This window comes from Ctenopharyngodon idella, chromosome 2 (assembly GCF_019924925.1).
Source record: "Ctenopharyngodon idella isolate HZGC_01 chromosome 2, HZGC01, whole genome shotgun sequence".
NCBI lineage: Eukaryota > Metazoa > Chordata > Actinopteri > Cypriniformes > Xenocyprididae > Ctenopharyngodon > Ctenopharyngodon idella.
In genome coordinates this window covers 23,990,660-24,134,838 of record NC_067221.1, presented here as the reverse complement: position 1 = coordinate 24,134,838, position 144,179 = coordinate 23,990,660, and the positions used below count along the sequence as shown (strand labels likewise).

Here is a 144,179-nt window from a genome sequence, read left to right as displayed (position 1 = left end):
AGTTGGACAGAGGGCGCAGGAGAGGCTTTGGTTGCCTTCTCGAACTGCACGCTGCTGCCCGCTGGTGATAGAAGAGGGGGATGAGAGTGGAGAGGTTTTTCTCCTCCCACTGCTCTCCGAGCCCTCTTTGGACCCGGAGATGAAGGAAACTGCTCTTTTTTTGAAAATTTGGGTACAGAAACAGAACAGAAACAACATGAAACAAAGGACTTACCACCCGGCCCTCCTCCGGGGGAAGGAGTGGTGTGGTCACCATCTCCTGAAGAGCAGTCCCATCCATCTCCGGGTCACCCGTCCTAGGGGCTGTTGCTCTTGGCGTTCTGCCTGCAACTGGCTCCTCGGCGCCACTTGGATGGAGGCTGCTGCTGTGGCGGTGGCGCGGGAGCGGGGGCAGCCACAGGGGGGGCAGCCTGTTGATTCAGGCTGAGGTGCTGCCGGCGGTGGATGGGTGGACGCAGCAGCTGACCGCCGAGAATTGCTGGGCAAAGTTCTCGACTGCGTCGCCGAAGAGGCCAGTCTGGGACACGGGGGAATTAAGGAACCTGACTTTGTCGGTATCCCTCATGTCAGCCGGACACAGCCAGAGATGGCACTCCTGGACCACCAAAGTGGACATCACACGACCCACTGACCATGCCGTAACCTTCGTCGCATGAAGCGTGAGGGCCATCGCGGCACGAATTTCATTGAGAACTTGTGGATCGTGACCACCCTTGTGCAGGTCCTTCAGTGCCTTGGGACTCCGCCCCTTTGCAGGAACTGGAGTCTTGATCGCAACTCCGAGATGGTCATCTTCCCACAATGGATACATGACTCATTCACGAACGCTGCCTCAGTGTGCTTTAAGCCCAGACACGTGATACAGCGATCGTGACCATCCCTCGGTGCCAGGTAACAACCGCATCCAGAAACACACAAGTAGAATGTCATCTTTAAAAAGACGCAAGCTCTACTTGTGTAAGCTCTTTTAGGGACTTTACTCCTTTAAATGTGCTGAAGCACGCAGGGGAACGGCCGCGGCAACACAGAGAGGGGTTGTGTGCAGCTTGTCGTGTGCTCTCCTCTCTTTGAAGGTGCTCACTCTTATCAGCCGTATAAACGGCTTTTCAGCGCTCAAAAGCGCACCGTAAAGGCCGTGAGAACAGCCTTCTCATGCTGTCAAAACAGCTATTTGCTCAATAAAGGCAAACGAAACGAAATAATAACAAACTGAAACCAAAGAGAGGACTTTGACCCCGCTGCTTGCTGTACGCCCGCACTTGAAAGAGAAGTTAAACCCAAAAGCTCGACTCGTCTTTTGCAGACACTTGCTTGCAGAGAACAGGAACAAACACCGTTCGGCTCCGAAGCGAAAAGCTGAAGATGCAATTCACCTGCTGCTCATTAAATACCCGCGCTACGAGCCGAGCAGCTGCTGCATATGATTGCATGCCAATGTGCATTGGCTCGTTTTAGTTACACTCGAAGCAGATTTGTCTCTCTAGCGAGATTCCTATTCGTCGGTCTGTCCGACGTATGTCGAACGTGACCGACTGAATGGGAACACGTTTTACTTAATCTTTGCAATCTGGCAACCACATACATGCGATCTGAAAACACAGACAAGTAAGTTGGAGTTCAGCGATCTTCATTTGAGATTTTCTACTTAAATAAAAGTGTCATTCAGTCGGTTTATATTGCGCTGCTCGTTTGCTGACTAAATCTGCGACCAAAGTGCAGGCTGATATCCAGCAGTGGCTCTCAAACTGACGTGTTACACGAACAAAATGCTGAGTTTTGGCGCTCAATTATTTCTTCTCCACCTTAAAATAACATTAAAACTGAGCATGTATTTCTAGCAGGTAAAATGCCGTAAATACACGACATTCAGTCAAATTACCTCATCTTTCGCGGTTAAAACTAACTGCATGCACACCAGCAAATCGTGCTACATTAGTGCTGTTCTCGACAATATACCTTTGTAAAAGTGAGGCTTTAGCACTACTAGCATGAAGAACAAATATAGACACAGACTGCATAGAAATTTAAGATTAAAACTCTCTTCGATACAAAAACATACCCTTCTGTGAGCTATTGTTTTTAATGTTGATCATATTTATAGCCTACCAGCAAGAATGTTCCAACAAACAAAATGATAATATTAAGTGATGTACATTTTAAACAGTATTGTCAGTATTTTTGCTCTATTTTGCAACGAAAGCCACAGCAGAACTGTAGCACACAAGCTGTGTTTCGTGAACGAATCTAAGGCTTTGAATGAATCGTCAATGATTCAATGACCCATTCATAAATACAGCCGCTTGCTTTGATACTGAAAGAATGAATGACTCGATGATTCACTCATAAAAACAGTGACTTACCACCACCTACTGGTGGTTTTAATGTAATATTTAAAGTACCACTTCGTTTTTATCATCATTGTATTTATTGATTTTTTTTTTTTTTTTTTTTTTTTTTTTTTAATTTAAAGCATTATTTATTTTATAAAGGTATTTTTAAAGGTAAAAAAAATGCACTGGAAAAATAGATTTAAGAGGGCAAATATTGTCCCTTAATGGAAAAGGTGTAACTGCACTCTAAGTGGAAAAGAGAGGGTACGCAGAATGATGTTAAATCCCTCTGGGGGTACGGCACTCTAAAAAGTTTGAGAACCACTGAAGAGGGATATGTAGAATTGCACAAGTGCTACTGCTAAGAGTGCAATGTCAATACAGCCTGTTGATTCAGATTTTTCATAAGCTTAAATGAATTGGTCTAAAGAGAAAAATTATAATGACTATTTTGTCTAAGACTACATATAAAATAACTATCAAAATTAATGTTGGCAACTGTAGTTTGACTAAAAGTAATGACTAAAACTTTTCGTCGACTAAAATATGAAAGACAAAAATGACAAAAATGTGACTAAGACTAAAGAGCATTTTCGTCTGAAGATAAAGACTAAGACTAAATTAAAAACGGCTGCCCAAATTAACTGTAAGAGCCACATAAGGACTATAGTTCATATATAAAAAAAACTATTTCATGAAAATTCATAAGTAATTTATTGGTTTAAAATGCATAATTTAGTAATGTTTAGATCTGATAACATTTCTGTATTTTGTGCTTCCAATCAGATAGCACTACGTCATAATCTAAACGATTGGATGTAGTTAGTTTTAGTTTGAAGTAAGAGACGTTGGAAGCAACACAGTTTTTTGACCGTGCATACCATGTCTATGTAAGTTATTGTTTTGGAAGTAAACATCAAAAAAGAAGACTGTTGGTTTGCTCGTGTTTCCAAATACTGGTTGTAGACTTACTTCAAAAAGTGGTACAGAAGAATTAAAGGCAACTAGGTGCCACTACATTAGTCAAAAAACTTGCTAATACGAAGCTACTCTGGATAACGAAGAAGACGTGGCTAGCTTGTTGCTGCGGGAGGAAGCAGCGGATCGAACTTTAGCGCCGAAAACGAGACACGGGAACGGGCCTGTCTGCCACAGCGAGCCGCGAAGGACCGTCGTCAAGGACGCAGTTTCTCCGCTGTTTGTCAGGCTTCCATACGCACCGCTAGCTAGCGGCTAAGTAGTCTGTCTGTTAAGAGAGAAGTGACGCTGCGCGCTGCGGCTGAGTGAGGACTTTTTTCTTCAAAAGACGGAGACAGAGTGGACTTTGTCTGTGTGAATTGTCAAAGAAAGGCGTGATAAGGACGCACGAGATAAGTGAGCCAAAGAGAACGAAAATTTGTTAACTTTTTCTCTGCATAACGTATGCTGATATTAAAACTCTGATTCAGTCAATGTGGAGTTATGGCCATCTTTAAGAAGTTGTATTGCACTCGTTTTATTAAGAAAAGTACATTTGAAGACAGTGCTTAAAACGTTTGCATACAATTAGAGCATTTACTCTGCAATTTGTAAGATGGCTGAGGAAGATGAACATAGATGTATCGAGGATACAATGGAACAGAGAAGGTCACATAAGATGACAGAGAAGGCGTTAGAGGATAGATTGCAGAGGTGCATTGCACAGAGAAGAAGAACATTAGGAACTCTGACAAGCAAAAGAAACGAGTTGGAGACAATGATGGGTGATGCTCAGAATTTACAAAAGGTGAAAAATATGATGGAAAGTGATTTTTCAGCATCACTAAAGGAGTTTAACCATCTCAACAACAAAGTTGCAAATCTTTTGAATGAAGATGAAAAAAGCTATGATCAAGAGAACTGGTTTGAACCTAAAATGGCAGCGATTAGAGGATTTATGAAAATGACTAAAAACTGGATTGCAGCTGAGCAAAAACCCATACTGCCAGTGGAAAGAGTACTGCAAGAAGAAAATAATGTGGATGATTATCTGCAAGAAACTTAAAGCAAGTGACAGCGTTTCACAGGTGGGGGTCAGCGATGTTACAAATGCCAACCCACGTGGATCACAAGTGAGTCGCACCTCAGCTGTATCATGAGTATCGTCAACAAGAGCTAAACAGGAAGCGGAACATGCAGCCCTGCTCGAACGTGCTGCAGCGCTAAAGAAAATGCAACAGCTTGAGTTTGAAGCAGCTAGAATCAAAGCTGAAAAAGAAGAGTTGAAGCTGGAAACTGCATTAGCTGAGAGTAAAGCAAAAATAAGGGTGCTTAAAGAATATGAAAGATCTGAAGATGGGTTTAGTAGCTATGCGGCAGCGCAAAAGCCACGAGGTGAGCATGTGAAGGAAAGAACCAGCATTATGCTTCCACAGCAAGCTAATACGAACACTCATGTTCAACCACAAACACGGCACTCCCGAACACAGCAACAATCTCAATTGGTCTCCAATTATGTGCCAAATGCTCAACCTAACGGAGGTGATGACATACTAGCAGTTATGCAAAAACAGAATGTAATCACCGAGCTACTTGTAAAACAACAGCAGCTATCTCATCTACCAACAAAAGACATTCCTGTGTTCAAGGGTGATGCGCTACAGTACAAGTCTTTCATGAGGGCGTTTGAGCACGCAATAGAGCAGAAAACCAGCAATGATCAAGACAAATTGTACTTCTTGGAACAGTTTACGGCCGGGGAACCTCAGGAGCTTGTTCGCAGCTGTGCTCATATGACACCTAACAAAGGACTGCGAGGCAAAGCGACTACTTCATAAGCACTATGGGGATGAATTACGTATTGCCAGCGCATACATTGACAAAGCACTCAAATGGCCTCAAGTGAAGTCGGATGATGGGAAAGCATTGAGCGCCTATGCTATGTTTTTGATTGGATGTCGCAACACTATGGAAGACATCGAATTTTTAGAGGAGATGGACAACCCAACCAACTTACGGACAGTGGTGTCTAAGCTACCATACAAACTGAAGGAACGTTGGCGTGCTGAAGCTTATGACATGAAAGAGCAAAGAGGCAGGAGAGCAAAGTTTGCTGATTTGGTGAGTTACATTGACCGCCAAGCTAGAATAGCCATGGATCCCCTCTTTGGTAATATTTCAGACAGTCGCCCAATCCCAAGTGGAAAGACGGACCAAAAGGAAAAGCATTATGGAAGAAAAGAGGTCAGTGGAAGTAGTTTCGCAACCAATGTTTCCACTGAAAGCAAAGAGCCTCAAAAAACGCATGTTAAGCCAGCAAACGCAAGTAAAACTCTGAGTGCCTTTGAGAAGCCGTGTTTGTACTGCCAGCAATCTCACACCCTTGCCTCATGCAGCAAAATCAAATGCCAACCACATAAAGAGCGTGTGGATTTCTTAAAACAGAAGGGCTTGTGTTTTGGATGTCTAGTTCCGGGACATCTTAGCAAATTCTGCAAAAGAAGAATTGAGTGTAAAGAGTGTGCTTTAAAGCATCCAGACATTTTGCACATAATAAAAGAAGAAGGTTCTGTCTCACCTGAAAAGAAAGATGATCATCATGAGAGTGAAGTATCGTGTGCTCAAGTTTCTATTCTGCGAGAGTCCTGTAGCCTCACGGGGGCCGGAGAAGCGGAATGTGTGCTGTCAATTGTACCGGTGAAGATCAAGTCGAAAAGGAGTGACAAGTGTGTTGAAACATACGCCTTTCTGGACCCGGGAAGCACAGCAACGTTCTGCACAGAAGACTTACAAAAGAAACTAAACATTAAAGGTAAACCGACACAAATACTTCTTAACACCATGGGTCAAGACAAACCTGGAGAACAGAAACTCATGAACAGTTTCGTTATATCAGACCTGGAAGTGTGCGGGCTGGAAAACACCAAGTTCATTGAGCTACCAAAGGTGTTCACTCATAGCAACATACCTGTTCACACAGAGAACATACCTAAACAGTCAGATATCCAGAAGTGGCCTTATCTCAATGAAGTACGCTTGCCAAAGATAGAAGCAGATGTAGGCCTGCTTATTGGAGCTAACTGTTCCAGAGCAATGGAGCCATGGCACGTTATTAATTCTAAGGATGGAGGCCCTTATGCTGTGAAGACTGCCATTGGCTGGGTTGTGAATGGGCCTGTAAGAAAAGAACTGGATGATGCAGGTAATGAAACGCCTACCTTTGCAGTAAACAGAATTTCTGTGATGGAGATTGAGAAGCTGCTGGTCCAACAGTATAACACTGATTTTCCAGAGCGTAATTATGATGATCGAGAAGAGATGTCTCAGGATGACAAGCTGTTTTTGCAGTCTGTGCAGAAAACAACCATTTTTGAGAACGGACATTACAGCATTGGACTGCCACTCAGGAATGAGAAGCTACAAATGCCTAATAACCGTTGTGTGGCGGAGCAACGCATAGCCTGTTTGCTTAGAAAGTTCAAGAAGAATCCTGAATTCTTTGAAGAATACAAGAGCTTTATGAAGACCATCATTGATAAAGGCTACGCTGTCCAAGTTCCGGTCCAACAGCTGAGCCGTGACGACAACAGGCTGTTTTACATCCCACATCACGGGGTGTATCACCCAAAGAAAAGAAAGTTGCGGGTGGTCTTCGACTGCACAGCTTCGTTTCAGGAAAGGTCTCTGAATAGTGAACTGCTCCAAGGACCCGACTTGAACAACACGTTAATTGGTGTGCTTTTAAGATTTTGTGAGGAGCCAGTCGCTATAATAGCGGACATCGAGTCGATGTTTTATCAGGTCAAGGTGCCAGAGCGTGACACCGACCTACTTCGTTTTCTTTGGTGGCCCAACGGCAAGGTGAATGAACCTATGGAGGAATTCCAAATGACTGTGCATCTCTTCGGAGCCACTTCTTCACCAAGTGTCGCCTCTTATGCACTGAAAAGAACTGCTGAAGATCACAAGGCTGATGTATCTCCAGAAGCTGTCCAGACAGTTCTGCGCAACTTCTACGTAGATGACTGTTTGAAGAGAGTAGCTAAAGAAGAAGATGCGGTGACTTTGGCTAAAGATCTTCGTATCCTATGTGCCAGCGGAGGTTTCACTTTAACAAAGTGGATGAGCAATAGCAGGAAGGTGTTGATGTCAATCCCTGAAGAACATAGAGCTAGTGAAGTGAAAGACCTGGATTTAAGACATGACGCTTTGCCAGTCGAGAGGACACTCGGTGTACAGTGGGACACAGAATCTGATGCTTTCACCTACAGTATGAAACTGCAAGACAAACCGATGACTAGAAGAGGCATTTTATCAGTCGTGAATTCCATCTACGACCCCCTTGGCTTTCTGGCTCCAGTCATCTTGCCCGCTAAACTCCTGCTGAGAGATCTTTGTAAAGAACGATACGGATGGGATGAGAACATTGGCGGAAAACATGCTGAAGATTGGAAAAGATGGATTGAAGATGTCAGTCATCTCTCTACCTTCCGTGTGAGCAGGTGTTTGAAACCTATAGATTTTGGATGCGCAGCAGCAGCACAGTTACATCATTTTTCAGACACTTCAGAGTCCGCTTATGGCACTGTGTCTTATCTGCTGCTAAAGAATAACCAAGGTGAGAAGCATTGTGCATTCCTCATAGGGAAGTCAAGAGTTGCCCCACTCAAACTGGTCACCATTCCCAGACTCGAGTTGACTGCAGCAGTTATCGCTGTTAAAATAGACAAGATGTTACAGCAAGAGCTTCAAGTTCCATTGCAACAATCTATCTTCTGGACAGACAGCACTACAGTGCTCAGATATATTGACAGTGAAACAGCTCGTTTCAAAACTTTTGTTGCGAACAGAATCTCGTTGATCCGAGAAGCAACCAAGCCATCGCAATGGAAGTACATCAGAACAACAGAAAATCCTGCAGATCAAGCCAACAGGGGGCTGAAAGCCAAGAGTTTGGTGCAAGGAGGAACCTGGATCAATGGGCCAGACTTCTTGCTGAACAATGAATGTGATTGGTCGGAACAGCCTGTGCGAAGGAAAGAAAGCCTGCAAAATGATCCGGAAGTCAAGAATGGAGCTACAGTCAACATGATCAAAGCTGAAGAAAACCAAGAACCAATCGACAAACTCATCAACTATTACTCGGACTGGCATAAATTAAAAAGATCAGTGGCCTGGATTTTAAAGGTAAAAGAACATCTGTGGAAACTGAAAGAGGAAAGAAAGGAAGTATCAAAAGCGATCAGGCAAGCTGAAAAGAACCCTGAAAAGGAAAGATCAAGGTTAGAACAACAAATGAAAAAATTCAAAGCAACAGAAAAGAAATCACTAACCTTGGATGATCTGGTTGCTGCAGAATCTGAAATAATCCAGTTCAGTCAAAGACAACAGTTTGGAGAAGAAATCAAAGTACTGAAGCAAGGTAAACAGCTCAGTCGCAGCAGTCAGCTGTTTAAATTGGATCCGATTCTTCAAGATGGCACGTTAAGGGTTGGTGGAAGACTCAACAAGTCTGCCATGCCAGAAAATGCTAAACATCCAACAATTCTTTCAAAGCACAGCAAAGTTGCTACACTGATTTTGAGAGACATCCACCAAAGAACAGGACACTGTGGACGCAGTTATGTCTTGGCACAACTGAGATGCATGTATTGGATCCCACAAGCCAATTCTGCAATTCGAAAGATAATCAACAAATGTACAGTGTGCCGCAGGTTTAATGGAAAGATTGGTGAGCAAAAGATGGCAAACCTGCCTGAAGATAGGCTCTTGCCAGACAAGCCTCCTTTCACAAATACCGGCGTTGATTTCTTTGGGCCGTTTGATGTTAAGTGCGGTCGGGGTACAGTCAAAAGGTATGGTGTAATGTTCACTTGCCTTACTCTCAGAGCGGTGCACATCGAAGTTGCAGATAGCCTCGACACAGACTCCTGCATTAATGCAATTCGTCGCTTTATGTGCAGGAGAGGTCAAGTTACCATCATGCGTTCTGACAACGGCACAAGTTTTGTGGCCGCTGAAAGAGAGTTGAGAGAAGCCATTCAGCAACTTGATAACTCCAAGATTGAAAAGGCCTTGCAACCAAATGGAATAAAGTGGATATTCAATAGCCCAGCCGCTTCGCACCAAGGCGGGGTTTGGGAAAGACAAATTCGCACTGTGCGAAGAATCCTTAACTCCCTTTTGAAAGAACATGCGGTAAATGATGATTGTCTTCAGACAATAATGTGTGAGGTCGAAAGCATCATCAATGGCAGGCCTCTTACAACTGTTTCAGATGATGTGAATGACGTAGAACCTCTAACACCCAATCATTTATTGCTGTTGAAATCTCAACCCAACATGCCTCCAGGGATTTTCAGCAAAGATGACATGTACACAAGAAAAAGATGGAAGCAAGTCCAGTATCTTATGGATTTATTTTGGACTAGATGGACACGTGAATACCTTCCACTTCTTCAGCAGCGCCAGAAATGGCTAAAGCCGAGAAGAAACTTCATGACGGGAGATATTGTGTTAATAGTGGATAGTTCTTCTCCACGAAACTCCTGGCTCATGGGAAGAGTAGTTGAAACGTTGCCAGATTCCAATGGAATGGTACGAAGAGTGAAGATAAAGACCAAGACCAACACTCTGGAAAGGCCTGTAAACAAACTGTGCTTGTTGGAAGAGGCGATGTCAGAAGAGTGAAGAAAGAAGAAACAAGTTGATAGTTTATGGACATTTAAAAATAGTTGACTCTTAATGTTTAAGTTTATAATTGCTTAATCCTCCTGCTTAACCAATTAGGGGCCGGGTAATGTAAGAGCCACATAAGGACTATAGTTCATATATAAAAAAAACTATTTCATGAAAATTCATAAGTAATTTATTGGTTTAAAATGCATAATTTAGTAATGTTTAGATCTGATAACATTTCTGTATTTTGTGCTTCCAATCAGATAGCACTACGTCATAGCGTAAACGATTGGATGTAGTTAGTTTTAGTTTGAAGTAAGAGACGTTGGAAGCAACACAGTTTTTTGACCGTGCATACCATGTCTATGTAAGTTATTGTTTTGGAAGTAAACATCAAAAAAGAAGACTGTTGGTTTGCTCGTGTTTCCAAATACTGGTTGTAGACTTACTTCAAAAAAGTGGTACAGAAGAATTAAAGGCAACTAGGTGCCACTACATTAACATTGTTGTGGAAGAATGGATACATGGAAGTATGCGTCCTTGAGATCTATCGTGACAAACCAGTCCTCGGACCTGATTTGTGACACAATTTGCTTGACAGTAAGCATTTTGAATTTTAGCTTCCCTACATTGCTCAAATCGGACTTAATCCCCCCATCCTTCTACAATGAAGTACCGGCTGTAAAACCTGGACTCCCTGCTGGGAGGAGGAAACCGTTCTGTAGCCTCCTTTCACAGAAGAGCTTTTACTTCTATTTCCATAACCAGAGCCTGCTCAGGGCCCACCACTGTGGGCAGGACCCCACTGAATCGGGGTGGGTGAGACCTGACTGTTTAATGGTGTAGCCTTTTTCAATTGTCTGCAGGACCCAGCGAGAAATATTCGGTAGAAGTTCCACTTTGCCAGAAAATCTGCTAAGGGTACCAGCCTGTTGAGACTGGCCTCTGGTGTATTTCGAACAGCAAGCACAGTGCCCTGAAGTGGTGCACTGGCAGGGAACAACTGGCTTGACTGCCCTAGAGCCCTCCTCAGAGAGAGCGAGTAACCCTCGTGTAAAAACTTACTGGGAACCTCTGCGCCCCGGTAAAATGGCATAACGGTTGGCAGAATGGCCCCCTGAGGGTACAGAGGGGAGACGGGCACCATATAGTGAGGTGGAAACCATCAGAGTTGTGGTGGTGAGGTGGAAACCATCTGACTTCCCCCCCCCCCAGAGGGCTCTGCCTTTAGAAGCCTGACACCACAGACATTAGGGCTTCTTTGCAGCTGAAGCCTTCAAAGGGTAAAACGAATCTGAGGACCGTTATTATCTCTAAGTAGGCTTCGGCTGCAAGCATCGCCCCAATCCCCAGTGAGGGGGAGTACAGGTAGCGATGCTCAGCTTCCACAAACATGGATTTTAGAAAGGGCACAAAGCACTCGGCGTGTGCCCTTACCATAAGAATGGATTTTAGAAAGGGCACGAAGTACTCTGCGTGTTCCTTTACCATAAGCATGGATTTTAGCATGGATTGCGGACCCATAATCTACACATTGCCTCGGCAAACGCGAGATCAGAGCCACTAGATTCTTTATTGCAGACCCGTAATCTACGCACTGCCTCTGCAAACGCGAGATTCGAGCCAATGCAAGACTTTCTTCCATCGAGAGGAAAGCCAACAGGAGCAGAGCAAAAAACTCCCGATAGTGCATTCTTACATCTTACACGTCGGGAAATGAGCTGTATGTTCCGCATGTTCTGCATGTTTCGCTCCCAAACAAACAACATTTTAATGGCGTGTATTTCTGCTCGTAATGTAGTGAGGGCAGGGAAGGACACACGATTCAAAAAGCTGTTTGCTCGCCATTATAGTCCTGTCTGATATATATATGCTTCTGACAAACAAAAGTAAATAGACAGAGACAATTTCACACATAGTGCTTGCTGAAGGCACAGAAGCTAACGTTGTTTGGTCTGGGTATGCTTTATAGTTTCCTGGTCGATGGCGTCACCCGCCTATGACGTTCCGTCACACCATTGGACTGATTTCATACATGCTTAACGACACAATCACGCAGAGGCGTTCCCACAGCGTTTTGACACAGCATCTCGTTCCCTTGAAAGGGAACATAATCAAATACCATGAAAACAATCACTATAGAAACTATATGAAAACAGGAACTTAACATGGAAAATGAAAACGGAAATAACAGAACCCAATAAACTTCAAAATAAGTGTCCTGGAACATAGGTACACTAACAGAATGTGACCATAACATACTAGTACTATATCATTTGAAATGTGATTTTTATTTCTAACAATAAACCTGCTACATAAAGAAATAAGGAAACAATAAACCTTCTATTGGCATATTAACCAGGCTTGGCCAGAGACATATTTAAATGATTCAGATGATATTATAATTATTTAATATTATAATAAATAATTAAAATAATTGAATAATTCAAATGATATAATTAATATTATGACAAACAACAGTAAGTTATCATTTCAATTATTATATCCACCATTTAAGCTAATTAGGGATCAGTGTAAATTATAAAGATATTGACAAAATATAAAATTAAAATGAAGACCATTGTAGTATGTCAAAGTAATGCGAAGCAAGAGAAAAGATTGTATTTCTTTATTGTTACCTTCATACTTCTACAGGACAAAATGAAGTAAGAAATCATTGCAAAATATTTCTAAAAATGACAATTGAAAAGGATGTTTCATCTTGAATACACTATGACTGAAATATAAAACTCTTAAAGCAAAGCAAAGCACTTTAATAATACAACATAGAAGGGAACAAATAGTAAAAAGCCATTTTATTTGATTTGTTCTACTTTATTTCCAATAATAGTAAAATGAATTAGATTTATATCTTGGCAAGACACAAATGGTAATTCAGAGAGATTTTGTGGCTGTGGGACTTTCCTCCTGATCTTATCCTGTACCTCTGTAGACCACCATCAGTCAGTGCATTAGTAAGTGGGGAAATTGATCTGTTTATCTGAACAGAGGAGACCTGAAGTGCAAAGGAGGAAGAAAAAAAAGTGTGTAAGTGAGAGAGAAAGACACTTAAACACTCTCCATTTTACAGGCATAGCACTGAAGGCTCACATATGTAGGTGTGTGGAGAGACAGCTAAACAAAGTAGCTTTGGGTAAAGTAACTAACACTATTGATTTTAACAGCTCGTTGACGTCAGATGGAGTGGAAGAAGGCATGTTTTATATGTCTTCCACAATGGAAAGTCTCAGGGAATTTTATTAGTAGAATTGATTTATTCAAGAGTGGTTTATTATTGGTTTGTCCGAACCACCTCTTTTTCTTGATTGTTGTGTGGTCCAATAATCAAATTTATGGCCCCATGCTAGAGAAGTGATTTCCAATGTGAAGGAGGACTTAAAGGAACCTTGTAATACAATCCCAGCATGCAACATTTTTGTACTGTAAATATTCTACCAACAATCAATGATGAGTGACCTCACTGCTTTCAGACTTTCATTTTTATTTTGAATACTTCCAGCTGCTTCAAATTCTTCTGACTTTCCTTTTGACAGTGGCATTTCTTAGTTCACTCATATTAAAGGAACAGTTATTTACTAAATAAATGTGAAATAAAAAAATGTTTTTCAAAGGGAAGTGGTTTCATACAGAGTTTCATTTTTAGTAAAAATAAATAAATAAATAAATAAATAAATAAATAAAAGTATTTGCATTCTTATCTAATCAGAATATCCATTATCAGAATTTTTTTTTTCTTTAAAGACATCAGCACACAAAATTTCCATGTTTTCCAGCATGATTTCACAGAAGCATAATTTATTTTAGACCAGACATTCGCTCATATTAAAGGCATGTATATAAAGATTATCTGCTGCAACATCCTTGAAATGCTTTCCACAGTGTCTCTTTCCAGACATAGGATGATGACTAGGCTATCAAGGTAATTTTACAAGTAATGATTATCACTGTCTCCATTACAGGAGGTCCTGTGGAGCTCCAACCAATTTTCACAGGATCTAAAGGAAGATGGGTTTGTCGATAAGGTGCCATAACAAGTCTCAGTCACATACAGAGGGGGCTTTAAAGATAAGTGGCATCCCAGATGATCTCACTGATATAGGCCACCATGATTACTTCAGCCTCTCAATGGACATGCTGACACCTAATCCCAACTGCATGGCCATGGATTAGATGTGTCAGACCAGTGTGAAAAATGAGGCTCCATGGGGTGGGTTGAGCATTTAGACAACAAATGAGATGAGAGAGGAACTTTAAGCTGGAATGAGTAGAGGTTTGTCATTGTGTGTGTTTCCTGGAGTATTCCTACTCAGTGTTGATCAGCTGTGTGAAACACATATGCATTTACATAGACTCACAGGAATCCATTAAAGAACTCAGTCTGCATTGCAAAACTGTAGAGGGCAGATCGATAGCAGTCCAGTGAAATCACCTCAGTGGAGGTGTCAATGACATCAACCCACTTAAAACACACTGAGGGGGCAAGGCAGAGCTTTGGTCACACTGAATTTCCACATTAACTGCTGAGATGCTTTCAGTAGCCTGGGAAGCCTGTTGTGAACCTTTGCTATTGGACATGTAAGGACCACCCATTGGTCCAATGACGGAATCCAATGGCGTGGGTAAAGGTATAATGTGTGTGGGTCTTTTACTTGTGCTACTGTAAAGTTCACTTAATTTATTAGAATTCTATTTCAATTTAATTCTTGCTCTGCGTTTAATCTGACTTCAATTTCAAATGACTAAAATTTAGACTGAGAATTTTAGTTTTGTTATTAATTTGGCTATTTGATTATTCTGGGTATTCCATACTTTCAATTATTTGTTCATTAGGGACCGAATGTCACGTAGAGTCTCACGCCAGATCTCATTGACACAAACTCGCCAGTTCTGATCTTAGTCAGAAGGTACAGGGTTAATTATTACCTTTTAGTCAGCCGCTACATGCTTGCTCATACAAAAAGTGTAGTTTTTTAGTCATGTTACTGCAACTTGCTAAGTCAGTGATAGACAAAAATCAAAAGGTCCCACCTGATGTGCCAAAGGCTCTTTTCATTGGGCCTTTATTTTGACCTATCCTGGATGCAGATTTGCGGAAAGACCAGACTCCACTTAATCTACTGTCATAATGATTTCAGAAGACTACAGAATAAATCCAAAATGACATTTTATTCGTCAGGTAAAAATATATAATGCAATTAAAAAAAATTAGAAGCAAATCCATAAATGATAAATACATAACATCACTTGCTCAAAGATGAATCTTAGAGTGAGAGATGCATGCCTGACAGCAGAGAGACACTCAGCGGTGTGTGAGTTCTGAGTGCAGGACTCAAAACACTAACACAGCACTGCGCAGGGGTTTTCTGGTTACAGAATCCCCATGAGTCTTTTGACAGTTCCCCTTAAAGGGGGACTCAGTGATATTTCAAATACACTGTTTGGAAGTTAGTCAGGCCGAGTCCAACAACAAACATCTAACAAATCAGCATTAGGGGGCATATGACGGCCGAGGAGACAGAACTAGCAAGAGGGAGATTTGAAAATAAGAAAGAAAAAAAAAAAACTGCAGAACGAGAAATGGGACACAATACAAAACAGCTCAAAAAAATATCACGGGAATGAAGGTTTATGCCTGGGCAAGTGCTTTAGGACCCGGTTTATGTTAGAAAAGCTTTCCAGCGCTGGAGAGAGCTAAGTGGGAAGGCCTGAAAACTGTTTTGATCCCACTTCTCATGTAAGTACACTGGGTTTTGATTGTCTGGAGCTGCTGTGCTGTTTGCAACTAACAATGAACACTTTGGATTTACTCTTGTGTACTGTATGTTCGTTTTTTGTGCTTCTTTGTCATTCGTTCATCAACTGCGCTTTATTTTTCGTGAAGCATTTTGTTGCGCATCAGCTGTGATAAACAGACATCCGCTCGCATTGCGTGTATAACAGTGTGAGAGATAGTGAGAGTTGAGCAGGTAAACCACTGCGCACTGACGAGAGCTAGGGAATGAGGTGTTTAGAGTCATTGGTAGTGCATTTGCCTCGCATGCCAGCAACGATTGGGCAGTGGTTCGAGACCGACTCGGAGCAGGGTAGTTAGGATTGGAGTGTGATTTTTGGAGGCGGAGCAATGAAGAGAGGGGTGGTTTGTTTGGGTTGATTAAATATCCAACAGAATAGTTCAAATACTACTTACCGCACCTAAATACCGAGACCAGAACAAAAGAGCAGTGAATATTTACTACACAAATATTTTTGGAATTGCGTTGGGCTTATTCATGTGCCCCAAAGGGCTGCACCTGGTTTCAGGGGAGAGGAGCAATGATTATCTGATATCTTGAAGGGACACCACCCACAAAAGGAGACCAGAATTCTCTTAAATTTTAAATATTCGTCATGATATATTCAACTACTGTGAAATTGAGATCATTTTATCAAACGTTAAAAGGAAAAAAATAGATTCACAAGATACATCATACGTGGTAAATAGATTTCTGTCATGACAACTCTCGTAGTGTTTGGCATGGTAATGGGTATGACAATGTTGATATGTTTGGTCTTGGTGGAATAGATCTGCTGCACTGCTGCTGCTGCAGAGCAAGTACGGGACTTGCTACTGCCAATACATACATGACACACTGCTGTGAGCAAGTAAGACATGCTGCTGCTGTACAATAACGTACATGCTAAATTTTTTTAAACATGCTAATGTAACTTAGAACACGAGACTCTCAACGGAAAAGAAAGGAAACTAAGTAAAAGAAAGAAAAGTAAGTGAGAAGAGAGTAGTTAGATGGCTTGAATGAAACTGTTTGTTCTTAACCCATTTTCATCTCTTAAATCTGATCTTGATCTTCTTCTAATCTACTCGTCAACGTCTACTCACCATTGTCTCTTCTGATTCTTTGTTTGTGTCCTGAATTTTTAAACTGAGGTGTTTGTCCAACCTCTTTGAGGAGTTCTGACCAATTAGGTATCATCTTTGTTTCAGAGGTGGCTTTTCTCCTCCTCTCATCATGACATGTTATCTGTGGTCTCTTCACTTCCCTGTTCTTAGCAGAAAGTACAGAGAGTACAGTTTAGACATGATTTCTCTAAAAATAATATGATACATTTTACACAGATTTCATTCATACCATCCTTTGAGTTATTCGAAATCAATCATGCACATAGTAAACAACACACTCTTCCAATCAACCATTCAAAAGTTATAACAATTACATGAATTGTGAGTGATCTAAGCATAACTGGTCAAGTATAGGGTATGTAGACATGATATAGAATTATGCAGCTGAACAATGTTTGATTACAAGTCCATTTAGAATTGTTATGGAATGATTTTATGCAGTTTATATGTAAAAAAAAACAAAACAAACAAACAAACAAACAAAAAAAAAACAGTCTCTGTTGGTTTTCCTGTGGATTTCAACTCACTCAGAGGTCACTCAGAAGAAGAAGGTCTGTTTTGTATCTATGTTTCAGGGATCAAACAACTGGCGTTATCTTCGTGGGGCTCAAGCTGTGAGTCACGATGTGTTGTCTTTTGGAACATTAGTCTTGGGTTTACTGCCCCAAGTTGACAACGTTCTTCCTTAGCTAGGAAGCGTGCTTGGCCATAAACTACTTAGCTGGGGGTTCCTAGACTGAATTGCGTCCTCTGATTTAGGGTCCTGAGTGTTGATTCAGAATTCTATGGAATATTCTGTTTGAATGGATCATCTGCAAGATTAATTTATCTGGTTTACCCTCAAATCTTACACCTGCGTCAGCATCACACACGTGTCGTGCTGCTCACGTGAACAGTGTCGGCCAATACTGAGCCGGCGTTCCAACGTAGAACCTGGAAGCACTGAACATAAACAGCATAAGAGAATGACATAGCGCAGCAGATTGGTTACCGTGGCATCAGCAGCCAGTGAGCTTGCTGCTCAGCATTCAAATACTTGGCATTGTTTGCTGTTAGCAGTCTGCAGTGCGCTTTCAGAAACCCTCCACCTTCCCCCAGCTCCACTTATAGATCTGCTATACAGGTGCTGGTCATATAATTAGAATATCATCAAAAAGTTGATTTATTTCACTAATTCCATTCAAAAAGTGAAACTTGTATATTATATTCATTCATTACACACAGACTGATATATTTCAAATGTTTATTTCTTTTAATTTTGATGATTATAACTGACAACTAAGGAAAATCCCAAATTCAGTATCTCAGAAAATTAGAAAATTGTGAAAAGGTTCAATATTGAAGACACCTGGTGCCATGTTCTAATCAGCTAATTAACTCAAAACACCTGCTAAGGCCTTTAAATGGTCTCTCAGTCTAGTTCTGTAGGCTACACAATCATGGGGAAGACTGCTGAATTGACATTTGTTCAAAAGACGACCATTGACACCTTGCACAAGGAGGGCAAGACACAAAAGGTCATTGCAAAAGAGGCTGGCTGTTCACAGAGCTCTGTGTACAAGCACATTAATAGAGAGGCGAAGGGAAGGAAGAGATGTGGTAGAAAAAAGTGTAAGCAATAGGGATAACCGCACCTTGGAGAGGATTGTGAAACAAAACCCATTCAAAAATGTGGGGGAGATTCACAAAGAGTGGACTGCAGCTGGAGTCAGTGCTTCAAGAACCACTACGCACAGACGTATGCAAGACATGGGTTTCAGCTGTCGCATTCCTTGTGTCAAGCCACTCTTGAACAACAGACAGCGTCAGAATCGTCTCGCCTGGGCTAAAGACAAAAAGGACTGGACTGCTGCTGAGTGGTCCAAAGTTATGTTCTCTGATGAAAGTAAATTTTGCATTTTCTTTGGAAATCAGGGTCCCAGAGTCTGGAGGAAGAGAGGAGAGGCACACAATCCATGTTGCTTGAGGTCCAGTGTAAAGTTTCCACAGTCAGTGATGGTTTGGGGTGCCATGTCATCTGCTGGTGTTGGTCCACTGTGTTTTCTGAGGTCCAAGGTCAACACAGCCATATACCAGGAAGTTTTAGAGCACTTCATGCTTCCTGCTGCTGACCAACTTTATGGAGATGCAGATTTCATTTTCATACAGGACTTGGCACCTGCACACAGTGCCAAAGCTACCAGTACCTGGTTTAAGGACTATGGTATCCCTGTTCTTAATTGGCCAGCAAACCCGCCTGACCTTAACCCCATAGAAAATCTATGGGGTATTGTGAAGAGGAAGATGCGATATGCCAGACCCAACAATGCAGAAGAGCTGAAGGCCACTATCAGAGCAACCTGGGCTCTTATAACACCTGAGCAGTGCCACAGACTGATCGACTCCATGCCATGCCGCATTGCTGCAGTAATTCAGGCAAAAGGAGCCCCAACTAAGTATTGAGTGCTGTACATGCTCATACTTTTCATGTTCATACTTTTCAGTTGGCCAAGATTTCTAAAAATCCTTTCTTTGTATTGGTCTTAAGTAATATTCTAATTTTCTGAGATACTGAATTTGGGATTTTCCTTAGTTGTCAGTTATAATCATCAAAATTAAAAGAAATAAACATTTGAAATATATCAGTCTGTGTGTAATGAATGAATATAATATACAAGTTTCACTTTTTGAATGGAATTAGTGAAATAAATCAACTTTTTGATGATATTCTAATTATATGACCAGCACCTGTATATATCTATATATAGCAGATATATATGCTATATATATGCTATATACAGGGCTTGACATTAACACCCGCCAACCCTCCAAATGCGGGTAGATTTCAGTTGTGGCGGGTAAGACAGCCACTCCCACTAGCCACTTTGGCGGGTTGAATATCATTTCAGCCTACAGTCAAATGAAAGGTAGCTAAGCTCGTCGTAGCACAAAATTACAATCCGATCACAATTTGTTATCGATTAACTTGCAGTTACTGAAGGCGGGATCGGCGGAATCGCGCTGAATGACACATAACAGAAGCGCTCTCTCGCGTGCGCGCGATCAGATCTCCCTGCGACTGAATAGTCAAATACACGCACACACAGATGTCAAAATATCCATCGTCTGGAGTATCTCGCATGAATACAGTCTGTTATGGCTTAAGTGTACATAAACAGGTTGGTAAAAACTGGATATGTGTCAGTATATCACATACATGCATTCAGCAGCCCAATTAAATACCATGTCATTAATCTGTCATTAATGTTAATCAAACAACAAAAGATGTTAAACAAATGTTAAACAAACCTACTGTATCTGAAAAAAAAAAGAGTTTAGGCTATTTAATTTACTATTGTATTTGTAATTTGCTAATTTGCTTCTTTGTTCTTTTTATATAGCCTAACAAAAATAACTTATACGATTATAAAATTGATCATATTATGGTCATATTACCCACCCCTTGCCCACCCATACATACCACCTGATATACCGTGTAGGCCTAGTTTTGATTTGGGTGGTCAATCTGCATTTGAAAGTTTGAAAGGGTTTTAAATCTAGCTAATCAAGTAAAATGACTCAAAATCAAGTAATTTTAGCATGCCAAAGTCAACTTTAATCATATAAAATGTTATTTCCCAACAGCAAAATTGTGGCCAGTGAAAATGCTGAGTGGCTAGTAACTTTGGAAAACCACTAGCCACAGTGGCTGGTGAGCAAAAAAAGTTAATGTCAAGCCCTGGCTATATATCTAACAGTTAGTTCCTGTCCTTGATTCTGATTGTTCAATAGCTGTGTTTTATTCATGATAAACCGACCGCTTCACCCAACGTTTCTCTGTATCACTACACAACACCCTTAGCAACCACTCTTAGCAACGTAAACTGTTTGTTCAGTCCAATGTTCATAATAAAAAATCTGTTTAAATGTCCGATGTATTATCCTGTCCTTTTAACAGTTAAGAGGCCCTGACAGTGCTAGTCAAAGCATTTGTCAGTTGTGTCTTGTTCTGTGTTCACAACATTTCAGCCTTTTCAATGTAAAAGTCTTCGCTACTGACTGACACACTCATAAAGACCACCATCTAATGGCGTAATAATGTAACTTCTGTTGCTGTTCACAGTCAGGGACTATTTTTTTCTGGTGGAAGGAAGGCTTTTAGTGAAAGTTTACTTCATGACAGTTGCATTGATACATATTTTTGGCTTTAATATTTGTATTGTGTGGTAACTGTTTTATAAAAGCAATAAGGTACTTCAGACTAGTGCTGTATCGTGAATAAGTGCCTAACAACGCCCTTCAGCTGTGACTTATTCACGATAGAGCACAGCCTCTTGTACCTTATTACTTACATATATTGTAGCAAGTCTAAAGAGTGTTTTATGTTCTATTTAGGTGTGATCTAAGTGCATGTATGTTCTTTTCCAGTGTTATGTGTTCTGCTTGTGTGGGGTAGCCTATTCTTCTGAAGAACGAGCCTGCACAGTGATGTGTGGGCGGGATCTGGGAAAAAGTTCCAGAAGTTTGTTTGCTGTCTGTGAGGCAGGATCGGCCAAACAGGTGCTCATGTTAATAACTACGCTACACTATATATATATATATATATATATATATATATATATATATATATATAATATATATATATATATATATATATATATATATATATATGTATAAAGAAAAGTGATTCAAAGACAGTTGTATCCAGGAAAAGTTGAGGGATGCACAGTATAATTATGTGACCAGATGTTGCCGTGATGGAAGAGCAAGTGCCTCCCATCCTTGAAATACAGGGAATTTGCAAATTCACTCATTACCTCCTCAGCGATTCAGAGTCTGCTCAGCTTCTGCATCGCTGAACAGGCAAGGGCATAATGTACCTCAGTGTATTTTATCGGGACACGGCTGTCATTTTCTCAGTGTTAGCGAGCAACGTCTCTATCTGGGCTTGTTTTTAATTTACATTCAATCTGTAGCATTTTGGATCACCTCAGAGCCTGTCCACAAGTGACCTCACACTTAAACTGATAGACATATAGGAAGTTTACATTGACCTCATGATGAGGTTATTCAAGGTGATGGGTCTGGGTGATGAGGACAGTCAGTTTGCATAGGAAGAGCTGTTCTCCAAGAAGACGGTGAATGTCATCACCCCTCTCAGGAATATGTCACTCTCTTGCGTAGATGCCACCATACATTTGAGAGAGGAAGGTCATCTATAAATATTTCAGTCCCCGTTTTGACACTATGTCCCCTCTTTTGACATCCCTGATTTTTTAAACATTCTGAACCTAGTTAAATAACTTGTGGTGTATATATTTTCATATGGCTGTTCACATGTTCACAATTCTTTGCACAATTATCTATATAAATACAAAAGTAACAGCTAATATAATACAATTATAACTGTCTTATGTGAATCCTAAAAAAAAAAAAACATGGTAGGTAGGCAAATGTAAACATTTTATTTCAGTTTGTGAATGTCTATTTAGTGCAAGTGAAAACACATTCTGAATAACTTGTAATCTAACTTGTGTGGTTATTGAAACATTTTTTAAAAACGCTGTTGAAATGTTCATATACATATGTGTAAAAAAAAAGAAAAAAAGAAAAAGAAAATATGTATTATAATATATAAACTCCCCAACATTTGGTTTTGACCAAAATTCACACCCTGGTCAATATGAAAAGTGACTAAGGCTCTCAACTCCAGATGACTTGAGATAAATGACAACATGCATTGAAAAAGAAAAAGAGCATTAAACATTTTCATGCAGCAATAGAAGCTTCTAACGATATTGAATGCACTCTAAACAAAAGGCATTTGAACTCTCTGAGGTTATGTGAGGAAAGTTTCAGTTAGTTCTTTGCTCCCCCTGTCCTTTGCCCTTCCTGACAGTCAATTTGATTACATTTTCGCTTACCACAGTACCAGAGAGCATAAAACAATGAGGAGCCCTGTGCAGGGGAGAAAATGGCCTCTTTTTGTATTTACAGTGTGGCTGTCTTGATGTGTGAGTGGATCACATTCAAATAATCATGGCTGTGTTCTCATCACCTTTGCCCATGGGACAGCAATTCAGTGATATGCCAGTCCTGTTGTAGCAATTCTATTGGAACTTCATAAACGCATCAGATATGTATAAGACTTCGAGTTGGAATACCAACACAGAACTTTCTGTGTGTGGCCATGGTGCTGTAACGGGTAGCCTGATCTGTTTCTATTTGCTTTGCCAAAGACTTTTAGTTTGTTAGTTCCGTTTCCCTGTATCCTAATTCTGGTTTCCGGTTTCCTTCCAGTTCTTCTTTCTATAGTAGTCAACATTTGAAGTGGATCAAAAAAAAAAAAAAAAAATTCATCAAAGTTGTCCTAAGAACAGGGTTCCCACTCTTTCATGAACACCAGATTCAAGGACTTTCAAAGACTTTTTAAAGCACCGTTTATTTTATATCAAGCACCTATCAAATTCACATCCCAGCATATGGACTGTCATGAAAGACCTCTTAAGTACTTAACATTTTAATCCTCCTATTACATTTGCATCCATTTTAACCTGGAAGAGGTACAGAATCATTTGTACATTAATTTTGGAAATATATTAAATATATATATAATATATTATAACAATTATTCCACACTAGTTTTGGTTTTCATTTTTTATGAATCATTACTTGAGCAAAAACATTATAATATAAAGAGAATATTGTAAAAATACATTTTGTAATTGAGTGGGGAAAAAAAAAAAGGATTATATGGATCGTAATTGTGGCTTATAAAGTCAGAATATATACACTATATTATAGATATAAGCTTGCAATTCTGAGAAAAGAAAGTCAGAATTGAGAGATATAAATGAGCACTTCTGAGAAAAAAAAATCAGAACTGCAATTTATATATCACAATTCTGACTTTAAAAGACACAATTGTGGCTTTAGGGTAGAGTGGGGGAAAACGCCCCCTTAGGGGAAAACTAACTGTACATAATATGCATAATATTCTTATTAATAAGTAGGGGTGGGCGATATGGTAAAAATATCGTGATTCATGATTTGATCACAAATCTTTTTCATGTTGGTTTTGCTATTTTGCCAGTGACTGAGCAGTACAGTCAAACTAATTTCCCTATATATTAAAAAGTAGCCTTACAAGATAACAAAATATAAAAGAAAAAAAAGAATGACAGACTTTCAGACAAAGTGGATGAAAAAAAAAAACTAATTTATGAGTTTCTTGTTAAAGCTACTGTATTAAAGAAACTGAAAAAAAGGAAATTCTGTCATTATTTACTCACCATAGAAGTTGTTTTAAACCCGAATAAATTTCTTATGTTAAACATACAAGTTTTTTTTTGAAGAACGTGGATAACCAAACAGTTGCTGGTCCCCAGTGAGTTCCATAGTAGGAGAAAATACTATGGATGTCAATGGGTACCAGCAAATGTTTGGTTACCCACATTCAAGACAGAAATTAATATAGGTTTGGAACAACTGTAGAGTGAGTAAATAAAGACAGAATTTTCTTTTTTGGTTGAACTATCCCTTTAAGGACAAGTTGCAGCATGTGTTGTCTGTCCCTTTAAGGCGCATGCGCACATCTAATTTATTGACACGCATTTGATTTTCTCCTTACTTTTACTTTACACCTAAACGATGGTGTAAACCTTGTGTGTATTTGACAGTATTGGAAGAATAAGATGCGAATGATAAATACAAAGTTCAGTCATGAAACTCTAACCGAGCGCTGATTGGTTCTTTCTATGCTGTGGCACCAGCCAATCAGAAGTAATTCCAAATCCATGCAACCATATATATCGTACCCTAGCCTGTGATCGACAAGCTGCGCAATGTGAAGCGCTGTTATCCTTCCTCCTCCCCAGCGCCACCTGTAGAGATCTGCTACGGGGGTTCTACCATTCTTGCAGCAGCCTTTTCCTTGTTGTTTTCTTCGACTAAGCTGAACAAATTTGTATTTGCAGCAGCAGCAGTAGCAGTAGCAACAGCAGCAGCAACGTAGCAGATCTCGTACGCCAAAATCAAGCCATGTATACTTCATGCCCCATGCCAATAAATGCTGGTTGAATTTAATCCACTCCGAGAGTTGTCATGATTGAACTTTGTCCAGTAAATGCAGTGTTTGACAGGCTTTTGGACTGTGCGCGCTTCGGGTGTATCCGCTCAGAAAAGCACGTGTCAGACCAGCACGCAGATAAAATGTTTAACCGGCAAGGCTTTAAAACGAATGCAAATAATAAACTTTTGTGACTGTGAATAACTGCAGTGTTGAAAAGTTTTGATCCCTGCTTTGTCCCTCCGGCTCCACGTTGGTCAGGTGTCACTCTGGTTTTGTCTCAGCCTTTCACCCCTTTGGCTCCCTTCGGCTTTGCCTTTGTCCTCACTCCCACCGGCTCAGCCTTGGTGTTCTGAGTCTCCACCCAGGTGAAAAAAAACGTGCACTAAAATACACTTTATTTCAGTCCACTTAGTACACTTCCATAATGTACTTAATGTACTCTATTTTCAAGCACTAATTTTGTACTTAATATACTAAAAATTCTTCTTTAGTACTTCTTAAGATAATCTTAAGAACATCTAAGTGTACTCAACTGTGCTATTTTGAGACACCATGAATATGAACTAAAATGTGCTTTTAACATACAATTTCTATATTATCAAAATGTATTTAGTTACCACTTGTAAGTACACTTGAACCCATCTTTCATTCACTTTTAAATATACTCATCAAACACACTTATGAATTATTTAAAATATAAGAATAATATATGATAAATATATACAAAATGTATTTATAATGTATTGCGCACATATGTTTATACATTAAATGATTCATTTCAAATGTATTGTAACTACTGCATGTTAATATTCCCTTTATATAATATACTTAACTGCATGTTAATAGTGTCTTTAAATAGTACTGTCACGAAAAATAAGGATTCAATAGCAAATGCAGCAAATATCAGTTTATTAAGAAATTAAGAAAGTATTTCTTGGTAGCGCAGAGACTCCAATGGGCAAACCAGTCCTCTGGCAAGAGTCCAACAGGTAATCTAAACTGTCTCGACAGGGAATATCCAGAACAGGAACAAGAGACTCAAACACACCCAAGACTAACAACAACAACAATAATAATAATAATAATAATAATAAGTTTTATTTATATAGCGCCTTTCCAGGGCTCAAGGATGCTTTACAATTATCAAGGAAGAGATAATACAAGTAGACAATGATGAAAACAATAATGGACAGGGAAGCATACAGAAGAATAGAGTCAAATACAGAAATACAAAACAGGACTTAAGAGACATAACATAACATTCAGAGAAATATTAATAATAATGCAGAGCAATCAATTCATCAAATCAGAGGTATAACATTCAGAAAACAGGTGAGTTTTGAGTAATGATTTAAATTCAGAGATATTATTAACACAACAGAGTGAGCGGGGGAGAGAATTCCAGAGTTTGGGTGCGATAGTACTGAATGATCTGCCCCCCATTGAAGAGAGGCGATGCCGAGGGACAACGAGAAGGCCAGAGTCAGAGGAACGTAGTGAGCGAGTCGGTGTGTAGGGGATGAGCATGTTACAAAGATAAGAGGGAGCCAAGCCATGCAAAGATTTAAAAGTGAGCAGGAGAATTTTGAATTTAATACGGTAGGCAACTGGAAGCCAGTGGAGATCATATAAAATTGGGGTGATGTGAACAGAACGCTTGGTATGGGTGAGTATTCTAGAAGCAGAGTTTTGAATGTATTGTAATTTGGAAATGGAGCTGGCAGGTAGACCAATGAAAAGGGCATTACAGTAGTCAAGGCGTGATGAGACAAATGCATGGATGACAGTTTCAGCGTCTTTGTTACTGATGAAGGGACGGAGTTGGGCAATGCGACGTAGATGAAAGAATGCAGATAACACTGCACGAACACACCAACGATCTGACAACACAGGGCGAAATGCACAGACATTAAATAGCAGCGCTGATGAGCCCCATCTGACGCTGATCAGCTCATTAACAGCAACACACACTCACAGAGAGACAGAGTAAACCAGTGAACCGTGACAAGTACAATCAAGTACACTATAAGTATGCCATTAGTAGCACTTTTTTCCCCACATTAAAATATATAAAATATAGCACCTTAAGTACTTCATGCTAAAAGTATACTTACTGTTAAATTGTGAATTTTTATAAAACGGTTTATAAAACGGTTAGTTCCTGTCCTTGATTCTGATTGGTCAATAGCTGTGTTTTATTCACGATAAAACACGGCTATGACCGCTTCACCCATCGGTTCTGTGTATCACTACACAACACCCTTAGCAACCACTCTTAGCAACGTAAACTGTTTGTTCTCAATTGATATTGTTCATTGAAGCTTTACTGTATTATGTAGAAGAGTATTGTGAGAAAGAGATCGATTAAACAAGTTTCTTACCTGCATTCAGATTTAACATTTTCCTTAAGGTCAGTCCTATGTTCATAATAAAAAAATCAGTTTAAATGTCCGATGTATTATCCTGTCCTTTTAACAGTTAAGAGGTTCTGACAGCGCTAGTCAAAGCATTTGTCAGTTGCGTCTTGTTCTGTGTTCACAACAATTTAGTCTTTTCAATGTAAAAGTCTTCGCTACTGATTGACACACTCATAAAGACAGTCTTTGCCGCCATCTAATGGCGTAATAATGTAACTTCTGTTGCTGTTCACGTCAGGGACTATTTTTTTTATTTATTTCTTTTTTCCGGCGGAAGGAAGGCTTTAGTTAAAGTTTACTTTATGAAAGTTGCATTGATACATATTTTTGCCTTTAATATTTTTATTGTGTGGTAACCATTTTATAAAAGCAATTAGGTGCTCGAGGCTAGTGCTGTATCGTGAATAAGTCACGGCTGAAGGGCGCGAAGTTGGGAAAATGTACTTATAACTAGAACATTAGTAATATATTTTGGTAACACTTTATTTTAGGGTATTTTAACAATTTGCTTATTAGCATGCATATTACTAGAATATTGGCTATTTATAAGTACTTATTAAGCTCATATTAATGCCTTATTCTGCATGACCTTATTCTATATTCTTAATCCTACCCAATACCTAAATTTAACAACTATTAATAAGCAGTAAATTAAGCGTTTATTAAGGGAAAAGTCGTAGTTACTAGTTTATATGTGTTCCCTATACTAAAGTGTCACCTATATTTTTAATAAAGTAAATTTCATTTAAACTTAGGACTACTATATAAAAGTCTACTAAGATTTAACTATTTTTTTTAAAGCATTCAAAGCACACTTTTAAGAAATATACTAATAAAACTCCTCTGTATATTTTTGTGGTAGTATACTTTATTTCAATGCACTAAAAATCTATTTAAGTATTAGTGGTATTTAGTATACTTTTTAAGTGCCCTGAAGTACTACTAAAGTAGAAATATAGGTAACACTTTATTTTAGGGTCTTTTAACTAGTTGCTTATTAGCATGCATATTACTAGAATATTGGCTATTTATTAGTACTTATTAAGCACATATTAATGCCTTATTCTGCATGACCTTATTCTACATTCTTAATCCTACCCAATACCTAAACTTAACAACTACCTTACTAACTATTAATAAGCAGTAAATTAGGAGTTTATTGAGGGAAAAGTCATAGTTAATAGTTTATATGTGTTCCCTATACTAAAGTGTTACCGAAATATATTTTAAATTAGTGTATTTATATTGTATTACTTTTACAGTTTTGTTTAGCACAAAAATAAGAATGTACTACAAATGTACTTGCTTGTATTTAAAAGTATTTTTTTAGTGCATTCAAGTATACTTTTTTTTCACTTGGGCTGCCCTGATCAACACCACGGAGGACTTAGTTTGTCATCAGGGGAGGTGAATTTTCAGATTCCCTGTGGCCTCCTCTGCCAGCCCCTCAGTGGTTTCTTCCTACATTGGCTACTCTTTGGTGTCTCCCTCCACCGGTCTCTCCCTGGATTCTTTCTCCCAGTATTGTGTTTACATGAGGTCAAGTTTAAGCACAATATTGCCTAAATCTCATTATAATCGCATTATGAGGGTGAATGTAAATGTAGTCATCATAATGAACCAACTCTAAAAAGTGATTCATTTGCGAATAAGACATCACTAGCTTTGATGCTACACAACAGACAGAAAATGCTGCACACACCTGTTGTTGACAGTACTTCACTACCTAATTTTTATATTATTTGAGCTTTTTTGCAACCCAGGCTCATTAGAAAAGCGTGCTTGTGGCTACATTTCTGTGTTGCTTTTTGTTTTGGGACACTTTGAATGTGAAATGTCAGATGAGTGGTGCTAAAAGCTTGTTCAGTTTTATCAAAAAAAAAGATGCCCGTCAATCTGGCCATGTTTTAATATGTTTGTTGTTGTATGTATCGAAGCAGTTTCAAAATAATTGTACAGTGAGTGGCACTAAAATGATGTTGCAAGATAAAAATGCATTTGCTGAAGCAACCATGTTATTTTAGCTTGCATCTAAGTGTTTTGCTGAATTTGGAACTGCATCCTATAGCATACTGTACTACTGTAGTATTTGTTCCATAAGATGTTATGGTAAAAACAGTAAAAGTAGTACTGTGTTCTATGTCTCCGAATTAAGCATTTGAGCTCTTTTATTTATTGGGACTCGTGGCCTAACTGAGCACACCATATTGTAAGTGAAAAGCTATATCAGGTGAGATACTGAACAAGTTTACTAAGTCAAAAAAGCATACAGTACATATGAAGCTGGTTATGACGCAAACACGAAAATGTATTAGTTTACAAATCATGCACTTTGATAAAAAAAGTTTTGAGGTTATGGTCAAGTCAAGTCACCTTTATTTATTTAGTGCTTTTTACAATGTCATAGCAGCAGGAAAATAATTTTGGCTGCACAGCAGCTCTTGAAGAAAATAGTGTCATTGTCCAGTTTAAGTAAGTTCAGTATTGATTCATTCCGTTGTAAAAATCATTAGTTATTAATTTAGTTCTATACAGCAGCTCTGGAGAAAACAGCGATGTCATCATCCAGCTCAGTTCAATTCATAAAGAATGGTGTCAGATCAAAAACTTTGTTGAATATCAAGTTGAATGTCAAGTGTCCCCAACTAAGCAAGCCATGGGCAACAGCGGCAAGGAACCCAAACTCCATCAGGTGATAAAAATGAGGAAAAAAACCTTGGGAGAATCCAGGCTCAGTCAGAGGGCCAGTTCTCCTCTGGCCAACAACGAACAGTGCATGATTATGATTCAGGCAGCGTTACAGGTCATGAGTCAGATTGGGATCGGAACAGTCATTTAGTATTGTGCAAGGATCCACAAGAAAATAAGTCTATATTAATTGATAATCTGTCCCTGTAATCATAATTTGTGTGAACAGGAACAAAGTTGTCGTGGTCATTTCAGCTGAATGCTGCAGTGAATTGTATTTACATGTTTTCCAATGAGCCTAAGTTGCTTTTTTTTTTGCCTTTATTAGTTTAGATCAATAAAACAGCTTTACTAATAGCCACAGTCTGACGCTGGTACCTTGCTACTGTGTAATTCAGTTACATAACTTTGCTATAGCTACTGTATTTACTCACAGATAGTAATTTCTTTTATGTATTCTTTTGTGAAGTAAGTAAACAGGACTACGGAAACTGTAGGGGACCGCAATGAATGAGGACTTATTACAGCATAATTTGAACATGATTGTTTTCTCTCTACTCTGGCCAATCTAACATTTGAATCAGATCCACAGTACTTAAACCAGATGTTCTGGCACTCTGACAGTTTGACAATCTGGATTTCTCAGTTTAATCATCAGCTGCCATGTCTTTGACTGACTGAACTCAGGGAGGAGTACTTTAATGCCTGCCGTTTCATAGGGACCTCTTGTCTTGTGATTAACAGCCTTGGTTGTGTCTGCAAAAAAGCTATCCATCTGTCCTCACACACTCCATCTCTTTTTGCAAGCCCAGCCCATTGCCACTCTGAATTATTATCACTCAGTGGCTTTGATGTTTCTGGCACTGAGGGCAGAGGCACATGTGATGTTTAGCTGATCGATAGATTTCCGCTCAGTCATCAGTGAAGTGCATTTGGAAGTGTTTGGAATGTTTACAGCTAACATGCTGGCAGTGATTGCTCTTGGAAACATTGCAGAAAATAACATATTAGATTGCTGAGTCTTGATTTGTCCAAGGCTGCATTAAAGGTGCAATAAGCGATTTCTAAAAAAAACACTGTTGATATTTAAAATCAACCCAAACAAACACATCCCTCCCTTCATTGCTCCACCCCCAAAATGCACAAACACACAATGCAAGAGTGGATGTCTCTTTATTATAGCTGATGTGAAGCAAAACAATGCTTTGCGAAAAATGAAGTGAAGATGATGAACGAACAACAAAGAAGAACAAAAAAATATAACATTAAATTAACCAGCTCCAGACAGACAATGATATTCAAAACTGTTCTGTTACTATAGCTAATATTATAACAACAGCATATCTTGGTTCTGTGAAACATAGCAAAACTAATGTTACTCACATATTGGAGCAGAAACAACGCAACCTCAGCATCCTTTTTCAGGCCTTCTCACTTATATATTTCCAGCGCTGGAAAGCTTTTCTAAAATCAACACTGGTCCTAAAGCATTTGCCTGATCATAACCCTTGTCTTTCCAGTGATATTCCTCTGACCTTTTCTATTTTGTAATGTCTCTCAGCCATCTCACTTTCTACAGTCTTTCTTCAAATCTCTCTCTTGCTCACTCTCGCTCCTCACTCATCATGAGTGTATATGCCCCCTACTACTGATTGTCTACAAGTGTGTTGTAGTGCTCAGTCCGATCCACTTTCAACAGCTTTTCTCAGAAATTGCTTACTGCACCTTTAAGGACTGCAAGTGACAAAATCTGCAATTAAAAAAATAAATAAATAAATAAATAAAACAGCTAGACAGCACCAGCCCTTAAATATACTATTCATTATTCTATTCAGCTTAAAAAAAAGTGTTAATGTTAAGGTTAATGTAACCCATTTGATGGATGACTTAAGTTTATAAAATTGAAAAGATGAATATTATTACATCAGGATATAGTGCTGCATCTATAAATGGTGAATGGTGTCCCTTTTCCTTCAATATGGGTATAGAGTATGAATTCCTAACCTAGCTGATTCATGGGTAATGCAATTTAAATTAATTGTTCAATTGTGTTTCAACTCAACTTAATCTCCCCATTCTGCATTACTAATTCAGTAAAGCACCTTTCCAAGTACATTTAACAAAATGTTCAAAGGGGAAAGTCCTTTGTAACTTCTGATTTTTAGGCTTAATGTTATTATCCATCTGTGTAATTTGAATCTTAAAGAATCTTAAAAAAAAAAAAAAAACAAACAACAAAAACAAACAAAAAAAACAAAACAAAACGGTTGTTTCAGTGAAACACAAAACCCATTTCATTGGATATCATAATGCAGAACATTTGAGATATTTAATTTCTGAAATATGAATTTCTGAATTTCAATAATCAGTACTGCATTTTGGTGTCTTTGTCTTATCAGTTAGGCTATTGTAGGTGGTATTCATGTAGGAATCCCATTCACCTGTCCAAGAAATAGGAAACTACCATTCTAGATACATGGAATGATTTTATGGCACTGCAGTGGCTTTGATTTAAGTTAGAATTCTTTTAAATATCCTTAAGACAACAACAACAACCAGGTCTAGGTGAACAAGATATATAAGGACCAGAGGGGTAATCATGCCATGTTCCCTGGATGATTGCTTTTGCACGCAGCATAACAACTTCCATCAACGTCCAATGGCAATTGATTGCGGAATTGCATTATAAAAACATAACTTTGCGTATTGATTCGCTAAGAAGTGTCAGGCACAACGATTAACTCTGTGTGCCTAGAGGCTAATGGATTATGATTTATACTTTGCTTGCCCCCAAAACACTATCAGAGTTTACCTTCAATTTATCATGAGGATGTGTGCAGGGATGACAATGAGCAGATAATTTCTTGTCAATGATTTTGTAAAGCATAAGACTTTTTCAGCGTGAAAAACTGGCCCTCAGAATACAGATACCATGCTGTTCCTTGCTGCACTGTTGCATTTACATAAGCAGTGGTTTGATAAATGACTGTGCGGTGGCCTGATGACCCAGTCGAATATGCAGCCCTATTATATTTAAAGGAGAGTGCTACATGTCTAGCTCTACATTCCCGGGAGATGAGGCACCCACAGTGCTGGGAAATGACTAAAAGTCAGAACTTCTCCCTAAACCACCGAGATAATTTAGAAAGTGCCCTATTTTCTTTTATCAAAAGTTGCTCATTTTTATTTTTATTTCTTTTCTAAGTTCCCCCTCCTCATTATGTTATCCTATTCAGGTTATCTGGATAAGTGGCTACATTCATGTTCCATTTCTAAGAATCATCTTTCTAGCTTTCAGTTAAGCTGCATGCATTTACATAGTGGCACATGGTGTGTGTACATCTCTGGCACTCAGCTTGTGTTCGACTTGTGGCATTACCTCCAGATCATGAAGGTTATAGTGAAAAAAAGGTTAGCTGACAGCAACTGTACTTAACATGCTGGAGCCATACAGTAAAAGCACCCTAAGCATACCTGACAAGCAAAAGACAAGCTAACCATATCCTTCCTATCTCCTCCACACCTGTCCACAGCCGTGAGCTTCAACACATTCTTATTCATATTCCACACACTTGTGAACACACATGGGCACACTCATAATACTTGTCTAGGGCTGCATTTTCCCATGAAAATTCATGCAGTGGCTCTAGTGGGCCTGTGATCATTCTGGTCGGTCTGGGAGATGTCATCCGACAGATGCCTTTTATATCATACGAGAGAAACCACCTGTTAAACATTTATGGCTCGAGCTCCGTGCCTGGAATTCTGGCCAATTAGAAGGAAAAAAAAAATGCATGGCGGCATTTCCATTCAGCGAAAATAAGAAAAGAAAAATGACACACCTGCTACCTATGAGTGACAACAATGTACAATTTGACATTAAATTCAGTTCTGTGGAGCGTGTTAGATTGGTAATGCTTAAAGATGAAGTCATTAATCATTTAGGTGGACCAGACAGCTTGTATTTTCATCTGTCCTTTGCAAACCATGGTTTATTTTGTAGGGATAACTGTGTGAGAAAGAGCACTTTTTGTTTTGTTTTAAGGGTCTTTTGTATCTATCATAAGCATTTGAAATTTAACTATGAGTAATAGATTGGATAGAGGAGCATCGGAAGCGCTTGCAAGTGGCCTTTGATGGTGCTTGGGAAAGAATTCAAGCAGCAGCCAGGCTGAGGAAAGAGAGGCATGACCAGAAGGGTTACAGCTGTCATTTGAAGGAAGGGCAGGTTTTTTATTTATTTTTATTGAAGGGACTACAGTAACCGGGGCAAGCTGCAGGAATAAATTACAAGATGTGTGGAGTTCGACAATGTATAAAGTGGTTGGAGTGCATACTGAGGGAGGAGCTGTCTATTCTATTGCTCCTTTTGATAAGCTTACACAAGTAAAACGGGTACGTAACACTATGTTGAAGCCTATCCCTGATGTTTCACCTTTATACTCTCTTCCATGTGCTGGCCTTGAGTCTGCGATTTGAGAACATTAGAAGTGAAGAAGTAACAGAGGATGGACATTGCTGGATTCATGTCCCACTGTCAAAGGAGAATCCATCCGCTATAGTGCCGGGTATGGGGGGGGTTGGGGTGGATTGTGATGGTGTGAATAAATAAGAATGGTGCGTAGGGTGGGGCATACATATTTGTTCTGCCCTATAAATATCCTGAGGTTGGGAGGATGCATAATTTCTTGACTTTTCCCCCCTGAATTCCATTGTTGTGACCCTGAAGTGCCATTTTGAAGTATGTTGAATGAAGTACTACATTGAGTAGAAGCTGTTTGTATGAGTGTGTGCGTCTGATTGTTATGTTTTAAAGGGTTAGTTCACCCAAAAATGAAAATTCTGTCATTAATTACTCACCCTCATGTCGCTCCACACCCGTAAGACCTTCGTTCATCTTCGGAACACAAATTAAGATATTTTTGATGAAATCCGATGGCTCAGTGAGGCCTGCATTGCCAGCAAGACTATTAACACTTTCAATGCCCAGAAAGCTACTAAAGATGTATTTAAAACAGTTTATCTGACTACAGTGGTTCAACCTTAATGTTATAAAGCGACGAGAATACTTTTTGTGCGCCAAAAAAACAAATAACGACTTTATTCAACAATATCTATTGATGGGCGATTTCAAAACATTGCTTCATGAAGCTTCAAAGCTTTACGAATCTTTCGTTTCGAATCACTGGTTCGGAGTGCCAAAATTACGTGATTTCAGTAAATGAGGCTTTGTTACGTCATAAGTTTTTTGAAACTTCAATGGTTCACCACTAGGGGGCGTGACTTTGGTAGTTTTATACACGCTCCGAAGCACTGATTCGAAACAAAAGATTCATAAATTTTTGAAGCTTCATGAAGCAGTATTTTGAAATCTGAATGTTTATATATATATATATATATATATATATATATACATATATATATATATATATATATATATATCAAATGTAGAAAACATCTATCCAATGAAATTTTATATATATATATATATATATAATTTCATTTGATAGATGTTTTCTGTACATATGGACCTCTGATATCTAAGCCCTGCTGTTTTGCTTATGGTTTATTTTTGTTATGTTATGTATACTTTGTTTAGTTTTGTAATTTTTGTTGGTTTTGTGTTGACACAGTGTTTTGTTGTACTCTTATATTTGGTTTAAGGGTGTGATTTTAAAACCTGAGATAAGGTTGAGTCAACCGCTGAGGTTATTGTTATTGAGGTTATTTTGTGTTATTGTTTAAAGGGGATTTTTTGATTCTTTTCTTTGTATTCCAGGAGCCAACCTGTCTGGGGTCATCTGGGCCTTCCCCTTTCTTCATTACATGGCTTGAGGTTTTCTGTCACTGCATATACATCGAGATGAGGGTGTAGAGTGACCTGTATTGTTCACCACATTTATTTTAAGTTATTTGTTAGTGATTTAGATATCAGTGCACATGTGGTGTGCACCCTTAAGACTGTGGGTTGTGGTCCAGTGACTCTTTGCTTCTTTCTCTCCCCACAGGCCTGGTTTAATCTGTACTTTTTAAAGTGGTGGGTTGTGATTTTAATATTTTGGCATAAGGTCCAGATCTCCAAAATGGGTTTTTAATATTTCAATTAAAGTTAAATTGTCTATTTATCCTAATCTATTATTGATGGTTGTTTTGTTAATAAAAGTACTTGAAGGTCACTTCTCTGTTTTCTTTTGCTACTGGCTGTTGAACTTGTGCTGCTGGAAGGTGTTAAACAAAAATATTTCCGTGGGCATAAGTCCCCGGTGGTGTAGTCGGGAGTTAAGCGTGACCTTTTCATACAGTTCGGTCACATCTGCTCATGTTCTTCTGCTGAAACAGCTGTTTGAGTTCCTTCACACATATGCTGTGCCAACACTATAGTAACGCAAGTAACGTCTGAGCACTGCCATGTGCATGTGTGTCATTTCCATGACCATTCTTAAATGAACATGACAAGCTTTTCAATGGAAAAAAGAATGAGGATGTAGTTCTAAGCTAAACTGAAATGACAGGGCAGATGGATTCAAAATTAAATCACTCATGCAAGATGACATGACACATTACTTAGCAAAGAAACAGATTTGTTGCCCCTACTTTGGACTTTGCAACACCCAGACTTTCCATAATATTTCAACGATGTTCGATCTGCTGGCTGGGGAAACCTCAGGAACTGTTTGACTTAAAACCTCTTGAGAGCCAAGTTAAAATTTTCGCTACAAAGATATAATCAGGTCTAATAACTCCCACTAGATTGTCGCATCATTAGGGGTCCCCTAAAGTTTAATAGTCAGCAACAAATATTTTTGTTTTGCTGGAATTTTTTGGCTATTCTTTATCAGTAACAGCGTTCTTATATGTCAAACAGGGTTCAGTATGACTCAACAGAACATTTGTAAAAATACCCATGGGTCCAGGTTTTGTGCTCCTTACGCAAGTTATTGTTATGTGTTTTTTTGTGATGGCCTAGGATACGAGCAGTTTCTGAATGTTTTCTGTAAATTCCAGGATTATGATTCTCACAATGCAAAGTTTTTTTGTTGAGGTGAAAAGACAGAGGTACTGATTCAGTTCCATGTTAAAATTCTTTTGTGGTATTTTGCAATTATCCGCTGAAGCAACATTATTAAGTGTCTTTAGCTACTATGTACTAACATTTAACATTTGACATAATGCATTTTGGGTACGTTTACACGACAATGATGTACTAAAAACAGAAAAGTTTTTCCTTTGCATTTTTTGCATAAAGACAACAGCATTGTCAAAACTATCCCCGTTCATACTGATCTGCAAAAATTACTAAAAAAAGCTGTATTATGCTGCCAGGCCAGTAGTTGGTGCTGTCAGTTTGTAAAGAAACACTACCCACCTGTAGACTGAACATATTGTAATTGTTAAAATTTCCAAGGATCAGCTTTCTCCCCTAAAAGTGATCAGGCAGACCAAACCGCAAGTCTTTGAAACTTGAAATTTTGAGTTCTGGTAGTACTCACACCATCTACAAGGTCACCAAGGGTCACCCCGATCGGCCTGATGGGGGAGCTACAGCAGTGAAAAGTACAAAACAATTATAATTCCTAAACCGTTAGGCGTAGGCTCAAGTGTCTTATAAGTGTCTGATGAAATTTTCGTGTATTTTGGACTTTTGCGAACTAGTTTTTGTCCTATAGGTTTTTGGCCTGATCAGGAAGCAAACCAGTGCAGCAAGAATCTCTGGAGTCTGATTGTCAATAATTATCAAAAAAGGTTTAAATTTCGATTCACAGTCTCTAAGGGCCGGCAAAACATTTGAAGTGGGCAGAGACACTTTTACTAAAATGGCAATAACTTGTGAATGGAATGAGATGTTTTAACCAAACTCGGCACACATATGTAAGAGCTCATTCTGTGGTTGTGTAAAAAATGATGCGGCGACTGGCCATTTGGTGGTGCTATAACATAGGGAAAAATGGCTATAACTATAAATAAGATAAAGTCATGATCAATTTCAAATGAGTAATTGTATTTCCCTCTTCCCAGTGTGTCCACAAACATGCAACACACATGCACTGTTTTCAAATGCATGATCAACAATGGAAACATCTGCATGATAGTTGCCTTGCATACTGCCCATTCGTCTGTTTAATAGACAAGCATAAACTATAAATAAAAAATGGACACATCTGAGTTACCTTTACTACATATATATATATATATATATATATATGGTGTCCATTGGTAAAGAAACTCGAAATGCAGTTTGTGGCAGTTGGTTTGTGTACCCTACTAGTAGCATATTAAATTTAGTCACCAGGGTAGGCAACTCAAGGTCATTGTCAGAAGTAAGGGGAAGTCTGGCTTCCCGTGGGGAGAGAGGTTGGTGGGACACAGCATGAGTGTGTTAATGTTGTGTGCTCCACCTCCATTTATGAAGTATACAGCCAGTTTTGCCATAACAAGGTTCCAAGGTTCTGTCCTGTGACAGCTCTGAGGTGCCACAGTGTAGGGTTGGATCAGTGGCGAGCAGAGGTGTTCTGAAATGAGGAGGCAAAGTCCTCATAGTTTTTGTTTTTTATATATATATATATATATATATATATTAATGTTGTCACATATTTCTGGTTAAATAAACATTACATTACACAAAAAAGGAAATAAAAATACAATTCTGTTTTGTATTTTTACATTAACAATGTTATTAATGTTCTATTTATTGAAACAAAGTATAACCAAGTATTAGTAGACTGTAGTAGACTGTTAGGCTAAAGTTAGGTGTTATGGCTCGGGTAGGTAGAATAAGTTGACATGTTATACTTGCAAAGTTACTTATAGTCTGTTGAATGTCTTTTGGGGAGTATCAAAATAAAGTCTTAGCAGATATTAAGCAGACAGCCTACTGATACTCTAATGAGAGTTAGCTGACATGTAGTTGCAAAGTTACAAAAAAAAAAAAAAAAAAAGGTTTTAGAAGTATATTTCAGTTTTAATCTAACACTTGGCAATATTTTAAAGAAATTGTTTAATGCAATATGATTTTTCAGACTGCCTTACTGTCTATACCAGAAATCCAGTTCCAATTATTAACAATTTTTTTATGTTTTCAGAATAGCATTATTGAGCAATTTAAAGTCTGAAGTTGAGGAATGAACTTTATGAATGAACTGCATTGTTAGCCTTCTTGCAACTGGGAGCTTCAACTGGAATGCCTTTTGCTTATAAAGTAGGTATAACTCTAGTATTGTTAACTTGCTAACATCAAGTAAAGTAGCTTCTGAATTTATTGCAAGGCACGTTGCTCACCACAGCAGGCTATTTGTATGACTGTCCACATTCGATCCATGCAGCCCACTCAATGTGATTCACGCTATATCCTTCTCATTCTCCAGACATCATGATTCCTTTAAGCTGAGAGATATTGCTGACTTCAAGGTAAACAAATTATCTTAAGTAGAGACTAGAATGTTAGATTCAAAGCATAACATTATTTCCTCTAAGGATGATCAGTGAGGACCCTAATGCTGCTTTTGAGAAAGCACACACATTTGATCTCAGAACAACTCAAAATGTTGAGCAGTTTTTTTCTGTGTGTATGCAAAAGCCTTTGAAACTCTGCATATATTTTAAGATTTGCATTTATTCTGTATGTTCAACAGTTGGATTTATTCACCGACTCGTGCAGGGTGTCAGTCTTATTTTAGTAACAAACACATTTTATTTCCAATATTAATTACAATATTGAAAATCGGATGTCATATCAAAGGTGGTGTCACACCAATGGTCCCCCGTCCAGGGACTTTAATCCCTCCACTACTCTATCCAGCTTTGATTTATCACTTTGTAAAAATGTGGTCATTTATCTTTTTACTGGACTGAAAAAGTATTTTTGCCACACTTTACTCGTATGTAATGTACTTAGAAATTTGCATTTTCCGTGCTTTGCAAGTTATACACTAGATTAATGCTCTCAGATGCAGCTCCTGCAATTGCCTGGGATATGATCCTAAACTACTTTGTTCATTTTTGGCTAAAGCATTATTCATTCAGTGACCATATCCACACTTTTAGAGTACAAATTGAACTTTACCCTGAGTGAAACAGAACATTGGTCCGATTTAGCTACAGTATAGAACATTGTGCAATTGTAGATGTTATGTGCTGCTCTTTCCATCCAATTGAAGCAGAAGATTATACAGTATGAAATGGTTTTAACAAGCTGTACAATAAACCACTTTACCCCATGATGTGCCAGCATATGCAAGGCTGCAAAAAATCTTTAATAGTCCTACAACACTTTCAATTGCTCTGTGTATTGACTGGAAATCTCTTTAACTAGCTCTAACTTATTTTATGAGGTGTATATTGAGATATGATTATTCTCTAAGGGACTATAAGGGGCTGGTGTTTTGCTCTTTGCCTTGGGTACCAGATAGTGCAGAAGAACTAATTGGACCTCAAAAAAAAAAAAAAAAAAAAAAAAAAAAAGAAAAGAAAAAAAAAAGACAAACAATATTCATTGCCAAAAAGTATGATGCACTTCTAGACCTTGCTGAGAGCTTTATGCAGTGTTCAGTGTAAAAACTTTTATTAGCCAAGTGAGTGTTATCCTAAGTAGCTGAGGATCATTAATTAAATGAATGAAATATAAAACATATATTATGTTCCACTCAATAAATAGCTCATTCCCCCTATGTTCCTCTGATACTGTCACAAACTGCTCAGAGAGACACGCGTTGAGGATCCAAATGCAGCTGTTTATTGGGGCAATTCAGAATCATCATCCAAAAACAGGCAAATTATCAAAATCACAAGGCAAACAATCCAGATAACAACAGGACAGAAAACACTGGCAAACAGGAAAATCCAGAAAACCAGGCAGAAGATCAAAAACCATGACACATGAAACCAGAAAAGCACTCAGAAATGCAGCAATGATGATACAAACAAGATTTTGCAACGAGTGTGTGAAAACACGGGAGGCTTAGTTGAGACTTAACAAGCTAATGACACACAGCTGAACCTAATCAAAACAAAATGAGTCCAGGCAATGAGAATTAAAGTTTACGATGAGATGGCCCAGGAGTCGGGAGGAGTGACCTCTGGTGGAGATTATGGACACTCCAGTTGGCGGATGTGAAAGATACTTTCACCAACACAAATAACAAATTACATTTACAGTCCAGATTAATTTATTGATGAATTGATGAAAAAACACTGGACATTTAAAATCAGAAATGACAGTGTCCTCAAGCTTTTTTACAAGCTTTCTTTGCTTTCTCCTGCATCCCTCTGAAAACAAAGCCCTCAGCATAGCCTACTAGGATGTATTTAAAGTTACTGTCTCTCCTCTTAAGATCAATACAAAGGGTTGGTTGTTGTTTTTTTCCCCCCTGGTTTTTGTCTGACGAGTCTATGTGTTGTGGAAACACATCTGTTTTAGTCAGGGCGGATTTACAGCCATTCATAAATTTCCCTGAGATCCAGAGTGAGGAATAAACAGAATAACAAGAAACCTACAAAATCACAGGGACTGGACAAAGGTGTTGAGATGGAACATGATAGGGTTATGTGGGACTTTTGCTTTAGACTACAAAATCATTTCAACATGTATGATGCATATTCATCAACACCAACAAGCTCTTTTCATGAGCTATTCAAGTTGACCAACTCAGTTGAATTGTTTTGGCTGCAACCCTTTCTTTATTTTCATAAATTTACATATTTATTTATTTATTTATTTTGTCCTGGACAATAAGAGGCTGGAAAAAATCCTGTTTCTATACACCCTAATTCAGTAGTTTTCAGCCCCAAACCCACTGAATCAGGGCATAGAATCAGGGTGCAAATTATGTTGAGGGTCTGATCAACCAAAGGAAGTCAAAATGAATTATTTTAGAAGTATTCTCTTTGTTAACAAACAGTAAGTAGCCTATATATGTTTCAACAGCGTTACATCAACACTTCAGTAACTACAAAATTTAGTTTAGCTCTAAATAGACGCTGGCGAACAGAAATCGCGTTTGACTGACTGTGGCAACAGTTCGATTTCCGTTAGGATTGGTATCGGAACACAAGTAGAACACTGTCATTATCACTTTATTAAATTTACGCATTACAAATACATCACAAAACTCAAGTTTTTCGTTTTCTTCTTTAAGACAAATCAACGTTATGATCGGGGCGCTAAAAGGCTGAACGAGCGCCGATTTGATCTCGATAAAAATAATTCATTTAAAACACTGACTGCCTGAAAGTCAATGAAGAATTCTGAAATTGCAAAGAATAAACATTGAGCACCATGGACAGCGTTCAAACGTGTGAACAACGATTTTGTAATTCAAATAAAGACAGGGATTACAAACTTTCTCCAGTTTTTTACTACTTCTCACGAGATAAAAGATTTGCCAACCGTTTCAAAATGTGCTACAGAGCGGATACAGAGCAGGTGCGCTGCAGATATTTTTGTCCTTGTAACCTGGATGTAGCGTCCAGTAGGAAACCTCAGTAGAGCAGACAGGCTCAGACGTCAGCTGAGAAGGAGGTACAGTAATCAACACAGTAGTTCCACCGCATATGAGGATTGTAATCACCACACGGTGGAGCAAAGGGACGGCAAACTTTATTCCCACTCCTGAACCGAGCAACAAAGTTCAGCAATTGCAAAAAAAAAAAAAAAAAAAAAAAAAAAAATCGTCGTGCATCTCTTCTAACACTTAAACTCTTCAGCAAATAATTATCCTCTCTATGGATTGCAGTCTGTTGTCAAAACGCCAGAGCACAATAAATGTTTCGCTTTCCCCCAGAAAACAAGGCAGTGACTTTTGTTCAATGTGCACCCAGAACGGATTGCGATGATTGTGTCCAACTTGAGTGTGATCAGCTGCAGGAGGGCGAACGGCGCGCTGTGCCTCAGTGCAGTGGAGGGACATTTGGAGGCGTCCTCCTCCTATAGCACCCTCAGTCCGACTGGCCACCTGCTCGTGGCGGTGAGCTTGGGCTTCATCGGCACTTTCGGATTCGTCAACAACCTCCTGGTTCTCGTGCTCTTCTGCCGCTACAAGGTGTTGCGGTCCCCCATCAACTTTCTGCTGGCGAATATTTGCTTGAGTGATCTCCTGGTTTGCGTGTTGGGCACGCCGTTCAGCTTCGCGGCGAGCACTCAAGGGCGATGGCTCATCGGCGACAGTGGATGCGTGTGGTACGGCTTTGCCAACTCGTTGTTAGGTGAGTGTTTTTTGTGGAATGAGCTGTAGGATATCTACACGTAGGCTACTGTATCATGTTATTCTGTTATGCTTTTGCATGCAGTAAAGATTATTATTAATTTTGATCTCAGTTGGTATAAATCTTTAAAATAATCAAAAACCTACTAATCATAAATAACCAAAGTGTCCGGTTTTGTCTCAGTTTGCACGTTTAGTTTTATGTATAAAGATAACAAAACTTGCATGACATCTTTGTGTTGCTGCAGCCATTGATCGACGTAAATTAAGCACAGCTGATACGACTAAACGAGAAATGATTTTTTTTTATTTTTTTTAATGTTTTTAAAAGAAACGGCAAGTTCTTAGAAATGTTATATTTGTATTCATGTTTGTTTCGTACATTTTCGTACTATTCTAAATCGTGTATAGGCTAGCATTGTCTACACATCTTGTTTTAATGACTTTAAAATTTCAAATTGAGTAAACAAATGAAAAAGAATTAAAATACTTTCCTTATGCTTGGAGTACGCATGAATGTGCACAACTTAATCGCTATTTTCAAGGCTATATATAGTCTTATAAGAAAGTCTGCCTTTTCATAAAAATGTCAAGATTTGTTTTATGGTTTCCATCACATGACAACCAAATGTGACCACACTGACTCTGAATTAGTGAATATATTTTAATATTTTAAAACAAAACTGTATAACAGCTTATTTTTTAACAAATAATAATAAAAGAATGCAAGCACCTATAAACACTTTTACATTTTCAAAAAACATCAATTAGTATGATTTATAGGCTGTTTTCCTCATTGGGACAAAAGGACAAGGATTTTGGATATTGCCATCTTTGTGGGGACGTTTTTTCCCCATAACGTAGGGTATACCTGAACCACACACACACACACACACACACACACACACACACACACACACACTCACTCACTCACTCACTCACTCACTCACTAGAGACACAGTCCACACCAGTTTCAACATGCTGACAAAGGTGTAGTTTGTTGCTGCAAATGCATCTGAAGGTAATGACTTTGGTTCTTTATAAAGGCAGCAAACTGTATGCCAAGTAAATGCAGTATCTTGGACTGATGTGATTCTCTGTCAATAGCTCAGTGATGAAAAAAAACAAAAAAAACATCTGGGTTCAGTGTGAGAAGGATTTAAATGACTGATTAACCATTTATCAAAAATTGTTATGTCCACCTTTATCACAAATTAGCTTAAATGAGACATGAAGCATTTGATGTTTTTCAGTTTGAAGACTGCATGTTATTTCTTTCACCATGTTTAACTGATGTCATTTGACTAGTATGCTAACTTACATTAGTTATATTTTGGTGATACAGTAGTTAACGGCTCTGTTTTAGGTTAAAACAAGGTTTTACTTGATATAGTTACAATTTAGATGTTACTGTCATAAGCCCTATTAGGACGGAATTAGTTTAACAAAGGTAGTAGGAGTAATGTAATTTCACCACAGGATGTCTGTAATATTAATGGCCAATTTGCACGGGATAAGAAATCTCAGTAAAACTTTGAGAAGTGGGAGGGGTAACTCGATTTACACACCACCATCACCTCCCTGTCATCATGTGCGTATTATGTATAACCTATATATATATATATATATAATAGTTAGGTCCAGTCCAACAATTTATTCATTAAATTCTGATTGGATTCTGTTGGTAATAGGCACTTACCTAAATCTAAAAGAATTTTGTGCTTCCAACAAGTGCTTTTGACCTTCTTTTTGATCTGAATGGTTTTCCCAGACCTTTTTCCAGAAGGAAATGTAAAACTAATCCCTTTCAAATAGTGCTTTAATGTTTATATAGAAGACATGATTACGCATTAGTCATTAGACAAAAAAAAATACTGTTTAAATAGAACATTATCTGAGTAAAAGAGATGGAAAACTTGGAGAAGAAAGAAAGGAAATGTGAGAAAGTGAGAGAAGGATACATGGAATAAAGAGTCTCAGAAGAGAGAAAGAGAGATGCCATTGAAGGACAGAGCTCAGGTAAAGAAAAAGGCTAGAATCCAAGAGCAGAGACCAGAGAAAGGACAGTATGAGCATTGGTTAAAACCTTGTTATCTGTCTTGTTCATGTGACTCAACTAAATGTGAGACATTCAGACTGACCAGTCAGCACACCACAGCATCTCAGGCTCACCTCAGGCTTTGGGTTTGATCACTATCAGCACCTCCGTGAGCTTTAGAATGCAAAATGATTTTTGGTCAGAAAGTAGGATTGTAATAGAGAAATAAATATCTTTGTTAATTTTCAAAACTGCACAATGTCTTGGAAATTATTGTCACTTCTAATCATGGCAGTCATCACTGTGTTCTCAGGACTCACAAACATTGATTACGTTAGATGACAGATGACTGAAGATAATAACATTGATGTTGAAAATGTGCCACTAATTTGCTTTTTGAGGGATTGACATCTGTCTTTCAGTCAGAAACACTACTAAACTCTGTGATACTGCAGCACTAGTAATGTCATCATGCAGTCACATGCAATTGTGGTTACTACTATACCATTTTCTGTGTGCATGGATTGTGAAATATTTTGTTTTCCAATTAGTTTTGGACTTGCCATTTCTCTCTATATTGTATCATAATACATACATTTATTTGTGTCAAATAATATATCAGAAACAAACCTTCAACATTTCACATCCATGATGATTATTCAGTGTTCAGAAACTTGGCCTACCCAATCCCAGAGATATACACTGCAAAAAAAATTATCATGATTTAAACGTTATGAAGCAATCTCTGTTCAACTATAAAACAGATAATAGCATGATTCAGTTTAAGTCAGTCAGTGTTAATTTAATTTAGTTCAATAAAAGTGCTTCAAATTATGAAACAAGCTTACAGCTCTACAAAAGGTAATAGTGGGGACACATGTTTCAGTGCAAGTCAGTTCAGTGTTGATTCAGTTCAGTTCAATAACAGTGTCGATGTTGCAGAGTTCATCAATTATGAAACAAATTAAATTCAGTTAAAAAGCAGAAGAAAAGTTCAGATTTTGTTCTCATCCAGTAGTGTTGATCAGGGGGCCTGTTATTTTTATTTTTTGTTTTTTTGCATATGGGCCCAGGGCTGACTACCACTGGTGTCATTGAAATTGTTACTGAACATTAAATGTCTTTTAAACCCCAACTGAGCAAGCCAAAAGCAAGGAAACATAACTCCATCAGATGAAAGTAGTGGAGAAATAAAAAAATAAATAGAAAAAAAAAATAATAATAATAACCTTGAGAGAAACCAGGGTCAGTCGGGGAGACCATTTCTTCTCTGGTCTTGTGTTCTTCAAATGAACACGGTGTGATTCTGCATCACAAATCAAACTATGTGCACTGATATTATTAAAAATTGTGCATCTAGCTTCTTCTGCTTGATTGGGATATGCCATGGCAGAATTAGGTAAAAATGGAAAATTCTAAAGAAGGATCAGTATAGTTATATTTTCCAATAAGTCTCTTTTGAGCAGAGAATGTTTTTTTTTTTTTTTTTGGCATTGAAAAGCTGCCAGTGAATGCAACAGAGCAAGACAAATCACATTTGATTGTTTTGTTTGTGGGAAAATCACCTCTTGGCAGCTTAACATAGCCAGAATATTAGATTTTGAATCCACTTCAGTATTGCTTGAGAGCTTATGCAATTTTTCAGATACTTACTTCATCATATTCATCTCTTCTGAGATGTTATGTGGACACTTTATCATTAGAATAAGCAAAAAGGCCTCATGTCTCAAATGTTTATGACTGTTGGTTTCATTTGGATTTAATTTGAAGAAAATAATCAAAAATCCATTTTATACTGCGGGGGCTGTGTTCTTAAGCACTGATCCCAGAGGAACACTTTAAAAAAGTCTGACCCTGTTGTTTGTTACATCTTAACTGTTCAGGGTAACTGTGAAGCAATTAAATACATGTATATTACATGTTTTTTTATATGGCTAATAACACTGTGGTTGCTGATCATGATGCATAATATAATAATAATAATAGTAATATGAATAATAATACATTCCATATCTCTACCAATCACTGGTTAAGAGTCTCTCAACCAAAGTAGATTTTTTGTTTTGTTTTAAATGGGTCTAAATGTGTTATGACAACGTGATCTCATGAGAATACGTGTGTATTTTTACGTAAATTGTGGTTCTACCACACGTACATTTACTTAAGTTTTCATACACACAAAAACGTACATTGACGTATTTAGAGGACTAAAACGTAAAAATACTTACGTATTAACAGCAATAAAAACGTAAATCATGTAACGTAAAGTGTGAATGTATATGAATTCCCATGTATTAATATTAAAATCGTGGCTTTAATGATTTAATGTTGTTTTTAGTTTAATGATTTAATGTTGTTGTTTATTATAATAATTTATTGAAAGCAGTTTACTCATCTACTTAATATGAAATAACATTTCTGTTCGTGACTAGTGCTGCTCGTTTCGGAGGATTGCATAATGTTAAACAAGACTACAATTTAAAACCTTACGAATAAATTTTCTGTAATTGTTTAACCATTTTGTAATATTTAGTTTGTTTGCTGTGCGACACAGAAGGCGTTTTCTCCTATGCAGTGACTGACAATTCAACCATAACACAACATAAATTCACAAATCACATCAATTTTATTTGTTCGCTGTACTCCCAATCTTTAGAATCCATATGTTTGTAAGGAACAGATCCAAATTCAGCCCTTTATCCATCGATCTTCATTTTGATTCTCAGCAACAGCGACCGTCACAGTCAAAGCTCGCGCTCGTTATGTTTCAAATTTGAAAGTAGCGCCACCCTCGAGAAGCGTTACGACATGGTTTACGGCACTGATATCGAACGCTCATTGATTCTCACCTTCGTCACAGATTACGACATGCCGTGTTTCAGTGGATTGACATTTGAAATGAGTGTCGCGCCTTCACGCAGAGAAGCCGGATTCATCATATTTTCATGGATTAATAAGTTAAATTCTGCTCTGTACCCTATAAAAACTATTACCGCCAGAGAAGACTGACTGGAACTCATCATCATTTGAACTACTTTTGGTACCACTTTTGACATTTTCGCAAAAAAAAAAAAAAAAAAATTATTGTGATTACGCTTGTTTGTCTGTCACTCTTTTATTTATATTAGTAGGTAGTTTAAAGAAATGGTTATGGGTAGGTTTAGGGGTAGGTGTAGGATTAGTGGCTCAAAATATCGTTTTAATGTTATATTTTTACTAAAATTGTCATTTTCCTACACATTTCTGCCCATTATGTTTTATTCTTTTAACATTCTGTATAAAATGGGTAGGTTTTTAGGTTCGGGATGGGGTTTAGGGATCTTGCATTTATCTACAAAACGATAAAAGGGAAATTATACATATATCTTTAAGACATGATAAGATTCGTAAATATTTTACGTTTTTTTCGCTGTAAAAACGTAAGTATTTTTACGTTTTATTGCCATAATTACGTCAATATTGTACGTTTTAGCACCTTTCTAAACGTACAAAAATGTACGTTTTGTGTCTTTGAAAGTTACGTATTAATACCTACGTATTAACAATGAGACCAGGCTGGTTATGATATAGTTATTAGACTTAGGAGTTATTTGCCAACATTAACTGCAGTACCAGTATTTTCTAACAAAACCATTAAACATTTAAAACTAGAATTATGTATATATAAACTATAAATATATAAGGGGTGCAGCAGTACACAAACATGATGGTTTGGTATGTACATTGGTATTGAAGTCACAGTTCGGTACGGGTTAAGTAGAGCAGGGGGGAGAAAACTAAACGTAAAATTGCTTCTTATTTATTAAACAGTGGTTTATTGAACAAATTGTGTTTCTATCTTTAAATAAATTCAATTATAATTAACATTTTATGAAGGATAACAAAAATCTATCTCAGCTAATACTGTAAAATACATTCAGGGAGGCCTTTACTATAATATTAAAGGTTACAATTAACAACAAAGCCCAGACTATTAAATTCAGTTTCTATTTATATTTAGATATAATAATCGACACACACACACAAAAATTTCACATAAAGCAGGTTTTGCATTAACTTCTAAATCTAATTATAAAATTATTTTTCTACTCCAATTTATTTTTGAAATATGATCATTTACACAGTTACTGTCATGACAAATTTTTTAAAACATAGATTAAATAATTAAGACATTACTAACAGGTAAAGTAAATATAATGAATATATAAGCTAATATAGTGCATATATTTAGTGAAATGCTTGCCTGAGGTAAATGTAATGCTATGTGAGATATTCTCAAGCTGTTTTATTGATGTCTTTCCACGGTTGAAACACTAGATGAGAGGTTACATGTAAACATATCTATGCATAGATTCTTCTTCTGTGCTTTTTCCTGTTGTGGCGGTTATCAAACGGCGTTGCATTACCACACGTGCCACCTCCTAGATTGTAGTGTGCATTGCCTGTGACTGACTGCATTCGTCGTCTGAATGTATGCACCGAACCGTGATGGTTCAGGACGAATACATGTACCGTTACAACCCTATATAATTAAAAGGTTCCTTTAAAGGTGCAATAGGTGATTTTCTACAGCAGTGGTTTTCAACCTGTGGGCCGCGGCCCACTAGGGGTCCTCAGTGATCCTCCAGGGGGGCCGTGAGATAACTTAAAATTAATTTAAATATATTAATATAATTCATTATTAATTTAATTATTAATACGTTACATTAAAAAAGATAAATTACATTAAGTAAAAAATACATTTAAAACAAGGCACCACCTCTCTCGTACGTATTCTGTAATTGTTTCGGATCAGCCCAGGCCGTTTCTCATCGTGCTGCTGTGAAATACAGACTGAACGGTCGCTCAAAACTAGGGATGCACTGATATGATTTTTTGGGGCTGATACCGATTTTAACAAACAATTATTGGCCGATACCGATATTTGTCACTTCCTCTCTTATTTGAAATTTTGTCATCAAAATAGATGGTATTTTGATCATGTTTTAAATAAGCAAAGTTTAAAAACACCTGCATCAAATTATACTAGTAGGTTTATTGCTGCATCATCAAATACTGTAATTTTTAATTAACCTGGATTGGATCCATTTGACATTCAGCGGGCCTACATAAAGACATCTGAACAAAGATACATATGAAATAAAGTGTTTTTTAGGTAGGTTTAAAGGTTTTCAGGTACAGAAATAAAGTAAACATGTAAAATAGCACTGCATATTCTTTTTCTTTATTGTATAAATTATATACATATTAATCCTTCTTTATTGTAACAGACTATTGTGATTAAACTTCTGATTTGTTTTTGTATACATTTTAATATTTTTTCTAAGTTTAAATATCTATGAGATTGCTTCTTTACTAAGGCAGGACTCTTATTTTGACGGGTGTTCTACTCTACGGACTGACAAAGAGAACACGCAGTTCTTCTGAGATATTTTGCAGATTTAAAGCTTGTCCGTTTATTAAGCATCCCCCGAAAAGGCATAAGATCTGTGTAATTCGCTGTATGTTGACGATAAAGCAATGGAGAGAGAGAGAGAGTTTAATGTGCACTTCTTGTGCTCTGTAATGTTTGGTGGTGATTTGTTTGGAGTGAAAACGGACGCAATAAAATTTATAAAACATAAGTAAAGTTTTGTTCATCATTTGGATGGGGTCCGCTACACTTATGAAAGTTACAAAAGTTATTTAGTCAAGAATAGCGTGCGATCTTTTGTTATTTTATTAACATTAAAGCGCAGACAGCAGCGCTAGGATTACGCAACAGTCATTATACAGCTCAGTGCCTTCACGCAGCTAATTTATAAACCATCAGTTTGTTATATCGGCCTTTTTCCTGCTACAGCCGATATGCCAATGGTTGTAAATTGAGCAAAAATCAGCCTATAAATATTGGCGGCCAATACATCGGTGCATCCCTACTCAAAACGCAAACTCTCTGGAAAAAGAAAACCAGAGTCGCTAAAAAGGTTTTGATGGACGACGATTGTAATGAAGGTAAAGATGATTAGAGTGACATACAGCATTCGTTCATAAGGCGTGTGTGAGTCCGTTATTATGCACAAACAAACCGCACATGTGCGCTCTCGACTCACTGATCGCTATAACATCGTATTTCTGCATAAACACAGTTCAATATATTTGCGTAGTTGTCAAAATTAATTTACTGTGAGTGCTTTATAATGGATGCTCGCTGAACAAGCGTGTCTCGCAGAAGTTTGAGAGGATCAGTGGTGTTTATGTACTTAATATGTGTTTAATAATTTTGAATGGATCCGCATAGTATCTAAATTCAGTCCCTTGGTATCTCCCTGTGGTCTTGTTTGGTATGGCAGGTTGACTTGTGCTTATTTGTTTAAGTTACTGTATTACTGAGCAGAGTAAGTACTTTTAAGTTGTAAAGAATGTCTGCAGGTGCAGTATTGATTCGGAGAGGAGGGGGGCCTTGGCGTAAAAAAGGTTGTGAACCACTGCTCTACAGAAACAATTTTTGTTATACTGGTTGAAAGTCTCCTCATATCCTAAGGAACCTGGTTCTAAGGAACTGGATGTGTTTGGAGAACCACGTGAACCACGTGATGATGTTTCGACTGAGTCTGGTTCTCCCACCAGCCCTGCATACGGGGAACTATTGGATGTAATGGCCCAAGCCGTGCACTGGTTAAGTCTGCCCTAGTCATGTGAGAAATGGCAAGTTGTTTGTGGTCGCTTGGACGAGAACTTCCTAGTGGGCCAAGAATGTCCTTCCTTACCATTTCTTTCATACTGAGATAGAGAAGTCTTGGAAGAAACCTTTCCAGCATTTGAGCTATTCAAATGTGGAGGGACTGGGCAAGCATGGGTATGTGAAGATGCCCCCTGTGGAGGAACCGCTAGTTGGTTATCTTTCACAGGTTGAGGCATCTTCACTTAAGGCTCCGGCCCTGCCTTCAAAGCCATACCAAACCACCTTGCAGCTTGTGTGGAAGGCGTATATGGCAGCAGGCCAAGGCGGTGGTGCTCTGTGGTTAAACCTCTCGGTGATTAAGGAGAAAGATAAATTCTTTCTCCTGAACACCCCAATTTCACCTTCGGGTCTATTTGGCACCTTTGTTAAAACAGTGGTTGAGAGATTCAAGGAGGCAAGGAAGCAGGAGATTTCGGAGAGATTTATTAGCCTTCAGGAGATTTATCCCCTATAAAGCCGAGTCCAGATCCTCTGCCTCCTCTAAGCCTTTTGGCCCGGAACAGAAGGGGAGCAGGGGGCAGAATCATGATCTGATCAGTCCATAAATAGGGGTTAGCGTTACTGAAGGTGACTGGCTAATGTAATCGTAGTGAATTGATGCGATCTCACATTAATTCAGTGTCCCTTAATCGGCTACTGGCTCAATATGGCGCGTGGTCACGGTAAAACCCTAGGACTCTCACTTTCTAACGGGGTGATTACTGCTTCTCAAAGCAGCTTAATCTCGTGCAAGTATGTGTAGCACCTGTCACTACTTTTAAGATTGAGCAGTAAATCTGAGGCATCAACCTTATCAACTACTGATATTGATTGATGTAAACCACCAGTTGACAAACTGTTGACTGTATGTTCTATGTTGAGTCTCCTGGAAGGAGATCTGGAAGAATAAAAGGAGGAGTGATGACAGTGCAAGACGAGAGAAGACCAGGCCTGGACTTTATGTTGTTTTGTTTTTAAGCAGCAGTCATTCATGATGGGCTGCTGCTTTACTTTCATTTTGTTGTTTGTTTATTTTGTCATTGAAGTTTATATTTACGTTTGATGGTTCCTGTCTCCTTCCCTGAACCTTTAACTTTGTTCCATTGGTAACTCCGAAACCCAGGAGGGAGAAGGAACGTGTTGTCAAAGAGCCCTTGATGCTGTGGGAAATTTGCATTGCCATCAAGATTACCAGACTCTACCGCCACTGACGCTCGAGGCGGTGGGCAGGAGTAACTTGCCGGGGGGGGGGGGGTTGAACTCGCTGCTGTCCGCCTGGGTTGTGGAGGGGCAACTGCCATCCAAGAGGGAGCAGATGAGTTACGGCCATTTGCTGAGGCTGGAGCCTGATGCCTTCCGCCATGATGGGGGAGGAGAAGGGAATGTGGGGAGGAGCTGCCGGCTGCCCGAAAACCGTAGGAGTCGTTGCTTTCCGGACCGGACCCAGAAGCTTTTTCCTCTCTCTCCTCATCCTTCCATCTCCTTTTCTCTCGCCTCGTCTGTCCTTACCCCCAGGTGCTGCAGCCGCCTTTAACTTTGTTACAGCCCTGAATAGGACAAGTGCTCCTGTAGTCTAGGGTCGATGCAGGGTGAACTGCAGGTTGAAATTGTTATTATTCTCCACCTTGGTTTGCTCTCTCCCTGACATTAGTTTGATTAGCTCCCCAACTTTATGGGCGCATGGTTGGTGTTTACCAGGAGGGGAATAAAGTTACAGCCTGTAATTTTGGCACAAAAAGTAGCATTTTGCATGCTCCCTTTTTATATCTGCTACTAGTGTTTTTTAGGATAGAGCAAGGAGGTTAGGACAGGAATATAATATCCTTCCTTCCTCTTCATTTCTCTCTGAGAGAGATGTTGCTCTCCAATGAAAACTCTAAAAGTAATTTTGTGATTAAATCAGGGGTAAACCTCAGAAGCATCTTCTTCAGAGGTCTAGGTTATGTTAGCTTGGGCACGCTTTACATGCCCTGCTTTCATTTCCCTTCCACAGTCAGTGAAACATATGGGCCTCCCCCTAGAGGAAGGGTAAGATGAATGAGACCAGGCACCTAATACTTCCTGTATCTCATTTATCTCCCCCCCTCAATGCATTCTTGGGTCTAGAAGCAGGGGTATTGCTCTTGGGAAGCTTTTAGACATAAGCTATTTACTAGTGTGCTTCTGCCTGGTTGCAGAAGTCTGGAAATTAAATATGAAAATGTAGGCTTCCCTTTGAGGTTGTAGGTTGTTCATGTGCTTTTATTTATTTTTTTAAATAAATCTCAAAAGAAAGAATGATTTAATATAGGACAGATTAAACATATTACCAATCTAGACAATTAATTCTTAACGAATATTAATGAATATTAGCTGGTTAGTTAAAATTTGAAAGATTTGAAATGAAATAAATATTCAGGGATTGTAGAACCTAATGTATTGTTCATACCTACCCTAGTATAATTAATAATAATATAATTTTTTTTTTTTTAAACAATTCCCTAATTGGGGGTTGAGCCCCCCATTATTGAAATTCTTGAATCGCCCCTGCTCCCTTCCTAGTCTGCCTAGTTCTCCCTTCATAGAATGAAGCAGGATGAATGGAACAATATGGATGAGCTCATAGGATTTCTTTGGTTTTTCCTCTTCAATTGATTTTGGAGTTTAAAGCAGGGATATTGCTCCTCTTTGGAAGGATACTTGTCTTGGTCCCTCCCTGTTATTAGGCCACTACTGGTATTGGACCTAGACCTGGAGTTTTTTTTTTTTTTTTTTTTGTAAGGGTAAGGGTTGAGTAAGGGTTGAGCTATTCTTCCCCAATCATATTGGGGTCTTAAAGTCGTTTAAGACCCCAATATGTAATTTAAGCTCCCCTGTGGTCCCCTCTGGGTTTTTGCATCTGGGTGATAGTGTTGTAGGCATTTTAACTTAATTTCTATTTAATGTCTTACTCTTGATTCCCTTAGGCTCCCCTTGTAGGGCAGCAGCAGTAAGGTTGTAGCCTGCAGGCTATTTAGCAGGCTCCCTTTCTTACCCCTTAAGGCAGAGCAGGAAAAACGGAACTTGGAAGGGTAACTTACATAAATCGAGCGCAGCGCAGCGTAAATCGCTCCAATCACTACCATTCTCCTATTAGACACGGGACATATATACGTGGCATTACTGCTCGGTAAGTATGCTCAAACTGCTCGCAACCCTCCCTCCCTCCCCGTTATAAGCATGAGCATATTACTGTGCACCTTCTGGTTGTCATCTTCTTTTGTTTCAGATCACTAAGGCTTTCAAGTCCCGGCTGGCATGAACCTCACTGCTGAGAGACACTCATCCTCATAACCAAGCTACAGTATAGACGTCCCACTGCCATATCTACACGATTACCATGTTTGCTTTTAAAGACATTACTAAGTGTCTATGTCTATGTATTTTCAAGCTGATGGTTCTGGGGGGTAAATGTTAAAGCTCTTGTATGTTCAATTAATCTTGGAGCAAGAACCCCCATAAGGAACCATACCGCCAAAGATAAATTGTGTTCAATAAACTCAAGTAACTTGTCAAAGTGGTCCTATCTGAACTACCTCTGTTTTGTTTACCTCCCTCTCCTTTAGTTGGAGCCTTAAGAAGGGATATCATTCCCTTTTGAGAGTGTGATCTCTAATAGAGTGCCTTTACTGTAGGTAGGGTATGAGCTGCTCTCCCACAGTTATCTGGCTCCCCTGCTGTCTCCTTTGGGTATAGAGCCTGGGTAGTGAGAATTATTAGAATTAGTAAGCAATGCTATACATATGCTATGCTAATGCTATGTTCCTTTCCTAAGTTAAAGTAGGGGTTGGCTCCCCCTTGGCTGAGCAGCATTAATAATAGTTAAAAATATTATTAAGGGTTGAAAGCATTTTAAGACATGCTCCCTGTCATTGCGCTGCTCTGACAATATCCTTTAGGGTACAGCAGGATAGACGAAATTGTAAATAATTTGATTCTGTCTGTTCCTCCCCAACAATGGTTGGGTCCTAAAATAGAACTTTATGCTCCCCTATAGTGGGTATCACTCAAAACTCTTGTCAACTTAGGCTTAGGGGTCCTGGCAAGTTAGGGCAGTTGGCCTATTGCCTCCTGGCTTGTTATAATAGCACTGGCTCAATTAGTGCTTGTAGGTCTCTAAGCAGGTCCCCGAGATGACTTGGACAGGGTTGAGCTCTCTCCCCTATGGCTCTAGGGTAGATAAGTAGAGCTTTAGCTCCCCTGCAGTTTCGTCTGGGGTTGAGTTGGGGTGGTAAGAGCCCTTCTGCTATACATTGTGTATTTTCATCTCCTTTTTTGATGAAGCGAGAACCTTTTCTCCCCCTGAGGAGTAGTGGTGAATCAAAGGTTGTAGTTGAGTACTCCCTTTGGACTAGCTACTCCCTGAGGGCTTTGTCAATATACTGACATAGCTAGCATCAGAACCTTGCTCTTGGGGCATTTAGGTTTTTACCTTCCCTGCAAGGGAGGGAGGAAAGTTATAAGGCCTGGACTTCCTTTGCAATAGAGCAATGAAGCTGAAAATTTCTCTTGCTATTTAGAGAAATTAAAGCTTAGGGAGTGGCTCCACTAAGCAATCTGATTGACCTTTAGAGTCAGGTTATTTTATGTCCACTATGGTTTACATACTCAGCCTAGTGAGGCAGGCACCTCCTCAGCATTGTGGCATGGGTATTTGTTCCCCATAGCTTCAACTCTAGACTCCACTTCAAAGTTACACTTTGAAAGGGGACGTCTCAGGTTACAACTGTAACCCTGGCTCCCTGTAAAGGGGAACGAGATGCGGCGTCTCGTTCCCCTTCTCAGGGAACCAGGGTTACTGTCATAACCTGAGATGTTTTGCCTACATTTATTTACCCTCATGTTGTTCCAGATTTGTATGCATTTCTTTGAAAAATATGTGAGTGATTTTTCATTATATTTTCATCAGCTGACATTATATACATGAAAACAGTTGAAACATTGTTCAAAATATCTTTGGAATTCCACAGAAGCATTAAAGTTATACAAATTTGGAAAGGCTAAGTAAATTATGACAGAATTAAACTATTTTTATATCTCCCTTTAAGGTGTCACATAACCATGTTAATCATCAGACCAGTGCATCTTGAGACCTAAAGACCAAGCTGTTTTCTCTAGATTCTCAGAGATGGACTATTCGGTTTTTATGGCATGGTCTAGTGGTTTAGTTAATGGATCAGCAGTTGGGCTGTAGAAGGATTTGATTTCGGGTGAGCTCCATTGCGGTCATGCCCTTGAGCTGGGTACTTCAGTTTATGTATTATGCCCTCCCTGTCACTCCATCACAATATCTACAGCAGGTCTTCACTATCCCTAAAACTCTCATTAGGTGATAGTGGTATTGTGAGGGACTAGATGCTGAAAAATAATGAACAAGCCTTTGAGATTTAATTGTTTTACAGAATCTCTGGCCTGCTTTTATGGACCAAGAAATCAAAGTGTTCCACTTTAACAGATGCAATAGGGTATTTACCATGATTACTTTATTAATTGTAGCATCTTCACAAAATTAAATACATGACTGTGCGTTGCTCCAAATCAAATTAAACTAAAACAAATTAAACTATCTTTACCTGACAAAGCTAATCAGGTTAGTTCACCTGATTAAAAAATAAATAAATAAATAAAAAAATAATGAAATTTGTTATCATTTAGTCAACTTCATGTCGTTCCAAACCCATAAGACTTTCATTCCTCTCAGACCGTAAACAAAAAATATTTCTAATATATTTCTAATCTCTATTCATTTTGTTCAAGTTCACGCAAACAACATTTTCAAGCTTCAAAAAGTGCATAGACACTGTAAAAGTAATCCATATCAAGCAGTTTAATCAAGTCTTCTGAAGCTATGATTACTTTATATTATGAACGGTTAATGTAGATTTTTATTAACATATAAACACTGATCAACATACATAGAGCTCATCAAATATGGTAAGCGGAAGCTCAAACATCTCATGAACACTAATGGACAATAGCTTGAAGCTTTAAATAATCTGATTTTAGAACATAATGCATTCGTTACCTGCACTTTCATATCCATTAATCTGGTTAATGGTTGAAAAAGTGGTGCATAATGTTGTGAAATTTTAGTTAATCCCAAGACTTTCGTCAGGTCAGTTACAGGCTTCATGATTAAAATTACAACACTACTTCTGTCCACTTCACTGATAAGAGAAAACCAATAAGAGGTAAAGTTGAATCTCAGAAACATTAATTGATTCCCTTGACATATGTAAACACTTGGGCTCTGTGGTGCTCTCAAAACACCAGTGGATGACAGAAGACATGGAAGAGGGCTTGGGGAAACGTTTTAAATGTCTTTATTTTTTGCAGTTTTGTAATTTATGTAGTGGCACAAAAATTACACACTTAAGCTTTAAGAGATGGCTTGTGGTTGTGGACCGTGTGAGCAGCCTGTTGGTAATGGAATGTCACATTCGACTATTTAAACCTATATATAAATATATCTTAAATTACTATTATTATTTAATATTATTATTTATTTTTGTATTTTTTATTTTTTTGCAGGTATTGTGTCTCTTATCTCCCTGGCCGTGCTATCATACGAACGCTACTGTACGATGGTGGGCTCCACAGAAGCTGATGCCACCAACTACAGGAAGGTGGCTAGTGGGGTGGTGATGTCCTGGGTTTACTCTTTAATCTGGACTTTGCCCCCTCTATTTGGTTGGAGCCGCTATGGCCCAGAAGGCCCTGGGACCACCTGCTCTGTAGACTGGACAACCAAGACAGCCAATAACATCTCTTACATCATTTGCCTCTTTATTTTTTGCCTGATTATCCCCTTCCTGGTCATTATCTTCTGCTATGGTAAGCTGCTGCATGCCCTTAAACAGGTGAGTGAAACAGTGTCCACTGTCATTGGTTTTCTGAAAACAGTTTTTCTACTAAACTTTTGCATTTGTCCTTAGTATTTCAGTATTTAATTAAGGTTAGGATGTTTGTCATTTAGCAGCTGCTTATAGTCCACCTGGGGTTATGTTCCTTGTGCAAGGGCACAATGCTGGTAGGGGATCTCAATAACTTTCCAGTTCTGGATGCCAGCCAAGATTCCTAAAGGAAAAGTTCACTCCAAAATGAAAAGTTTCATCTTTTTCAACATCCATCAAGCTCTGAAAAACCCAACACCATAACAATAACACAATAAAAGCACCATAAAAGTGGTCCATATGACATACAACTCTTCTAAAGTGGTTGAATGGCTTTGGATTCATTTTTGCATCAGTGCATTTTACGATTTCACTGGAATAGAAAGTGCTCAGATGAGAGATGAGAAATTATATGCAAATTGTGTGCGTGCCGACCACTGGCCCAAAGAGCTAAGGATAATAACTTCCTGATGCTTGCACGTGCTCTCAAGTGGCCAAGACCGCAAGTGTGGGTATTGAGACAGGACCTACTAGAAACTTCCAGTTAGGTGTGTTGGAGCAAGTTGAAGTTGAACTCTACAGGAAATTTGTCTTCCAAAAGCAGGATTGGAACCTGATTTAGATGGTCATAAAATAAATGTCATAATGAAATCATGGACACTCAAGTGAAAATCTCAGATGAAAATGCTTTATTTTACAATAAACCATCAATTTACAACTCCAGTCCTCTAGGGATCCACCACTCTGCATATTTTGTATGTCTTTATTTAAAGGGTTAGTTCACACAAAAATGACAATTCTGTAATTTATTACTCACCCTCATGTCATTCCACACCCGTAAGACCGTCACTCATCTTCGGAACACAAATTAAGATATTTTTGATTAAATCTGAGAGGTGTATGACTCCTCCATAGACAGCAATTTAACCACCAGAAAAGGTCCAGAAAGGTATTAAAGACCAGTGTTGGGGGTAACACATTACAAGTAACTTGAGTTACGTAATCAGATTACTTTTTCAAGTCACTTCAATTTACAACAAAATATCTAAGTTACTTTTTTTTTTAAATAAGTAACGCAAGTTACTTTTTCACATTTATTGACTGACAGCTCTCCTGTCTCCATGTTGAGAGAAATAAAGTACAAAGGCGTTGTGTGTAGAACTATTGTAGTTCTAGACTAAATGTGTGCATGCATTTACTCATCTCACTTGCACAAAAACATGCAGTATTCCTCAAAATGAATAAAAACAGTGAAATATTACAAAAACCTGTAATTAACTATATAAAATTACACAAATATACTTTATGTATTTAATCTCACTTTATTAACCAATGTTTTTGATGCTGACCTTCAATGATCTTCCATACTAATAAACAGAAATTACTTTAGATTAGATTTAGAAATAAGAGGACTCCCTTCTCCTGTATCCTATTCTTCTTTAATCCAGAATGGCAGCACAACTGAAAGGTTTGTTTGAGCTGCGCCCTCTAACGTACAGGTGTAAATATACTATTCCTTCAGCCTGAGGCTTTCATTTCACTTTTGGTGTAAAAGGGCCTATACATTTGCCAAAAATAAAACTTTTTGTTGTTATTAAAAAAACAAACAAGCAACCCCAGCCCAGGTAAGAAAAAGTAACACAAAAGTAATTTAACGCATTACTTTTCATTAGAGATGCACCGATGTATCGGCCAACAATCAGTATCGGTATCGGCCGATAAAAGCTATCATTATCACTATCTGCCATCGACCGATTGTTTAAAACAACCGATGATCAGGGCTGATTTTATCTTGTCAATCAAAAGGGGGTGGAAAAACATGTTCAGACTGTAACTCATACTGTTTGTGAAGAAAATCTCTCTTGTGTTGAATTTTGTTCTTTTTGACCCTATGAATCACCCGTAGTCCAAGCCAGGGTTGACAGGTGTGCGTTTTTTTGCTACATCAAACATTATTTGTAGCATCTCCTATCCAATAATAACAAAGAACTTTGTGCTTTGTTACTCTTGGTAAAAAACAAAGTCTCAGTTTTCAAATTCTCACATTTAAATTCATGGCGTTTTGACGCTCTTAGGGTGTACTCACATTAGGCGCTCTGAACCGAGCCTGAGCGCATTTGACCCCCAAAGCCCGGTTCATTTGACAAGTGTGATCGTTCCATTCCGTGCCCGGGCGCGGTTCGTTTAGCCGGCCCTGGCCTGCTTGGAAGAGGTGGGCCAGAGCGCGGTTCAGTTGGGCTCGAGCGCGGTTCGCATGCAGTGTGAGCGTTAACCGTGCCAGAGCACGGAAAAGTTATTCCTTTTGTGTGCGCTACTGTCATCATTATGATGGTAAACATCTTTATTACTGCTTTTATCAATTCATGTAATTAATTCGAGTGTATTTGGGTTATAACGGGTCTGATTCTCACCTTATTGATGAACAGGAATTGTAGTTTGCGAGTAAAGCTGCAAATTCCTCCATTAAAGTCAGCTGCCTTCGATATAATCCTCTGATACGTGCTATTGAAAATCGCTGTGCGGCAAAAATTATAAATAGCCTATATATTAAGCAGTATCTTAGCGAAAGTGCATTACTTCCTGTTTTCTTCCATTCAAAAAGTTGCATCGTATATTACGTAAGCATGCTCCGGCCTGGAACGTTAAGTGCAAGTGTGAGTGCAGGCCAGCGGGGGAGTGGGGAGGGGGGGGCAATCGTGCTCCATCTCGGTTCAAGGCAACCGTGCTTAGTGTGAGTACACCCTTAAATGTGACGTGACAGATTGCTGTATCGGAAGCAGCAGTGCGGAGCATGAATCTTTTCTTCCACATTAATACAAGTTACATCTTAATACATGAACATCAAAAGGTATGTTGAAAGACACAGTACAACTTACTGGAATGTATCATGTCTCATGTAATCACTTAATCTGTGTTTGAACTGCAGAAAGACATCAATAAAACAGCTTGTGAACAATGTCACATAACCTCGGGAATGTTTTCAAATGTTCACAGTTCCTTAGTTAGCTATAAAAAACACTTGAGAGGAGCTTATTTACTGTTAATTATATGTTTGAATAAATTTGCCATGAAGACAAGTGCTTATGAAAACTATGTGCAACTGAGTTGTATACAAACATTTCAGTTTTTATTTGAGTGTAATTATTATATCTGAAAATAAATAGCAGCTGAATATAATACCTCTGTTGTTAATTGTAACCTCTAATATTATAGTGTACCAAATGAGACGGTTCCCTGTATAGTTAGCAGCATTATTTGGGAGAGATATTTTTTTCCTTAAGAAAAATCAAACTGTTGGTATCGGCATCTGCCAATATCATTCTGAATAATCAGCTATTGGCTGCTCAGTATTGGCTGACGCTGTTCACGTGAGCAGCATGATGCATGCATGTAATGCTGACGCAGGAGCCGGCCAATACTGAGCTTCATAACATTAAGGTTGAACCACTGCAGTCACGTCAACTTTTTTTTAATGATGCTTTAGTACCTTTCTGGATCTTGAAAATGGTGGTTAAATTGCTGTCTATGGAGGAGTCAAATACCTTTTAATTTGTGTTCCGAAGATGAAAGATGGTCTTACGGGTGTGGAACGACATAAGGGTAAGTAATTTGACAGAATTTTCATTTTTAGGTAAACTAACCCTTTAACACACCTGATTCAGCTCGATAGAAAAGAGCAGAGCGGAGTTGAGAACCACTGCAATAAACCAAGAAGTGCAGAAACATTTAATTGTGTTTGTCTTATGAATTTACAGACTTTATGTATGAGGAGATACTTGGAATAAGTTGCCTCCTAGGAAACAAATCATTTTCACTGAGAGGGGTGGGTGGAATTTAGAGTTAGAAAACTTATGAATGTGAACTTATGAAGTAAGTTGAGTGTATGTCTGAGAACAGTAGATCAGCCTGAAAGAAATTTTTGTCTTTTATGTTTTTGTGTATTTACTCTGGATAAAAATTTGTTTTCAAGCCATCCCACAAGTTTACTTATGCACCTGGAAAAGTCGAAGGTAAACTCACAATATCTTTTTTTCAGTCCCTCTGTTTTTCTCTTGCTCTTTTTCTGCACTCAATAGTAGTCACTTTGTAGATTCTTTTAAATGGCCTGTCCTGGTTAATGAAAGCTTCTGTAGCTATTAGCATTCACTTTACCATTGCATCATATTTGCTAGTGTTGTTCTTTCACAGATGAAGACGGTCTGACTTCACAAAGCACATGCATGAATAACAGATCAACATTCCTGCAGCTACAGGCAAAAATAGCACTCCTTGGTATTTTATCTATTTATTTTATTAATTTACATACGTCTGGACTCTGTAGACAAATGCTGCAGTGTCTTCCCTCATTGCAGAGAGCGTGCTAATAAAGCAAACTAGCTAATGGTGTTGGATTCACAATTTAATAAAGTGATCTTCATTTGACTGTATGATGCAGTGAGAGCAAAATCAATTAATCTGCTTTAAATTAGACAACAAATACTTTATGTGGCTTATCTCAGATGAATAATCAATTATGTTGAAGTTGGAAGTGGAAGAAGTCCAGAAGATAGGCTGAACTGAGTTATGAGCTCAGGATTACTGTTGCCTCTGGGAATTAGATGCTCTGGATGACATTTTTCATAGTCATAAAATGAGACTATTTGCGAAACCCAGGGGACATAATGTCATTAGTAAGTTTCGTGAAGTTGGTTGAATATTAAATAAGTTTGCATGCTACTTTTTTGTTTGTATGTGTAAGCTGTTGAAGTTAAGTTCACAGTAAGTGTTGACATGAACTCATTATTTAATTAGAGAGGTCAGCTGGCTGCTGTTAATGTTGTGCCCAGAAACCCAAGTAGACAAACTATTTGTAGGTTCTCTCTCTTGATTTCTTTCTCTCCCTTTCTTTGTTTTCTTAAGGGTCAAATGTGGCTTCTCTTCAGCTTTATATATTTTTACAGCTTTTTATATTTTAAATGATGAATATTTTAGCAGATGGAAGAACTCTCAGCTATGCATTGTTGCTTCTTATAGGCAATTGAAATGCAAACTCTAAATCAGTGATCATATAAAACCCTTCAACCTGCGTTTTTATTTATTTATTTATTTTTTTTTATTTTTTTTTGTTCAAATCAGATTTTTAGACTGTTAAAACTACAAATTATATCTGGCCAGTTCTGATTTTTATTTCTGTTTTGACTCCATTCATTATCATGATTTCGTGACAAGCTTACTTATGTTCACCGTGCGTTAGACATTCACAATGGACGTTTTGTCATTGAATATGTTTCTCATGAGGAAAGGACCCAAATGCCAAATCTGAATATATTTGTCAAAGACAGTATCTTAAAGGCCGAACCCACTAAGCCAACGGTCGGCCATCGGGCAGTTTTTGTTTGTCGGCCGACTAAGTTTTCTCAGTGTTTTCCGCACCGTCGGCTGAATTTGGTCCTCGTCGACTTTTTTCGGCCGATTCAAAATGTTGAATCGGCGTCGGAGCTCGTCGGTCCGTCGGGCCATCTGATCATTCTGATTGGCCGTTCAGCTACTGCCACCTGCTGGTACGGAAATGCATTTCATCTTGCGCAGGCACAGAATGACGTGCTACTTGGCCGTCGGGTGTCGAGCGTCGGTTTGGCGTGTCAGGGCAACTTTGGACACAGACACTGCCAACGTGAACCAACCCCACATTCTGCTTTCGTCGACACTAGTTCGTCGGCGTCGGCTTGGTGTGTTCCGGCCTTAAAAAAACAGGAAAGAGTGGCATGTACACTTCTTAAAATTACCATGAAATATTTTTTAATGGAATATTGCAGTATTTATTATACATTATTATTATTATTATTATTATCTATTTATTTTTGTATTTATGCATTTATTTATTTTTTTGAATGTGCCCTTGTAATCTTTAATCAAAAACATTAACATCCCTTACCCCGGCCTCACAATTACATCTCTTTCTATAACATGTATAGGGTACAACGGGGCTAAAGGTGCATCAGGGTAAAAGACGCATTTGACTTTATTCTGTTTTAAATCAATATGGCACAAAAATTCAGCTCAGCACTTTTCTTAAAGTTTCCCTGTGGTGAAAATCAAGTTTTTAATGTTGTTTATATGTCTATGTGGTGTTTTTAATATGCTTTAGGACAACCCATGTGCAAATTCATAAGTCAACACCATTGCCAAGTATTTTCTCTTTAAAACTGCAGTGATCTAAATAGAGTAGTCAAAAGTCGGTACTGAAATTTTAAAAATGTGACGCTTTGAGCGCTGTTGAGTGGATTCGTAAACAACCCTGATTGGCCATTGTGTTCACGGCTCATCGGATATGTATGTGATTGGCTTCAATGATCAACGCTGTAAATCGTAGTAAAAAGTCATCAATGACGCTCTTCACTGAGCGCTTGCACAGATACACACGGGAGCATTTGAAAGCAGGCGTCTGTCAGCAGACTGCTTTCAAACACTCCCGCTCGCGCTTTTAAAACACTTTCAAATTCAAACACTTCCGTGTGCTTTCAAACGCTGCCACGCATTGATCATTGAAGCCAATCACAGACGTATCCGATGAGCGTGTCAACACAATGGCCATTCAGAGGTATTTACGAATCCGCTCAACAGCGCTCAAGTGTCACATTTTTTTAAATATCAGTACCGATAGGTACCGAAGTCGGTACTTTTGACAACTCTAGATCTAAAGACAGTTTCAAAAACACGATGAATATTTATAGATCCGCGTATACTTAATGAGGCAAGGGTGTAGAGTTACATTCAAGCTATTTTAATGCATGAAATTGTTTAAAATAAGTAATTTTGTAACTTTCTCTTTTGTAATTTTGGTTTTTGCTGAAACCACAGCCACACGTGAGAAAGCTGCCGTCTCTCTCAACTTACTTGTCTAATAAGTCAAACATTCTGATGCATATGCAACAGATGCAACAAAAGAATCACCTTAGAGGGTTGCAAATTTTTTTAGAGTTACTGTGGACTACCTACTATAATTATAACTTAAGCACATAAGGCAACTTACACTCATTGGTGGCACCAGATGTTGGCGCCGCGAGACGGGATGATGAAGGCTGGGACGGGAGATAGTCAGTTCGGCCCCATTCACCAGTAACGGCAGATTATCAGTGAATTCCAGTTGTCTTCGATAAAAGTTTGTAAAACGATGTTCACTGCAGAGGCGGGTGTTGGTTTGATCCTCTGCTCTCATTCAAAGTAAAATTGATCCACCTCTTCTTGATATCATAATTTTTAGGAAATTTAAATAAGGAGACCGAGCTGTTTTGTAAATTATCGCAACCAGTAAAATGCATTTACGTGACTAAGACATAGCTAGCTAATAAACTGTAGGCTGTTGTAACTCTCGGTAATGACAGTACTCGTAATTGAGAGGAGGGGCCATACTCGGTGGCTCCAGTGCATCATCGAGCCCTGATTTCAGAAACAATTTAGAATTGTTTAGAAACAATTCTCTGAATTGCTCTTAATTGTTTAGAAACAATTTTCTGAATTGCCTTTACACGGACAACCGATTTTGACAGTGAAAATGCATGGGAATTTGGCTGATCCTTGACGTGATCACCGACAACAACGCAAAGTTGATTCTGTGCTAATTTCATCTAATATTTGATGTTTTTAAAAATGTTGTAGATTTTGTAGCAAATGAGAATCGATAAAACTATTGAATATATTTTGAGGCAAAGGTCTTGTTAATGTTTTTCGGTTTTGTTCAAGGTAATTGAAGGGTTAGCTCACCCAAAAATAAAAATTCTGTCATTATTTACTCACCCTCAAGTCGTTCCACACCCGTAAGACCTTCTTTCATCTTCAGAACACAAATTAAGTTATTTTTGATGAAATCCGAGTAGTTTTTTTTATCCCCCATAGACAGCAATTCAACCACCACTTTCAAGGTCCAGAAAGGTACTAAAGACCGTTAAAATAGTCAATGTGACTGCAGTTGTTCCGATGCTTGCATGCCCATAGTAGGTGCCTTCGACGGTGGACAGGGGGTCATCATAGGCACTCTGATTAATTGGTCTGCGGCTATGCAGCCCAAGACACAGCATGGGCAATGCACTGTGTTGTGACGCATTCTTCTCATAACCATCATTACAATTTTGTGTGACTTGTGCCACAGTAGACCTTCTGTTGTCTCGGACCAGATGGGATAGCCTTCAGGGTGCCCAACAACACCCTGTTGTCCCTCATCGGACCAATGTTGGTAAATTCTTATCACGGCTGACTGTGAGCAACCCACAAGCCTTGCTGTTTCAGAGATACTTTGACCCAGTCGCCTTGCCATAACAAATTGGCCCTTGTCAAAGTCACTCAGATCTTTATCCCTGCCCTTTCTCCTGCATCCAACACATTGATTGCAATAACCGATTATTTGTTTATCATCTAATCTACTCAGACCCTAATATGTGGTCTTGTTAGGAGATGATCAATGGTATTCGCTTCACCTGTGACTGGTCATAATGTTTTGGCTCATCAGTGTATGTTAAGCTTTGCCTAAGTGTCATTTATAGCATCTAATCTACATTTTTTGGTATGGTAAATATTTACTTTTCATCAAGTTTTCTAGAGAAGTTGAATGACTATGATGAAGTTTCATGCTACTTGTACTGTATAATATTTACAACTTAATTCAGTTCTGTCATATGTTCTCTGTTTTGACTCTTGTTTTGACATCTCAATCACTGTTTTCATGCATATTTTACACTGGTCATAACAGAGTTATGATCTAGCAGCTGTTTAAGCATGCTTTTTAAACCATCAACTTGACATTTTCGACAGCAAAAGGAAAATTACCCCATAATATACTCACCCTCAAGCCATCCTAGGTACACAATGACACGACGTACTACGGGTTATAACTTAGGACATAGCGTAGTACATCATGGCGTAGAGTAGAATGTGTACTATGTCACGGAAGTTAATGCTTTTTGGACGTAAGTCGAATGTGTATGGCTGTCGTGCCAGAAACTCGTTATTTTACTTTACAAAGTTTTAAATAAGGATATGTTTTACACAAATGCATTGATTCGCTTCACAAGGCCTTTATTTACCCTCCGGAGCCATGTGGAGTACGTTTCATGATCGATGGATGCACTTTTTTGGACTTCAAAAACTGATCCTACAATCTCTCCCACTATAAAGCTTGAACGAGCCAATATATAGCCAGATTGTGTTTGGCTGAAAGAAGAAAGTCATATACATCTAGGATGGCTTGAGGGCTTTATTAGACAACAGTAGTACAGCAGTAACAAATCCAGGAATCGGGCAGAGAGTCAGGGCAGGCAGCAAGCAAAACACAAACGATAAACAGGCAAGGGGTCGAGGCAGGCAGCAGAAATCAGAATCCAGATCAACAGTCCAAGTCAATGCACAGGCAGGTGGAAAGGTAGTAAACGCTCAGAAATGACAACCGGGGCTAATCAAGACTTCACACAGAAGTGCAACTGAGAGTGTCTTTTATGTGAGAGTGAGTGGATGTGTAATTGACGGCAGGTGCAATGTAATCAGTCCCAGGTATGAGGGTTGATGGGAAATTGAGTCTAAATGAAGTTAATACTCGGGTGAAGGCTCCCTCTGGCGGTGCGAGAGATATGGTGCGGGAGACTTGTTTGTAACAGTGTAACCACAATTTAATTTTGAATTTGACTAAATCACTTTAATTGGTGTCCTGGAAAAATCCCACCTGTCTCTATGACAGTCCATAGCACTGTAAAGAGCAAAATAGAGTCAGGATGTGTTTGGATTTGCTGACATCTAACATCGGCTAACATCTTCGGAGAGCAAAGTAAAGGTGGTTGAAGCTAGCAAAATGGATGAAATCACCTAAAGCACTTTTAATATCAGCAGAAAGCTCTTGATAGATGATTGCTCTCATGATCTCACATGAAAAGGTCAGTGAAGTGTGTCACAGTGTGACAGCTGTCAAAGCAAATTCGATGATCATTGTTTGATTCATAAGGGCCACTTGTTGTATAAGTTGTACGTTTGTATAACAAGAGAATGCAAGAATCTCCTATGTCCATCATGCTGCTCACCATAATGTGACAGTAAAATGCTCAGAAAACCTGGGACGCTACCAATATCAGTTTCCCAAATCACTTGTTTTATAGTACACAACGCTATTAGGTGTGCCATAACACCTAGCCTGAAGGCATGTGTCAGAACATGGGGGTCTGGAGACACTTGCTTGTCAGAAGACGCTGGGGATGTGTAGATATAATTTCTAATTAAAAAATGTTTCCTCACCAGTCTGGGGAGCATCACCAACATGGCTTGCATTGGTGTGATTCAGCAGAACTTTGAGACAGCACAGTGTAGGACATGACAGAACTAAGAGTTTGGCCTCAGGTGCTGAATGTGTTCGTGGGCCTACAGAGACATTGGACGGACCGGTTTGGAAATTATCAGTCTTGCTGCAGCTGTGTGGAGGTTACATTTTGGGCAGCTCATTGCCTTAGGCGCAGGCTCCTCGCACACAGATACAAATCCACACGTGTTTTTACAGCCTGAAGACTAACACTCCAACCTACAGGGGAGAAAAAAAAAAAAGCTGTGTGCAAAGAGAAAAGGAAACAAGTGCTCCTGCTGGTAATTCTCTACTGAAAAACTCTACAAGGATTTTCATGATGTGATTTTGATTGGATTTAATTAGGTATGAGCTACAGCTAATGTTACAGCAGTTCTAAGTGTGACCATGTAATTGATGTTTGTAAGCTCAGGAAGTGGCTTTCTTAAGCTTCCCTTACATAAGGTTAAGTTCACTCTGATTAGCAAAAGCAGCTTGTAATTAGCCTCCTCTGAAACTCAGGTTACTTAGCATTTTGTGGATTGTATGTTGAGCTTAAACCTACTATAATTTGCAGTGAAGTGCAGTATGTGTACGTGTTTATTATTCATGCCTGGGGAACATATTATCCTTGTATAAGTATAAATTTTACCTGGCAGATTGCCTGCACCAGGTATCATTAGCAAGCCATGAGTATGCGTGAGTATCCCACTTATTTTTTTCCCCTTCCTGGCTGTGAGTAGCATATATAATCTCATTATAATAAGGGTTCTAATCTATCTAAGGGTATATTATGTCATAGTATGTTAAATAGTCTGTATGTTAGATATGCATAAACAATTAAGACATTATTTTATATTATTAAGGCTAATAAAGTTGTATTTGGGTCAATGACAAATAAGAATGTCATCAATAAATAAAAGGAAAAATAGTTTTATATGGTTTTGAAAACTTTTATACCATTTTTTTTAAAAGAAAATGTTTAAATTGAATGCCATGTAGTGTAACCATGAAAATAATAGCAAATTTTCTTTACTCTTTGAATACACGTGTCTAAATCTTATACTTTAAAACAATTAAAAGATTTTATTTATTTATTTATTTTATTTTTTTCCACAAATACAATTAATTAATAAATATAAAGTTTTTAGGAAGTCATAACATAACATTTTACAACCTAAAAAGCAGAACTTTTTTTTTTTTTCTTCTTTTTTATACATGATGCTTTTTTTTAACTCTCATAATGCATTCAAAATCTGCATTTGATTTATAATAACTTAATATTTTTCAACTAAAATCAATTTGTATTTGTTAAGAATGCACCGGCGGATTGAAGCCAAAAGTGACAAGGGAAACCGCTGAGTAAGTTTTGAGGATGAATTACTGGTGCCACACAATGAAAGTCCCACAATACATGTGCAATAAAAAATAAATAAAACAAAACAAAAGCACAATATTTACATTATTTAACAAGAACAGCTAAATCCAAAGATCTGGGGCCGTATTCACAAAACATTTTATCTCACCACTAAGAGTTCTCCTAAATGGCAGTAAAAGTTCTTAGCTAAGAGTTTTCTCTTAAAACCTGTTCACAAAGCTGCTGAGACCAACTTTTACTAAGGAATAGAGAGAAATTTTAAGCTAAGAGAAAGGGCGGGGTTGACCTCGTTGCTATGGACTATGACCACAGTGATTGGCTGATGGGGAGGAGTCTTAATCATAGAAATATTGTAGAATGAGGTATCATGTTGCCATATATAAAACTAATTGAGATATGGATAACATTAAACTAGTATATGTTCAGCTAATTGTCTGCCTCTTACATGTTTGCACCTCAAGAGATTGCAGAATTCAAGTGACAAATTATGTTTTATAAACAAAGTTTTGGAGGAGCACATTCAAACGTTCTATCTAATCAGCTTGAGTGGAGGTATATATACACAGACGAGAGCTGACTCACATAGTTACCTTGACAGTTTTCTGCATCCCTCCGCCAACCCGTTCCTCATTCTCGGCTGGCTGGGGAAACGTGGAGAACTCTGGATTTGGGCAAAATTCCGAGCTCGGAGCCCTCAATCCCCTTGGACAGCACGCCACTTATTATATATATATATTTTTTTACTCTATTCGATCATTTATAAGTGTGAACTAGTGAAAACAACTGCCACAGGTAATCAGGCATTATTATTTATTTATTTATTTATTAAAGATTTATTTTTGGCGTTTTATCGTAGATTCCAATCTATAAATCAAAATTGCATTTATGAAGAAAAGGCTCAGCACCCAAGGCTCTATCGCTATTGCCTCAATGGTGTACAGTGTCTTTGGGCGGATTAGCACCAACAATCATTTTAGGACTGTTTTTGATTTTGTCTTAGTGACTTACTGTAGGAGTCCTCTTGACTACTCCTAGCATTTCACAGATTTAGGAGCTAGTTTTAGCGCTAAAATGCTTTGTGAAATACTCTCAGAGCAAATATTTAGGAGTCCTAAAATTAGGACTGGCACGCCTATTATTTTTAAGAGTTTCTCCTAAATCGGCAAGTTAGGAGCTACTTTTAGCCTTAAGATGTTTTGTGAATACGGCCCCTGATCTGCATACGGTAGCTCAAACACCACGTACTACAAACAGCACTTGAGTTCTATCACCCTGTACTGTGTTTCTGGAGCCATTTTATAGGCTTGACTCCTCCCCCTGGACCATACCACTCTAAAGGCAAGTTTACTTCACATAATCACATATATATAATAATAAAATAAATAAACATACATACAATAATTTGAATCTGCATTTCTATAACACAGCACATAAATAACAAAAACAAATAATTCAAATAAAAATAAATATTTTTACAGATATGACAGATGGAACCTTCAGTGATGTCACATGCTGCTAATATGGTGCAAATATATTGTATAAAAGAACCGGATTTTTAACTGTACCAGTTTGGTAAATGACTCTTTAAAAGTGGTAAGTGTATTTATAACATGGCACTGTTTTTAATAAATGAAATGGACCAGATGAACATGGTGATGTGATTATTTCTGTTAGTAATGAAAAGATAAACAATTCTGTTATGATACAATATATGCTGATGTTGCAGCTGCTGACTCACATACTGTACTTATGCTGCATTCCAGACGAGGTTAAATGTGGGAATATCCCAAATTAAATGTCCCACTTCAGACCTCAGTGAGTTCCAGGCAATCAGATGTTGACCACATGATGTTGCCACAACACAAATATGGCAAAACAAAATATAAATAACATAAAATCGCTTTAAAAACAGCTGACGAAAAGCAAAAACACAGGCAATATCACATAAACATAATGTCTAATGTTAAAATTTGTTTTTACGCTTTTGCTCATTGGAAGCAGGACTTGCTGAAATCTTGGGTGATGTCAAATGATGCATCTTGTTGAGGTTGATCGATGTACCCCGAGTTCATAGGTCGAATGTTTGACTTTGAGTGGCATTCCAGATGTTATTTCCAAGAACAAGGTAGGAAAAATCCAAATTCCGAGCTGTCTGGAATGCAGCATTAGACACATAAGACACGTAAACCACTTAACTGTGCATAGACTTAATATATAGGACATAATACTGTTATTGTAGGGACGTACATCTTCATGCCTCTAAACATGACGTGGAACATAATGAACTTTGATTGGTTGCTTTACATGTCAGTCAGATGGCTTCTGGGTGGTCCTTAGCCAGTGAAAGCTGCTATGGAGTCCAGACCTTCTGCCGTCAGTCTGAGGGTCTGGCTACACAAACTATGTGTGTGTACTCAGACCTTGTGTAGTCACAGGCTTTTTCCATGCTGCAATGGTTCACAGTAGTTGTGTGCAGTGCCCCTAAAGGGACATGGTGAAGGAAAAAAAAAAAAAAAAATGAGATGGAGGAAAAATTATTTGTCAATGCTTTTGCGTTCTCTCGCAAATGTTTTGTGTTCCCCAGAGAAACTTTGCGTTCCCTTGCAAAACTTTTGCGTTCTGATGCAAGGTTTCTCAGGGGAACGCAAAACATTTGCGAAAGAATACAAAAGCAGTGACATTATTTTTCTTCCCAACTCATATTTTTTTTTTCCACCACCATGTCCCATAGTTGTGCATATTCATGCTTATTGACAAAATTCTGTCCCTAAAGTTTATGTGAGAAATGTGAAAGACACTAAATATATTTTACAAAAGTATTTCTGAGACAAATCTGAGCATAACATCATGTGTAAAGAGTTAAAATTATCATTTATAACTTTGCTCATGTTGAATACAAGCCTCTCTAGCCTAGGTATGAGAGCAGTGATACATGTAATGGTAATAAACACCCAAAGCTCATTATTGCTACTTACAGACATTAAAAACTTCAGCAATTTGCATTTCATTATATGCAGTGGACTAATCATAACTAAAGTTCATGGGGAATAACATCATGCAATCTTTGAGCACTTAGGAAGAAAAAATCAGAAAGCAGGTTTCCTATTCATTCACTGTCATTTTATTTAATTAAAATCTTATGTGTTCCCATATGGTGTGAGCTGCTTTGACTGACACACAGAAGCAAAGTTAAATTATTCACCTGTGAGAGATCCTTTTGTACATGGCTTCTTTTGAGAGTCAGTGACATTTGAAGTACTGGTCGTGTCAGGAACTCGAGTTTGAGGAACGTTTTCAATTACTGACAGAGTGCATATTCCTTTGTCCCATCATCCATATCTCATCAATAAAGCCAGTGTCCCATGCCTGTAATTTACATTCAATTAAGTTGTGTCTTACATCTCTGTTTGTTCTGCAGAAATTGCTGACATAATGGTTGACACCTTCATTTCTCAGAGTTTCCTGTGAAATGTTCGATCCAAATGTCTTTGTGAGCAAATTGTGAGGTATCAAAAATATTTATTCAGATGACAGTTGACTGTTTCTTGGAAAAGGAAAAGCTTAAATTAGCAGGTTGCCAGATAAGCTTTGCAAGGAAATAGATTGTTTTGTGACTGGCCTGTGAGGTATAGTGAAGTGTAAGAAAATTAGATCTTTGTGTAATAGTTTTTTTTTGTTGTTGTTTTTTTCAAGATGGAAAAATGCTAAAAAGAAAAGTACATTTTTATAAAATCCATCCATCCATCCATGGCAAGTGTAGCTTGCATGAGAACATGCTTTAAGCGAAATTAAGTATTTTTTATGAAGAATGTTTTCATGAATGAAGTTTGCTTGTTACCCTGTGGTTTGCTTTTTGTCGCATGATGACGCTGATTTTTGTCGCTGTTTGAACATTATGCATGCTTAATCAGATTGCTGGGGATTATTTTCTGTCTCTGTCAGCTTGCAACATGATATCATTTGTTGAAGTCACACATAGTGCACATTCTCATTAGATAAGTTTGAGCCATATATTGGCTCAGGCATATCCCAGCTGAAAAATCCAGCATGAATTTCAGGGATTTTGTGGGATTGAGTGTGAGTAGGCTGTATGCAAGCAGTGTTTTGGGGACTGCAAGCATTGTTTTTGTTTGCATATTTCTATATTTAACACATTAATGATGTAAAAGAAAAAATAAGATTAAAACATATTATTTTTTTTGTAATATATATTTAGAACTTTGTAATTTTGTTTGCTGGTACAGTTAATAACAACTTAATAATGAAAGTTGCTATTTTAAAGACTTTTATGCTCATTTGGGAACTTTTAAATTCCAGCTGTCAGTCACTGATTCCAAAAAGTGCACATAGTAAAAAGTATTGCAGTCAGGAGCATGACATATAGACAATAGTGATAGATTGCAGTTTCAACAATTGCTGAAAGAGAATTAATTTAACCAAAGTCAAGGGCCAAGTAAGGAAGACTAATCACCACAATGATGACTTCAAACAAACTTCAAAAACTTGTACATGTACCATAAAGCCAAGCTGGTTTATAATAAGTGAACATGGTTTTTGGAGTTGTTTAAGCATCCTCTAGTGAGATATCATTAATTTTATTTGCAGTTGATTTAATCTAAGGCTGTGTGGCTATGATAGATTGGGACCATATTAAAACTTTGCTAGCCCAGATGCATAGGCCTGATAAATGAAGTACTAGGTTTTTTAGACTGCTGTCACTTTAAAACCTGACAAACATGACAGATCTGAAACATATCAGATGTTCTCTTTAAGTTAATCTAAGACTTTTTACCTGGTAACGCGTTAATGCATGTGATTCATGCAAATAAATTACTGAAGCACGTAAAACTGCGCCATTAATACAATTTACCTCACGCAGTTGGATGATCTTAGAAGTCGAGATTATCAACAATGGCGCAAGCACCTGTAACCCCAGTAGGCGGAAATTTCTATTTCTATTCTAACCCTTTTTGAAATCTAACCCAATTTCGATTCTCTGTGTCACACTCACTCAGTTTTGATTACTCTTAGTTTATGTTTTCATGGACTTTCCCCCGGTCCAGAACACAGCCGAACCCGGAGCCCATTTCACCACCTGCAACCACGGAGGAATTGTGTGTGTCCCCCACAGATGGAGAGCTACCACCCGCCGCGATGCGTCAGCCAGAGCCAGAGGACAAGTGGACAGTGCTGACCATCGCCCCAGAAGAGGAGCCCCCCAGTCAGTCTGACCAGAGGTGTGAGCCCATGACATCAGTGGCCGAGGGTATACTGGTGGAAATAGAGACTGAGGACTGGCTGATGGACTTCAGTATGGAGGTATCGTCTCCCACCCTATCCCACCCTTTTTTATGTTCCTCATCGCTGTCCTTAGACAGCACTATGGACTGTAATTTGGTTATTTCTCCAGAACCCTCATCACTGTTTCCAGACACCACACAAAGAACTTTTTTGACTCTGATTTGTCTGTTTGTTTGGATTTCTCATCGCTGTTCCCAGACAGCATAATGGACTGTTTGGACAATGAAATACCAGTTTCCTCTGAACTTTCACTGCCTTGTCTAAACATCACTATGGACTATACATTAACTTTGTTCTCCTCGGATCACCATCTGCCTCCATCACTTCCCTGCTCAGCCAGTCTCCAGCCCTGCCTCTGATAGAAGTTTGCAACCCTTGCCATTTCCTGGGATACCTAGCTGTGTCATCGATCCTCAGGTCGAGCAAACTCCATCAGTGCCTGAGTGAGTGGATCCTGTGGCTCCGCCTCCAGCCTCTGACGACCTCGCTCCGTCTCGGCCCGTCAACCTGTCGGCTCTGCCTTGGCTCCTCCCAGCTTCGGCTCCACCAGACACCCTCGGCTCATCAACTCCACCGGGTTCCCTCATCCCACCAGCTCCCCCTTGCTCAGTCGTCACTCCACCTTCCACCACGGACTTGCGGTTCTACCGCTCCGCTCCGTTCCTCCACCCCTACGGCTGCAGTGGGCTCCTCTTTCCCTTCGGGTTTGCCTCGGTCCTCCATCACACCGGCATCACTTAGGTCTCCTGTGCCAGCTATGTCGCTCTGTTCCATCAGCTCTCTGTCTGCGCCCTGGGGTCCATCGGTTCCACCTCTGTTGGTTGTCCCCCAGTTGACGTCAGCTTCCACGCCACCTTGGCTCCTCCCTCCCTCGACTCCACCGTGGGCTGTTGTCTCTAGGCTCTGGGACTGTGCCTTTGGATGTCTACCACCATCGCTGCCGGGGTCTCGTCGTCTGTCTATCACCATCCCTTCACCATCCCTTCACCTGCTCCTGCCACCATCCCTTCACCATCTGTCGCCACCCCTCCGCCATCTTCATGCCCTCCTCCTAAGCCTCCTCCTTCTCCTCACCTAGCCGTGAAGTCGGAGGAGGGGGTCTTCTGTCACACTCACTCAGTTTTGATTACTCTTAGTTTGTTTTCATGGACTTTCACCTTTGTTTTCATGAGCCACATGTGTTCCTTTGTTTGAGTTTTCCCGCCAGTCATCAGTTCCCATGGACACTCATCAGATCATCACACCTGTTCATCATCTCCTCATTATCACTGTGTATTTAAGTTCCTCACCTTCACTCTGTGTTTGTCGGTTGTTGTTGTGTGTGTGTGTGTCTAACACATGCTGTTACTTTGTCTTCATCATTGTGGATTATCTGAGTTTGTTTTCATTAAAGAATCCTTTTGTTTATTGAAACCATTTTGAACTCTCCTTCATCTTCATCATCTTCATCTGGTAACACTCCATTTGCGATCAGATAATTTTAAGCTGCTAAACTCCAGGAAAGTTTTCAGTCTAATGATCCAGTAAGTGAATTCATTGAAATAATCAGTCCAAAACAGTGCTAATGTAAAGAAAACCAGGCTGATAACATCGAAGATGGCAGAGAGAATAGAGACTCGCGTTGCATTTTCAGTGCATTGTTCATTCCAGTGTATGTTTAGTTTTAAAACACGAGTTCTGTCAACTTGAGCCAGCTGTTAAAAGAAAATTTATACAATGTAAATGTACTAACTTATAAAAAAAAAAAATCTCCATCACTGGGCCAGCCTAATTAAGCTGCAGATTCTGGGGAGAAAATATCTGTAGGCAGCGTTGCAGCTCTCAGACACACACTCCACTTATCTATCACACATTCACAGCAGTTTTATGGGATTGTGCCTGCTCTAAATTCCACCTACCACCCTCATTGAAAATGATTTGTGTCAGAGTGCCCCATCTCACTTCTGTATGCACATGAGTCTCTCCTCACCTGTGAGGGGCTGAACATGGTGGGCGATGGATGTTACAATACAGATCAAGTTAATGTCAGTAAAATAATTAAACACAATGAAACTTCACTTCTTAGTTTATGGTAAAGTAAAGCATACAATGGGTAAAATAGGTACAATTATCCATCCATGCACATAGAAAAATATGTTTCTAAGTTTGACTGATGAAGTGAAATATATTTAATGATCTTGTTTAGGTGCATGCACAGCTGAGTTTTTCTACAATTCACTGTCTATTTATGCCCAGGTGGCAACAGCCCTCATTCCATTAGTCAGATGTAGTATTTTACAGTCCTTTAACCAGGATGAAGACAGGTACCCTTGACACAAACATAAGTTTAGTGAGTGCTTTTTCTCATTAATCTTCACAATGCCTTTTTCAAGTTCTATAGTTTGTTTTATTTCCCTATTTGAGATGATGAATGTAAAGTTTGTAATAGAGAAGTTCAAGCACAAGTTTCCCTCCTGTATCTAATTAATTACAAAAATAAAAGTGGAATTGAGGTGGCTTGAATGCTGTAAGATTTGACACCCATATGAAGAACCCATTATATCTTTAGCATTATTGTTGGGATTAGGCAAAATTCTGAATTTAAGAAAACGGCTTCCTTTTGATTCATTATTTGGAATTTGAATTAAAATGAGGATGAGGAATTAAACACAAATTATTACACATAGCCACATAACAGAGGAATTTTATTAGCTTTAGTATTTGTTTTGTACTTGTTTTGTACAAGTCGTCAAGATATTAATTTTGACATGCAGCATCACAATCTTTCCACCACATTGTTTTCAAAAAACTTTATAAACATAAATGGTAACACTTTATAAGTATAGTGTAATAAAGTACTTACAAATCATTTGCAAACTATTAGTTTATAGTTTACACACACATACATACACTCCTGAACTTTCATAAGTGCTTCCCCTTGGGGGAATTCCTGCCACCATTTTGATGTGCATTCAACTTTGTCAAGTGGACGAGGGAAGTTTATTTGGACAGACCCTCAACCCCTCGATTTTGACCCGAGGGAACGAATCTACTCAATATGTACACTGCAGGCAGATCCATAGACCACAATGCAACATGATTGTGACGTCACAGCAGATCGCGCTTAATTTACTCCCACCCCACGCAACTGTAGTGTATGATATTTGAGTTATTTTGACATTTAACCGCATAATACTTGTAGCTACCTTAAGCTAGCTGTTATAGTTTATTGTACTGTTATCATTTTCATTTGTGTCATTTTTTTATATTTTCTCCAACAGCCCAAGCATACATACAGGCCTATAGAATGGTGCATAAAACAAATTCGTAAGGAAAAAAAAAAAAAAAAAACTGTAAATAGTAAATCAGCCCCATTGCGGATTCCAGTGATCAAGGGCTTAGAGTGTTCCATTTAAAAATATTGCAAGGGTTCCACCAGTAGTGGGCACTCGTGCAATCGTAAGCAATCAGAGTGAACGAGATGGAGGGAAGTTAGCGAGGGAAGGGTATATAAAATATACCCTAAAACACAGCCCAGATCTGTTATAGGACACTTTGTTCATTAAAAATCTGGATTATTACAATGCGTACAAAAGAAAAGTTTAGATACACTATACTGGCAAAAGTTTTGGGACCCCTGCCTTTACGTGCACATGAACTTTAATGACATCCCATTCTTAATCCGTAGGGTTTAATATGGAGTTGGCCCACCCTTTGCAGCTATAACAGCCTCAATTCTTCTGGGAAGGCTTTCCACAAGGTTTGTTTATGGGAATTTTTTGACCATTCTTCTAGAAGCGCATTTGTGAGGTTAGGCACTGATGTTGGACGAGAAGGCCTGGCTCGCAGTCTCCGCTCTGATTCATCCCAAAGGTGTTCTTTTGGGTTGAGGTCAGGACTCTGTGCAGGCCAGTCAAGTTCCTCCACACCAAACTCGCTCATCTATGTCTTTATGGACCTTGCTTTGTGCACTGGTGCGCAGTCATGTTGGAACAGGAAGGGGCCATCCCCAAACTGTTCCCACAATTTTGGGAACATGAAATTGTCCAAAATGTTTTGGTATACTGAAGCATTAAGAGTTCATTTCACTGGAACTAAGGGGCCAAGCCCAACCCCCGAAAAACAACCCCAGACCATAATCCCTCCTCCACTAAACTTTACACTTGGCAAAATGCATTCAGGCAAGTACCGTTCTCCTGGCAACCGCCAAACCCAGACTTATCCATCGGATTGCCAGACAGAGAAGCATGATTCGTCACGGCAGAGAATACATCTCCACTGCCCTAGAGTCCAGTGGCAGCATGCTTTACACCACTGCATCCGACGCTTTGCATTGCGCTTGGTGATGTAAGGCTTGGATGCAGCTGCTCGGCCATGGAAACCCATTCCATGAACTTATTGCACAGGTGGCAACTTATCACGGTACCACTCTTGAATTCACTGAGCTCCTGAGAGCGACCCATTCTTTCACAAATGTTTGTAGAAGCAGTCTGCATGCCTAGGTGCTTAATTTTATACACCTGTGGCCATGGAAGTGATTGGAACACCTGAATTCAATGATTTGGAAGGGTGTCCCATTACTTGGCAATATAGTGTATGTAAAATGTATATTTCCTACTGGTGCACTAATACAAAATATATAAATAACCATCTTAAAAATGTTCAAATTCAATTCAGAAGCCTAGTTGTTATGAAGAAAGATAAGCATTAGATGAACATGCATTTAAAAAACCCCTGTATGATTTGTAAAAGTAGCCATTATGAAAAAGAAGTTACTTAATGTTCTCAGATGCAAGATAAGTAAATTAATCTATCTATACATTCATCAAAAGCAGCTTATATAAGGGTTAATTGGTTCAGTCAATTTTCTAATAAAAACCTTCTTCTGGAGAGGACTGCTGTAATGGCCAAGACCGAAATTGGGATGCTGTGTTTTGATCTGTAAACACCTCTTCACATGAGAACAGATGATTATGTCAAGCAGCGCACACCATCTGCGTTTCTATCTTCCATCCAACCCCCCAAATGAAGATGTGACACATTTGGAAGTTCCTACACAGTGATAAACAACCAATGATTCTGGACATGACTGCTGTAATGGCAAACTAATTCAATCAGTGCAGTTGGTTTATTTATTGAGAATGATGTGGATTGAATTCTGAAGTCACTGGTCTTGAGAGTTTAAGCTGAAACATGCAGTCTGTGCATCTGTCCATCGCTTTAGTCCGTCTGTCAGGACAAAAGGACAGTTCACACTAAGAATGATAACTATAAAGATAACTATAGCGATAACTATATTAGCATACACACCAATGCACGGTATCATTCTCTTTATTATAAGCATGTGCTGAAGTCATGTCATCTGTTGCTTTAAATGCATTAGCTCTTTAAAGTAGGATGGATTCTGATTGGCTGTCTATATTGTTATCGTTCATCAGCTGAAGAAAAAAAAAAAACGTTCCAGTGATATTGTTTCTCAGTGCCGTTATTGTTGTAGTTGTGGTGTGAACTCTGTTATTCTTTTACATTTATTTAGAATGATTTTTAAAGCTATATCTTAAGTCATGACTGAAGGTCTTTTGTGTGGAATGCTGAGGCTATTAGAGGCAATAATGCGTGCAGGAAGCAACTCTCATTCATTTGGGTGAGTCAAGTTTAACTCTCTGCACATTACATAAAGTCTGGTCAGCTTCCAGTTCCTATAATTCCCTTAATTTGCGGCAATCATAAGAAATGGAACATTGCAAAATCCTTTGTGCAGAGGAGTTGAATTGAGCATCTGATTGTAATTTGATGTTAATCTCGCATCTGATCATCATGTGAGTCCCACGCCTTCTGCCAGAAATTTGTGAAATTAGTCACTGAGGCCTTGCTAATTCATTTAGATGTCTGCCCTACTGTGGTTTTGATGATTAAAGAAGTACTACAGCCCTTTCTCTCACAACCACAGTCCAAAATCAAATGAGCAGAGAAAGTGCAGAGAAACAGCCTGTGTCCTCACTCTCTGGCATTTGTAAGAAGACACGGCTAATGACATGTGGTCCTCGTAAATTTTGGAGTGAGTCTGGGATTCGGCATATATGCTGTCACTATTAATTTCTCCTGCATCTCCTGCAGGGAGTATCAATCCCAATTCATTTGGGAGTTGCACGAAGGAATCAGGGCAGCGACTGGAGCTGATTATCAAATGTTCCATCCGACCCACTTTCACATATGCACTTGTAATGCTTGTATAAATAGGGAGGTAATTCCAGGATCTAGACTGTTTCTGGTTTTCGTTGATCTTTTTATGGGCTCACCGACCACATTTACATGCACATTATTTTCCAATTTAATTCTATATTTTGGTTAAACTATATATATATATATATATCAGGGGTATTTTCCTCAAGAGGAGGCAAGGGAGGCAGTGCCTCCTCAAAAAAAAAAAAAAAAAAAAAAAAAGGATGAGAAAATAATCCATATTACATATAAAACAACACAAATATTACAAATTATGACATTAAAAAGAGTGAAAGTCACTCGTATTTCTTAAGGAACACTGCCCAACAGCGACACCCGCAGGTAAAGTTACAGCAGGCGTCATGCCTCCCTTTGCTCTCATAGAAAACCATAGAAAACCATCAGACCCCCGGCGTGTGGTGGGTTTTGTGGGGGGTAAATGAGAATGAATGGGGGAAAGTCACATGAGAGGAGGCAATGTCTCCATCGTGCTATGATTGGATGTATTTGGTTATGATTGGATATGATTGGTTTGTGCGATAAATCCCGCCTCTTGTTTACGTTCACGTTCCGCACACGTTGACATGCTCCACACCTATTGGAATATACAGTATATTATGCGTGATCTGAATAAACTAAGACAGGTGCTATTCTCTTCTGAAAATAGTGGAGATCCTCTTTCATCATTTATTAGACATATGTCAGCTGTCTTATTCAGATTTCTAAAAACCAGAATATTGGTGTGATTAGGTTAATGTGTTAACATGCTTATATAAACAGAATATGACCAAATTCAGAAGCCTAAATTGCAGGTGTTTACACTAGTTAAAAAACAACAACAACAACAACAAAAAACATTAAACAGACATTCTAAACAGCATTGAGGAGGAAAACAGTGCCAACTATGTATCACTATTTATTTTACATTTTAACATGTGTTTTACTTTTTCTTTTTTTTATGCATTTTGCAGATGTTTTAAAGAGATATTCATTTTTATCTCAGCTATGGTATTTATAGTTTCAAAATATATTTAATATGCTGTTCTTCATAACAATCACTGGTGTCATATTATCATATAACACCGGTGCCACTGCTGTCATATGATAATATGGACTCTGGGGCCCCGCTTTGTCCTCTTTAGCACTGCTAACCATATTGTCATAATTACTTCCCTTTGTTGGCCAAATGAACCCCTTACACTGGGTTCGATATACTCAGATGTTTAAAGCGAAAAATTGATGATACATATTTTTGAACTGAAGGAAAAGTTATTTAATAAGGAGTAATACAGAATACAGAGATGTTTTATGTATAGCAGTATGTATGTTCAGTCCAGTCTCTTTTTTGTTTTTGGAACTTTATGAGTAAATTTATGTTTGTTCAGCTTTATTAATCAACCCCATGTCTTATTAGCATAACAGTATTCATCATTTTAACATGTTTTCTACTAAAATTTCAGTGTTCTAACAAGATATTACGATGGATTCACCAATTAATAATAATCAGCTGTTTGAATATGATTATAGCCAGTTTAATGTCAGCATAAGTGCATTTGTATTAATTATGCAATCTTAGGAAAAAGATTTACTGTCACACCAGTTAAAACTTTATCTTTAGTAGGATGCAGTCTCTGTTAAATATTCATGACATAAGGCTTTTTGCAGATTCCTGAATTCACCGATTAACAAGAGAGCAGAAAGAATATGTGAGTGAATCAGAAAGTACCTGATACACAATCTATCCATCTTCATTAGGAGGCAGCAGATGTAATGCAAGACTTGTATGTGCCAAATTCATAATGAAAATGGCTCTAAAATCATTATATTGATCAACAGGGTTGCAGTTTGAAATATATTTAAAATAGATAAATATCTGTAAAAAATCAGATCAGTTGTAATGATTGCATGAGTGTGTTCTGAAGTTAAAATACAATTTTTATATATATATATATATATATATATATATATATATATATATATATTTTTTTTTTTTTTTGCATCATAGTTGCATTCAAAGGTTTAAGAGGTTTCTTTGTTGATTTCTTTAGATTGGGAGCTTCAAACATTGCATTAGTCTAAGCATTTACTCCTGTCAGTAGTGCAATTTTTCTTGAAAAAATAAGGGTGCATTTGCTCAGCTTTTGGACTTCTTCGTAAGTGGACATCACAATTACAGGATTGAAATAAGTGCTGTTAGATGCATTTGACATGCTTTGGTTATATACCACAGGGCCTTTGAAACATAGAAAAGGAGTCGCTATAACTGTTTCCCTAGCACTTTCAGCCTTGTCAAGGCATCATAGATTGCAGTGTTTTTCAACAGAATGCTTTAAAAGCTTTTTATATATATATAAGGGTTATAATGTTTCCCATTACTCAGTTGACTTAGCATAGGGCAACACCACCACATACTAAGATTCTAAGAGGCATGACAGACATGATAGGGTAGGGTGATGGAATAGTGAGCATGTCTACACAGAGCAAAGGCTTCTTGCTGAAGAGAAGCCTGAATCTGTCTTTGCTGCTGACATGAAGATCTGCCAGGGTGAAGAAGCCCCATGTCAGCCAACACACAAGACCTGGGCATGCAGTCCATCACATTAAGGCCAAAAGAGGCAAGATTGACAGCTACCCCATGTAGACACTTAAAGGCTAAGATGAATTTCTCTTTATTCTGTTTCTCTTGTTCTAGCTCTCTGATTGAATCTGGCTTTGACAGGGTGCATAAAGCAAATGTTTTAAAGCCCTACTCTACACCTCATAAAGAACACTCCCAATATGCACCTTTGTACAATAGAGAACAACAGATCCCACATGGTTCCAGTACTATTTTTTCCATTTATTTTTTTCCTCACCATTGACAGAATTTCACTTCTCTTCACTCGCCACTGACCAAATTTTCCAGGAATCCATGTTTTCAGTGCAGAATCCCTGGATCAAAACACAGGCAGAAACAAGAGATAAAAGCATTTATTATGCACATTGTAGTCTTTGACAAAAAAAAACAATTTTCTCAGCCTTTTGTTCAAAATGTCGCTTTTTTTTTTTAAATGAAACTTACCCACATTCAAGTGTTGATAAAAAAGAAAGCATGAAGCTAGAATAATTTTGTTTTTTGTTTTTATTTAAAAGCAGAGGCTCTGTATTTTCTTTTGATATATTGCATGTTTAGATGTAAGCAGAGGCTCTGTAGTTTCTTTTGATATATTGCATGTTTAGATGTTCATACAACAAAATATTCTGGGGGACATGACATTTTTGTGAAAATCATGAAAAATGCTCTGATTTGTCATTCACAGTGCTTTATGGTAGTGGGCTGTATCTGCAGAACTCTTTAGGCTCTTTTATTTATTTAACTTCTTTTTTTAATTTCTTTTATTGGCTGTTCCGTGTTGTTTCTCAGGGAGTGCATTTACATTCGGTGCTGCACCAGAAGCTATTGATATTTACCTTAGAGCTGTCATAATGACTGAGGAGAAGAGCTTCCTCGGATTACTGTAAATGATGTGTATTGCATTGTGAGGCTGTTAGTTGTCACACCATCCAATAAAAGTTTGAAAGGGAGTAGTATTATAATGCTATCATCTACTAGTGACTCTGAACAGATAGTAGCAACAACAACAGAGCTTCCATTAATCCCTGTTTGTTTACATCAGTGGGCTTGCTTTGAATGACTACACTCGACAATAATCCTCTGATTGGTGTGTATTTCTGATCCGTTCTTATGATCATGTTTAATGTATTTCTTCACCATTTTCACTGTTAAACACTTTTTTTAATGATGTTGAAATCATGCAGAGTGATGACTTCAACAAAAAACATCATCAATGAACAACCTCTGCCCTCATAGGACTATCTTAAAAGGCATCCCTATGCCCTGCTCACTTTGATGGGAGGAAACCTTGAAGTGGGAACTCTGGAGGGAGCAGGGCAATAGTGTCTCGTAATGTGGCAATGAAATGTGAGTAATGAAAAACAACATAATTTTCTCTTTATCTGGAATGACCCTTAATATGGTGTCCCCTTCCTGTAATGCCCTTCAAGGGAGCAAAAACACCATTTGGAATTCACCTTTTGTTTGACTATATGTTGCATTTGCTATTAAAATGGGCAGGTCCCATATGATGGTAGTAATCTGTATGTCTTTCCAAAAGGCAATATGTCGTATTTATTTTGCTCAGTTTGTTTTTGCGAGTCCAACAAAACCTACTAATGACCAGATTCTGAAACTCAACTCGACTGTCTGACTGTAGATGAGAGATCAGATAATTTGTTGGTAGGAATTCTAGAGCCAACAACAGAAAGCTGCCTGCTGCCAAACATCATGTCTATACTGGATGCAAGCGGTGCGACAGATCTCCGACAGTAAACTGATGCCTCGTTCTTTGTGATGTACTGACACAAAGGACAAATGCTTTTCAAAGGGTGCTTTGTCGTGTCCAGCGTAGACAGCTTTTAGACAACGGTCGCGTCCTGTGTAGACACGGTGAAACTTATGAAAGATTATTTTATGTGTATAGGCTCCATGTCTCAGGGCTTAAGTTGTGTTTCTCAGTGAATTCAGCAGGTAAACCTACACATAGACCCCTTCAGTCCAATATACCACCTAGGGTCATATCTCTCTGATTATAAGAGGTGACAGCTCAGGCTGCTAGCTCAGATTACTCTAAGCCATTTCCCCCCTGTGTGAGTCCATGTCTTTTCCTCTGATCTACTTCTGCAGTTCAGAACCCTAATTTTGACTTATTACATGGACCTTAGAGCATAATCGTCCACTCAGCTTTGGGTCGCTGTCTGCATAGCAGTATATGTTTTATAGCTTAGGGTTAATGAGAACCCTGAGGACGACTGTGTGCCTGTCTTTTGCTGAAGACTCTCTCTTGCTCTCTTATCATTTGTCTCATATTGACTGTAAACTTCACTACAGTGAGAGACAGACTTACTGGATTCTTTTAATACAACCTGGCTCAGTTTGAGAATAGGAGCATCTTTACTTTTACTATTACTTCTATTGCTGTTTGTTTTATGGAGATTATGTGGATGGGCCAGAAAATGCTACCATGAGAACTTTAAGTGGTTGGCAGGGGTCCATAAGCACTGGTCCAAGCCGGCTTTAATGTTACCAGTGTCAATTTGTAAAAACAACCAAACAATCAATTAAAATTCAGCTCACAGCCAAGCTTGCTAAAGATGGCACAACATGCCTTGCCTAAATTGGACAATTACCATTGTGCATGAAATGCACAATATGTTTTCAGTTCCTCCAGGATTTTACGATGGTAAGAATATCCGATGGCAGGACTTTGTTTGCAATTATGAATGCAAATTAAACTAAATTCTGAATTATTTGTCATATTTCTCACTTTTCTGATCAATCCCCATTGTGCACTTAAAGCCCTCTGCAGTCAATGATTTTCTCGCTTAAAACTCATCTTTGATCAGCAAAATTATATTTATTTTATTATATTTTTTTTCCTGTGAAAGTAATTTCTCAAGCATTAAAATAGCTTGAATGTAACTCTACACCCTTGCTCATTTAGTATATGCGGAATCATGATTATGCAAATTGGTCCCCGCCTCCACTCAGTCACACAAGCTCGGACTACCTGATCCTCTCAGTTTACTGTAGTAAAGGCTGCACAATGGCATGTGGACATATTGGTTTAATTTAGCCATATATTTCTGAACCAGAAACTGATTCAGAAAAAGAAGAGGAAGAGCAAATTATACAGGTTTGTCTACAATTAGATTTATCAGAATGGTAACACATTTTATGTATCGCTCTCTACAATGTCGAACACATAATGTTAATTTATATGATTAGCCTTTGGCTTGATGAGTCAAGTCAAGTCAAGTCACCTTTATTTATATTGTGCTTTTTAGAATGCAGAGTGTGTCAAAGCAGGTTTACAGTGATAACAGGAAAATAATTTTGGCTGTGCAACAGCTCTAGAAGAAAATGGTGTGATTGTCCAGATTAAGTAAGTTCAGTATTGATTCATTCCGTTGTAAAAATCAGTTATTAGTTTAGTTCATTTATCTATACAGCAGCTCTGGAGAAAACAGTGATGTCATTGTCCAACTTAGTTCAGTTCACATAGAATGGTGTCAATGCAGGCAGATCAAAAACATTGTTGAATATCAAGTTGAATGTCAAGTGTCCCCAACTAAGAAAGCCAGAGGCAACAGCGGCAAGGAACCCAAACTCCATCAGGTGACAAAAATGCAGGAAAAAAAAAAAAAAAAAAATCTTGGGAGAAATCAGGCTCAGTCAGGGGGCCAGTTCTCCTCTGGCCAACAACAAACAGTGCATGATTATGATTCAGGCAGCGTTACGGGTCATAAATCAGATTGGGATCGGAACAGTCAAAATATTTAATCCAGTTCCATCTGGTTGAAGATCGGATTCATCACTCCGGTATGGAAATGGTTTTGTTGAGGATCTGTGCCACTGGCTGTCGTGTTGATGAGGTCTTCACAGGGGATAGTTGACAAAATCTAGCTGACACTTCAGGGATGTGTTGTGGTCGTGTCTAGGTGCAGGTCCTCCATATGATCTGGATAATGCCCGGATCTGACTGACTACGGTAAACCTCGGGATAAACAGAGAGACTAATATTAGCCTAGATGCCATTCTTTTTATGATGTAACGAGCATATCGGGTGTTATAGGAAGTGTTCCCGGTTCCGGCTGACCTAATTTATGCAGCCTAACAATCCTTTAATGGATATGAAAATATAAATTGATAATGTGTTATGTGTATGTCAGGTTAAAGAGATGTGTTTTTAGTCTAGATTTAAACTGACAGAGTGTGTCTGCTTCCCAAACAATGCTAGGAAGACTGTTCCAAAGTTTAGGTGCCAAATAGGAAAAGGATCTACCACCTGCGGGTGATTTTGATATTCTAGGTATTATCAACTGGCCAGAATGCTGAGATTGAAATAGATGTGTAGGACTATAATGTGTTAAGAGCTCGCTCAAGTACTGGGGAGCTAAACCATTTAGTGCTTTGCAAGTAATTAGCAAGATTTTAAAATCTATATATTGTTTAATAGGGAGCCAATGCAGTGTTGACAGAACCGGGCTAATATGGTCATACTTCCTGGTTCTAGTAAGAACAGCTAATGTGCTGCTAATGTTGCACAAACCATGTTCCTGTTTGCCATCTCGAAGTCAGATAGCTGCCTTCTAAAAATCTGTATCCTTAGAAACGCTTTGAACAACTTATAATGTCAGTGGAGAAAGGCATATAGTTCATCATAACATCGTAATATACATCATATACATAATTCACCCGCTATATTGTTGTACCCAATTTTTAATATCAACAGAAAAATATACCGGGATAACCTGACTTCTTTTGAGACCCCCCTGCTTCGCAGCATAGTTAATGATATGCTAAAGCCTGCCTGCACGTTGACTGGATTGGTTATAACATGTTTGTGACATAAAGATAAGGGCGATTTCAAACCACGTTTTTGAGACTGTATTTGGTAAACTGCACTGGTGTTGACTGATGAATATGCACATGGTTTGTCTTAAAGCATATTAAAAACACCACATAGGCATATAAACAACATTAAAAACGTGATTTCACCACAGGGGGTCTTTAAGAAAGCACTTAAAGGGTTAGTTCACCCAAAAATAAAAATTCTGTCATTATTTTCTCACCCTCATGTCATTCCAAACCCTTAAGACTTTCGTTCATCTTCGGAACTCAAATTAATATATTTGTAATAAAATCAGAGAGATTTCTGTCCCTCCATTGACAGTGGGTCAACTAACCCTTGGGTGAACTAACTTTACTGAGACACTAAATTAATTTCTCTTTCATGAGTTAATGCAGGTTTACATATATTCATCAAATTTATCTCACTTTATTGTTTGCATAGTTACACATTTTATATGAAAATGTGGGATAAGTGTTTACTGAAAACAAATATTAACATTCCAAATAGCCTCAAACAAGCCACTGTTGCATTTTGCACCTAAATCTGTCCGGCAAGTTCAGCACACCCGGTGCATGCTTAATATTCCCTCATTACATTTTATTGCATCTCTTTGTCTTCTGACCACTGACGGCTACGGCAGGGTAAAATGTGTTTGACAAGTTTATGCTCTTCACCATTAGTCATTACACTGATCCCCAAAAGCACACTAAATAATGAAACTGTGAATTTGTCAACCGCTAGCCTACATTGATTCTTACAAATGTGATTTGTGTTATAGTCAAGAGCTGAGAAAGACCAGTTCTCAGTCACAATTTAATCAACACTATGGTGATTTGTTTTAGCTATGTAGTTAGTTAGCATTACACTGTTTCTTTAAATGCAGAGGCTATTTACAGTAAGTGCGAAGGAAACGGTAGATGCTTTTTTAAAAAAAGAGTATATAGTGGCATATAAATCCCATAAGCTGCCTCAGAAGTTGCTTGTGTAAAAATTTCACATGCAATCTATCCTGACCTGTGTTGTCTGTCTTCCTGCTTCCTCCGGTCTGTTGCCTGCAATCTTTAGCCAACAAAAGCATAGATAAAAGCACAGCTAAAGCTAACGCAGGGAAGGAGACAAGAAGCCGTTTGTTTGTTTGTTTTTTAAATGGATATCAATGGAGGAGAGGCTTCACTGCGCTGAATAAACAGCTTTTGTTAGGAGATTGCTTCTCATTTAATGAATTGACAGCCTGTTTGCTAATCTTCAACATGTTTTACACTAAACAATACTTTCATTGTGAACGTCTCAGGTTATGACTGTAACCATGGTTCCCTGAGCGGGAAGGAGACGGAGCCAGAGCTGCATCCACGCATTTCGTGAAGGTGAAGGGAAGAACTTGATATTGGTACGCTTCATTCCCAAAAGCGAACCTCAGGAAATTCCTGTGTTGAGGAAGGATGGAAAAATGGAAGTATGCATCTCGCCTGATTTGCTGTGCGAATGGCTGCGATAGGCCGTGCTATGCGAAGGACCACGATAGGCCAATTATGTAAAAAAATTAAAGATCATGGTAGGCCAATTATGTGAAGGGCTACGATAGGCCGGGTTACGCAAAACGATAATAGTCAGTCTTAACTGATGGCCGTGATAGGCCGTGCTATGTGAAGGGCCACAATAAGTAATACAATAATGGTCAGTCTTACCTGATGGCCACAACAGGCTGTGCTATGCGTAGGGACACTATAGGCCGGGTTACATTATTGTGCTAATAATAGTCAGTCTTACCTGATGGCCATGATCGGCCGAGCTATGTGGAGGGCCCCCATAGGCTGCACTGTGCGAAGGGCCACCGAAAGGCCGGGTTACATTAAATAATTATAATCGGTTTTACCTGACGGCCATGATAGGCCAAGTAATGCGAGGGGCTCCGGTCAACTGTGTAATGCGAAGCCGGTAGGCTGCATTATGTGAAGGGACATGATAGGCAAAGATACTGAAAAGGCTGCGATTTGCCATAACATGTGAAAGCCATGAAAGGAGCGATAGGCCAATTATAAGAAGTGAAGTATTTGTGAAGGCTGAAGCCAATCGATATTGTAGGAAAACAGAATGAGACCACCACTAGCATGCTAATAGAAATATACCTTGATTATTAGTACTAAAATGTAAATTTTCTTGGCATGACTCCCGCGCACAGCTTGATAGAGCTATACCGACAGAGCTCCATCTAACCGTCAGAATCTGCAGAGAGAACCCACAAAATGAAAGCCAGATCAGAATGACAGAGAAGCAAAAGAAATACTCAAAATATGTAGAACAAAAAACGAAGATTGATAATCCTTGTCGTACTATACCCTTGCATTAAACCATAGCTAGCTATTGAACCCTGCAAAAGCTAGCATAGTTTAGGCAAACCTTTGCAAAATTATAAATGACACAAGCATCGTCGTTCGATACCTTAGTGAAGAGATAAAGCTTACTTTAAGAAAGCCCTGCAAAAGGGGAAGGGGGCACGATAAAGTCAATTTAAATGCTTAAGTCCCCACATGCAGAGTACTGAGCGCAGAGTAACGCTGATGTTCAATGTGTAGTGCGCTGTTACGAATGTGAATCACAGTGACTGTGAATCTTTGTCATTTGCAGTGCGGGATGGGAGTCAATATGAACGGGCAGACTGTGGGTCATGTAGCCAATGCTATTTTCGGTACTGGCTGAGAAGCAGCTGCTTTCAAATGTTCCTTTTCATATTTGTGTTTACGCTCTGAAGAGTGTTGAAGGTTTGTATTTAAAATGCGCTTTGCAGTGATGAGCATAGCTGATCACGGACATGGCTGTTGAGAGCATGAATGCAATGGCCAATCGGAGGCGTTTTACAGTAGTGCAGAATACACTCAATCAAGATCAGAACAGCTCAGCGCTTGTTCACTGGCTTAGGCTATACGTCTACATTAATCCAGATAGATTTGAAAACGGCATTTTCGTTTCAAAATGCTCTCCGTCCACAATAGCGTTTTCAAGCATTTTCCAATGTTTCTCATCCAAATTAGGGCTTTTCACACTGCACTTAACCCCGGGTTATCGTCTTTCTTAACACCGCTTTTAACCCCTGGTAAAGGAGCATTTCACATTTGTAATTTAGATGCAGTGTTAGCACTGCTTTTTACCCTGGGTTGTGAAACCCTGCTCTGGAGCAGGATTAGCACAGCTTTTGCAGTATTAACTCCGCATTGCAGTGCCAAACTTGTACAGTGTGAAACAATGTGGTGTTAGAATGTTACAACTGGTTGCTTAGCAACCGACAACCAATCACATGCCTCATATTGACACGCTTTGGGCAGTGATGGAAACACCGTGCAGTGTATAAACAGTCGTTTCTGCGTATGATAGGAAAATGTCAAACGGCGATTGGAAAACGTGACAATTGGAGTGAAGAAGAGACCGTCATTCTTACCTTTATACTTCGAAAAGTTCACTCAGAAAAAAAACTTAATATTACAGTCTGCAATGTGTAATATGAGGGCCCACAATGCTAGAGCCTTTATGTAAACGTGCTGCGTTTAGCCAGTCACTGACACCGCAAATATGCAGATAAGGACTTTATCCCGGGGTTTAGGAATGTGCAGTGTGAAACGGTAGATTATGAATACCCAGGATTAACTGTTAACCCTGGGTATAGTATGAACAGTGTGAAACATGAATAAAGATAACCCAGGATTTTGTTTAGAAAATGGGTTTAGAATGACCCAAGTTCTCTTTTAATGGAAACTTCGAGCTGTGTCGAGACGCATTGGGATCACCTCTGCGTGATTACGTCTTGTGAAATCGAACCAATGGCGGGACGTCAGAGGCGGGGGCTTCGTGGGGTAAGACAGATCTGAGGACTGTCATTATCGCCAAGAAGGCTTCGAAGAGGTCCTGACGCCAGTGGCGTGGGACCTTCGAGGGCAGCCCCCTCCGAAGAGGGTCCTTTATCACACTACATGGTATCCGCCCCTCCTCTGTGCCCTCAGGGGGCCATTCTGCCAACCCTGCCACCTTGTGTGCTTCAGGGCGCAGCAGTCTCCATCGACCCTCTGAGGAGGGCCGGTCGACATTGGATTCGGTTGTTCCCTGCCGGTTTGCCGCTTCAGGGCACCGAGTCGAATGCTCAAAAAACACCAGAGGCCAGTCTCAAGAGACTGGTTCCCTTAGTAGAATTTCTGGTAGAATGGAAACTTCTTCCAAATATTTCTCAATGGGTACTGCTCACAATAGAAAAGGGTTACAGAATTCATTTCGGGCCTCGCCCGCCCCAGTTCAACAGGGTCCTCCCTACAGTGGTGGACCCCTAGCAGTCTCTAGTATTGGAACAGGAAGTTATGACGCTCTTGCAAAAAGGAGCTATAGAAAGGGGTTCTCCTCCCAGCAAGCTGTCAGGGTTTTACAGCCGGTACTTCACTGTTCCAAAGAAGGATGGAGGGTATCCTTTCATGTATCCATCCATCCTCAGCACAGGAGGTCCTCAGATTTGCTTTCGGGGGTGAAGCTTATCAATACAGGGTTCTTCCTTTCGTCCTAGCTCTTTCACCCCGCACCTTCACAAAATGCGTAGATGCACCTCTGGCTCCTCTGAGACTCCAGGGCATTCGCGTGTTGAATTATATCAACGATTGGTTGATTTTAGCTCAGTCCGAGCTTATGGCAGTCCAACATCGAGATGTTGTTCTGTCTCACATGAGAAGGTTAGGGCTGAGACTCAATGCCAAGAAGAGTGTGCTTCTTCCAGCTCAAACTACCAACTATCTAGGGGTTTCCACCCCTAGATAGGGGTGGAAACCCCTATCTAGACCCTTACAGTGGTGGCTCAGGACCAAGGGGTTTCTCCGAGGGGAAATCCTTTTTCGCATGATCAAGGTCACGCGGCGATGTCTTCGTGCCTTAGTCATGTGGAAGAAGCCTTGGTTCCTGTCTCTAGGACCTGTGTTGGGGGCTCCTTGTTGTCACGTAATGCTAACGAGGGATGCTTCCCTCACAGGTTGGGGGGCGATCATGAGTGGTCGCTCAGCTCAGGGTCTTTGGGAGGACCATCTACTTTCCTGGCGCACAAATCGGCTGGAAATGATGACAGTATTTCAAGCTCTCAAATACTTCCTTCCAGACCTGAGGGGCCATCACGTGTTGGTCCGCTTGGACAACATGTCGGTGGTCTCCTATATCAACCACCAGGGGGTCTGAGGTCTCGCCAGTTGTGCGAGTTAGCCCATCGGATCCTCCTGTGGGCCCAGGGGAAGCTCCTCACCCTGAGAGCAGCTGAGAGCAGCTTTTATTGTGTTGGAAGGGTTAGCTGAGGCTCCCTTCGAACCATCAGAGAAGGTGTCTGAGAGATTCCTCACTCTTAAAACTATCTTCCTGTTGGCAATTTCATCTCTCAAAAAAATTGGAGATCTTCAAGCACTTTTGGTTGCTCCCTCATGTTTGGAATTTGCGCCTGGTATGGTCAGGGCTTTCCTTCATCCTAGACCTGGTTATATACCCAAGGTCCCCACCAACGTCCCAGGACCGATTGTACTGCAGGCCTTTTGTCCTCCTCCTTTTACTAATCCGGATCAGGAGAATGAGAAAGTGGGTAGTCGAGGCCATCTCTCTTGCTTATGAGTCCTCCAGACAGCCTTCACCCTTGGCTGTCTGGGCTCACTCTACTAGGGGTATGGCTGCCTCAAAGGCTTTGATCTCGGGGGTTCCCCTCCATGAGATATGCGATGCGGCTGGGTGGTCCTCTCAGCATACCTTTATTAGGTTTTACAACCTTGATTTGGGCTCCACTCTGGGGTCCGCTGTGCTCTCGTCTTAGTGATAACAGACAGGCACTGGGCATTATGGCGTAGTTGGGATAGGAAAGGGGCTCCCATGTAAGGGACAGTCTCGGGTTACTTGTGTAACCCTGGTTCCCTGAATAGGGAACGAGGTGCTGCATCGCCCTGCCATACTCCCTGCATGCTTGTAAGCGTCTTGCTTCAGCCAATCAGAAGCTGGTGTTCTTTGTTCTCAGGTGTGCTTTATAGTTTCCTGGTCCGTGACGTCACCCGCCTCTGACGTCCCGCCATTGGTTCGATTTCACAAGTGCTTCAAGACGTAATCACGCAGAGGTGATCCCAATGCATCTCGACGCAGCGTCTCGTTCCCTATTCAGGGAACCAGGGTTACACAAGTAACCCGAGACGGTTTCAAGTGTGAAAAGCCCTAATGAAACATCAGAAAACTCTAAATTCACCTTACTGTGCATGCGTAAACCTTCATAAAAGCTCAATGAGATGATACATACAGAACAATAAAAAAGGTCTCACGGTAATCTTTGGCAGGATTTTTTTTTTTTTTTTTAGCAAAATAACACCATTGACTGGTGCGTTCAGGTCGCTCTTAGTCACCATGTTTGGTCTAAAACGCAACTGCTCTCATGTTTTGCCACAGGACAGCAAATGCTAGTGAATTTTCTGTCATCTTTTGCAGGACTGCGATATGAAGAGTGTGCAAAGTAACATATTTTAGCATTTGTGTGAAAGTGAATAGCACATAACAGGCACAATAAACATGAATATCTAACGGTATGTCACATGACTAAACATGCATCATCGTTTTCAAATACCTATGTTTTCACAATCACACTACAATGCGAAAACGGCATTTTCAAATTTAGCAACCTGGAGAGAGCTTTCAAAAGTGTCTTTTTTTTGTAAAAATGCTGTCTCAGTGTGGACAGAAGGCCAGAACAGAGAGAAAAAGATGCGTTTTTCAAACGAAAATGTATTAGTGTGGACAAGGCCTGAGTTCTGCATGCTCAAGAATCCTCTCAATATGACCAACGAAGTGTACATGATGTAATAGATTTATAGTGCAGTCTATTAAGGTCAGACTATAACAGTTGTTTTCGCTAAAGTGTAGAAGTTTAGCTGAACTGAAGCGTTTGTTTATAAAAGGAGCACACTTTTCTTGCTTTCTTTGCTCGCTTTTTTTTTCTCCATACACAATTTTAAAAAAAATGTTATGTTTTCCATGCAGCTATTTCAGGTCCGGTTTGGGATGCAGACTTTATGTTAAATGTTGAGTTGAGTATGGACATGAATTAGTGCTCCTGTCGGCTTTGATACTTGTTGCATCTATTATGTCTTGGTGGGATATCTACTGTTGTACAAAATGACTCTGTTTCCTGTACACACACTTAGAAAATCTGATGTACATTATGCTGTAGCAGAATAAAACGCAGATAGAGACATATTAACTGAAGGACATCTATTTGTGCTCCGCCAGACATATTGGGTATTTTCGAGAATAAAGCATGTGTTTGAGCAAAAGCATGTCTTGTCATTGAATATTCTCTTCTGCTGGACAACAGTCCTGTAAACACTTGGCCTGAAAAGATGTTTGGTTTGTTCTACTTTCAATTGCACATTAAGTGACAAACTCACAGCGCTTGCAATGGTGAATTGAGCAGCATTTAATACGAACCTATAGGTGCGCTGATGTCAGTGCTGTACTTCAAAAACACACTGAGCATATACTTATTTAATTAGAATATAGCGATTTCATAACACTGAGCCAATGTAGCGTCTCTACAAGATCAGGACTGCCAGCCAACTTTAGAATCTTCAGAATGCTTTTAGCCTCCTGAACTGTGCATATGCAGTGGGTATGGAAAGTATTCAGACCCCCTTAAATTTTTCACTCTTTGTTATATTGCAGCCATTTGCTAAAATCATTTAAGTTCATTTTTTTTTCCTCATTAATGTACACACAGCACCCCATATTGACTGAAAAACACAGAATTGTTGACATTTTTGCAGATTTATTAAAAATATCACATGGTCCTAAGTATTCAGACCCTTTGCTCAGTATTTAGTAGAAGCACCCTTTTGATCTAATACAGCCATGAGTCTTTTTGGGAAAGATGCAACAAGTTTTTCACACCTGGATTTGGGGATCCTCTGCCATTCCTCCTTGCAGATCCTCTCCAGTTCTGTCAGGTTGGATGGTAAACGTTGGTGGACAGTCCATTTTTAGGTCTCTCCAGAGATGCTCAATTGGGTTTAAGTCAGGGCTCTGGCTGGGCCATTCAAGAACAGTCACGGAGTTGTTGTGAAGCCACTCCTTCGTTATTTTAGCTGTGTGCTTAGGGTCATTGTCTTGTTGGAAGGTAAACCTTCGGCCCAGTCTGAGGTCCTGAGCACTCTGGAGAAGGTTTTCGTCCAGGATATCCCTGTACTTGGCCGCATTCACCTTTCCCTCGATTGCAACCAGTCGTCCTGTCCCTGCAGCTGAAAAACACCCCCACAGCATGATGCTGCCACCACCATGCTTCACTGTTGGGACTGTGTTGGACAGGTGATGAGCAGTGCCTGGTTTTCTCCACACATACCGCTAAGAATTAAGGCCAAAAAGTTCTATCTTGGTCTCATCAGACCAGAGAATCTTATTTCTCACCATCTTGGAGTCCTTCCATGTGGGCTTTCATGTGTCTTGCACTGAGGAGAGGCTTCCGTCGGGCCACTCTGCCATAAAGCCCCGACTAGTGGAGGGCTGCAGTGATGGTTGACTTTCTACAACTTTCTCCCATCTCCCAACTGCATCTCTGGAGCTCAGCCACAGTGATCTTTGGGTTCTTCTTTACCTCTCTCACCAAAGCACTTCTCCCCCGATAGCTCAGTTTGGCCAGACGGCCAGCTCTAGGAAGGGTTCTGGTCGTCCCAAACGTCTTCCATTTAAGGATTATGGAGGCCACTGTGCTCTTAGGAACCTTAAGTGCAGCAGAAATTTTTTTGTAACCATGGCCAGATCTGTGCCTTGCCACAATTCTGTCTCTGAGCTCTTCAGGCAGTTCCTTTGACCTCATGATTCTCATTTGCTCTGACATGCACTGTGAGCTGTAAGGTCTTATACAGACAGGTGTGTGGCTTTCCTAATCAAGTCCAATCAGTATAATCAAACACAGCTGGACTCAAATGAAGGTGTAGAACCATCTCAAGGATGATCAGAAGAAATGGACAGCACCTGAGTTAAATATATGAGTGTCACAGCAAAGGGTCTGAATACTTAGGACCATGTGATATTTCAGTTTTTCTTTTTTAATAAATCTGCAAAAATGTCAACAATTCTGTGTTTTTCTGTCAATATGGGGTGCTGTGTGTACATTAATGAGGAAACAAAATAAACTTAAATGATTTTAGCAAATAGCTGCAATATAACAAAGAGTGAAAAATTTAAGGGGGTCTGAATACTTTCCGTACCCACTGTAAATCACAAATCGGCTCCGGCAAGTCCGGGACCAATTGCCCCATTGGCACCTTTGTTACCTCATTGAAGAAAAACAGAAGATATTCTCACCAGCTCCAGGGACTTCAAAGAGTCACCCTGGTGGGGCTAAGGACCATGTGGTCACACAGACACCGGCCACAACCCCAATACACATAACACACACACACACACACACACATACAGACACACACAAACACGCATGGACATTGTATGTACATTTATCCTCAAAAATGACTATGCCAAAGTTTGCCCATTGTTGTTTTCAAGCTGTATGTATGTATCCCTAGTATATAAGCTTAGCTATGACTGTAGTTGTGTTAGTTTTATTCTAAAAGATAAATTCAAGTATAAACTGTATCTCCCCCTTTATGTCTTTGCCACCTAGCAAGTTTAGTCTCGTTGTAAACCTCTCTGAATGTTCTAATTAACAATGTATGTTACATTACATTTTTCTATTTTTAATAGTACTTCGAAGAAAATGTACTCAGATCTGACACGTCATATACTATGCAAGTTTTCCCGCCAAAATTACACCCTTGCCATTGGCTGGCGCGTCCAAGGAGGCGTTCTGGTTTGTTTGTCCTTAAAATACAACGACACGCGTCTCTCTGTGTGGCAACAAGTTTTCTTTTGTCAAGCCTTCTTCATCCGTCAACCGAAGCCCTCACTCTTCAGACGGACTCTCTCTTCTTTATTTTCCGGTTATCTTACTCCTAAGTTAAAACCTTGTTTGAAAATCCTGCCGAAGAACCCTTTCTCGGAAAAGGACCAATCGCTCCAGCCGCACGAACTGGAACTCCTGCAGAAAGACAAAGCAACCACAGCACCTGAACCTATGCAAGTATAGAACCATTCTTTTCGAAGCGTTTTAAGCTCCACGTGTAAGTTGAGTTTCCTTGCTGGCTCTCAAAGGTTTTAACTGTTTGTAATTTTGCCATTTCTTTGATCATCTCTGTTTTCTTGACTTTACTTTCGTTTTATTCTATGTATGTTCGTTTGTTGTATTTTTAGTCATATATTCGTAGTTCGTATCTATTAAATACATTATATTCATGCTCTATTGTTTCTGTTGCTCATTCAGAAAATCAAGTCACTTCTACGTTCCGATTTTGCAAACTGCTTTACGCTTTAATGCTAGAATAGGAAATTATTCTTTGTGGCCAGAGGAATAACTCTCTTTTATAATAGTCAATAAGGAAGCTGATAGTTTGCTGGACAAACTAGACCAGTCTTTCTAAATCAACTATTAAATTAGAACTAATCCTGAACAATATATGTAATTAATTATAATCCGTTGTAATTAATTCACAATATATGTGCATAATTCCCTTTTTGGTCGATTTATATTATAATTAATCATAACGCGTTATGGTTTAATTATATATATTTCACCCATAATTTGAGCTAATTAATTAAATACCTGTAATTCGTTACACCAATTTGTGATTCCAGCTTAACTTCAGTTAATCATGCAGCCCCAGATTAACTTTACACAATGTAATGGTCTGGGTGTTGTTTTAAAACCCATGTTTGGGGTTTCCCCGAGCCTTGCATTCGTGGGAAGAAAAGAGGAAAATTTGCTGCACCATTCTTTGTGCTCTTCTAAAAACAAAATACAATCATTAATGCTGTAACCTGTGTCATGTGGATCATTTGCAATGCACTATAGGTTACAACACGAACAAGCAACAACAAGAGCTCACTTCACACAAACAAGTCTTATATGAATGCGTGCGACTGCACTGAACAGCCCTGCTTATGACATAAAATTGACATTGATTTATGTGAAAAGAGCAAAACAGTGAAAATCTACACCCAATCGACAACAAAAGTGTATAGAACAATGAAAATACGTATCACTGAGATGAAATGGCTGATGTAGTGATGACGCCAGAAAGCTGATGAAGATTGGTAGCCGTAGGCCCGGAGAGTCCTCAATGAAAGTGATTGCTGAAACAAAATTCGAAAACAAAAGAAGAAATCCCAGAAGAGATGACCTGCATGCTTCTGAAATTTGATTTTGCTCTCATTAGAAACTTGTGTCTGTTGCGGCGATAGCATTGAACAATCAGAATAGGCTTGTTTGAGATGAGCAAAATCTGCACAGAACCAATTCAATTCAATTCAATTCACATTTATTTGTATAGCGCTTTTCACGATACATATCGTTTCAAAGCAGCTTTACAGAGAATGCATATCAACAGTACAATTTGGAGACTGCAGTTAGCTAATAATGTAATAATTTAGGCGATTAACATACAATCACTGTTAGCAATTTAATTGGAGGTAGAAGCAAAGAGCTCCTGGAAAAGGTGCTTAGGTGTCAAGCAGTGATTGGCCAGACCTATTATTATGAATGAATGGCGTGGCATTAGAGTCTTCCTGGTAGAACTTACGCTGACACTATCATTTCTATAGAAAAAAAAAATACATTACTATATAGTAGATGATGCAGAAAACAGGTTTCAAAATTTTAAAACAAAAGAGCTTTGAAAGGAAAAACAGAAAGGAAAAACATGTACATATGACACCTCAGCATGCTGACTGACTGACAGAGACCTCTGGCTCAAAAGGTCACATACTGTAGTATGGCAGGGAGTGAATACATACAACGGGATCAGTGCAGACATGCCTCAAGGCCTGTTCACACCAACTCAAATATTCAGCACGAAACTAATATCAGATATTCACAAGTCATTTGTCTGTTCAGGCAAACAAAGAAGGCAGGCAGAATGAAAATGCAACTTCACTCTCTGACATTAGGTGGCACAAAGAAACTGCAAAGGCAAGCCACATTCACATGATTTCAATCAACCATTCAGTTTTTATCCATTATAATGTTTATCAAACAACACCAAGTACAAAAGTACATAGAAAGAGATCTGGGTCCGGATTCTTCCGCTACTATTCACTGTCGCTTACCAAAATTGTCTGTTTGTGAGTGACACCAAGTCATAGTTTTATATTTATGTACTGTAGGTGCATCTTATCACATGCTGCCAGTAAAAATGTGAAGTCATACCCCTTCCCTTAATCATCCACTCCCATTGTACATCTGGATCTGGGACAGCGATAGGATGGACAAAACAAGAATTGGTGGATCACCATCACAATTGTTAAATATAAGTAGCTCTTCTTCGTGTAAACTGACAATGGTGGGGGTGACATGATGAGGGAAGATCAGCTGGCACATTTGACACATCATATACATGACATGCCCATTTGAAATCTCTTTTACTGTCTCCCCATTAGCATATATGGGTTGGTAATTTTCACGAAATGATCAATACATGACCTAAACTATGGTGCACACAATTACTTTTTAACAGTGGTGAACCACAGAAAAATTGTCTTCATGGCTAATTAGCCTTCCATCCATTCACACATCTGTCTGTCCACCTTCCAGCCTTCCTCCTTCCTTTCCTTTTGTTCTAAATCACCAAAAAAAGTTGATTAATGTGAGAACTCAAAATAATAAATAAAATATTTTAAAATAAAATATTATAAATACTTCTATAATGGATGGATGTGCTTTTTGGGCTTCAAAATCTTGGTTACTATTCACTCCCATAATAAAGCTTGGAAGAGCCAGAATATATTTTTAATATAACACAAATTGTGTTTGACTGAAAGAAGAAGGTCTTACACAAAGTATACACCTTTGGCTTGAGGGTGAGTAAATTATGGGAAAATTTTAATTTTTGGGTGAACTAACCCTTTGGGTTTCCAACAACTCTTTTAGACCATATTTAAAACCATTTCCCTTGAAATTTTGCATTAGAATACTTTGCAAGTGCCTGATTATAAACACAATGTAAAAGTGGACTAGTGAGTAGATAAGTTTACCTGTTTGGCTGATGATGTTTAATGTCCCCAACAACCTCTGTAGTCCTATTTAGGCAATTGTTAGCAATCACCTTTTTTAAGACAAATGAAAGTTTAAATGTTTTTTTTAAGACAAACTTTAAAAAAAAAAAAAAAAAAATCACAAGGAGTATTACGGGTGTATTTTATGTTGTAGAATAAAATATCTTGAGCTTGTGTTAACCACAGACCTTACATCAGGCATTTAACCAGCTTTTGGCCTACAAAAATATGTCATTCCTGCAGCAATTTATTATAAGTGATGAATCTGTGCCTGAAACTTTAGTATTCCATCTACAGTTGTTGAGCAGTTTCATGGGAGGATACTGATTTGCTCTTGATTAATACTTTATTGATCCTCCTGGGGCAATTCAGTAGAAAGGAAGATTTGTTAGTCAGCGGTATTCTAGTCTTTACAGAGAAGCGCTAATGAACTTAATATCCATCTTCTAACCACTTGACCATGACTAATTAGCTCAACAGATGATTTTCAGCCACAATGAATTGCTGCCATACCAGATTTTGATGACTTAAGAAAAAAAATAGTATATACTAGTATTTTGATATTCACTGTTATAATAACAATTAGTGGCCTAATAAACAGTTATAATATACCTAATATACTGTTATACTGTGAATAATTTAAGATCTACTTTACAGATATTCCTATTAATTAACAATGTTACTGATGATCAATCTCTTTATGAAGGTCAGCAGTGTAAACACACCTATGAGCCGCAAACGAGAGCACCGGGTTCTTCTAATGGTAATCACCATGGTGATCTTCTATCTGCTCTGCTGGCTGCCCTATGGGATCATGGCTCTGCTGGCCACTTTTGGAGCCCCAGGACTGGTGACTGTGGAGGCAAGCGTAGTGCCCTCCATCTTAGCGAAGTCCAGCACTGTCATTAATCCTGTCATCTACATCTTCATGAATAAACAGGTAAGCATAAATAAAGATGTAACCCCAAGGTTGGGCAAATATCAGAACTTAAGTATTTTTGAATTTGTAAGTGTGAATTTGAATTGAAATGACTGTTGAAATAAATTCACAGTAGCTTCAGGCATTCTGTCTACACTGTAAACCCTAATGGTCAAAATACTTAATTGTTTTGAGTAGGACAAATTTAAATTTATCAAATTAGTTCAGTTAAATTAACTGTTATGAGTATTTAGAACTTTCTATTTCTTTCGAGTTCACAGAACTGATATATTTTAAGTAATGCAAGTTTTGCATTTTACAGTAAGCCAGGCAAAGTTCCAATTTTTGGAGTGGAACTTCAGTGCTGCTTCTGATAATGACACTATGGGGGAACGCCCTCAGCATGACTATTGTCTGAATATATGTGTAACAAACACGTCAATTGATTGGCTGACAGCAGTTCATGATGTCACAAGCAGAGTGTCCGTGAGTATAAGAGGGTGGCTGCAAGACACGGCATCAGATTTTGTGTCTTTAGGAGCTGCTTTCTTTGTATGCATGTTTAAGACTAGAATCTGTGGGAGCTGGATGCACTCATTGTGATGCATTCGCAGTAAGAGCTTTTGTTCTTGCTTGATTCTCTTTCAAGGGATAGAATTCAGCATTTGCGTTATTAAAAACCATTGATCTCATGTCGGTTCAGGAAGCCGCTTCTGACCTGGCTGGGAGCATATTACGGTGGCGTGTCTAGTTCTGAAGAATTAGAAATGGAGAGAGAGTTGAGACGGGTGCAATTTATAATCTGCTGTGAGCCTTTTATTTCTCCTAGATCTCCACAATGAGGTGTCGAGATCATAGAGGAATCTGTATCTGCAGCTCGTATAGTGTCTCCCATGTAGCAAACAATTCACATGTGGAGAGGCTATGTGAGCAGTAATATGCAAGGATGCCCCGGTTGATGAGTTGTTTGCGAGAGAACTCTGCCTTGCCAATGGAGAGCGAGTTCATTCGGCTCTCGAGGGAGCTGAATGCACTCGCTGTTGTAAGTCCCTGTTAAAGAGCTTCCCTCTCGCTTCTTTTCCTAAAAAAAAAAAGAAAAAACAGATGAAAGTCAAGTGTTTGCACCTCGTGGTTCATATCACGTGTCTGCTGGAACAGCGCAGCAGCTTCGATTGTGGGGTTACTGGTTGGTAAGGCCAAGGCAGATTAGTCCACCTCCTCTTCTTTACCACCTTGTGGCTCATGGCAAGGCATATGCGGTGGTGAGACATTCCTGTGGGGCCCTGCACACCATGGAATCTACCTAGCATTGAAAGTAAAAACAGAGGGTGATGTTCCTGTTCCTCAATCCCCTGAGCTGCGGGGATACCAGGCCTACCTATTGAGTGGTATTATCTCCTGACATAAAAAAGCTGCGTAATCAGATATTCAATTTTTGCTATAGTTGCCATGGAGAGGCATCTGTGATAAGGAGAAGGAGAAAAACTTTCTACTTGATGCTCTAATGTGAGGTGGTCATAGAGAAGTCTATAGTGAAGAGGTCTCAGTTACCAGCTTTCAGGAGATATATCCCTATCTGGGGGTCTGTGAGGGTTGGAGTAATATTAGCAGAGATAGAAGAAACACATTTTTCTCTCTCACTCGGCTCCCCCTCCAGCTTACGCTAAGGTTGAGCCTGATGTCATGGTCCTGCGATATTCTTCTATGAAGAGGTGGCAAGAGGCAGACAGAGTGATATAAATACAGCTCTGTTTCCCTCTCCATCTTGGAGATTAAAGCGGATTTAGTGAGTCTGCTTGCTTCTCGAGGAGAACTCTTCTTATTGCTTACACCCTGCATTTGAGGGTGCGGTTGTGTAGATAAATTAAAGATGGAATGTGATCCTCTCTTTATTGTTTCAGCATAGTTGAAGGATTGGTCACGGTGAGTTGATGTGAACCCTTCACTTTCTGATGACCACTTTTTAGCAGAAGTGTTTAGCATTAGAAATCAGCAGCTGGTAATTGCTGAGGGACAACTGTTTTTAGAAGGAGCAGTCGTGGTGAGATGATGTGACTCTTTCACTTTTGGTTTGACCTCCTTCTGGTTTGACTGGAGGTGTTAGTAGAGAACTGCTGAGGCGTGAGAAACTGCTGTGAGACATCAGTTTTTATAAGGGCTGGTCATGGTGAGATGATGCAACCCCCTCACTTTCGGTTGCTCTACCTCCATATTCTGGAGGTGTTAGCAGTAAACTGCTGAGGCAGCAGCTTACTGAAGGAGTAGCCACGGTGAGATGATGGAACCCCTTCACACTTTTGCTGCTCTGTTGAGGTACAACCACTTCAGAACGCAGTGAGAAGTGGAAGAGTGGACGGAATTATGATGGGTACTAACAATACTCCCTTGGCTTCATTGACTTCCCTTCTCAACTATTGTTTGGTCTTGAAGTAGTGGTATCACTCCACTTTGGATGGGTGCTCTACAAAAGACGATTCGCTAACTATAATGTGTTTTCTCAAGACACGGTATGAGCTGCTTTCCCCCAATGACATTGGGGTCTTTAAGTAGGACCTGAGCTCCCCTGCGGCTCCCTTCGGATTAGAGTCAGACAACTATGTTGGGCAACTGATAAACACCCTTTGTTTTGTTTACCTTCCTCCCCAACTTTTGTTGGGTCTTAAAGCAGGGATATTGATCCCCTTTGAATGGGTGCTTGACTACTGGGCACACTGCATTATGCCCTGCTTTCATTGGAGAGGCAGCAATAATGAAGGTTGTATCCTGAAGGGCTAATTACTAAGGTCTTTAGCACTTTTCATGCTCCCTTTCTTAAACTGATCTTAAGGTACCCCTTAGGGTAGAACAGGATGAATGGAATTGTGATAGGTACTCACAAAATTCTTTTTAAAGTAAGATATGCTCCCCTATGGCTGGGTATCATGCAAAGTCTTTAATTGATCCATGTTTGGAGAACCTGGCAAGTAGAGGCAATTTGTCTGCTGGCCTCCCTTATTGTTATGGTAGCACTCTATAATCTATATATAAGATGAGTGCATGAAGTCTCCTTGAGGTTCCTGAAGAACTTTGCTCAAGTAGGGTTGAGCGCTCTCCCCTATGACTCTAGGGTAATTAAGTAGAGCTTAAGCAGTTTCCCTTAGGGGTTGAGTTGCAATGGCAAGAGTTTTTGGCTTTTATTTTATGCCATTCTCATATTTGCATTCCTTCTGATGAAATCAAGGTTATATTCTCCCCCTTGAACATAGTAGTAGATCAAATGTCATAGTTGAATTACTCCCTTTGATCAGCTACTCCCTAAAGGGCTTTTCCAATGTGTTGACAGTTATAACTTTATAGACCCTTTTCACACTTCCGCGTTCGAGAACCGAAGTCGTCATAGTTGGGTAAACAATGGCGGCGGCGGTGAAGAACAGCAATAGCCACTGCCACTGCCACCGCTTGAAGAAGAGGACTTTAAGCAGTCACTCACTGGTGGAATTGTGAAACGCCTTGAAATCGGAGCCGTACCTTCAAGGTTTCAGTGGAATGACTATACATCACAACCGAAACGAGTGTGTGTGTTTGAGAGAGCTAGACGTCGGATGGAGCAAGACATTGATCTCGCTACTCCTTCACATCCTGCAATGTCATCATCGACCGGTTTCCATGACCATGACTACGAGAGTCACCCCCCACCAGGTACATTATTAGTTTAACCTAGTAATACTCATAAATCTGTTAACTGTACCCCCAGTTTTCATGTGTCATGTGCCTCAGTTTGGAAAAGTATGGAATTTGATTTGAGTAATTTCCATGTCTATAATGGAAAAAGAAAACGGAGTAGGAAAAAAAAAAAAAAAAAAAAAAAAAAACATGTTAGAATGTCTAAAAATACATTTATTATACAAACAGAGTGTTTTCATGGCAAAAGTTTAGTGATAATTTACTAATTGTCGAACTTTGCCTATACATTTATCTCATAGCATATTGTTGTTGAAAAGTTGCATAAAAAGTTGCTTTGGTATATAAATGTTTTAGTAATAGGTTAATAATATCATGATTTAACACCCATTATTAATGTTAAAGCATCTTTATAAAATTGTATCTTTAAAGATGTATATTTATTCTTAGCTTATTTTTAGAGTATGCATTTTCTGTTGTTAACTGTGTGTGTGTTTTTTTTTTTTTTTTTTTTTCTCATGAAGGTGCACTTGATGAAGCTAATGCAAGAATTGAAGAGCTAAAGAAAGAGACTGTGCAGCTGAAGGTATCATCTGAGAGCAAGATCCGTGAGCTGAAAGCACAAGTACAGCACCTTTCCCAGCATCCTCTTGCCATCAACAGATTCTTTTGCAGAACAGATGAAGACTTCAGGTTTTATACGTCTATTAATGCTTTATAAATGATAAATTGACTGTTTACTAATGCTTAACTAATGCTTCATAGTGTGCAGTTATTATAAAGTGTTACCTGTAAATGTATGTAAGTGTATTTGATCAAAAAAATGTGGAGATATTAAAGAACAACAATAATTAAGCACTTTGACTCACTCATTCACTGACAGTGGTCCTTGATAATTTGCCATTACACAACAATTAGCTCAAATTTGATTGACAGTTCCGACCAGGGTAAGGGGTACAGCAGTATCCCAGATGTGGTATTGTTTTACTCTGCGAATCCCCCTCTCTACACGGACTCTCAGCCTGGCAATGGCCTGGGTGTTCAGTGCGTCTTCCTTAGTCAGCTGGGATGTTCGTTTGAAAGGTGGAATTATCAGGTTTGCTCCAACATCCTTTAACATCTTCTCAATTGTGAAGCCCTTATCATTTATAGGTGTATTTATAAACTGCTTACTAATGTCTATTAATGCTTTATAAATGATGAATTAACTATTTACTAATGCTTAACTAATGCTTCATAGCGTGAGTTATTCTAAAGTGTTACCCATTTACATATACTGTACATATTTGTATATAATTTAGTATAAAATATAAACAAACAAATATAAAAAGTGAAAATATAAACAAATAAAAAATGAAATATAAATAGTGTGACAGGATTCCTTTTTACATTAAAAACTTATACTCATGGGCACTCCACTTGTGATGTCATGGACTGTCATTGACGAATAAATTGCCATGTTTGTTACATATATTCAGACACCGGTTACGCTGAGAGTGTTCCCCCATAGTGTCATTATCAGATGCAGCATCACATTCCCCTTCTCAGGGAACAGGGTTGCGTATGCAACCAAAGACATTTTTTCTGTATTTTGTTTTTCTTTTTTGTGGTTAATTGCTTTTCAAAGAAACCTATTATGATTTGACTGCATTTTATCAATACAGTAAATGTTTAGAATTTTATTAGATTTATTTTATTTCAGTTTCTTTGATTCCACTGTGCCTATAGTATTCTCTCTACTACTCTCTTTTTTAATTTTTTTTTTTAATGATGTATTTACTTGTAGCACTATAATGAAATATGTATTATGTTTTGTACTACAAAATTCAATAACTGTACAAATTACAAGGTTAAAGTACTGAAATTAGTTTGTTAAATTAGTTATTTAAACTAAAGATTCTGCAAGTGCAAAGTTTCTTAATGCATAATGCATTGGTTTGAATATTGGACAGCCTGTGTTACAAGTGATGACCATTTAAAGTTTTCTTTCCTAGATTTTTGAAAAATTACATCAAGATTCTAAAATTAGTGCCAAAGTGATTGTAAAAAAAAAAAAATGTAACTTGGGTTAGGATCATTTCCTTTTCATAGAAATACTCAACGTAGTGTGTGCAGGGGATTCTGGGCCCCAGAAATGTATATTGTTGTATTTTGGCTTACATGGACAGTTTCCGTATGAGGGGACGTGGTTTCCAGTGCAGTCAGGAGCTCAGTGAATTTCTGTCACCATACACCCATTAACAATAAACTATGTTATTAAAAGCTTCAATTTCAATTTCTTTTAATTTCATTCTAATTTAATTCTACTTATCTACTTCAGCTTACAATTCTGAATCCCATTTGCTAGCTTAATTCAGGAAAAAGGCATTCTCAGTTCAATTATGATTGCTGGACAACCATGTGTAGCACACTGAAGATTAAAATCCTTGTAGAATCTTTTTTTTTTGTGTGTACCCATCCTGTGTGGGCTTGCTCAAAACTGACTGATTCTCCAGATTTTTTCTTACCGGCATGAACAGAAAGTATCTCCTTCAAAGCTGAGTGTGCTGAGCAATTCATTGACGTTTTCCGGGTCTCCAGAAAGTGGGTGCCAGGGATGTTATGGTCCAATCCATCTACACTGTCAGTTTGATAAAAGTGATGCGACTGGTTTACTGGCCTACTCTCATGTGAAACAATCCAATTCATTGTGCTTTTTGCACCATCCGTCAAAGTGTCAGTTGTGCCATGTGGCACTGATGAACAGGGTTCCCTTCCACATGTATTTAGGGACCTACTATTTATGCAGGCAGTTCAAGCTTCTGCCAACTGAGGAGAAGGTAGACTACATTAACACTCGTCTAACTCGATAAAGTTGACTCTGTTTGGCTCTGAGAGATGGTTTTTAGGGCAAGTATGTTTTTTCCTCTTGTGGAGTACACCACTGGGTTGTCTCAATGCAGAAAAGCAAGTCTCACTGCAGTAAGATGGAATGCCATGCAAAGGTCATAAACAGTCTGTCAGCTCTGCAGTCTGAAAAACCATGTCAGAGACATGCTTAACTTCCTCTAAATCCCAGATATGTTTCACTCTAGGCACCAAACTCTGGTTTGATTGATGGAGCTTGTCATTTCTCCTGCCTAGTGTTGTATATGAACCAAAGAGCACAACATGCATTTACACATTCCATGTTGATACAGAATGGAACACTAGTACACCCTCCCTCTAATGCCCCGTTTACACTAGTGCCAGTCTAGATGAGGATTGTTTTCATTTTAAAACGCCGTTTTAAAATGAAAACGATCCTCGTCTACACTGGCATTTCCACAGCGTTTCAGAAACGATCTCCGTCTATATAACACGAACAAAAACGCATGTCACATGACCGCACATGACCGTTCATGCACGCATGTCAAAATAACAAGAAACTATGCTTCTAACCACACGTTTGTTGCTGTTTGCAAATGTTTGTTGGGACTATAGTTTTGAGAAACAATAAGTAATTGAACATGTTAGAAATTAATGGAACTTTGCGACCATAGTTGGCAAGCAACAATTTCGGGAAACGCAGCCCTGGTAGTTGTCTACACAACTACTTGTCAGTTTTGTGGTCTGTACACAACTCAAGTGCTCTGTCAAGCTGCTGTCAGTTAATTAAGATTTGATGGATGAACCTGCGCCTTGACTGAAATCTTGTTGTGTTAAATGTGATAAGACTTTCCAGTTTTATGGACGTCACCATTTTTGCTATTACTTTACTTTAGTCACTGTCACTGTGGTTACAGGTGATGGATAGAATATGGGTTTGACTCCATATTCAAGATGCTATTGTGAGCTGCTGTATGAATGAAACATTTCAAGACTCACTGAAAGTACAGTAAAAGTGATTGTCAATCCCAAATACTAGTGTTGTAGTTCTCGAGATCATTCTTGGTCTTGAGACTGGTCTTAAGACCATTTTTTGAAGGTCTTGGTCTTTTCTTGGTCTCGACCACATTTGCACTCGGTCTGGTCTCGGTCTCAGACTAAGAGGACTCGGGATATTCAAGAGCTTCAAGACCAGTCAAGACCACAACTGCTGGGATATTACTAAATTGCCGGTGCATTGTCTGATTTAATTATTTACATAATTAATGTGATTAGATGTCAAACTTACTGCTTCAGATGCAATCAATAACATATTTCTAATTTGATTTATTTACTGTGCTGGTTCAGAAATGAACGGGGGATTGTGTCAAAAATGTCACCAAAATTAATACAAATGTTTACAAAATTCAAGATATTTTTTTGCAAAAATGTACTTTATTAGTAAAGTATGAGATCTGGATTTTTATATTGCAAGTGGTATAATTAAGCAATATTACAAGAGCAAAAGAGCTCTTTTCACAAATTTGAGCACGACTGTAAACATGATATTGCTTTTATACAAACATTTAACTTTTTAAAAAACATTATTCTCAACATTATTTATGCATTTGTAATTTACCAATTCAGATGCATCTTCTGTACCACCTCTGCAGTGCAAAGGCAGGTGTTGTAGTTAATGATTTCATTTGATTTGTAACAGATCTATATAGTGTCTTATTCTAATTATATTTATTGATTAAAAATAAGTCATTTCTCAGGCCTGTTCTGGTCTCAACACATATTGGTCTTAGTCTTGACTTGGTCTTGGATTAGGTGGTCTTGACTACAACACTACCAAATATGAACAGTGTTAATGTAACTATTAAGGGTGTGTTCATTCTTGTAGTTTGGTTCTCTTGGTTCAAAATAAGACCGAACCTAAAGATAAAAAAAAAAAAAAATAGCTTTTATGATGTATATTTTGCTACAGAACTTACCAAACATTCAAAACAATGCTGTGTGCTGGGCAAGAAGATGCAGTTCTGATGCCTGTACTGAACTGTAAAGGGCAATATCGCAAATATGACGAGAAAAAACAGGTGTGCTTGAGCATTCTGTCCTTTTTAGGTTTGCATCTTTTTTGCATCTATTTAATTCAGATTTTAATTTCTAGGCACTTATTATTGTGTCTAGACTTTGACTGATTTAGCATAGTTTAACCTTGCTGATTTAAACTAGAATGGAAAGTGTTCAGCTGAAAGATGAGGAATGAAAAATTTGCTTAATTAATAAATACACAACAGGGGTGCTACATGTCCCCTAAAAAGGTTCTAGCTATGCTGATGTCCTATAGGTCTTGGGGTGGGCACTTTTGACTTGAAGTCACCAACCGATTACCTAGAATACCCTAGCAACCTCCTAGCAATTCTTTAGCAGCCATCCAAAACACCCTATAACACCCTCTACACCCTTCAAAACATACTGTTATCACTTTCCTGAATGTAACAGTTAGAATATGCTGACTGTCATTTATCTTTGATCCAGTCTCTGTGCAGTGTCACTGTGATTATGAATCAGCAAGATCCCAAAACCATCCTTTTATGCTTGTTGAAATGGTGATCCAGCGGAAATTCAGAAATTGCTGTCTCGACTTATGTTTAGACACTATATCAGTGCATTTTGTTCAGCTGAGGTTAATTAATTTTGTGTCCAGCTCTAAGCATCCTGCTCTCACTTCTTTATAGTCTTTCAATGACTGAGGAAAAAAGGACACAGCATTCATCCTGCTTGATTAATTACCTCATTGTTTTAATATGCTTCGTCCAACAACTGATTGTGCTGTTTTCACATTATTGAAATAAATGATAATGCAACACTGTCAGCATGGTTCCTCCGGTGTGGACACAGTGCTCAGGCTTTGGCTGTGTCTATATCTATTTAGAAGGAACAGATCTACTGCAAGCTGCTTTAATCCAAGTTGAGCAAACTTCAGAATAGTTCAGAAAAGATGTCATCCCAGTTGCATACAGATGGACCAAAAGCACAGACAACAAAGAAACTGCAGAGAAGCATGTAAAGTCATGTCTGTCATTGAGACAGATCTCTCAAAGACGGTTCAGTCACCCTTGTCAGATGCAATATCATATCAGAACTTCTGACCTGATTTGTTGTACAGCTTTTATCTGAAGAATTGCATATTCTGATAGATTAGTGTAAGCCAGTCCACTGATGGAAAGTTTGGTGAACCCAAGTGCAGTTTATTAACAAAAACATAAACAAATTAAAAAGTAAACAAAGAAGTGGCTTGATTTGGCTTGACGATAAATATGACAAAAACACCCCCACAAACTTCAACTCACCAACAGCAGGGTTACACGAGGGCTGAGGGCTATTTATACACAAGGACTAATGACTAAAAAGACACAACTGTGAGCAATCAGGACAGAAATCCAATCACAAAACAGAACTGAGAATCACATGACCAAAACAACCAATGAGAACATGACAAATAAGGCTTGTTCGAGATGCATCGGTGCTGCACAGACCGATTGGCGTATGACATCAAAGTACCGTTAGAGCAATTCAAAAGCATAAGGAGTCATATGCTCTCCAAACGGTCTCGCGGTACTTTGATGTCATACGCCGATCGGTCAGCGCAGCACCAATGCATCTCGAACAAGCCTATAGACAGGGGAGCACATGGAGCACACAAACAAGAGGAGCAAAGGAATAACATGGCAAACAAGAAACATGACTAATGCAAAGTTACAAAATAAAAGACAACTCGGATCTCAAGCCGAGGACAGCAAGCCAAGTTCGTTTTACTATAAACAGTCAAAGCTGAATGGGCGGGCGAACTCATGAATTTGATGTGAAGAAAATCAATATCTCCCATAGTGATGTCTGATTTGTAAACATATAATTCTTTTGGGCTGTTTTTTTTTTTTTTTTTTTTCGAAGTCATATTGAATGGTTGAATGTTGTGAATTTGACATCTGATTGCAGCAGTTAACTCATATAATTTAATGGTATGGTCAGAGCGAGTCTCAAGTCTTAAATGACCGATACTGACTGAAAATGAGCCGAAAACATGGAGTAATATGAGAGAGCTTGAGTGTGCTGCCTCCTAATAATTCATAACAATGTCAGACTGACTAACCAAGTAAACTAAAACATGTCTGCAAGGCCATGGTCAGATTCTTTATCAGCCTAGGGATTCCCAAACTTTTATGTCAGCTAAACCCCTTTGACCTAAAATATTAAGCCTACTTGAAGTTAATATTTCAACAATTTAACAGCACATTCGCATGTTCATGGGTCTCTGATATCGGTTAATGGTCGATAGTCACATACAGGTAAAGAACTAAAATATTTATTTTGATTTTTTGATTGTTTATTTTACAGTTATTTGTTTAATTTTAAACTTTTGTGATTTAACTGGGTTTAGCCAGTCAAAAGGCTATTGAGAAGCTTTCTGTCTGTCAATCATTTTGCGACTTCACAGCGGGCAGACAGTCCACATATGGGAATCTGGAAGCTGAGAGTGTAATACATGAACTTTAATTCAGTGGCTAAGTCTGGTGGAAGTTCTACACTGGAACCAACTGTTGCATAAATACAATAAATAGCAGATAATTATTCAGAAATAATTTTTGAGAGAACAAGCTTTTACAGAGTTGTTTTTCAGAAGCTCACTGAAGATGCAGACATCCATTTTGGAATAATCTGCATTTGAAATAAACCACAAAGATGGATATAAACCTTTTTATATATATTTTGCATGAAGAGTTAGTCATGCACAGATTTCCATGTCATACAAATTCTGATTGGTACAAATCCATCCAACTGAAGGATTGAGTGATGTTTCCGGATATTCATCACACTCCAGTCGACGAAGAAAGATTCTCCTGTATGTCATTTTCAGTCTTCAATTCCTCCCAGCCCGTAACTATGGAAACTGTGAGTTGAGGCGAGTTGAAGACTAAAAATGCTGTACAGATACAAGTAACATTTCTTGGCCAGCAACGTCCATCAGAGAATACGGGAACAGAACATATCCGGTGAGTCTGGCCCTGTGTTTTCTCCCATAGCATTTGATGATTGCGACTTGAACATTTGTTAGATGCGAAACTTGATCCACCGCATGTATAGATGGACTTGAGTAATCAATTTTCACAGTTTTCACTAACTGTTGAATTACTGTCTTCAGTATCAAACCAACGAAGAACAGAATTAATTTTAATACTGATATATACAGTATGCATATTAGAAATGTTTAATATTTGCAATGTCTGATGTGTAAATTCTCATTTTTTCCCCCTGAAACACCAACTACTACTGAAGCATGATATTATTACCGATTGTTTTCTTGCCATATTAATCTGATGAAAAAATAAATTAGTAATGTTATGTCTACAATAGTCTTTTCTTTAGGACCATGGTAACCACTCTTTATCTGTATAAATATGAAATTTCACCAGGCAAGAAAGTGTAAACAATCAAATACCAAGTCTCTTTCACACTGCATATATAAACAGTGCATAAACAATACATTATATTCACTGAGCATAATAATAAGCTAGATCATTTATACTGCTTGCGTAAACAGAGTGGTGCTAGCAGTAGTTTCAGCACTGAAATTATGGAGGAAAAAAATGCTCTACAAAACCTATTTGTCAACACACTGAAATTATGGAGAATAAATAATCATATCAAACAAAAGAATAAATACAAGGTTTAAGGTGTAAATTTAAGGTTTACAAACAGCAGTTTATATTCAGTAAATCTGACTAAATCTCAACCATTTAAGCTGTATAGCTACTGTTTGGTGTTTGGGTTCCTGATTTGGATATTGTCACTGTCCATATGTAAATTTAAGTTTATGACAAGTTTGTAATATTTCTCCACAGCTCATTCCCACTAAAAAAAAAAAAAAAAATTATTGCTGCTGGAAATACTCATAATAACCCATAATAACGTAAAGTCACTATGAAAACAAAATTGAATTGATATTAAAAATGATTTTAACTTTTTTTTTTTTTTTTTTTTAATTCGTTTCATGATGACTTTAATATTCTGTATGGAATCCCCTTTCTGCCTGTAAAAATAAAAAAAATGTGAGATGAAGTATAAAATAAGAAATACATTTACATTTAAATTTACACAGAAACAGTGTAGAAAGAATTAAAGAAATAGTCAAGCTTTGCACAGTGGCAGTATCGTAACCTATAAGGTTTATCCGAGGCGCAATTATTGCTAATTGAAAACATAAGAATCAGTTGCAATTGTGAGATAAAAAGTCATTTACCTTTTTTATGATACTTGTTTCCACCAGAGAGCTTCCATACTTCAGTTATAATACAGAAACACTGTGAGTGTTAAAGGACATCGCGAGCCTGCTGTTTCTCATGCATGTGATGTGAAACAGGCCTCTGGCTTTTCTGACCAGAGCAAGATAAAGGTGAGAGTCCATGACCCAATCAGAAGTGTTATGAATCAGTGATGTTCAGTGATGTCCCATTCCACTTTAAAAATGAATGGACTGGCTCAGATCCTTGTTAGGTCTTAACACAAAGCAACCTGTCTTCTTCCTCACAGAGAGAAAACAACAGAGGTTGATCATTAAATTATTACAAGCACAGAAAAGTGATATAAGCTTTTTCACAAAACATTTTAAATTGTTTTGTCTTTGTACATGAAATGAAGTGCATGCTCGTCTAACTAATGAAGTGCAATTCTAGATGTTTATATCTTTCTATACGCTTGTCTGGATGAGCGGTATTCTCTTTAATCACGTACAGTGAATGATCATCATGTGTGAACATTGTACCTTTCTATTTCTTGAGGAAATGTAGTTGACTATAAGTATACTTAGCAGAGAGCGTATACTAAGTACACTACGTTTTCTTAAGGGAAGTGACATCACAAACCTTGCTGGGTCTTTCATTTGAATGGTAGTCAAGACCACTAATTACTTCTCACTTGTCTAAAGAAGAATCTTATTGACAAGGTTACATTTAAAGGCTTGTTTTTCATTTTTGTACTTCAATGTCTGAAACTTTCAAACTTTGGTCCTTCAATGTCCAATGTTGACAAATCAATGGTCTTTGTTATTTCGTTTAATTAAAATTTCATATGTATGTTTTGATTTTTCCAGGCTTCAAGAATAATTGCATATTTATTTTACATAAAAAACATCCATTCATTGATACAGCACCATTAAATGACAAGTCTGGCTTTGTGCTTTTTTAGGTCTGACCAGTTATTTTTATGTAATTTCACTGCTTATTAATGTCATTTACCTTTGTTAGCATTACCAGTGACCCTTTTTCATTCTTCTTTTTTCTTCTTCTCCACTCTAAATGGAACGGACACAATTATTTCATATTACTCACAGACATTTAATTACATCCATGGAATTGATTGAGCCAGTGTACATTATCAGGAATTATTAAATTGCAAATTGCATAATTGTTCTGTTTAGAGGTAAAAGTAAAATGTCATTAAGGGAGAATTTGATACCATTTAGAATGTTGACTGTGAAAAGGATAGCAGTCTCTTTGTAAATGGCAGCTCTGATAATGGGGATGTTTGGATAAGAGAAGGGCCCTTTTCTAATCAGAATTCCTAAATGAGCTGTAATTGTTGTCTAAGCCCAGCCATGGTTGATGGGCTTATTCTTAGTTGATAGCAGGGGGGAATGACTCATTAGCGGTATGCGGCTCTTATGAAGTTCAGGTACTGAAGTGAATGTGATGTTTTCATTTGCAAGGTCATATAAAATCAAAGCATTGAGAGAATCAGAAAAAAAAAAATCAAAAACCACAAACTTACTGTAGTGTTTGATATAATTTTTCAGACTTATGAGAGTTATACTCTCTGAAGTGTTGCTTTAATACAAAGCACACATGAAAAAGGTTAGTATTAAATTTAAATAATAAAATCAACAATACTGTAGAGGCTTAGAATTTTAAGAGCTCAGGCTGCCTTCATGTGCTATCAGAATTATTGTAAATACAAGTTTCCTAGTCAGAAATTGAACATGAACACCTTCTCAAGTCGTATTTACTACTAAGAAACAAATTTTTGATTCCCGAGTTTCCAAGTTGGGCGTGCCTTAAACTTTAAACATTGCTGCTGTAACTACTATTCTTTATTCTCTATTCTTTATTCTTTAACTACTATTCTTTATCTTTATTTAACTACTATTCTTTATTATTTGTTTTTTTTTTCCACAACAGCTACATCACCTTGTCTTGTTGTTAAAGTAGTGCATATTTACATAGATAAATAATACAGTAGGATGTACTATTAACATTTTAGTCAGAATATGTAGGCAACTTTATCTTGTATATATTTTGACTTTGTTGTGAATGTTCTTTCCGACAACAAAGCAATTGAATGTGACAAACTCGTAATTACAACTTCAGAGATGGGACGTTTAAATTTCTGATAGCTTGCACATTTGACGTGCAATCAATCACCATATGGAATGCATGAGAACGTGTAAATGAAAGCATAAAGAACTAGGTGTATCGTTCACTGTTACGTAAGTGCATGCACGTATTTCAGCATTGTTGCTCTCTAATGCCTTTTATTTGTTTGTTTGGGTGTATCTGTGTTAGTTCTACAGGTGTTTCAGAGCTCTTCTCAACTGTGACAAACCCAAGCGAGGTTCCAGTCTGAAAAGTTCTTCAAAGGCAACTAAACCTTTTCGGCCTGGACGGCGCACAGACAACTTTACTTTTGTGGTTGCTTCAGTGGGACCCACAGTGGTCCCCGATAAGACAAACCCAGTGGAGGAAGGCCCTCTATCAACAGATAATGCCAAACCTGCAGTGGTCTCCCTTGTGGCCCATTATAATGGTTGAGAGTTATTCTGTTTCAAAAATGGCAACATTGAAGAAACTTTTCATACAGATTTGGAGGATTTTACATGTGTATGATGTATAAATACTATTAAAAAAAAAAAAAAAAAAGAGAGAGAAAAGGAAAGAATCCTGAGGGAGGCTGATTTTGTGGAGTTTATTTTTGTGTTCTATATTTGTCTGCTATCCAACAACAGGGTGTTATATTCTAGTAGTAATATGTAGCTAGCGGTTCCTAATTTTCTCTCAGATTCTGCAGATGTTGATATTACTATTTTTGTAGACCAGTCCAAAAGATCTGAGAGCTGAGAAAAAGAAGACTATTCTCTGTACAGTAAACAACTGCTCTTAAATGTCTCTTCGAAAAAAAACTTTATATATATATATATATAGTCCTGAAGAGAAAACGATATTTGTAACAATGTACAACTTTTCATTTTTTTTGAATGGTGTTAAAACAAACAGGTTTTAATTTTTAACATACAAAAAAGAGGGAAGTTGATGATTTTCCCCCAATGGCTTTTAAACCTGTATGGCCTGTATACAGTGAATGTAAGTTACAGTTTCTATGTTTTTTTTAATGATTAATGTTCAAGGCTAATTATAATTATATTTATGAATAAGTCTAAAGATATTTGGACACCTGGAAATCTTATAAGTATTTACTAATTTATGTTCTAATTTTTTGTTGAAATGTGTAAAAATTACATGATATAAACTGTAGTGCTTTTTAGTCCAAGCTGAGAGAAAAAAGGAAAATGAAAACAACACTATTATGTTAGAACATTTAATTTTACTGTAGCAAACCCATACATTAGCACTTTATATTTAATCATACTTCACAAACATAAATTGTCTGCTTACATCTAAAATATTGATGTACAAATGTAACATTTTTTTTACATCTACATGAAAATATCTAAATCTGAATCTGGTCTCTAACTATTTATTATAGCCGACCATATATTAGTTCTCCATGTTGGAAGCGTCTTCTGAATTTCTGACTTGGAAGTTATAATTATAATTGACTCTCTCTCTCTCTCTGTGTGTGTGTGTGAGCACGTCAGTCTGGAGATTTATGTGTTGGTGAAGAACTCCAGCTTTATCATTCAATTAATATTAAATTAGTCACACTCTCCAAACACATTCCATTTAGAAACACACATCTGAAATTTAAGATGTTCTAGATGAGCCGAACATAAGTTCAAGGCTCTGTAATGTTTTAAGAGAATGTTTTTTTTAAAGCTCCTTTAAGCATTTTAATCAGCTCTGCTTATTTGTGCTCAGTGTAGGCTTATATAAATTAACTTAATTAGTTGTGCATGACATTTATGTTCATTCACCCAGAAATGCTGTAGTCACATTTGCTTTATGTTTGATACAATAATGCAGTAATAACAAATATCAGAATAATGCATAAAGAAAACTCCACAGCAATATTTTTGCCGTAACGGCAGTATCTCAATAAACATAAAGGACTACAGTGAGGTAAAGAAATGTGGAAGACCTGCAAATCAAGTGCAAATTCTGTGAATCATCTACTGTAGCTTCAGACTGTTAAAAGTTATATTTTTTTTATTAAAATTCTACCTTGTGCAATTAATAATAATGCAAAAAGAAATATGTTAAAAAGAACTGACTTTTTGCAGCAGTGATGACCTTTGTGCAGTGAATCATTTAATTTAGTCGTTATATCATTTAAAATGTATTATTTTACAATATTTATCTTTGTAAGGTGTGTAAAATCTCAATCCAAAGTTGTTACATTGGAGATTGCAAACACATTTGATCAATAAAAGTCTTCTAAAAGCAGTGTGGCACACTTCACATGAGATGTTTTAAATTTTTTATTTGCTGGCTTTCCAGAACATAACCTCTAGCTTCTGTCAACAGGCAAAAGTCTAGTGAGTTTCACTCAACTCTTAAATGTGAAGATGATGGCAGTGTGTATAAAGAAGTTAAACTGTCAGTCAAGCAAACGTTGTTGCAGACTTTCTGTTTCTGTTGACCTTAGAAATGAACTTATACTCTGCAGTTAACTTCACACTGCTCCAAAACAGAAGATGATTCAACTTTGTAAATTTGCCATTTTATAAAAAATTACTCCAAACAAGTAAACAAACTGTCAGCAGGCAAATGAGGAATTTATGGTTTACCAAATGATGTCATCTCAAATTCAGATCCTGATATGCATGACAGTTTCTGGTTTGGCCTAAACACTTCAAAGCATGTTTTCATCAAATGTCCTTTTTATGAAGGACAAAACACTATGTTAGAATCAGTTGCAGCGATCCTATCGCAGCATCTTGAGGCAGAAAATTTGTAAAATTTTCACACAAGACAAATATCATCAGAGCTGTTTGGAGTCCACGTGCCCATACCAGCATTTGTGAAGTCACAAACACACATCCCTAGGATTTCCCTTTCCCATAGGAGCACTTACAAGTCTGGACTAATCAACTCTAAACTTCACTACAGGCATTCATTGTCCATCCCTTATAATGAGGGATTAAGCTAATTAACATTCAGTAAAATGATAAAAGGAAAGTATTACTCTTTCTTTCTGGGAGGTGCCTCGAGAAAAGCCATAAGCATGTTTTATATTGTTGTATTCATCGCTGGCAAAGATTAAGTACAGTCTGTCTCAGTGATAAATGGACTCAGTGATATCCTCTATGAAACACATAGAAAAACTTCTGTTTTTGTTGTTGTTGTTGTTTTCCCCCTTTCTTTCTTAAATCCCTTCTGGGAATAACTAACAAAGCATTAAAATTGAGAAAAGAAAACCAATAAAACAGTTTACAACAAAACATTCTGGTGTTGAATATCGTATAAGTACAATGCCTTTCAGTCTAGATTAGAAGGTTAAGATTGTATGTTATGTAAATTAGCTGCTGTTTGTGCTTTGGGGTTTGTCTATGTGGAAGCATTTCAAGTTTTTGGATTTAATATTCCAGCTAAACTTTATTTTGATGGTCCACTTTAGACATTTTACTAACTATAAGTAACTTTACAACTATGTCAACTAACTAACTAATGAGAGTTAGTTGACATGGAGTTGCACAGTTATATATAGTTGCACTTATATTCAGTAGAATGTCTATTGGGGGAGCATAAAAAAAGTGTTAGCAGATAAGATAGCAGAAAGTTTTTTGTTTGTTTGTTTGTTTGTTTGTTTGTTTTCACCAGGGCACATTACTAGGGCACATTACTTAGGTCACCTTTTCAAAATTCTTCACGCAGTTCTCCTAACCAACTTCTATCTTGGCACAGCCTGCACTAAATGCACTAAAACTACCAAATGTAACATCTGCATCCGCCATCCATTTCTCCGACCGCCAGAGGGAGCCATCTCCCGAATACTGAACACTGCCGGTTCTTCTCGCATCACTTCCTGTCCTTTCCTGTTATAAGCCATGTTGTTTGTACATCATGTTGCGAAGTATTGCCAGTCTACCCCTGTCTCTACCAAGCGTTTCTATTCCTTGTTTGTTTACCACGTGAATGTCTCTCTGCCTGTTTACGATCACGATTTTTGGATCACTGATTTGGATTTGGACTGACTGGACTGGACTGCCACTATTGTTATCGACCATTTGCTTGTTTGTTGACCATGCTTCTTGCCCTGAAACTAACTTTCTTTGTACTGCTGTGTTGTATAAAACACCGCACATGGATTCAAATATTCAAACGAGTCAATCATCGATACACCAAACACTTCATTCATGTCTCAAATCTAGCCATTCTTCCATAACACTGGCAAAGGTTTTCACCCAACAAACACACATTGTCAATCATAAAACCACAACCCCCAAAAGAACACTAACAACAGGTAGCATTATAGAGTGTTCCCTTTCATGGGAACTCGAGCTGCGTCGGAAACGCTGTGGGAACGTCTCTGCGTGATTGCATCGTGAAGCACGTATGAAATCAGTCCAATGGAGTGACGGAACGTCATAGGCGGGTGACGTCACTGACCAGGAAACTATAAAGCCTACCCGAAAGCACACACATTCAGCTTCTGTGCCTTCAGCAAGTGCTATATGTGAAATCGTGTGTCCTATTTATTGTTGTCTGTCTATCAATTACAAGCACAACATATATTCATTATGACGAGCGAACAACAATTCAGAAAGTGTGCTCATCCCTGCCCTCGTTTCATTACAGGTGGGGATACACACCAGATGTGTGTTGTTTGTCTGGGAGTTTGTCTGGGAGCCCGCTCGAGAGCTGCTTGAGCGTGCTGCTTGCGAGCACTGTGAGCTTCTCCCGCTGAGAATGCTGCGCTCCCGCCGAGCCCTCTTCGAATAGCTCTGCGATTTCTTCCCCTCCGGTTGAGACAGCCACACTACAATTACCCAGTTCTGAGGAATTGGATGTTAGTGTGGCAACAGAAGAAACTGAAGAGCCAAATGAAAAGCCAACTAGACGAACGCTATCTCCCGTCTAGATCAGCTCCACCTCCACGTTGGGGCTTGCCGTTTTTTCTCGACCTCCACACCGAGGTGTGGAGGTCGTGGAAGAAATCAGTTTCATATTGTATTTTTTTACCTCAAACATCTACCTACAGCAACGTTGTGGGTATGAAAAAATACGGTTATGGAGCGATGTCCAAGGCGGAACAGATGCTCGCGAGCCATCTCTCCCCTCAGGCTGCATCGTCTCTTAAAGCCCCGACACTGCGTATTCAGCGGCGGGTCAGGCTGCGGCATGCTTACATACAATGTCCATCTTGCAAGCATACCAAGCCGACCTGCTAAAAGACCTGGGTGAAAGTGAAGAGGTGGCGGCAGATATGATACAGGAACTGCTTCAGTCAGCTGATTTAGCTCTCTGTGCCACCAAGGAGACAGCCAAATCCATCAGCCGGTTTATGGCAGCCCTGGTGGCCATGGAGAAGCATTTATGATTTAACCTTACTGAAATAAAAGACAGTGAAAAGACGTTTATGCTGGATGCTCCGCTTAACCCCTCTGGTCTCTTTGTTGATGCTATAACATCAGTCACCAAGAGGTTTCAAGAATCAAAGAAACAAGCGGCAGCACTCCAGCGGTTTCTCCCCCGCCGAACCCAGGTCTCTGCGGCTGCTGGGCGGGAGCAGCCAAAACCGAGTGCGAGCTCCTCACATAGGGCGCAACAGAAGCAGAGCGTTGCCACCCGTGCGCCCCCTCCGTGGCGCTCGCAGGCGAAGTCCTTGAAGGGCAAGGCGGATCTGAGGACCGTTATTGTTGCTAAGAGGGCTTCGTCGACAAAATCCTGACGGTGATAAAAGCGTCAAGATTCTGAGGGTGGTCCCCTCCAAAGACAGACGGTGTTCACCGCATTATACGGTGCCTGTCTTCCTTCGGTGCCCTCAGGGGGGTGCCCTGCCAACCAGGCCGGGGCGCAGGGGCTCCCCGCAAGTCACCCGAGGGTGGCTCGCGCTCTCTGAGGAGAGTTTTGTCACAGTCAAGCCAGTCGTTCCCTGCCGGTGCGCCACTTCGGGGCACTGTGCTGACTGCCCAAAGTATACTAGAGGCCAGTCTCGAGAGACTGGTACCCTTAGTAGATTTTATGGCAGAATGGAAATGTCTGACCAGTATATCTCAGTGGGTCCTGCAGACAATAGAAAAGGGGTATGCTATTCAGTTCAGGACGAGTCTGCCCCGTTTCAGCAGGGTCCTGCCCACAGTGGTGGGTCCCGAGCAGGCTCTGGTTATGGCACAAGAAGTAGAGACTCTTCTTCGAAAGGAGGCTATAGAAAGGGTACCTCCTCCCAGCAGGGAGTCAGGGTTTTACAGCCGATACCTCATTGTTCCAAAAAAGGATGGGGGGTTGCGTCCAATTTTAGATCTGCGCCAACTAAATCAATCTGTAGCAAAGCTTAAGTTCAAGATGCTTACTATCAGACAGATCGTGTCACAAATCAGGTCCGAGGACTGGTTTGTCACGATAGATCTAAAGGATGCATACTTCCATGTGTCCATCCTCCCACAACACAGGAACTTTCTGAGGTTCGCTTTTGGGGGGCGAAGCATACCCCGCACTTTCACAAAATGTGTAGATGCGGCTCTGACGCCCCTGCGTATGCGGGGCATTCGCATTCTCAACTACATCGACGATTGGTTGATTTTAGCTCATTCAGAGCAGATGGCGGTTCAACATCGAGATGTTGTTCTCGCACACATGAGGAAGTTGGGGTTGAGGCTGAACGCGAAGAAAAGTGTTCTTTCGCCAGCACAGAGAACCACTTATCTGGGCGTAGTATGGGATTCGATAGCGATGCAGGCTCATCTGTCGCCTGCCCGCATAACATCGATTCTCTCAGCTGTGGCGGAAATAAAGCTAGGCCAGTCACTCACTATAAAACATTTTCAGAGGCTGTTGGGTCTTATGGCAGCAGCACACAACGTGATACCTTTTGGCCTGCTGAACATGAGACCATTACAGTGGTGGCTCAAAACCAAGGGGTTCTCGCCGAGGGGGAATCCGTTCAGTATGAGCAAGGTCACGCGGCAATGCCTTCGTGCCTTAGTCATATGGAAAAAAATACTTGGTTTCTGTCCCAGGGACCTGTGTTGGGAGCTCTTGGTCGTTGCGTCATGCTAACGACAGATGCATCCCTCACGGGCTGGGGGGCGATCATGAGTGGTCGCTCTGCTCGGGGTCTGTGGCAGGACCATCATCTCACTTGGCACCTAAATCGCCTGGAGATGTTGGCGGTGTTTCAGGCTCTGAAACACTTCCTCCCAGACCTCAGAGGCCATCATGTACTTGTTCGTTCCGACAACACATCGGTGGTCTCATATATAAACCATCAGGGGGGTCTGAAGTTGCGCCTGTTATACAAGCTGGCTCATCAGATTCTCCTGTGGGCCCAAGGGAAACTGCATTCTATCAGAGCAGTTTACATCCCAGGGTACATGAATCAGAGAGCAGACATCCTGTCGAGGTAGGGACCGAGGTCCAGGGAAAGGAGACTTCACCCCGAGGTGGTGGAGCTCCTATGAAAGAACTTCGGTCGGGCCGATGTGGATCTGTTTGTCCACTATGGTTCTCTATGACAAACCCAGCACCACCATGATGCAGGCGTGGCCGAGGCTACGTCTGTACGCATTTCCCCCAATTGCTCTGCTCCCGGAAGTTCTGGAGAGAGTTCGCCGGGACGGGGTCTGCCTATTGCTAGTAGCCCCATTCTGGCCTGCCCGAGTATGGTTCTCAGACCTAATGTCCCTTCTAGATGGCTCTCCGATGGAGATTCCGATCAGGAGGGACCTGCTCTCTCAGGCGAACGGGTCGATCCTTCACCCTCGCCCGGAGTTGTGGAAACTGTGGGCTTGGCCTCTGAAGGGGCCCGGCTCATAAGCTCAGGTCTCTCAACTGAGGTTGTTGAGATCATCCTCCACTCCAGAGCTCCCTCCATGAGGAAACTCTATGCCCTGAAGTGGAAATTATTCACTTCATGGTGCGGAAATCACCAGTGGGACCCAGTTAACTGCCCAGTGGGTGCAGTGCTGGACTGAAAAGCAAACAGCACCAAACATTGCATGTTTTTAGAAACTCACTTCATAATATCATAAGTGTTTGAAATAATTCCATTTTGGATCTGCCTCATTATTCTTATCACAGAATGAGGCAGACAAATTTTGAAGTATTCTATATATAATTAATGCTATGTCGATTAGAATTGCATCATAAAATAGTGAAGTCCACTATATGGAGAAAAATCCTGGAATGTTTTCCTTAATTTCTTTTCAACTGAAGAAAGAAAGACAAACATTTTGAATGACGTGGGGGTGAGTGAATTAACAAGAAATTTTAATTCTAAAGTGAACTAATCCAAGAAGAGTGTACTTTCTCTAGCACAGAGAACCACTTTTCTAGGCGTGGTGTGGGACTCAAAGTTGATGCAGGCACGTCTGTCTCCTGCTCGTATCAATTTGATTCTCACAGCTGTAAACAAGTTAAAGCTAGGCCAGTCACTCACTGTCAAACAGTTTCTGAGACTGCTGGGTCTGATGGCAGCTGCGTCCAACATGATATATTTTGGCCTGCTGTACACCCTTGCAGTGGTGGCTCAAGAACAAGGGGGTTTTCCCGAGGGGCAACCCACTTCGTACGATCAAGATCACGCGCCAGTGTCTGCACACCTTGGTTATATGGAGGAAACCTTGGTTCCTGTCTCAAGGTCCTGTGTTAGGAGCTCATTGTCATCGCGTCACACTCAAGACAGATGCTTCTCTCACGGGCTGGAGAGCGGTAATGGAAGGCCGCTCAGCTCAGAGTCTTTGGAGGAGTCATTTTTTTTCATGGCACATAAATTGCCTGGAGATGATGGCTGTTTTTATGGCACTGAACCACTTCCTTCCAGACCTAAAAGGCCATCATAATATTGTTTGCACAGTCTCTTACATAAATCATCAGGGGGGGTCTGCATTTACGTCCACTATGCAAACTGGCACACCAGATCCTCTGATGGTCCCTAGGGAAACTGCTCTCTGAGAGCGGTATGCATCCCAGGGTACCAGAATGTAGGAGCAGACATCCTGTCGAGACAGGGGCTGAGACCCAGGGAATGGTAACTTCAGCCCGAGGTATATGGGGAGGTTTACGGCCAAGCAGAAGTGGATCTGTTCATGTCTCAGGATACGACGCACTGTCCACTTTGGTTCTCCCTAACACATCCAGCCCCCCTGGGATGCTATGGTACAGACATGGCCGAGGCTGCGTCTGTACGCATTTCCCCCGATTGCTCTGCTCCCAGGAGTTCTGGAGAAGGTCCGCCGGGATGGAATAAGTCTATTACTAGTAGCGCTGTACTGGCCGAGCCAACTATGGACCTGGTGTCCCTCCTCGACGGCCTTTTGTCTCAAGTGGGAGGCGTGACCCTTCACCCCCACCCAGAGATATGGAACCTGTGGGTTTGGCTTCTGAGGGAGCCCAACTCATAGACTTTGGTTTCTTAACCGAGGTTGTGGAGACCATACTTCACTCCAGAGCTCCCTCCACGAGGAAACTGTATGCATTGATGCGTTTCATTTCATTGTGTGGATCTCGACTGTGGGACCCAGTTAACTGCCCCATTGGTACAGTGCTGGAGTTACTGCAGGTTTGTTTATCTGCAGGGTTATCCCCTTTCACACTGAAGGTGTACGTCGAGGCCTTAGCTGCCTACCATGTCCCTTTGGGTGGTGAATCCTTGGGGCGAAACCCGTTAGTGACACATTTCCTCCGTGGCGCTTTTAGGCCAGGACAGGAGTATGGCGGCTTAGAAACCTTAATATATAAGGAGGTATATCTACAGGATGTGGTATGCGGCAGGATGGTCCTCTCCACTCACATTTGTAAGGTTTTACAACCTGGAACTGGGCGCTGGCCCAGGTTCACAGGTGCTCATGTCTTAGTTGTCCTCTCAGTATTCACACAGACAGGCACTTTTAAGCATGGCGTTTGAGCATTATCATTCCCAAAGCATCATTTACGCAGTGCGAGTTCCCTCAAGTTGAGTTTTGATCCAAATCATCATTTTGTTTGAGATTGACATTTCAGTGTTGGATCAGCAATGAAATTTTGATGAAAGCCGACAGCACACATGGGTGAAGACAGTGACATTGAACTAACAGTGATTTGTAGATGATGACCACAAGATCCAACAGGTGTGTATCTCTGCAGAACACTAGTGGGTGTTTCTCAATCAGTGGGGCATTTTAAAACCACGATGGGCTTTTCAACCGCTTTACCCAATTTGCTCTAATCCACTGGGGGCTTGGTTTAGGCCTTCATGATTTTAGCAAGTCTGTTGAAAAATAGTAAAATAACATCAATTGTAGTTTGAAATTGGCCACTGATTGGTAATTGCCCATTTTGGTTTTGCATGTACACTTCTCAGTATTTGATGCTTCCTCAGAGAGAAAACACAGGTGCATCCTATACAAAAGTCTTGTTTGTTGAAGCACCTGACATACAGTACATAACTTCTCTAGCACAGTTTCCAACAATGGTGCATCTGTCTTATTATTTCTCTGTTCCTTTGTGTGCTTATTTGCATTTGATTTGTATTGTTACTGACTGTAATTAGATACATTAAAAAGTTTTTAAAGTGTTTTAAAATAAAGCATTCATTTTCCTACATTCTTAAAAAAATGCATCTCGCTTCAGTAATGTTTATTAGGAATTTCCTGAATAAAGTTCTGACCTCATTTAACAGATTTCTTAAAGTGAAAAAGACATGGACATGAGCAAGAATGTTACACTTCACATATAGCCCATGTCTTGCATCCATCAGTGCTTGCAGAGCACATTGCTCCTTTAATAGGATTAAAGGCAGATGAAGTTGGAAAATTAAAGAAAATGAGAAGCACTCTCCGTTAATGCTGACATAGATTATACATTGATATGTTGTCGACAGCATAATCACCTGACCTGGGACTTGATGCTATCCTGTGCCTGATTACTGCTTAATCAGGCAATCATTCATATTCCTGAATCACTATTCATTTTTTGAGGAATGTAACTCATTTCCATTCAGCTGAGCCTGTTTCCACTGAAACACAATCACAAAAAAAACAAAAAAACATCTTGTGTTTATTGAGAAAGTGACTGATATGGCTATTTTGTGATATTTAAAGAGATTAAGGTCTACATAAGTTGAATCTGCAGCTTTAAAAGGATAGTTCAGCCCGAAATGAAAATTCTGTCATCCTTTATTCACCCTCAAGTTGTTCCAAACCTGTATGAGTATCTGTCTTCTGTTGAACACACACACACAAAAAAGATATTTTAAGGCAGGAACACGAACTAGTGGTGAGGAAAGCAGACTGCGGGGTTGGCTCACGTCAGCAGCATCTGGGTCCAAAGTTGCTCTGACACACCAAACCGATGCTCGACACCCGACGGCCAAGTAGCGCGTCCGTTCTGCGCCAGCGTAAGAAGAAATTCCTTTCCGTACCAGCAGGTGGCAGTAGCTGAAGAGCCAATCAGAATGATCAGATGGCCTGACTGACGAGCTCCGATGCCGATTTAACATGTCGAATCGTATGGAAGTAAAATAGTGTCATATGTTTTTGAAAAAAAAAGCATGTTGAATTGCACTACTTGAAAAAAAATATGCATTGCATTAGCCGTGCTTACATTTGAATTCATTGTATTTTTAGGGCTTGCATTTTTATGGGCTGAAATTCAACATGGTTGTAGACCGATGGCAGCGATGGTGGCCACGGAGAGACACCTGTGGTTGAACCTGACTGACATCAGGGAGAAAGCAGCCTGGTCTCATTGTTAATACAGTAGGTATTAATACGTAACTTTCAAAGACACAAAACGTACATTTTTGTACGTTTAGAAAGGTGCTTAAAGGTACAATATTGACGTAATTATGGCACTAAAACGTAAAAATACTTATATTTACGAATCTTATCATGTCTTAAAGATATATGTATAATTTCCCTTTTATCGTTTTGTAGATAAATGTAAGATCCCTAAACCCCATCCCGAACCTAAACCTACCCATTTTATACAGAATGTTAAAAGAATAAAACATAATGGGCAGAAATGTGTAGGAAAATGACATTTTTAGTAAAAATATAACATTAAAACGATATTTTGAGCCACTAATCCTACACCTACCCCTAAACCTACCCATAACCATTTCTTTAAACTACCTACTTATATAAATAAAAGAATGACAGACAAACAAGCATAATCACAATAATTTATTTTTTTTTTGCGAAAATGTCAAAAGTGGTACCAAAAGTAGTTCAAATGATGATGAGTTCCAGTCACAGTCCTCTCTGGCGGTAATAGTTTTTTATAGGGTACAGAGCAAAATTTAACTTATTAATCCATGAAAATATGATGAATCCGGCTTCTCTCCATGAAGGCGCGACACTCAATTCAAATGTCAATCCACTGAAACACGGCATGTCGTAATCTGTGACGAAGGTGAGAATCAATGAGCGTTTGATATCAGTGCCATAAACCATGTCGTAACGCTTCTCGAGGGTGGCGCTACTTTCAAATTTGAATCATGACGAGCGCAAGCTTTGACTGTGACGGTCGCTGTTGCTGAGAATCAAAATGAAGATCGATGGATAAAGGGCTGAATTTGGATCTGTTCCTTACAAACATATGGATTCTAAAGATTGGGAGTACAGCGAACAAATAAAATGGATGTGATTTGTGAATTTATGTTGTGTTTTGGTGTATCTTATGGTTGTATTGTCAGTCACTGCATAGGAGAAAACGCCTTCTGTGTCTCACAGCAAACAAACTAAATATTACAAAATGGTTAAACAATTACAGAAAATTTATTCATAAGGTTTTAAATTGTAGTCTTGTTTAACATTATGCAATCCTCCGAAACGAGCAGCACAAGTCACAAACAGAAATGTTATTTCATATTAAGTAGATGAGTAAACTGCTTTCAATAAATTCGACTAAAAACAACATCAAATCATTAAAGCCACGATTTTAATATTAATACATGGGAATTCATATACATTCACACTTTACGTTACATGATTTACGTTTTTATTGCTGTTAATACGTAAGTATTTTTACGTTTTAGTCCTCTAAATACGTCAATGTTGTACGTTTTTGTGTGTATGAAAACTTAAGTAAATGTACGTGTGGTAGAACCAGAATTTACGTAAAAATACACACGTATTCTCATGAGATCACGTTGGAGAAAGAAAAGGGCTTTCTCCTCGATGCACCGGTTTCGCCCTCTGAACTTTTCGGTACCTCCGTTGAGGTGGTGGTAGGAAAGTTCAGAGAGGCGAAGGCGCACTTGGTGGCGTTTAAGACCTGCATACCGCTCAGATCTGATCCTGGGCCCAGACAGACAGGAGGTCCTGGCCCGTCCCGATTCAAGGATCGGAGACAGGGCCAGAGGTCCAGTGTTGCCTCTCGGGCACCTCCTCCTCCTCGGAGTAAGTCCTAGAGAAGGCGGGACTCTAGGTAGAAGAAGCAGGATCTGAGGGAGGTAATCAACCACAGACGCCAGCAGCGTCTTCTTCCACCTCCTGGTTATGAAATTTTAAAACGTAACACGCTCAGGCTTTCTTACAGTCAGGCTGAGGACAGGGCCCATGATGAATAAAATTCTGATGGCCCACCTTCTGGCTTGATAGTAAAAAGGCTCCTTTAGGCTTAATAGGACCCTAGATTCCATCCCTTACATGTTAAGAGTCTTCGGTCTTCAAGCCGCAGGAAGGTAAGCTGGGTCTATATTTACATTATAGTATATCTGACCTTAAGTTTCCTGTATGGTTTTTCCTGGGTGTGTAGAGGGAAAAATAGTATGGAATTTTTAAGGGCTCTGAAGTTTAAAAACCATTAGTTTGGCTTGAACGATTTATTTTGGTTTGGCAAACAAAATGGCCGCCTTTACAGCCACCATTGGTAGAGTAGCTTCTCCTCTGGTCATAGCTAGAGTTGCTTTGAGATTAGCACTCTTTACTTCAGATAGATCTATGTTTAGCGTCAGCCTCCTGGGCCGCCTGACATTGTTGGCTTGGGTTGAGCTTTGCTCCTTTGAGCTCTTATTTTAGAGTTTTTAGAGTAGCCTCTTCTCTCATGAGATTTTAGGCTGAGTTTTAGCCCCCAGGCAGATCTATGCTTATGTGTGGCCCTATGGGCCCACAGCTTAGCTGGCCTAGGCTAAGAACTAGGGTTAGGTGTTTGCTTTGCATTCCCCCTTGTATCATTACTTCCCTTGTCAGGTTGTATAGTTTCCTAGTTCTGGCCTCCTCTTTCTGAGCTGTCAGGCCAAAAAGCCCTTTACCCCTTTATTGTAGGTGCAAGACAGATAGCAGCTAAGGTAGCAGGCTATCATTAGCCTCCCTGGTGCCGTTGTCTCAGGTGGTAGGCCCCTTATCTTTAGGTGGATAAGAGAATGCTAGTGTTGCGTAGGCCCCACTTCTAGAATTTTCATTCATACTGTGTTTGCCTTTCCCTTGAACCCCTTGAATTAACATTCAAGGTTGAGTGTAACGGTGTCCGCTTTTATCTAGCTCCCATTCCCTAGGGTTCAGTACAGATGTGTAAACTTCTGGTTGGTGTAAGGCATCCATCCTTGTGTTCAGGATGGCGTGAATGAAAAAATAAAGCATCACTTTTATGCTTTAAGTTCTAGTTTTTGACCTACACAATGTGAGCTATACTCTATTGCTGCCACAGGTTAGCACCTGTTTCTGTAGTAGTAGGCTTGGTTATAGCCTCCTTCAGAGCATGGTGATTATTTTGTACTCCCCTTGAATTAAGAGTCAGGGGTTTACTGAGTACATGGCCTGTTGGAATGCATAGCTCAGGTTGAGTTCGCTTTGGGAACCTCACTATTCAGTTTGGTTCTTTTTTAGCTCCCTTAGAGTTTTAAACACTGCCACAAGAATTGTTTTGCACTGTTGGAGTTGAAGGCTTTTGTCAGCCTCCTTCTAAGCACTGTAGCTTGTTGTGTCACAAGCTCTTGTTGGTGGATGTTTTCTGTCAGAGTTTCACTCACTTAGAACTTAGACACTGCCACAGGTTTATGTCCGTGTCTGTTTGAGGTGGTAGGCCGTTTTTGGGCCTCCTTCAGACCACGATAACATATTCCTTTGTACTCCCCTACTTCAGGGTTTAGAGTGTTGTTACTGAGTACATTGCCTGTTGGAATGTGTAGATTTAAGCTCAGGTTGAGTTAAGCTAGGTAACCTCACTTTACTGTTTGGTTCGCAGATTAGGCTCCCTTAGAGCTTAGACAGATGCCACTAGCTGACGCCACGTGGAGTCGCAGGTCCCGGTTTGGGCCTCCTCTAAGAACATGATGGCGCAGGCTTGTTGTGGGTGTTGACACTGCCACTGGCTGACGCCCATGTCTCCTGGAGTAGTAGGCCCTGTCTGGGCCTCTTTTCGGAACATGTTGGCGGAGTTTTTTGTACTCCTCTTGCCTTAAGAGTGTTAAGTGCTTACTGAGTACATTGCCTGTTGGAATGTGTTGTTGATATTAAGCTCAGGCTGAGCTAATAGTTAACCTCACTGAATAGTTTGGTTCTATATATGGCTCCCTGAGAGCTTAGTAATTGCCACTAGAAGCTGCCGCCACGTGTCGTTCTAAGTTGTAGGTGCCGTTTGGGCCTCCTTCAGAGCATGATGGCGTAGGTTTGTACTCCTCTTGCTTTAAGAGTAAAAAGGTGTTTTTACTGAGTACATGACCTGGTGGTATTATGGCTCAGGTTGAATTAAGCTAGTTAACCTCACTTGAGAAGCTTGGTTATTCTACTTGGCTCCCTTAGAGCCTAGAACACTGCCGTGAGCTGATGCCACATGTCTGGAAGTCGTAGGCCCTTTTTTGGGCCTCCTTCAGGGTGTGTTGGCGTATGCTGTACTCCTCTTGCTTTAAAGAGTAAAAAGTGTTTTTACTGAGTGCACTGCTCGTCAGATTGCGTTAGGTAGACTGTTATGTGGGCACCCTCATCTAATCTGCTGGATTTGCTTATCAGCAAGCAAGCTGTTCAGGTGTGTGGCCTTCACAAGCCTCCCTTTAAGCTTCCTCCTCCCATTTCTGGGTGTTCTCTAAGCAGATTGAGTGCATGCTGGCTTTTAGCAAGGCTGCTGTAATGTATTTCTACATGTGTAGAATTTGTGTCATGTGGCAGGCCCCCTCTTGGGCCTCCATGATTTTGTGCCTACAGTATGGTTTATCAGAGTATTACTCCCCTCATTAGTAAGGGTAAAAAAGCGCTGAGCTGAGTCCTGCTCTCCGGGATGCCCGTCTCTACACTCTGGTCTGAGTTAGTTACTGCCTCTTTTGCAGTCACTCTTACTGGATATCTTCTCTGATGAAATGTGATTGGAGACTCTGTGATCAGACAGGTTGTTGGCCAAGACTAGGTTTCTGTAAAGCAGACCAGGTCAGGCCTCCCTGGTGGCAATCAGGGTCGAGTACGTTCCCCTGACAAGTGACTGGCTAGGGTTCCCTCGGGCCCCCTGGCCACATTCCCTTAAAGGTACCCTCTTTTCCTGAAAAGAAACTGGTTCCAGAAGCCTTTGAGCGGCCTTGGTAGGCCTCATAGCCGATTATAAAAGGAAGGTTTTTCTCTGGCCACGAGAAAGACTTCCTATTCTAGCATCAATGCGTAAAGCAAGGATACTGGATCGAAACGTTAAAGTGACCTGGGTTTGTTGCATGAGCAAAAAATAAGACAATCGAGCATGAATATAATGTATTTAATATATATGAAACTACGGATACTGAGACTATACTACTAAACATACACAAACAATACACATATATAGAAAGCGAAAGTAAAGTCAAGAAAACAGAGGTGATCAAAGAAATGGCAACTTACTAACAGTTAAAACCTTTGAGAGCCAGCAAGGAAACTCAGCTTACACATCGAGCTTAAAACGCTTTGGAAAGAATGGTTCTATACTTGCATAGGTTCAGGTGCTGTGGTCGTTTCGTGTTCTGCAGAGTTTCGTGCGTGCGGCTGAAGCGATTGGTCCTTTTCCGAGAAGGTGTTCTCGGCGGGATTTTCAAACAAGGGTTTAACTTAAGAGTAAGATAACCGGAAAAGAAAGGAAAAGAGTCCGTCTCCTAGGCGATGAAGAGTGAAGACTTAGGGCGACGGATGAAGAGGGTTTGACAAGAAACTTGTTGCCAAAAGATGGTCGTCCCGAAGAGAGGGGGGCGCGTGATGGAAGCGCGGTCGCCGAGACGTCCGGGAGAGACGTGTGTTAAATGGCGAGAGACAATCGAGAGACAATGAGAGATGCGTGTCATTGTGTTTTAAGGACAACAGGCCAGAACGCCTCCTGGGATACATCAGCCAATGATGAGGGTGCGATTTTGGCGGGCAAATTCTTTCTTTGTCTCCATTTTATGACCTAATTTACATGGTTTATGAAGTGTCCGATCTGAGTACATTTTCTTCAAAGTACCATTAAAAATAGAAGAATGCATTTTACAGTCATGTGACATACATTTTCAATTAGAGCATAACGAAAGCTTTACAATGAGACCAAACTTGTCAGATGGCAAAGACATAAAAGGTGAGATACAGTTTTATACTTGAGTTTTATCGTTTAGAAGAAAACTAATACAACTAGAGTCATAGCTAAGCTTATATACTAGAGATAAATACATGCACCTTTAAATACAGCGACGGGTACATATGGCACAGTCATATTTGGAGGATAAATGTACATTCACAATCTCCATGCGTGTTTGTGAGTGTCTGTATGTGTGTGTGTATTGGGTTGTGGCCAGTGTCTGTGACCATATGTCCTTTAGTCCACCAGGGTGACTCTTTGAAGTCTCTGGAGCTGGTGAGAATTGTTTCTGTTTTCTTTACTGGGGGTAACAAAGGTGCCAATGGGGCAATTGGTCCCGGACTTGCCGGAGCCGATTCGTGATTTACATGCACAGTTCAGGAGGCTAAAAGCATTCTGAAATGTCCAAAGTTGATTGACTAGCCGGATCTATCCAGACGCTACACCCTTCAGACGATAAGGCACTGACTGGTTCTCTAGGTGCTCCTTATATACTTCCGGGTCACGCTATGATGACATCATAGGCTGTCGCCAGCCAATAGGATTGGTAGGATTTGACAATTGCTTTCAGACACCGGTTCACGTGATAGCGTTCCCCATATGCGTTTTGAACGCAGTGTCTCGTTCCCTGTTCTCAGGGAACCATGGTTACATACAGGTGCTGGTCATATAATTAGAATATCATCAAAAAGTTGATTTATTTCACTAATTCCATTCAAAAAGTGAAACTTGTATATTATATTCATTCATTACACACAGACTGATATATTTCAAATGTTTATTTCTTTTAATTTTGATGATTATAACTGACAACTAAGGAAAATCCCAAATTCAGTATCTCAGAAAATTAGAATATTGTGAAAAGGTTCAATATTGAAGACACCTGGTGCCACACTCTAATCAGCTAATTAACTCAAAACACCTGCAAAGGCCTTTAGGCTACACAATGATGGGGAAGACTGCTGACTTGACAGTTGTCCAGATGACGACCATTGACACCTTGCACAAGGAGGGCAAGACACAAAAGGTCATTGCAAAAGAGGCTGGCTGTTCACAGAGCTCTGTGTCCAAGCACATTAATAGAGAGGTGAAGGGAAGGAAAAGATGTGGTAGAAAAAAGTGTACAAGCAATAGGGATAACCGCACCATGGAGAGGATTGTGAAACAAAACCAATTCAAAAATGTGGGGGAGATTCACAAAGAGTGGACTACAGCTGGAGTCAGTGCTTCAAGAACCACTACGCACAGATGTATGCAAGACATGGGTTTCAGCTGTCGCATTCCTTGTGTCAAGCCACTCTTGAACAACAGACAGCGTCAAAAGCATCTCGCCTGGGCTAAAGACAAAAAGGACTGGACTACTGCTGAGTGGTCCAAAGTTATGTTCTCTGATGAAAGTAAATTTTGCATTTCCTTTGGAAATCAGGGTCCCAGAGTCTGGAGGAAGAGAGGAGAGGCACACAATCCACGTTGCTTGAGGTCCAGTGTAAAGTTTCCACAGTCAGTGATGGTTTGGGGTGCCATGTCATCCGCTGGTGTTGGTCCACTGTGTTTTCTGAGGTCCAAGGTCAACGCAGCCGTATACCAGGAAGTTTTAGAGCACTTCATGCTTCCTGCTGCTGACCAACTTTATGGAGATGCAGATTTCATTTTCCAACAGGACTTGGCACTTGCACACAGTGCCAAAGCTACCAGTACCTGGTTTAAAGACCATGGTATCCCTGTTCTTAATTGGCCAGCAAACTCGCCTGACCTTAACCCCATAGAAAATCTATGGGGTATTGTGAAGAGGAAGATGCAATATGCCAGACCCAACAATGCAGAAGAGCTGAAGGCCACTATCAGAGCAACCTGGGCTCTTATAACACCTGAGCAGTGCCAGTGCCAGACTGATCGACTCCATGCCATGCCGCATTGCTGCAGTAATTCAGGCAAAAGGAGCCCCAACTAAGTATTGAGTGCTGTACATGCACATACTTTTCATGTTCATACTTTTCAGTTGGCCAAGATTTCTAAAAATCCTTCCTTTGTTATGGTCTGAAGTAATATTCTAATTTTCTGAGATACTGAATTTGGGATTTTCCTTAGTTGTCAGTTATAATCATCAAAATTAAAAGAAATAAACATTTGAAATATATCAGTCTGTGTGTAATGAATGAATATAATATACACGTTTCACTTTTTGAATGGAATTAGTGAAATAAATCAACTTTTTGATGATATTCTAATTATATGACCAGCACCTGTATGTAACCTGAGACGTTTTATGCTGTCATTACATTTCAGTAGTATTTTCAGTGTTTCAACAAAAGTGATTTAGAATCAACATCACATTGTAACATTGATCAAACAATATTACCAAAGATTAGTTTTGTTAATTTCAATATTGATTCAACATCAGAGAAGTAGAATCAGTCATAGTGTAATGTTGATTCCATAGCATTACCATTGCTTTTTTTGTTTACCATTGTTTCAACAGTAACTGAGGGTGCAAAAGTGATGTTGAAAAAATATCACTTTGTAATGTTAAATCAATAATATTACCATTGAGTTGTGGTTGAAATCTCAACATTGCTTCAACATTAACTGAGGCTGCAGGAGTGATACTTTGTAACGTTAATTCAATGCAATTGGCTTTGACGCATCAACACTGACTCAATGATTTCAATGATTGCATGCTATCTGGGTAGCCTGCATTCCAATGACTCTATCGTCAGAGGTTATCTAATGCCGTTTTCCACTGCATGGTACGGATCAGCTGTACCGATACTAAAGTGTAAACACTGCAGACCACTGATTAGTCAGAGAGAATCATCACTACCAGCGTCACTGGATTTGCAGCACGAGACACCAAACCCGCTAGATTTAAATAGTCAGCAACAGCCACTTCAGTATCATTTTTTCGCACAACTTTTTTAAACGACTTGTTTTTAACAACTGTCGCACACAACTTGAAAAAAAAATGGCTGTATTGTGGTCGGTAGACGAGGTGGCGGCGCAACTATAATGATCAGATCTATAATCCCACCCACATTGAAGAAGTACTAAACTGCAGTGGAAAAGCAAACCAAGCCGTGCCGAGCCGAGTCGTACCACGCAGTGGAAAAGCGAAGCGAGCCGAGCCGAGCTGAGTCATACTAAGCAGTGGAAAAGCGGCATAAGACCAAGTTCATTGGTGTGTTTACACACATGCTTCACCACATGTCACACACAAAGGTGTTCCCATAGCACTAGCAGCACAGCATTGAAATAAGCTTTTGAAAGGGAACCAGGCTTATTACATCAGAGATGCCAGAGAGAACAGTGACTCATGGCCAGTTTTCAGTGAATTATTCATTCCAGTGCATGCTTAGCTTTAAAACGAGCTCTGTCATATTCTGTGGTTGTTTCTGAAGAGCCCAAGCCCTCATGCATAACGCTGTGTGAAATACAACTGAACGAAACATCAAAACATCCCACCGCGGGCAAGATGATACGCAAACTACGGCTAAATAAAGCAAACAAACGTCTCGCTTGTAACGTTTTGATGGATGTGGATTGTAATCAAGGTAAAGACGATTGCGGTGACATACAGGAGTTGTGTATGTGTATGGTTTGTTTGTGCATCAGTATATATATATGTATGTGCACTCTCAAAGCACTGATCTCACATTGTATGAGACTGTCCTCCAAAAAAAAACGACCCTATAGGTCGTTTTTCAACCACCTTATTACGACCTATATTTACATTTTAAAGTCATGCGCCCTCTAGCTGGCGTAAAAATAATGACAGTGTCGTGTTACGTCTGTCGTCATGAAATGACGTATGACTGTCGTTACCAATCAAAATGCGTGTTCATTTAAATGCAATGTGTGGACTCTTTACACCATTTGTCCTATTTCCATTTAGCAAAACTCATTTTTTTATTAACGACTACACCCAACCCACCCCCATTTCAGGAAAGTGACAAACGACCTATATAGGCTATATAGGCAACATGTTGCATTGTATTTATACACAGACAGTACATTCACGTTGTTTCCACACATTCAGGATAATGTTTTGATTTGTCATGTGTATGTTGCTGTGTTTAGTAATTCTGAATGGATCTGTGTACTGCAGTAGGTATATGCAGTCAGGTCAAGGATGTTGTGGTTTAGGTTTTTGGGGGCAATCTCTATGTGGTCCTGTTCAGTATTGCAACGTGACATGTCTAAAACTTAAACAAGCGCTAAACAAGCTCTTTGCTGTTGCACACTGAATTGTGAAAGATTTTATTCTGCAAGGTTTTTTTTTTTTTTTTTTTCATCTGTGCATAAATTTATGAATTATATGGACTCCTCATATTATTTGGTTATTAAGTGTCCTTTTTTGGAAACCTTGCAGAAAATACAGATCATTCTTTTGTGCTGTATCTTGCTTTTTATGAAAGTATGAATGTGTCATGTTTGAATGGCTCCTTATTCTGTGCTGTCTGCTGTCTGCTGTCTGCTCTCAGTTCCTGTTGCCTGTATAGCAGATGGGGCTGCGCTGACTGTAGACCTTACAAAACATGAAGGTGGTAAGACTGAATTCCTTGACAATTGAATTGCTTAATATAGACTGATTCAAGAACAATGTTGCTATTTATCATGCTAGAGACATCTATAATTCTGCTTTACATAGTTTTACATAAACACCCTACAGATAAACACAGATTTTTCTGTCAGGCTAAAAAACAAAAGCTTTCAGCTCTATTAAAAAGTGTCTGCAGTTAAAGGAGCTGAAGTGCAAATTAATGTCCTGTTCTGTTCTGTTCTCATTTTGAAATTTAATAGCATGTGGCCACAGCAAAGCAGATTCAGAAATAAGTGAAGATGATAGACATGCAATATGGCCCTTCAGATATGGCAGATATTATGTACAGCAGAACCACTACTGGGGGAATTCAGCCATACTCCAGTATTGATGTGTCAAACTTGTTATTTTGATTCTGTCGTACAGCAGAATAATAATTTGTCCTACTGCTGATGACATGCTCCTCTGAAAGGTGTAATTACTGTTTGCGGTATAGAATCCTTTACCAAGACATTGAAAGAGAACACCTCCATTTTTACATCAAATAGCTTAGTGTAATGTCTTTCTTTTCTTTTCCTCTTTTTCTTACTTTTTTATAGAGAGAAAGTAAGTGTAATATTTGATAAGATGTTGCAACTTTCAGATTTTCAAATCTCAGAAAGCATTCTGATGCTGTATCTTTACAGAATGCCAAAACTCTCATACATTAGTAATCGCCTTTCCCTGAGAATTGAGACCTATGGAACCTCGGAACATTGTGGATCTGATAAGAAGAATGCAAGAAACACAGGACTGATGCAGAACACGTAGAGAACAGTACAGTATATCTCAACAAAGGAGGAATGCACATTTTGTGATTGGTCTACAGCCACACTTGTCTCTGAGACACTTGGCTATATTCCCAGAATGGACTAAGAACCAAAACTAGAAAGATCAATTTCAGACAGATACGTTAATTGTACATGTACCAGATGTCCAGTATAAATTGGTAAATTATAATAAAGCAAATAGACTCATTTGCTGTATTGTAATTCAAAGTTAGTTAAAGCTATTCCCTCACCTTTTTCCTTCACCTCACATTTTAACATATGTAATAAATATCATTTCAAGTCATTTTTATGCAGCTGTGATCAAAAGTTAAGGTGTATGTGTTGTAATTTGCCCATGCCCCATTAAACTGACCCATTCAAGACAGTTTGCAGACTGATTGCAAGCATTTTGGGAAGATATTATTGCATTGTTAATTAGTCGATCATAGTGTGATGAAGCACCAACCACTATTTTTTAGGAAGTGGTGATTTCGTATGAATTTGTACAATGTGAGTTATAGAAAAGTGTAAAATGTTTAGAGAAAAAACAATCACAGGGGCATAAGCAGATCATATGAAAATGTACAAATGAGATTGTACAAATTCAAATGAATTAGCCACCAATTCACTAAAATGTAAAATCGGCATGAGACTGTGTCGAAGGCACTGACTTTCCTCACATTCAAAAGTAATGAGCTTGTGACAAATGAATCCTCCCTCTGAGAAGATGATGCCTCCCTCTGGAAACTATTCATTACCTGGTGTCGCTCTTGGACAGTATGCCTTTAGAAAAATTAGCTCTGTATACACCATTTCATTTTATATGTTACAATATGGTTTATTTTCCATAATATGGTTTTATTTTCTCTGAATTCTGAAGAGGCACTGTGTTCCTTGTCTCCACTTGTGAAAACGATCACCAACACAAACACAATCGATCACAAACACAATTGTGTTGGTGAAACGGATCACCAACACAAATGTCATTTTGCTTCAGTAGGCTATAGCTCTCATTTTCACTCTGTCTTTTACTCCCTCACTCTGTTTTCACCAAAAAGGATTATACATAGCTCTACTTTTTCTCCCAGTCTTCTAGATATATTTGTGGCCATTATTAGACTGCAGTATTCTGAAGGGTATAATCACTTCCACACACTGGTGGTCGAGGCAGAGTATCAATCAAACACTTCCTCGTACACCAGTTTTCTGCGAAGCCACAATAACAAAAATGCCTATTCAGTTGTTCTCTGCTAGCAAATGATCATTTTTGAAACATTTGGCCATTGCATCAATTAAGCATAATTTCAACATTTTCATGCTGCATTAAACTTTTGGTCATACCATACCAGAACGCACAAATCGAGTCAGGTCAAGTCAGGTTTATTTGAATAGCATTTTCCACAATACGTATAGTTTTACAGCAGCTTTACAGATTGCATTATTATCATAAGTATCAATTATTGTGTGGCAGATATACGTTTAGCAACAGTATGGGAGCAGCAAGATATAATGGGGCTGAGGTGGGGCTGATGGGATCTAGAAAGCACTCTTGCTGCAGGATTTTGAACCAACTGGAGCTTATTTACAGAGCATGTGGGACAACCACCCAAAAAGGCATTACAATAATCTAGTCATGAGGCCATGAATGCCTTTCAAATCTTTAAGCCATGCAAAAATTATGGACCTTAACAAGACAAAGTCAGAATAGTTTCATGATTCGGATGTCAAGCCCACGTACAGTTACTGTAGCTAAACATATAGCACACAAAATGTTAAACACTTCGCAGTTTTGAAGTCGTATGAACGCCTGTGTCACATTTTTTTCACAGTCCACCTGAAAACAAAAGCCGCCATGATGCCAAACCCCCTCATGGAAAAAGAAAGACGTCATGTTTACAACTGTGACAATGAGTGCTTATCAGGATCAACTAAATGCTAACTTGCACAACATTCTTGAACAAATTGCATGCTGGTCTGTCATTGTGGGGACATTGATTTCACACTTTCATGCCCCTAAACATGACATCACACAAAAGAAACTGTGATTGGTTGCCTTACATGTTGGTCAGACATCCTCTTGGGTGGTCCTAGGCCAATGAAAGCTGCTATGACCTTCTGCCGTCAGTCTGAAGGTCTGGCTATGCAAGACTAATGTCAGAATATCTACAGAAAGCTGATGTGCTGTGTACACAACAGGATGTTATATTAGCTGCAATTACAAAAGACATTATCATCTTGTCAGAGACAGCGCCAGCCTTTTCTATTGAATACAAAGATGAGTGATTGTTATTGAAATCAAATTCCCAGCCGTTTACTGTCTGTCTGCATAACTTGGTCTAAAACTAAGTGAAAATGTAATAATTACTAGCCTGCTTTACATGAGGTTCCTGTAGCTCAAATGATTGAACTTGGTGCCAGCAGCAACACTGAAGTCATGGGTTCCATTCCCAGGGAACACGCAAATTGATAAAACCTTGAATGCATATTAAATTGCTTTGGATAAAAGAGTCTGGATAAATTCATCTAAGACACGCTAAAAGAAAAATGGCACAGGCCTACTGAAGATATTAATCAAACAACACAATTTACCTTATCAGCAAATAATTTTAACAAAACTTTCATGGCCCCCAGGATATTTTGAATGTCTAAACAAACAATATATCAAAAGAAAGGGAAAAAAAAAAAAAATAGTAGGCTAAATCGTGCGCACAATTTACTAATTTGTTCCCTCTATTTATAAATCATGCGCATGATTTACTAAGGCCCCGTTTACATTAGTGCATTTTCGTTTTAAAATGCATAAGTTTTGCTATGGTTACACCTGTCGTTAACACTACACTGACATTTTCGAACCTCGAAAACGGAGACTTTCGAAAACGGTGCAGACCCCGTTTTAGTTTGAAAA

The 144,179-nt window shown here is 39.2% G+C and overlaps 1 protein-coding gene and 1 non-coding gene across 2 annotated transcripts; both read left to right on the top strand.

The window, feature by feature from the left end:
* Nucleotides 1–39,763: 39,763 nt before the first annotated feature.
* On the top strand, nt 39,764–120,745 carry tmtopsa (teleost multiple tissue opsin a). The gene is made up of 4 exons (XM_051878252.1): nt 39,764–43,236; nt 58,526–58,854; nt 103,353–103,586; nt 118,676–120,745. The coding sequence occupies exons 1-4, from the start codon at nt 42,864–42,866 to the stop codon at nt 118,919–118,921; spliced, it is 1,182 nt and encodes a 393-aa protein (XP_051734212.1). The 5' UTR covers nt 39,764–42,863; the 3' UTR covers nt 118,922–120,745.
* LOC127507144 (U4 spliceosomal RNA) lies at nt 116,250–116,384 on the top strand. Its single transcript, XR_007928248.1, has one exon. It is a non-coding gene; the product is annotated as a U4 spliceosomal RNA (small nuclear RNA).
* Nucleotides 120,746–144,179: the final 23,434 nt, after the last annotated feature.

Excerpts from the sequence above, each read along its gene's own strand:
- tmtopsa (XM_051878252.1), top strand. The coding sequence starts at position 42,864 with ATGATTGTGTCCAACTTGAGTGTGATCAGCTGCAGGAGGGCGAACGGC. Across the intron at positions 58,855-103,352 it reads TGCTGCATGCCCTTAAACAG|GTCAGCAGTGTAAACACACC; the intron begins GTGAGTGAAACA and ends CTCTTTATGAAG. Across the intron at positions 103,587-118,675 it reads ACATCTTCATGAATAAACAG|TTCTACAGGTGTTTCAGAGC; the intron begins GTAAGCATAAAT and ends TATCTGTGTTAG.